Below are 144179 nucleotides of genomic sequence, written 5' to 3'. Positions count from 1 at the left end.
CGCCTCCCCCCTCTCTCTCTCTCTGCTTTCTTGGCATGACTTGTGAGGACCTCGGGGGCGTCCTGCACCGTGCCTGCAGACCTATTGATTCCACTCCCCTGTCTGTCAGGCAGAAATGAACACAATCCCGAATCAAAACAGCTCGCCCCGCGGCTTTGAACCGCAACACTCGCCTCTGTGTGGCGTCCCTCCCTCTGTGAGGGACGCCACACAGCCTCCGTACCCAAATCTTGCTTTGTTTTACAGGCACAGGCGCACACAGCCCAGGCATTTTCACCAGGGGATGCAGTGGAGGGTAAACCCGCCTAAACTTACACTGCAAAGACTGACAAACGTGTTAAGTGATTTCATCTTGTATCCAGACTTATCAAGCTTATTTTAGGATGCTTTTTGTGAAATCATCTTCCTGCACTGGCAGATAATTCAACAAATTTGACTGTTTTTCAGGAGAATGTAACTTGTTTCAGGACGTTTACTTGGTAAAAGTGAAATTGTCTCGGAGGAAGTTGTTTTATGATGATTTCTTGAAAGAAGTCATATTGACATGTATCAAGTGAAATGTATTGAAAACCAGCAAGATTATCTGCCAGTGCAGTGAGATATTGGAGATATTGGAGCAATTTGGGAGTAATCTTTGACTCCGAGCTCTGCTTTGACAAACAAATCACTAAGGTAGTTCAATCATGCTTTCTCCAACTTAGAAACATTGCAAAAATTAGAACTTTCCTGTCTCAAACGGACCTTGAAAAAGTCATCCATGCATTCATTTCATCACGACTGGATTATTGTAATTCCCTGTATTCAGGGCTCAGCCTAAAGGCCATCTCCCGTCTCCAGCTCGTACAAAATGCAGCAGCCAGACTTTTAACAAATTCCAAGAGACAAGACCATATCACACCCATCCTCGCCTCTCTTCACTGGTTACCTGTTAGGTATAGATGTGATTTTAAGATTTTACTGATTACGTTTAAAGCCCTACATGGCCTTGCTCCTACTTACATTTTAGATTTATTAGCTCCATATGAGCCTAGCCGCTGCCTGCGTTCCTCAGGTTTGACCTTCCTGAATGTTCCAAAAACCCGCCTTGTCACAAAAGGAGATCGGGCATTTGCTGTTAGAGCCCCGCAGCTGTGGAACTCCCTCCCTGAGGATCTTAGGCTAGCAAATTCAGTGCATTCTTTTAAATCGCTTCTTAAAACCCACTTTTACATGAAGGCTTTTTCATAGTATTTACAGTATTTCTGTCTGTTTTTCATTTATTTTTATTACTTTTATTTTATTACTTTTATTATAAACTTTGTTTTATTTGGTGTCTATGCTTCATGTTTTATTTATTTTTATCTTATTTATGACAATGTTGGACTCCTGAGTATGTTGTACTCTTTTATCATGTTTTGTAAAGCACTTTGTAACTTTGTTTTGAAAAGCGCTATACAAATAAAGATTATATTATTATTATTATTATATAATTTGTGTAAAAATATCACAAAATAAGCTTGATAGGGCTGGATTAAAGTTAAAATCACTGGACAGCTTGTCATTTTTTGCAGTGTAGTTCAGCCACCTTTTTATTTGCAGAATAGAGTTTAGCAAAATTTTGGCCTGACATAAATCTTTATGAAATTCATGGAATACGTCATCCTAAGTACTAACGTCCCTATGCAACGGACTTGTGTTGTATAATTCAGGAAATTCTGAAACAGTCTCTATCGATTTTTCCTCCATTTTCTTTCCCTTACTGGCTGGCTGCCTCCCTTGCCATTTCTATTGGACACGCGAGGGTTTCATCACAGCGTGTGGCGCAAACGTTCAACTCACAGGCACAGCAGAAAGTGTGTTCATGGGCAGTGCAAGCCATAGGAAATAATGGGTTTTAAAGCAATATTCCACTTAGTTTTAACATGGGGGTTATTTGGCTCTTGACCGCCATGAAAACCAGAATATAAACTAATCACCAAGATCAGATGCAGCTGGATGAGTTTGTAGCATTAGGATTTTTACTTCCCATTCATTTTAATGAAGCCACGAAAATAGCCTGAAAACTGACATTTAACACGTTGGTGAACAGATTCAACATATCCCACTGCTGTGATTTTCAACTGACTGTGGGTCCAACGTTTTAGAACATAATTTTGCCAAAAAGCACTTTTATTGATAGAAGACAACATAGCGGAGTGATACCATTTAAAAAAGATAGTTCCTGTTTGGGAGACCGGATCTACTTTTATTTTTAAATACGAATTTTAGTGTAAACAAAGAAATGTAAAATGACGACGGACCCAAGATTGCTTTATTGTCTTAAAAGCAGGATCTGTTGTTGAATTTGTTCACCAACGTGTTAAATAACAGTTTTCAGTCTTTTTTTCTATTTTCATGGCCTCATTCAAATTAATGGGAAGTAAAAATCCAAATGCTACAAACTTGTCCAACTGCATCTGATCTTGCTGATTAGTTTATATTCTGGTTTTCATGGTGGTCAAGTGCCAATAACCCCCATGTTAAAACTAAGTGGAATATTGCTTTACAGGGGAAAAGTACAAATTAAGGCTCTCTGAAAGTATACATCATTATTGTTTATACTGGTGGTTTTATTTCCCTTACGATGATGATCACCGCCTCTACATCACTGATGACCGTTCTGTCTCCAACCAAAAGGAATCAAAGTCCATTGCGAGGGCGCAAAGCCGACTTTGCATGAAGCAGACTCTTACTGGAGCTCTTACTGGAGATACCGCTGTGCACGGATAATAATATGCAATGATTACCCATGCACAGTAGCCCGGGCTGGTACAGTATTAATGTGTTCAGTGTCTTGCATGTGTGGAGCAACACTCATCACTGTTTCACTTCCCGCAACGTCTCTGCCTATCTGAGGCCTGCATAATGAGAGAGTTGTGATGATAGCTGCTGTGTTCTGCTGTGCAGAGATGTGATATGATGTGTGTGTGTGAGAGAGAGAGAGAGAGAGAGAGACTGGGAGATTTTCCAGTGGTGAGGAGCAGGAAAAAGCTGAACTCAGACTTCAAAGGTGTGTCAGGGGATGCAGCACTCAACTAAGCCAGCCTGGCGTAGATGCCAGCTCTGTGTGGCCATGTAAATTTCATGACATGTCTCTCTCTCTCTCTCTCTCTATCAATCTATCTATCTTGGTGGTTCTCAACGTGGGGCCCAGGGACCCGCAGAGGTCCTTGAAGGGGTTCCAGGGAGTCCCCAGCAAAATGAGGAAGCGCTTTATTTCAAATAGTTTAATTCTGTGGAAATTATCCCAATCAGAGATTGTATAAAAATGACTATTGTAATCATAGGTTTCTCTCTCAGCACTATTATCTCCCCACATACATTGTAGACAGTTATGGGGGGCCTGACATTACTATCTATCTATCTATCTATCTATCTATCTATCTATCTAAGATACTTTTACACACACATATATTCTCTAATTGTCCGTTCACACTTAACACAACAACTGCACACAAACACTCATAACTGCATTTCCCATACATGTATACAATACACATTCACATGCCTCTTCCCCTCAGAGATCGATGGTGTTTTCTCTACAGCTTGCCAGCTGTCAGAGGCAAGCCAATGCACCGTTGCACCACTTTATTTTAGCCTCTTTTTTCCAGCTCTTTCACCCCTGTTGGCCCTCTGTCTTCCACCCCTCCCCGCACCTCCTCAGCTCTCTGAACCCAGATACCTCTCTCCGGGGCTGGGCTGTCAAGGTGAACTGAGGCCTATCTCCACCTCTTTCTGCCTGAGAATGCTGTAAACTGACAGAACACAGTGAGCAGGGCTGGGAAGACTACCAAAATATCCTCCTCGAGCAGAAGTGCTGCTGAAGTAGAAGTAAAATTACTGGTGTAAAGAGCTAGTTAAGTAAAAGTAAAAAGTAGCTTGTCAAAAATGTAAAAGTTACTTAATTACTTTAAAGAGCAGCATTGTCATATATGATCTTTTGAATGCATTGCAAAAAGGGCGAGAGGACAGAGTATAAGAAGCCATGTAGGACTCAAACTTTGCTTCTCACACACATGAAATACTCACATTCTACGAAATACTCATACGTGAATATATTAAACACTTGTACATATACTGTATGTAAAATACTTGCATTATGCTAGTGATGCGCGGATCAGGTTTTTTTCAACCTATGCCCGCCCAATCCGACAAATAAACATATACACATATCCGACCCATTTTCATATTCATAAATCAAACGACCAAAACCGATCCGCAACCCAAAAAAACCCCAATATTTTCCAACTTATGTAACTAAGACTATACTTAGTATATTCTGTTAATTAAATTGTAATTTTATTGAAATAATATAATTATATTGTGTGTGTACTGTGTGTAGCCTATTTGACCCGCACCCATCCGACCCATTCTCATTATTATCTTCAGTCGACCCTAACCCGCATCATTAAATCTCACTACAAATGAAAGACAGAAAAAAAGAGAGCAGGGCGAGTTTGAATTAAGTCCCAAATGGCCTCTCGTACCTCTCGGAAATTAAAACTAGACTCTACTTCTTGGAAAAAAACAAAAAATTCAGTTCATCAACAAAGTAAATCATGACTCCACATAGGGCTGCACGATATATCGATTCAGCATCGTCATCGCGATGTGCGCATGCGCAATAGTCACATCGCAGGACGTGCGATGTCAAGTAAGGCAAATTAACTCAAACACGTCATGCTACAACTTTTTTGCTGCTTGATACAAAAGGAAAACTTGCACGGTTCTCATTTTCCATGACTAATCTACAAGAGAAGTCTGTCTGATATAACATAAGGATTTAAGAGTTTGTTATAAGAGTAGCGTATGTTACCTTTCCAGCTTTCGCGGCTCCGAACCGTAGTTGGGAAGCCTCTGGTGTTGTGCTAGCCTACTTTAGCTTAGCCTGGCTCGTAGCTGGTAAGAAGCTTTTTACTCAGAGTCCGGACCAACTCTGCAGTGGAGAACTGGCACTTTATTTCGGTACAGCAGCGAACATAATGCACGGCCTCTTGGTGACGTTCTAAGCTCTTTTCCCGCTAACTATGGTAACTTTACTCACTTAGCAACTCACTCTGGCTGCGGCTTAAAACCAAAAACACACTCACTTCCTACTACGTCACCCGTGCAGGTTTCCCACACGGTCACCTTCTTAAAGGGGCAAGGCTTGATAGAGCTATTCAAGTCATTTGGTGAAAATTCCTGTATTTTTTCACATCGCAATATATATCGCAGAAAAAAAAAATATTGCAATGTCAGTTTTTTCCAGTATCGTGCAGCCCTAACTCCACAGAAAATTGACGTGTTAGGCAGGATGTGGCTGTAATGAGTGTAAATGTAATGCGTTACTTCAACTGTTGCTTCAAGGATTCCACAGTGAAGCATTTCAGGCAGAGAGTGATGATTTTCAACCTGCATGATGTTTTGCTTTAGCATGGCAGGACCTCGCTCCTGTTGCGCCGCATGGTATTGTTGGAAACAGGCGGCCTCAGTATAATTGCTAATTCTTTGTGTACCGGGTGAAAAAGCTCCAAAAGGATCAATAGTGTGTGACCACTAAGGAAACCTGAGGATTTAAGGCCACACAGCGAGCTGTTGGGAATATATGACCATTATTCACGGCCACACATTGAGAGGTTGGCTAGGGAAATAGAAGTGTTTGGTGCTTGAGTGCAATCATTAGCTCAGTGGCAGGACATCATGTGGAGTTCCTGGGCTGTGTGTAGGTGTACAGACAGAGAGACATGTACATGCTACGACATTCATGATGGAGTTTCCCTTAAAAGTGGAAATATGTCAGGGGAATCATCTTTATGGCACGATATGAAGAGAATTTCAATTTGGGCTTTGTACAATTGGCAATGGAGATTCAAATGTGTTAAAATGTTGTTTATCAAAGTCCTCTTTCCCTTCACAACTAACAGCATGCCTCTCCTGTTTTCTCTATTGAACCATGCCTTCTTTTGTCTTAAGATCAAACAACAGAAAAAATAGTCCAGCCATCTGCATCTACTGGTGAGGCTGACCAGAGTGCTACATGCTCTCGTTAGGTCGGGCCTCTTGCTTTACTCCGTTTTAAACATTATCAACTGTATGAACCCGGCATCAAAAAGTCTCCCACAGGACCTACAGATGGCTCTATCGCTTCCAGAAACATCCACTCACAGGGACGGCACAAAGCGGCCATTGAGAGGCGACAGCGAGATCTGCAATATCCCCATCTGAAACACACAAGGGGCTGGTTAGTGTTTGTTTACAGCGCTGATCATCCCGTTCCTCCGCGTCCTCAGGGGTCGCCGATCTGATCAAAACACGGCTGGGTACGACCGCCGCAGCTGGGGAGACGACCCGAAACAAACTGAAGAGGAGAAACCAAGCATCCTGCAGGTATGGTGGCTTTTTTTTTTTTTTTTTAAGATGATTTTTTTGCAGCATTTAATAGTTTACAGACACACAAAAGATTGAATACAGGGTATGCACCTTAGCCACCAGGTTACCCCCTGCCGCTGCAAGATCAGGCAAACTGGACAAAATAATGGCAACACCAAACAATATATGAGTAGGGGAGACCGGGGATGATTGTAACACATTTTGTCTCAGAGAGTTTTGGTGTTAGAGCTCTCAAATTTTGACACAAATTTGCATTTGCTCTAATGAAGAATGTATGACATTAAAGAACAACATGACTGTAAGTCACTGTGTATGTGTGTGTGTGTGTGTGTGTGTGTGTATGTGTGTGTGTGTGTGTGTGTGTGTGTCTTTGACTAAACAGATTTTTTTTAACTGAACCATTTTAACATCTCTTAACTGCGCATGCATATATGGGTTGTCTTTTGAAACAAAATTAACTTAATTAAACTTAATTCAATCTTAAGTCAATTAAAACTTAATTGACTTGAAATGTGGTGTTCCATCACGTGACGTGATGTGTTTAACGTGTTTAATCTGAGTCACAGTAACACTTTTTTCAACAGTGTTACAACTATCCCCACCCCTGTCAACCATTATATTTCTAGCTGTTGTAGAACAGTGGTTTGAGATTAGCATGGATGGAATGCATCATATTTTACTTGAAAGACTACAGTTCAATCTAATACAAGTTCTGTCATTTTAACTTCAACAGTATCAGTGCTAATCAAAATATAAACTTGGTTCAAAAAACTGAAACTGCACATCAGGACGGATCTGGACGGAAGTGGGTGTGTACAGCAGTGATCATATGACTCATATGACAGCTTATCCCTGATTGGCAGAACAGGGGCTTTTACAACTAATCCCATGTTACAACCATCCCCGGTCTCCCCTATCAAATATCTAATAAGTATCTAATAAGGAGTAAGACCAATTTGTGCCCTCAGAACAGCTTCAGTCCTCCTTGGAAGGCTGTCATCAAGTCCTGAACTGTGTTGAACTGTGGTAATGTCTGAGTCTGCAGTTTTGTGTCCATCTGTCCCTGTTGGTGAGCTTCCACTTGCCACCACTGTTCCTCTTTGCTGATACAGTTTGTCTGCGTTTGGCATGTTGTCATGATTTCCCAGACTGTTCTCTTGACACATTCAATAAATTTAGTTTTTGTGGGCGATGCTCCATGACTATTCGTCCTCTTTGTTACTCAGTCAGTTGCCTCATGTTGCTTTGAAAACACATAGAAAAGTGGTATGCTGGAGCTCTTTTAAAGCTGACACATACTGCTAATTGACATTCAGCTTAACATGACTGACCTGTGTAGCTGCCTTGTAATTGTGATGCCGCTACTTCAAAGTTAAAGCCCTTTTTCTTTTTGTGATGTTTCCATTATTTCCGCCAGCCCCTGTACATGTGCACACATATAAACACCCTCACATGTACCCGCCCGCCAACAAACACATCATCCTCCTTCCATATCTCTGCACCAGTGAAGCCAGTCACTCTAACATTGTGTGCTTCCTACAGCAGTGTCATCTGTATCTTTTCTCCCTGCGTACTCTCCTGGGGTGTCTGGGTAAGACAAGCATAGGATGGTAATTGGAATATGCCGCAGAGCAACATTAGCAAATTCACACCCATCATACGGGAATTCCAGTGAAACCGCAGAGTATGTATCTTATCATCTTTCGTCGCTGCTATCTCTGCTGGGCTGTAATGTGCAGTCTGTTAACTGGCTTTGGTTAGGTAAACCATACGCCAGCCCAGTCTGTGAGGAGACACACAAGCAATGATACACAACAGATTTCCAGCCGGTTCCATTACGTTTTGCTTGCGATAGGTGCTTCAGAGAGGAGAGAGAGAGAGTGCGTGTGTGTGTGTCTGTGTGTGTGTGTGTGTGTGTGTGTGTTGTGTCGCTCCACGTATTCAGTATCAGGAAACACCATATCCCCATGTCTGCTCATTAGCAGACTGTGAGAGCGTACTCGGCCAGTTCTCACATATACAAAGTTGGAGAGTTTTCAAGAAGTGTATAATTACATGCAGAGCAAGGGACTGAGCTGTTACATTTCTGTCAACACAGTCTACTAATGCCAGTGTTGTGCCTGTGTGTGTGTGTGTGTGTGTGTGTGTGTGTGTGTGTGTGTGTGTGTGTGTTTGTGTGTGCGTGTGTGTGTGTCAGCGTCCTACCGGTGAACAAGAATACGTTGAGATGTTAAAGTCACAATGAAACCGCATTTTGAGCACATCTTACCTGCTTAATTTGCTGTTGAGGCGGGAAAACCAATGGGATATCAGTTAGGGTATTATTGACATTTATTTTTTTATTGGTTGGAAGTCATCACTAAAGATTTCCTGTCTTCCAGGAAGTAAAACTAATGAGATTTTGATATAAAAATACAAGAAAATAGTTATTGTTTTTTTTTGGCATAAATTGTCAAATAGGTGTATGGTATGACAGTTGAGCTAAAATGAGCTGAAAAGGCAAAAAAAAAGTCATTTTTTCATTTCAGTGTGATTTCAGTTTTAAAGTGTGTTTCTCAAAATTAAGACCGCATTTCCCATAAGCCCTGTTGCTTCCTGTTTCAAAGAGGATGTTGCTACTTTCCGTCTGTTTTGAAGAGCAAAGAGAAGGATAAGAGCTAACGTCAAGTTAGCACCTTTAATGACAGTGGTCCCAGTCATCTCAACCACGCTCTCTTCCTATTAGTATGAAGGATCAAGGACTGAATCTGGCCGCCCCCCAAATTAAATCCACCTCTGACTTGATTTGAATTCTTCTGAACATTAAACTCTGTGAGTGTGTTCTGAGCAATCTAGAAAGCATAACCGTGCCAAGAAATAACCTGAATACAGGACCCGCTGCATCTCATTCTTCTGATATGAAAATCGGGGCCTCATACTTCATTGTGACACTGAACTGAAATAGATACGAGTCGGTGGCCTCAGCACATCCAGCTGAAGCAGGAATATCCCGTTAAAGACAAGGAGATGACAATGTGATATGCCGACTCTCCGGCCCTGTAATCCCAGACGGCTGCCTCCCTCGGGGTGTCTCTCTGTCTTCTGAGAGTCACTTTCAGGTTTGGCTTTGTCTGACTCCGGACCTTCAGGGTGGCAACACAAACGAACCGTGGCTGGCATTGCGGGCACTGAAGAGAAAGAGGTCATGTTTTCTCCGTCTGTTTTGCCTCAACAATGCATAGCCTAACCAACTCCACGCCGTAAACATCATCAGATGCAAGAGATGCGTTTCAGTCATTTGCATTTTGCAAGCTACGGGTAATCTAATATCCTCTTTCCCCCGCTGAATACAAATTGCCTATGTAAAACAAGAAAAGAAAAACAAAGCAATGATTCATTTTATCCGTGCAAGCGCTGTTCACAAAACCCAGGATGAGGAAATCTAACCTGAACTTATGATCAGAGATGTAGGAGTAAATCAAAAGGAGGGGAAACTATGACTTCTAGCCGGTGATCATCATAATGCAAACAACATCAATTATACATTCAGAAAAGCATGCTTTTATTCCTTAAAAGACCATATCCTCATAAACCGTACGTCAGTTTGATACTACTTACCATGAAGTAGGGGAGAGCAGGGCAAGTTGTCACATGGGTAAGTTGTCTCAGTGGCTTTATTTCTGAAACTAAATATTTTAGAGCCAGAAGTCCAATTACACAAATGCTTACTTTCTTAATAATAATTACATGGTTTAGTCAAGCTATGTGCTCAGGGAAGGGACCATTGTCAAGAATGCCTGGTCATGTTGTCACATTGATTTTCGGGGCATCGAAATCGTTTTTTGTTTTGTTTGTTCGAAATAGCTTTACATTCATTCTTTTCTGAATACATATTATTTTGGTACTTGAACCCACAAACCTTTGGCTTGTGTAGCAAGTGGCCCCACTGCTGGAATTGAATGCACATACACAGCACACTTGTCTATGTGACAACATGCCCCGTCATGTATGACAACATGCCCTGACGTGGGGTAAGTTGTCACAAGTTGTCAAGTGGTATTTCATCAGTAATAACTTTTGCTTCCAGTAAATTATTCAAAATGTAAAAATGACATTTTTTAGAGAATCTCGTTAGAAAAATATATATTGTATCTCAGTAGTAGTCTCACTGCTGAGAAATACACCAATAAGTGACAACATGCCCTGGTCTCCCCTATGCTATAAATTTAGGTCTTAAATGTCTATGTAAGGCTAAAAAGGTGGAAAACTCTATTCCACAAATAAAAACTGAGTTTAGATGGGTTCACCCTCCACTGCATCCCTGCTTAAGATGTCTCAATCAATTATTTGCTTATTATATTCATAGCTTCTGTGTCATATGTTGCTATAAGCATAATATAGCATGAACAAACAGTATCCTGGCACCTTTAGATCCTGATTCTTTGACACATTCCTGGCTATGAACACTCTTTGCCCTGACCCGATTACACAGTATACACCTTCAAATGCTTTCACATCTAAGTGGCTTTCTCCTGCAGCTATTTGAATGGGAGTACAAAACCAAATCATGAAGTATGACCCCGCAATCTCCTGCTATACAATAATGGGTTTGGCCATTTGCAGTGTCAGTGAATCAGGCAGCAGAAAGAGGTGACAAGTGAACCTGATCCTCCTTGTCAGGTTTTTGTTGTTTTGCTCAGACAGTGAAGATTTCACAGGCAAACGCAAAACTACTAAATACCCATGGGACCTGGATCAATATTTTGTGATATTGGATGTGATATTGTTGGATATACAGTAATATATTCAACATGAACACAGCCGAACCAATTTATTGCCAAATGCTTTGGGATTCAACACACTATCATTGCTTCATTGGTCAGAAAAAGTCGCCAGATTTGTCACTAGTCACTTTTGAGAAATAAAGTCGCCAGGGGGGTCTGAAAAGTTGCTAAGTTGGCAACACTGCTTTGTATACTCGCGGTCTCGCGCAATCGATTCTACCACACAGCCTGCTTCAAATATTTAGAGCTTGGTTCATCACCAGCCAAATTGGCTAGTAACTTTAGAATGTTACCCGCCACATTAAATTTTTACCCGCATTTTGCGGGTTGGCAGGTGTTAATTTCAAGCCCTGACTATAACCATATAACACATTACATACACCACATATGAATGTATGTCCAATATGCATGTAAAACACACATACATATATACATGCATACAAAACACATGCATGTATCATACATATGTGTATACACATGCATACCACATACATACACAACGCATTAAGCGCTGTTGAATAGACCCATCGTTTCAGCCCATGGTTATAAATCACAGTGTGTTGTGATGGGGTGGAACATGGCCTGGAAGACCTCAGCAAAACATGGAGAGATACTCTGATGCAGAAACAGCTGGGCTTTTCCTGCCCTCACACACACACACACACACACACACATGCATGCACGCTCCTCCCAAGATGCAACTTTCTAATCCCTTAAAGATCCTGAACTCATGATTTCTCTCCCCACAGGCCAACCGCAGCCGGACCTTCGTCTCCCGGCTAATTGTGAACACATGTGGCGCTCAAAAGGCTGAAGCCCGACGCTAGATAAAATATGAACTGTTCTTAATCACACCAGCGATCTCCACGCGGCATTAGAAGACCAAATACCCTATTGTTTATGCAATTTACACATGTTTGCATGTGGGACAGGCCCGAGAAGGAATGTGGAAATTCCGCGGAAAATATGCTCAGCTCGTTCTCCCAGGGCAAGGCTTGTCACAAATGTATGATCCTCTCATAAATCATATTTGTTTGTTCAGATAAAATGATACGTCAGCGCTTCTTTATTTCGTGCCAGAGCCCTCCTGATAGCCAAGATTGTTGAAAATGCAGTGGTGCTGACCATAAAACAGCAATAATTGACAAAATGGATTCCACCAACACCACACTCATGAGCTTATAGTATTTCAGTTTGTTTTCCTATGGTCTTGTTTCACTACTTGTGGGACCACAATGTCAACTTTCTCTCTTGTGTTGTTTTCAATACAAGAGTATGTTTTTCATGTTATTATGGTATGTATACCTCAGAGGAAATGGAATTGAATGCACATACACAGCACACTTGTCTATGTGACAACATGCCCTGACGTGGGATAAGTTGTCACAAGTTGTCAAGTGGTATTTCATCAGTAATAACTTTTGCTTTCAGTAAATTATTTAAAAAAAACAAAACAAAACAATTTTTTAGAGAAGACCTTAATCTAGCTAGAAAAATATGCGTTGTATCTCAGTAGTAAGACACTGCTGAGAAATACACCAATGAGTAAGAAGTATGACAACATGCCCCGGTCTCCCCTATGCTATAAATTTAGGTGTTAAATATCTCTGTAGGGCTAAAAAGGTGGAAAACACTATTCCACAAATAAAAAAGTGGCAAACTGAGTTTAGATAGGTTTACCCTCCACTGCATCCCTGCTTAAGATGTCTCAATCAATTATTTGCTTATTATATTCATAGCTTCTGTGTCATATGTTGCTATAAGCATAGCGTGTATATAATATAGCATTATTACTATTATTCAAAATGTAAAAATGCCATTTTTTAGAGAAGACCTTAATCTAGCTAGAAAAATATGTATTGTATCTCAGTAGTAAGACACTGCTGAGAAATACACCAATGAGTAAGAAGTGTGACAACATGCCCCGGTCTCCCCTATGCTATAACTTTAAGTCTTAAATATCTTTGTAAGGCTAAAAAGGTGGAGGTTTTTCTCTTAGAACCACCAAGAAAAAGCATATTCTGAAAGCTCTGGTAAAGTAAATGCATGGTTAAGTGCGTACACTTCATATTGAAATATAATTGTACGCTTTGATAGTGTTTCTTGAGCATTCCGTGAGTCTAAGAGCAATTCAATACCACTCAATATTGATTTTTTTTTTTTTTTTTGCTAGGGTTTGTTTTTCTCTTTTGTTCCAGCGTTCTCTTTCTAGGTCAGTTTGACGTTGCCCACGGGTGGTGGTGTCTGAATAGCAGCAGTTGTCTGTTTTGATATTGACCTGCCGTCCTGTGGGAGCCTCTGCCTCTGTTCTTCAGCGAGAAGTTGTGCAGCAACAGGTCACGCAGATCCCAGGTGACTCAATCATCTCTCTCCTCAGCAGAGCTGGAAGGGCTGCTCCTCTCATTGTTGTTGTTCAAATGGAGACAGAGAGAGAGAGAGAGAGAGAGAGAGAGAGAGAGAGAGAGAGAGATGCTGCATGTGGCTTGGCCCGAAAGATTGGATTCTGATTTACCTTACAGCATAATTGTATCTTGAAAGAGACCACCCTGCTGGTTTGGGTAAACATCTTCAGAACTGAAAATGTCTGAGGGGCGGAGGGTCCGGAGCGGCGTTGTGGGGGAAGCTAATGAGGGAGGAGAGGAGAGGAGAGGAGAGGAGGGGAGAGGAGAGGAGAGGAGAGGAGAGGAGAGGAGAGGAGAGGAGAGGAGAGGAGAGGAGAGGAGAGCGGGCTTACAGAACAGCCTCATCAAAGCACCAAGTCAGGAGGCTGCAGCATGGCCACAACAGGCTGCAAGAGGCTCTGCGTGCATGTGTGTGTGTCTGTTGAAAAGGAAAGTGTAGAGAATACACCACATCAAGTCTCTGCTAACCACCAGGCTTTTTAGGTTGTATGAAACAGGAAAGGAAAAGAAAGGAAAGGAAAGGAAACAAAAGGAAAGGAAGCAAAGGAAAACAAAAGGAAATAAAATGAAACGAAAGGAAAGGAAAGGAAAAGGAGACAAGAGCATAAGAAAGGAAAGGAAAGGAAGGCGTATGTGTGTGTGTGTGTGTGTGTGTGTGTTCACGTGTTGTACTGGGAGTGCTGGGAGTGCTGGGACGGACCCGGCAGACCCGGCCTCCAGCCTGCCCATTTTGTCTAAATATGAAAAGCCTATTTACATTCCTCCATCCTGTGGGGAGAGCTGCCGAGGCGAGGCAGCAGAGAGGATTCTGGCTGTCTCTGTCCCTGTCCTCATTAGTGCAGAGCTGATCTGCTTCTCCTCACACACACACACACACACACACACACACACACCTACACACACACACACACACGCACGCTAACACACACACACGCACACAATCTCCAGCTCTAAACAGGCTGACAGTTTGAAGATAGGCCTACTGTGCCGAGCAGAGCAGAGGGCTGTGAGATGAGAAAGCCCCTGAGTAAAGGAGAATGCAGGCGAACGGTTGTAATTGGGCCCTGAGTATCAGCTGCCAAATATCTCCCGTTAGTTCGCCTCTCATTTTTTCTGCTATTACTATGCTAATGCTACGCCATCTATGCATGCAAATGAGACGGGGCACACTTGGCAGAGTTCCTGCCCTCAGCCGGTCTCTGTCGCAGGCAAAGCAACGCAACGCTCGCTGCTGCTCGCTGCTGCTCCCACTGATCAGTGACACACAAACACACATACATACATTACCTTTAATAGGTATTTTCAGCGCATGCATAATAAGTCGCGGGACTGTCAGTCAGCGATGCTTTGCAGCTACTCCGTGCAGCGTTACTCCAACTTTGTGGCATGCTATGACATCCTGGCACTAGGGTACAAATTATTAAGATCAATATGTAGAGCAGTGATGTGCCACAGATCTCCTATCAGGCACTAGCTGACGGCATCATGAAGGTCCGCTGGAGGATTGGCTGTTAGTTACTAATGTCTACATCTATTACAACAAGGCTAGAGAGCTACCTGAAAAAGATTGTTGTGGAGTGGCTGTAGATCCATTCAGTAACCTTGTAAGTAAAGTGAATAGTCTGATTAGGTGGATTTGTTTCCAAATGTAGGTTACTGTGACACAGTAAACTGTCTTGTCTTTAGCTCTAGCCTCTACTCCAAAACACTCTGAGTTGTAGCTTGAGAAGAGTCAGCTCAGTTAACCTGAACAAACTGTTAGCTATCTAACTAGCCAGCAGGATAATTTAGTAAATCACCTGAATGTTAGCATGTGACTACTAGCCACTACTAACGTTAAACTTCTACTAGATACTTTAGTGAGTGTGTAAATCAGATGTGGTAACAAGACAGTGATGATTAGCTGATACTATGGTTAGCTAGCTAAGAAGCTAGCATTATCTAAATACAAAATCAACCACATCAGTGATGAAATGATCAGTTTCCAGTCAAAAACAGCACAGAAATTAATCATGACTAGCCAGCAGGTTAATGCCAACTGATGTAAATGTTAACATTTAATTATAGCCTCTACTAACGCTAGCTCCTACTAGATAAACTAGCTAGTGTGTAAATTAGATGTGTTTACAACAAGACAGTGATAGTTAGCTAACCAGATATTAACAATCTGACATGTCAAATTAACAGTGTCTATGCAATTCTGTTGAGACAGACAAGCTGTATGCTTAGAAATGTAATCAGCTGTTCACAGCCTCTGCTGCCCAACAGCTGAGGACATCCAATATGGCCGCCAGTGTGTTATCTGAAAGCCCTCATTACACTTATTTTTCACAGGACTAGTGGTTCTTTAAAACAAGAGTATAACAAGAGCCCCTATCTCTGGCTTTGTATTGTAGTATTTGTATTGTAGTTAATCCTCTGGATGCATCCTGAGGATTAACCTCCAGCCTTTCCCACCCCCTGTTGTGTGCAGGCTTGGCCAGGTGGTGAATCTGATGTTACACTGGGGAAACTAAACTGGAACATAAAGCTCTTTCTCTCCAGAGGCTGGGCTGTCTGCTGTCTGCAGCACTCTTGTCTTAAGTAAATTATGACATGATGTGTTGACAGAGCAAACAAAGGCAAGGAGATATTCCCATGGTGTAGGATGCCTGGCCCCGGGCTTAACACACCACACACTCGCTGTTCCCATACAAGTCTTAACCAATTGCAGGTTAAGTTAGAATTACAGAAAAGGAAGAAAAGCCTGCTCACATGGGCTCACGTGGTCAGCTGATACCAGTTAGGCCTACCTGTAATCTGCCCTAGGCTACATATGTGTATATTGCTGTAAATTCACATATCTGCTTTCTTCAGATTCCCATATCTCTATCACTGTTACATACTGTATGTTGATACTTTTATAATGGTTCCACCTATGTCATACTGCATTTTTATATTTTAGAATGTTCTGTTTACATATATTATGCAAAGCATAGGCCTATATTTAATATTTTGGTATACTTTTCATATTGTAAATATTCTGCACTCCCTTGTTCTTTGTCTCAGTAAATCCTACAGCTGTTATTTTGTACACGTAATAATGCTATAATCCATATTCTTTCCCATACTTCCCTTTCATACATTCTACTTATGTGTTGAAATTGTCAGTGGCATATGCATATAAAACTCCAATTTGCTGTATTATATTTTTATGTTTATATTCTAATTTTCTTTGCTGAATCCCGTTACTTTTGCTGTTGCAACGACCCAGTTTCCCCACAGGGATCATTAAAGTTTCGCCTTATCTCAAACCGCCCTGTACAATATTGTTTCGGTTCCTATCTGTGATTCAGTTTAGGTTTAGTCTTTAGCTTATCGCAATGTTTAGATCCTGCTCTGGTTATGAGGAGAACCTCCCATCAATGTGTGTGTATAGCCCTCCTGAGGCCTTATAGAGGAACCCTTACAGATGGATGAGTGCAATACAGTGTGTGTGCAAGCATGTGCTCATGTGTATATGAATGTATGGTGGCTATTATGTAGGGATCGACTGATATGGGTTGTTGAAGGCCAATACCAATACAGATATTTTTGTACTGACGCTGCTGATAGCTAGCTGATATTTTGTGTTGATATTCAATATCTTTAAATGTGACCTTGTTCATGACAAGAAGAAAATCTACAAAAAGAAGAGAAGCCTCTGAAACAGCATTTAGTCCATCATGGGACACTAAAAGTCTCCATTGAAACCAGGATAATACCACTACTACTAGCACTAATAATAATAATGCATAGTTGTGTAGAATGTGTCATCAGAATCAGTTCAGGTTAAGGGCTTCCCATAGACAACCAGTACAGTATTGATCAATTCTACAATAAATATGTAATCAATCAAACTGCATCATATCAGAGGTGGATGACACTGGACCAGATCACAGGCCAAAATCGGCCCCATATATCGGTCTGACTCTACTCATGTACTTGTTATATGCATGTGATTTTCACTCAGTGCTACATCACATAGACCCAAGACAACAGTAAAAATCCACTAGACATCCCACAGTTCATTGCTGTGATGTCTGTAATAGAAACCAAGAGGCTCATTAACCTTCAGAAAGGTTATGGTGCAACAGTGAAGCAACCAATGGAGAGTTGTTGAAGAGTTAAAGAGAAGAGAAAGAAGTGAAGCAGTGACAGATACTAATTGTGACACAGTATGGGATCTCCGCGGTTGGACTTGAATCAGGTCAGATAACAATAAAAATGTCTTTGTATGCTTCATGGATTGATATAATTGAGCGCGGTGAGATATATATTCACAGAATGTGTGAGGAAAGATAAAGCGGGAAATAAAACGGCAAGGGAAGATATAGGAAGAAAATAAAAAGGCAATGAATAAATGAATGAATGCGGCAGCTCTGGGTTTTGGTAATAGGATGGAACACTGTTGAAAGGCACAAGGGTTTATGTGCATGCATGAGCCAGGGTGTGGAGGGTAAAGCATGAGAGAGACGTTATACTGAACCTTATGAACAGGCGGAATCTCTCCCAAGAAAAGAGACTACCCACAGAGTCTGGCAAGGACACCTCTGGAAGACAACCAGTCAATACAAAAAGGAAAATATGAGTCTGGCAGCTGTTACAGTATTTACAAAAAGATTCTTTTTTTTGTCTTAGCATCACCCTGTGCCAAGCCAAGCCGGTATCTGCAACTCCCACCCATCTATCTGAGCATAGGAAAACACCCTAGCGTTAGCCAGGGAGGCCAGAGCTCAGCAGGCGATGGCAGGTCGGTTTATATTACTGGGTCCTATAATGAATGGCTGTCCTCAGGCCCGAGATGCTGCATTCCTAAAACAGGGTTCATCTCTCCACCTCTTCTACTCACCTCTCTCCCTTGGCTTCCCTTGTTTACTGTCTCCTCTCTGTCTTCTTTGCCGCCTGCCTGGCGGTGCGTGAGACTTTTGGACTGTACAGAGGTGGAATGGGAGGAGAGGAAGTTTCTAGAGCCAATATTGGCCTTTCAGTTAAAAATGGATATCGGCCAGTAGGTGCTGCCCATTGTTGATTGGATGGTGACACTATGATAATCAGCCAGTTTCAGGGGTGTCAGTCTGTAAAAGCTGTGATGAAACCTGCCTCACCCTGCCTTAAAGAGCTGCTAACCCAACGAACTCCTGGTTCATGCTTCGTCAAAATGACGGAATTGTGGCCAAAACAATTCGGGCGCGTTCAATAGCCCCAACATGTAGCAAAAAAGAAGTTTAATAAGAAAAGGTAGAGCGTTGAACATCCTGTTGCCAAGTTATGGGTTGTTATTGGCTGAGACGGCGATTCTGTGCGTCCTCCTCGAAGAATTCTCTGAGCCAATAGTGCAGCCGCGTGACAAGCGTTCGTACGTAGCTAACGAAAATGCAGAATCACCGCGAACGGGATCAAGAACATCAAACCATAGGATCAAACGTACCTCGACACTGGAGCAAGGTTTGGCTGTGGCCCTGGGCACCTTGACTGCATTTGGGAGTCACGTCTGAGGTCGATCACCACCTGAAATTGAACAACATGGACAGTACCGCAGTTACGTAAACTCATCTCCGTCCAGGAATGGCTGAACAATGAGGAACTGGAACTACTGGCTGATTCAGGTGTTTTTTGGAGAACCAAATTTCTCGACATGGTCGTCATGAGAAGCATGAATGCCAAGGTATGTCTGCATTCACAAAGAGTTTGTGCACGTCTACCCACACAGAAAGCATGATCTAAGCATGAGAGTTTTAATGTCCTGTGATGGTCTTAATGCTGTTACAGAGGCTTTTCCACCCTGACAAGAATACAATTCTGGGGGAAACACTGAATCCTTGCCATTTTTTGTATGTTTTTTGGCACGAAAACTGTCAAATTTAAATATACAGCACAAAACTTTGGCACAAAGTTGGTTCTTTAGTGCTGTATGGCCGTTCCTCAGCTTGACCCGGAGGTAATCTCGCATCTTGGCTCTGGTCCTTCCTTAGCCCACCTGGGAAGACTGGGAGGAGACTTTTACAGCTGGATAAGACTGTCCGAATTTCTCTGCCTCACGGCCCTGCTTTCATGGTTTTACACAGCAAGAAGATGAGCTATGAAGAGGAGACATTTCCATATGAAGATAAACCTTTTGAGATTAAGTACATTTTCAATATTATCTCCATAACTACCATCCTCAGTGTACAGTACAAAACAACATTCAATAAGGTATGTTGCCCCCACTGCTCTAATGCCTAAACATTTTTGTTTCTAAGATGATTTTTCCACGCAGGAATTTCGCCTGATGTGCTCCTTTGGTTCCAGGCAATTTTAAATCTCCCATAATTATATCATTTCCTGAACCCGTTGGAACTTTCCCCCTCTCAAAATTGCCTCCAGTATGAACCTTATTTCAGAAAAAAAACTTTCCAAAAGCCCCCTTTGTTTGATAAATGGGTTACCATATCCACATTTCCCTTCCATTTATCATTTAATATGGTGCATATGAAAATAAATGTTTCACTATACACTGTCCTCTACTGAGATGGAACGTGATATGCATGTTAAGTTTTAGTTTGCATAGTACAAGCTCATAATAGGCTGTATGATACCAAGAACCAATCTTCAACCTGAAATAGGTTATCTTGTTATTAGCTTTCATTACCTGGCTGTGAAATGTAGACATTTAATAACATTTCTGACCTTTAAAAAAAGCTGTTTACATGTCATATGCTTACAGCATTGTTCCCCCCAGACTTTTATTCTTATTAGTGTGGAAAAGCCTCTGACACAGCATTTAGACCATCATGGGACATTAAAACTCTCCATTGAAGGTGGGTTAGCAGCTTCTTAAAGGAAAACCCCACCCTGGGATCCTCTTACGCTGTTAGATCTAATACATTTGTGATGTTCACTGCATATTGTGTGATGAAGTGTTGTAATTTACCTTTTTTTTGTTTCCCTCAACCTGGGCATCCTGGTGGCTCAGTGGTCTAAGGTGTATACCATGTAACCGCAATGTCCTGGGTTAGAATCCGACCCAGTACCTTGTCTTTCCTGTCTCTCTCCACTTTTAAGTATCTAATAAAGAGGGGGGAAAAAGCCCAAAAAAGAGGCTCACTTTTCCTCAAAGTGCCAAAGTTCAGTTAGTGATTTCCTAAGTTTCCCAGAATGCATTTCAGCAACCCCCAAAGAGGATGCGTGGATTTGTCACATTCAGTTGGGATTTATGAGAGAGCAATAGCAATAGCGATACTAAGTGCAAGACTAAATGGACCCAGGAATGCAAAGTACATCAGTGATAGCTGTTTTTAATAGTGTTGAAGTGTTGAAGGCAGGGTGGCCCACCCCACCACTAGTCAATGGCAGGGGAACTCTGGTTTACAGAGCATATCACTTTACATTATATACACTGAGACTGAGAGTGTCTAGTTTTTGTTCCAGAACGTACTGCCTGGAAAGTGAGTTTTTGAAAGCCAGAAATCTCAGCAGCTGACCAAGTAATCATTGAGTCATTGGTTTTGATCAACAAGCCTATCAACCCCCACAGATACAGTATATTATGGTCATTTTAAGATATGGGGCAGCCAAAACATTACATATTTCCTTTAAGGGTAATAGGATTCATCCCATAACTACATGTTTTCTGCAAACTGTTAATGTCCTCTTTATCAAAAGATGGAATTTATCGCGTAAAGAGTATGATAAGGAAACATGGCATTGGTTGTCTTTTGCATGGATTGATACTCCATTTCATTGAGATTGGCCTTTGATGATCACTATAGACCTCTATGCAGCAGGAGACATAAACAGTGTGTGCGTGTGTGTGTGCGCACGCGTGTGTGTGTGTAGTGGTGCAGATAAGAGTGGTTTCATACCAGCTGGCTTCTCCCCAGGCCAAGGCAATTATGACTTGGAAACAAGCAACGCTGAATCTTAACCACACTGTAAGAAGTAAAAAAAATAAATAAATACACACACGCGCGCTGTAAAAACACACAGAGACGCAAATACACACCAACTGACACACACAGAAAATCCCCCTCACACATACTTTAGTGCCAAATGATGTTTGTGTTGGGGTATGTTCAGATTGGAAATCCCAGATGGGAGAGGGAACCACAGGAGTTTGTTGATATCCTCTCATTCTGTCTCTCAGTCATTCTGTCACTGTGATTCATGCATCCTCACTCACTGGAAGGCAGGCTGGACAGCACTGAGACTCACCATGTGGAGGGTGAAGAGCATTTTTAAAATTTTACCCATATCGGTGGAACCTAGCCCCAAAGTCATGCTAGATGGCATTGATTTTTACGTGCCATTACTATAGCGTCCCAAACACTTCTATAAAAAACTACCTACCAAGCTTCATTTTTGTGTGCGGTTTCCAAACGGCTGCTCCGTGGCTCAGACTTTCACCCTTCCTCCTAGGCCTTAGTATCATGTAGACATTACCATCAAAGTTCCAATAAAGTCTTTTTTGTTTTCCCAAAAATGCAGCTTTTGAGAGCTGGGAGCTACATGTAAAGCTAATGCTAACGCTGATGATAGTTATTCTACACTGCTGCACGCATGGTTCAGGTAGCCCTTCAGAATAAAACTCCTTCGGCAATATACCAAAACCTGTGAGAGAGTGTCACAATACTCTGTGGGGTAAGAAGCGAGTTCTAAATGACAATAAAGTTTATATTTTACTTTATTTTGCTTTTACTCTCGGAAGCTGCGTTTTTGGGGAAAACAAAAGGCTTTATTGGAAATTTGATGGTGTAGAAGTGGCAGGAAAGTTGAGACGGACAACTTCTCTCGTTGACTACACCAACTCGTGTGTCATTTATTTTAACCACAGAGCAAGACAATTTACTTCGCGCTCAAAAACACAACATTACGTCGAGCTGACGTCAGACTCAGAAAACCAGACTTTCTTAAAGGGACCGTGTCTCCTTAACCCTGAGAAGCACACAATATAACTGTGTGTGTTAAACATACCCAAACCTCAGATTATGGTGAATAATGTCCATAGAGTCCACCACAATGGTATCGTCTACATGATACGAGAGAGAAGGAGTGCGCACAATACTTTGCGGGGTAAGAAGCGAGTTCTAAATGACAGTAAAGTTTATATTTTACTTGTTTCTTAACCCACAAAGTATTGTGCGCAGTCCTCCTCTCAGCGAGCTAGCATTAGCTTTAGCTCCCAGCTCTCGAAAGCTGCGTTTTTTGGGAAAACAAAAGGCTTTATTGGAACTTTGATTGTAACGTCATGATACGAAAGGTTTTATTGGAACTTTGATGGTATCATCTACATGATACGAAAGGCTTTACTGGAACTTTGATGGTATTGTCTACATGATACTAGGAGGAGGAATGGCCTAGGAAGGGTGAAAGTTTGAGCCATGGAGCAGCCATTTGGAAACCGCGCACAAATGCTAGTAATGGCATGTAAAAATCATCTACCGTCCCTTTGGGGCTAGGTGGAACCTTTCTCCCAAATAGCGTCCGGCTGCACTACAGTGATATGCTAGTGTCATACCAAGCAGGCTGTTTGACAGACGTGCATTTGACTCACCCTGCTTTCAGTTGGCTGGTGACTGAGAAGATGAAGATGGTTTGGAGGGTAATGGAGGAGATGAAGTAATCCTGACTTGCTCTAGGCTGCCCTGCGCACACACTATGTAGAAACATGGTATAAGGAGGCTAGGCTTCATTAGGAATAATGAGAGAGAAATGTGTTCTTTGTGATCTTACATTTCCTTTTATGAGCTGAGGTTTAACTTAGTTGACAGTCAGAGGCCAGAGGCACTAAGCTGTCAGTCAGCCTGCAGAAACCCGCTGCACCAGCCGCCCTGGACAGATCTGTGTGTGTGTGTGTGCGTGTGTGTGTGTGTGTGTGTGTGTGTGTGTGTGTGTGTGTGTGTCTGATATGGCTTTTGAATTATTTGTATAACTACACATTTCAGTAGGGGAACTGTTTCACATTAGTGTAGACATTCTTGATTATGTACGACAGGTTATTACGATTGCTTTGACTCAGTTTTAACAACAGTGTTTCAAAGTGCAACACTCTTAATGCAAAATGTGATACTCCTAATTTCTGAGACTCAAAATGCCATATAGCATGCAAAATAAACCCAACCATGCTAAAGCTTTATCCTAGCATCAGAACATTGGATTTTGAATTTGTTGAATTTTAGGCATTGGTGCATTCTAAAATGTAATGATCATTATCAAATCAGATTGCCAAACAAAAAATTATTCTCATCAAAACAGAATATGCAATTGTCATTTCTAAATATTTAGATTATCCAAACGGCAATAGGCAAAAGGTTATCAACCTCAATTGTCATGATATTTTTAAAATTATGTAGAGTGAGCATTCTCATATTATTATGTCCCTCCATCATGGTACATGGTATGCAGGACATTATGTCATCATGGTGCCATCTGTCTGTGTGTCAACACTCAATAACTCAAGAACAATACATGATAGAAACTTCATACTTACACCACAGGTTCCCCATACAGAGTAGATGACCTCATTAGATTTTGGAGCACCTTGCTGCTTAAATTTGCATGTTAACGAGGGAAAACTGATTTCCTTGAATCAAATATAAGTCCTTAATGCTTTAAGATACAGAGTTAATACACCCATGTGTTATGTGAAGACAAGTATGTTGACATAAAAATGTTTGCTAATTATTGCATTAATTAGCTTAATTAATTACCTCATTAGTATAACTGGTTATGTTTAATATATCATGGTGATTTATGGCGGGACCTTAGGTAGCTCAAATGCCTCTTGTATAGTACATGTTTTCACATTGAAAAATTAATAATTATAGATATTGACAATTATTTACTGTTGTATAGTACTTTTTTTTATTATTATTTTTTTATAAAAATCTCAATATGGTTTGAATGTTTAAGCTGTTTGGGTTTTGAAAATTCACAGTTTGTAAACTGCTTTGGTCATATTGTTTCTGACGAACCATCACGACAGTAAAGGAACTGAATTGAATTAAATTGAATTGAATTGAACTGAGTGAATGTGCATATGTGTCTGTATAAGTGTCTGAGTATTTATAAAGTGCAAATCAGTGGAATGAGATATCACTGATTTCCATGGTCAGGTGTGTCTGCAGGAATCCAGATATGTGACAATATTGCCACTCAGCCTCACATTATGCTGTTGTATGATTGTATCATTTAATTGGCCGCTATGCAGACAGGATGCTGCCCTAATAGATGGGACATGGCTCCTATTAGGAGGCAGCAGGCACAGTATGCTGGCCAAATGCAAACATCTTGGATCGTGATCTTTATCCTGGGTCGGTCCATTATCTGTGAGTGGCATGAGAAGAGAGCGGCTCACAATAAGCCCACTGTGTTGGCCTGCAGCAGCGGATCACTGGGTCTGATTCATGTGACTTTGACCTTATGGTGGAACTGGAGCACCACATGGATATCACAAGCCTGCCAATCAAGATTAAGGTCAAGGGCAGAGGATATTCCACTTTATCGGCATAACTATCAGGAGCAGCACTGCTGTGGAAGACAGAGGAAGAAGAACCAAGAGAGAGGTGGTGGTTACCTGTAGCTGCTGTTAATCTAATAATGTCCCATTAACGTAATGAGCTGTTCATGTAATAACAGCTCCCAGTTAATGATGTAAGAATCCTGTTAACACAATAAATGTCCCATTAATGTCATAAAAGTTACCTACTGTTAATGTAGGCCTAATAGCTCTTTTCCTGTCAGTGTAGTTATTGGGTTTTATTACATTAACTGGGAGTAATCCATTTACAATGATCACCAACGACCTCTTCCATAATAACCACATGTGAATGGGTGACAGGTGTGTGTTGAATTTTGACTGTTATTATATTATCAGTTCAATTACGACATTTTGAAAACCTGAACATTTCATTTCTCACTAATGTAATAAAACCCAATCATGTAATACTTACCATTGCTTGCACAGTTCATATGTCATCATATGTATACAACATCCAATATACATGGTCTATACATACATAGACATACTGTCTTTATCATACTGTCATATTCCTCTCATTGCCTATATATGTTATATTGATATATACTTAACTGATGCTATTTTACACCTTGTTAATGCTGGAATACAGACTTTTTCCCCCACATTCTCCTTCATATATTTACATTTCAGTGTTGGAACTGTATGTTGTGTATGTTTATATAACCTCAATTTGCTCTATTCTTTTTTAATATCATATTCCTTTTTAATGTATCCTTGTACTATTTGACCCAGTTTCCCTACAGGGATCATTAAACATCTAATTGAATTCACTCCTTATTCTGTCTAATCAGTTGAAAGGATCAGAGAAAGGAAAAGACAAGATGTTGTCATTGTCGCAGAATGTTAGTCCAACACATTAGAGACCACAAGGAATCCCTGTCGTCCATTTTGGTCCACCACAGTAGGAACCAGACTGGGCATATTTGTTGCATATTGTTTATTTGCCTTTCCTCAGTGCCTCTGACGTTCCCAACCACCTCTCTCTCTCTCTCTCTCTCTCTCTCTCTCTCTCTCTCACACACACACACACACACATCAGTTTGTTTATTCTCCCCCTCTGCTCCGTGCTGCTGGCCACAGATTATTTGTGTTGTGACCTGCGGTGATGGGAGTTGTGGAGTGAGTGTGAGTGTGAGAGTGAGTGTGTGTGTGTGTGTGTGTGTCTCCATTGGTGTTGGGTGAACATGGAGGTGGACAGATGCAGGAGTAAATCCCCATGCTGTGAGCTCCTGAATCCCCAGCATTCATCCACAGTCCATCAGAGCTGACAGGTTGTGTAGGGGGCTTTCAGGTGATGTAACCCCCCCTCTGGCGGCCATATTGGAGGTCCACAGCTCTCGGGCAACAGTGGCTGAGGACAGCTGATTGTGTTTCTAAAATGTACAACTTGTCTGTCTCTACAGAACTGAACAGACATGATTAATTTCTGTGCTGTTTTTGACTGGAAACTGATCATTTTATTACTGATCCATCTGATTGATTTTGTATTTAGATAATGCTAGCTTCTTAGCTAGCGAACCATAGCATCAGCTAATCCTCACTGTCTTGTTAACACATCTGATTAGCACACTTGCTAAAGTATCTAGTAGAAGCTTAATGTTTGTAGTAGCTAGTAGTCACATGCTAACATTCAGGTGATTTACTAATTGAGCCTGCTGGCTAGTTAGATAGCTAACAGTTTGTTCAGGTTAACTGAGCTGACTCTTCTCAAGCTACAACTCAGAGTGTTTTGGAGTAGAGACTAGAGCTAAAGACAAGACAGTTTACTGTGTCACAGTAACCTACATTTGGAAACAAATTTAACACAGACTATTCACTTTTACTTAGAACGTTACTGAATGGTTCTACAGTGACAATCCTTTTCAGGTATCTCTCTTTTTCTAGCCTGGTTGTTACAGATTTAGACATTATTAGCTAACAGTCAATTCTCCAGTAGACAGATTTGTGGTGCAACTGCAAAGCCTCTATTGGACTATTGCATAGAGAAGACATAGAACGAGTTAAATGAGAAGAAGAGAGATCCGGGCATGTAGCTATGTTCCAATGTTTGCATCCTAGGTATGCCAGTGATGTCTCCACTGCAAAATAAGTGAACAGAATCTGGCGGGTTGGGGGGGGGGGAATTGCTCTGATATCTGGCTCATTTGAAGTGTTGATAGGCGAACAGCCACAAAAAGCTGAGTTAATAAGCAATTTAGAGCTTTAAACCCAGTCCATGATGAAAGTTTAATGATATCAGCACAAATTTGCCATCGCATAATCTCCTCATTTAATCATTTTCCACTGTCAGCACAAGGCTAACAAAAAAACAAGCTTAATCCACCTGATTGACATCTCCCACCAAATTGGCTGGGAAAAGGACTGGAAAATATTTCAGGCAATTAATTAAGTGCATTTTTCTCCTTTTCAAGTTCTTGTCTGGAATGTGCTGCAGTGTAGCCATGGAGGTGACACACGGACGTCAGTGTATTACCGAGGTCAGTGAGTGGTCACTTGTGTAATCGGATGATATGCGACTGTAAACCAGAGCTTACCTGCACATCATCAGAATTCACAAAAACCCCTCTGAAATGTAAAACCACACCGCTGAGAGTCACATACACAGAAGTGCGGCTGTCAGTAGGATCTACAGGTCATTTTCTGCATTCATCTGGCAATAGGGGGTGAACAGTGTTTTAACTGGGACAACCTGAGTGATATGCCAGCAGTTGAATGTCATCAATGGAAGTATATCAGACGTTTAATGTTTGTAGTTTCATATTAAATGGGTGTTTATGGGTACATGAAGGATGCTGTTTATGTATTCAGACATTTCACAAAAGATTTGATTTGTTTAAACTTTTCTGCATGTTGAAATGAATTGCAACACTTAGTTACATACTGACATAGCTGCAAATGCTGGACATTGTTGACAGAGATACACTAAATGTCCTGCACAAGTGACTGAGTCATTTTTATTTAAGCAATATTGCCATCCAGTGGTGGAGTCAAACATGCACATTTGCTCTCGGTCAGCTTATTCCACCTGATGAGATTTTCACGTGAACGTACCTTTGGGGAAATGCATCCAGTACCATTGGATCTATCATTGATAAGTTACATGAGAGCGCGTTCTGCTCTCTGAGGTGTTCGCCTGTGTGTTTATTGACTATCTGCTACAGCTTGAAGGATGTTTGCCTCTGCTGTTTGCTTTGTGTCTGAGCCTTAATCCTCAGGCTGAATCTGTTAGAGGAACAGAGCTGGCTGGAGGCGAACGGAGAAGAGGTGAGATGAGGAGAGAAAAGTAGGGGAGAAAAGAAAGGTCCTACTAGGGTTCGACCAATACCAACATTTTTGTACTAAAGCTGCCAATAGCTGAGATTTTCCATATTTTCTATATTTTCTGCCAATATCTTTAAATTTGACTATGTTCTTGCCCAGTATTCAGTGTTCCCCTATACGGCTTTATTCTCGTCAGGGTGGAAAAGCCTCTGAAACAGTTTTAGTTAGTTAGTTTTAGTTTACATTGAAAACCAGACTAATTACATTATTTTAGGTGTGTTAGCAGCTCCTTAAGGCAGGGTGAGGCATGTTTCACTGCAGGTTAACAGACTGTTGAGTAAAATCCTCCCACACCACACTGGAATAATTTCTCTGATATAAAAATCATGATAATAAAAACATAGCGACTAGTTGTGGTCAGGGAGGAACCTCCATCAGATCAGAGGTGGACCACACTGACTGGCTGATACACAATTTTGAATAAATGGCCAATATCAGCAAACTGATATATCAGTCTAACCCTAATAGGCACCATTCTAGCGTTCAGCCCAGTAAATGGTCATGAACTGGATATAGGTTCAATCACTATTGTGTTATAGCAATCAGAAGAAGTAAAACGGACATTTATTTCTATGATGTTGCAGATTATCACTTTAACAACACCTTTTGTACCACTGTTATCTTACACTCTTGAAAGCATGATGAGCATGCCATACAAGACCCTGCCCTTTTTCTTTTTTTCTCACTTTTTCTTCTTTTTTTTTCATTTTCATTCCTTTTAAACCTGCAATGTGCCATGTGGAGATTTCATTGAGACATAATGATATAAATCAATATCCACACAGCAGCAGCTGTGTTGCTGTTTTCACCTCTTTTCTAACGCTTGTTGTCAAATTCCACACCGGAACAAAGTTCCTCCCGGACCATTCAGTAGCTTTTCTTTTTTTAAAAACTAGCTTGACTCCTTCCTCGCTGTTTGAAAGCGGCGCTCTCCCCCTCCCATTCCTGAAAAAAATTCTCATAATTGCGGAATTGGTGAAGCGAGCGAGTAAACTTGTTAAACTAGTGAACTTGCTACCTATCTCTTCACTTGTCATTGTGGGACATGTAACCTTCAGCGGGAGAAAAATCTGGCAAAGTGAGACTTCTCTGTAGGGTTTTTGTATTTTTTTCAAAACTGCCACTGTCTTTTTTACATTAAAACAAATGGGGAGCAGCCGCAAGGTGCACAAAAGGCGGCCGCTCTCGAAAAAGCGCTGCGCCCGGCGGCTTTTTTTTTGGCAGTGGGAGCGCTTTCAAAAGTTGAGAAATTCAACTTTTCAGAAAAGCGTCAAGTGACGTGAACCTCTTTTTTCTCAGCCAGCCAATCACTATGAAGGAGAGTCTGGGTTTCCCACAACAAAGATGGACCTTCAAGTAGGCTAGCTGTAATTAACAGCTGTAAGTAACTTAACTGTTCTGCCTTCTGAATCAGCTGTGTCAGCTGAGCTTGCATATTGTCATCACCAACTGGGCGGTCTATTTAAGCTGTCAAACTCACTGCTTATTCTCTGCTGCTGCTCGCCCCCTGCTGCTGCTGCTGTCTGTGCATGTCACTGTGTGGGTTCTGTCTCTTTATGGTTTCACACGGGGGTTGCAGTTGATCTCTCCCTGCTCTCGCTTTTGGCTTGCTTTAAATTACACTTCACAGGGAGTGATACAAAACAGAGCCTATATGCAAAAAAATCTATATTTACATTTATTCTCTATAAAAATGTTCATATTCAGTAAATGAGTTGTCTGACTGAACTGTAAGTAACTATAAGTAACAACTGTAAGTAACTAATTAACTGTAAGTAACTGTAAGTAACAACTGTAAGTAACTAATAAATGTAAGTACCGTATTTCCTCTAATAGTGGCCGGTAGTCAATTAAAAGCTGGGTCTCCGATAATGGCCGGGGCCGTGGTCGACACGAACAAATAAAGGCCGGCCCCGAATACAGGCCAGGGAAAAAAACAAAGGAAACAAGACTAGGTCAAAACCTAGTATATGGCTGGACCGTGTCCGTCTCCTCTCTCCGCCGCTGTCCTCTCCACCGCGCCCACGGCCCGTACCTATCAGGGACACCCAGTGACGAATCGGCGTCGGGATCCCGCCGAAATCTCGGCCGGATCACCTGGAACAAATCGGCGCCCAGCCATCAGCACTGGCCGGAACCGTGCCCCCGGGAAACTCGAAGCGTCGGCAGTAAGCCCTCGGCGCAACGAAACCTTCATGCCGCCGACAGAACAGAGGGCTGTCAGGTGGACTGAGCTCGCGCATCGAAATAAACGGCAATATGATATAATTGTATAGATTCTACTTTAGCTTCAGTTAGCTTCAGCTTACATGCAAACAACGGTGGATACCGGTAAACTCCTGGTGCCTGTTATACATGTAACTGTAGTTTGTAATAACGTACAAGTGCCACAAGATGGCAGTATGACACAAGATGGCTCGGCCAGCGGAAGTCTCTGGAGCATGCCGTCGACGATTACCGTAATTATCGTAATGCATTGCAGTAACAAAAAAACGGCTACCTAACGAACCCCAACAGAAGCAGATCAGAAAATCAAACTTCATACTAAAATATGAGCAAATATACTTATCAAACAGAGGGAATTAGAAATAAAGGCCTGTCTCTAATATAAGCCTGCTTCCAATAAAGGCCTGGTACCCTCTGCAGTTGAGGTAAATAAAGGCCCGGGCCAATATTAGAGGAAATACGGTAACTAACAACTGTAACAACTGTAAGTAACTAATTAACTGCATGTAATTGTAAGTGCCTAATTAACAACTGTAAGTAAATGTAACAACTTTAAGTAACTAATTAACAACTTTAAGTAACTAATTAACAACTGTAAGTAACTAATTAATTGCAAGTAACAGTAACAACTGTAAGTAACTATAAGTAACAACTTTAAGTAAATAATTAACAACTGTAAGTAACAGTAACAACTGTAACAACTGTAAGTAACTAGTAATAACTAAGTAATTGTAAGTAACAACTGAAAGTAACTATAAGTAACAACTTTAAGTAACTAATTAACAACTAAGTAACAGTAAGTGACAACTGTAAGTAACTAACAACTGTAAGTAACTAGTTAATAACTGTAAGTAATTGTAAGTAACAACTGAAAGTAACTAATTAACAACTGTAAGTAACTAAGTACATCCATACATGCCAGTAATCCATACTCTTTCACATACTTCTCACTCTTACAGTCTGCTTAACATGAGTTGGAAATTGTTAACCCCACAATTTTCCATATTTTATTTCTATTGCTTGTATTGTTTTAATTGTTTTATTGCTGTTCTATTTTGTGCTTCTATTTTTCTTTGCTATATCCCATTACTTTTGCTGCTGCAATGACCCAATTTCCCCAGAATCAATAAAGTTTAATCTAATCATATCCAAGTGTTTCATTATGTAATTTGTTGAATTCTCTTTAGGATGCCATTATATCCTCCCAATGTTGTGGTTACTGGATAAACAGCCATGTAATTTAATTTATGACTGGTTTTGTGCACTGCTAGGTCTCTATGTGTACGATTATATGTGCAAATTCCTCTTAGGGCTAGATCTATTCTATTCCATTCTGTTCTATTCTGCACATCATATCATATAGACTACCTTATCATCTGCTTTAAAATGTAACAGATCTTTTCATATATTTTCATGTTTTAATCCATTTATTGTATGTAAATAGCTTTGAGTTGCATTCTATGTATGAATGCTGCTATAAAAATAAAGTATTTCTTTATTTATTTATTTACGTATGTATGTACACTGCCCGTAAAAAGTTTGGACACACCTGATTGAATGTACTATATTTTTCATCATCTTAAAGGCATTTTGATCTAAAGGCTTCTGCTTAAATGCTTGAAATGTGTTTCTTAGACAAATATAAATAGTGAAGTTGATCCTATGTATGAATTTCTTTCCAAAGCCTTTGCCTTTCCATCAAGGCAAAGGGCGACTACTTTAAAGAATCTAAAATATAAGATAGTTTTGATTTGTTTAACACTTTTTCGGTCACTGCATAATTCCATTTGTGTTATTTCATAGTTTTGATGTCTTTACTGTTATTCTAAAATGTGGAAAATAGTAAAAATGAAGAAAAATGTGCTGTGTCCAAACTTGACGGGCAGTGTATGTATGTATGTATGTATGTATGTATATGTATTGCTTTCAATTACTCCCTCAACTCTATGTAAACCTGTGATGAGATGAAGGTTTTGTTGGTGAGCTGTAGTGCCTGTTTTTTGCCAGCAGGGGTAAGCAGTGCTCTGCTTTTACTAGTGGGGTACTGTCCACATATTGCACTCCTCCAGCATGATCTCCATATGCTACCTATTAAAAATGGAATACGCCTGCGCCTGATTGCCCTCATTACAAGGTGTAATTAAATTATAAGGGGAACAAGCGCATGAACAACTCAGTGGAAAACACATCTGGAGACTCTGATTCAAAACAGAGACACAAGCAAGTGAGGGCTCAGGATGAGATTTATGATGTTTGAATGATCTCAGATGTAATGTGACCCAGGCTGGGCAGGCCACGACGCAGCTCTCGGCCCAAATACTCTCGCAATAAAGGTGTGATCTACGGCTGATGAGGCGAGGGATTTTAAAAGGGGCCTGTCCCTGATTTATGGACTTATCCTTGAAGAGGGACAGTGCAATTTGGCCAAAGGGAGGATGGGATGGGTCCGAAGACAAGGTTTCACTGAAACCTGATTCCAGATCTTTACAAATAGATCTAGACCTCTGATGAAATGGGTGTCATACGTCTCCCGGACACCCTGATTCCCCTGTTCCAACCACTTTATATCTGCTTTGGTGGAGGATAATAGCTGCATTAGAGTGAATAGAGCCTGTGTGCTTTATATCAACTGTATTGTCTATCTACTGTAGTGTATTGGCAGTAGGGTTAAACTAATGTATTGGATTGACGGTATATTGGGCCAGTATTATTCATACTTTTATTGAAAATCAGCTCTGGTCCAGTGTCGTCCACCTCTGATATGATGGATATGGATATGATGGTTTGACTGATTTGATTGAGTTTGCATGAATATACTTTATTGAGTTTCCATGAATATGCTTTATTATTACTATCCTGGCTTTTAGTGTCCCATGGCCTAAATGCTGTGGAACAGGAATACATTTCTGGGGGAATCGCTTTTGCTGTGGAAATCGCAAAATTTAAAAAGATTGAATATCAGTTGCCGACAGCTACAATCAAACAAATATCAGTATCACTCTTGAAAAACAAGCATCGTCAAACCCTGGTAGGCAGGCAGTCTTTAACATGCATGGCAGCCCTATTAGCTTCTGTAACAGTAGAATCAATTCCCATGAGAGAAACCAATACCCAGCAAAGACTGAAGTATTCCTTTGAGTTGACAAAGGGATTCCTGCCATGCAACACCATCAAAAGAACCAAGTAATGCTGCCACAATACATTCACACAAACACAACCCACTGAGGGGAATGTAGTTGGGAATATGAAGGAGGTGGCTGGCTGCCTGCTGAGTGGCCCTCCCCTTCATTTCGTAGGCCATGATGGAAGCGGGTTGCCGTGGCAACCCTGTGGCGTGGCCATTGATTGACAGGCAAACAGGGCTATTTCCAGGCGGAGGAGGTGGAATCTGAACAAGGATTAACAGGATTAACTCAAATCAAGGCTAAGCAAACTATTTACCTTCCACACCCACTCTGTGAGCTTTCAGCTCAGTACATAATGTTCATGACATGGCCAAAAGTATGTGGACTCCTGCTCGTTGAACATCTCATTCCAAAAATCATGGGCATATGGAGTTGTTCCCCCCTTTGCTGCTGTAACAGCCTCCAGTTTTCTGAGAAGGCTTTCCACTAGATGTTGGAACACTACTGCAGGGATTTGCTTCCATTCAGTCTCAAGAGTATTAGTGAGGTCGGGCACTGATGTTGGACGATTAGGCCGGTGTTCCAATTCATCCCAAAGGTGTTGGATGGGGTTCAGGTCAGGCTCTGTGCAGGCCGGTCAAGTTCTTCCACACCGATATCGACAAACCATTTCTGTATGGACCTCGCTTTGTGCACGGGGGCATTGTCATGCCACAAAGTCATGCCACAAAGTTGGAAGCACACAATTATCTAGAATGTCATTATATGCTGTAGCGTTAAGATTTCCCTTCACTGGAACTAAGGTGCCCAAACCATGAAAAACAGCCCAGACCATTGTTACTGCACCACCAAACTTTACAGTTGGCATCATGCATTCGGGCAGGTAGTGTTCTCCTGGCATCCGCCAAACCCAGATTCATCCATCGGACTGCCAGATGGTGAAATGTGATCACTCCAGAGAAGGCGTTTCCACTGCTCCAAAGTCCAATGGCAGTGAGCTTTACACTACTCCAGCCGACACTTGGCATTGCGCATGGTGATCTTAAGCTTGTGTGTGGCTGCTCAGCCACAGAAACCCATTTCATGAAGCTCCAGATGAACAGTTCTTGTGCCGATGTTGCTTCCGGATGCAGTTCGGAACTCGGTAGTGAGCGTTGCAACCGAGGACAGAAGATTTGTACGCGCTACATGCCTCAGCACTCAGCAGTCCCTTTCTGTGAGCTTGTGTGGCACCACTTCACACCTGAGCTCAGCTTTTTCACACTTAACGAACTTAGTGGTTCAACCACAAACCAAAATTGCAGAAGTCATGTCCTGTCATGGCATTTTAAGACTTGTAATCACAAAATGACTTTGAAGAAACTTGAAGAAATCAGGGTCCCTCACCAAACCCCAAGTTCCCAAAACCCCAAGCTGAAAGCTGAGGTGAACAGTATTTTCTAGTAGGAGACTTAGATTGTCCTTCCCATATGACCTGCATGCAGCAGGTCATTTCTCTCTCTACCTCTCTCTCTCTCTCTCTGTCTCTCTCGATCTCTCCAACATGAAGGCGTTGAACTGCTGAATAGAGGAATCCCTCCGCTGTTATTCAAGGATTTTCCTCCACAGTAGCTGAGAGGAATGTCCCATTGGCCCAGAAAGAGAGGGAGGGAGACAATGTCTACAGTATGCAAGATTGCTAGATGTGGGAGACACTAATGCTGATCTACTGTAAAACTGCTGCTGTAAAAAAAAAAAACACTCACCATCGCTGTTTCTCCAGCCTCTTGCATGATCCACATCAGAACGTTTGCTTGAGACTCAAATGTATGAACAGCATATACGGGTGTCCGTGTGGATAGTGTCGATTTAAGATAAGGTGAACTCAGTGACTATTCGTGTCATTTTCCTTTCTACACATTATCAGTGCTTAGAGGCAGGGATGTAATGGAGGGTAAGCCCACCTCAACTCACTTTACCCACCTTTTTATTTGAAGAATAGAGTTTAGCACCTTTTTAGGCTGCTATAAATCTAGATGATGTGAATTTACAGTATGCCATAGTAAGTAGTATCAAACTGATGTAGGCCTAAGTTATATGGAGACCAGAGGTGGGGACTCAAGTCACATGACTTGGACTCGAGTCAGACACGAGTCACAATTTTCATTGCTTGAGACTTGACTTGATACATAAAGAGAAGACTTGAGAATTGACTTGACTTGGGTTCTGGTGACTTCAGACTTGACTTTGACTTGTACTTTGATAACTTGAAAAGGTTTCTAAAGTCTTGACAAAAGATCTTCTGTTTGTGTAAATGACTTGTGAATTCAACTTACACGAAAAAGACCCAACAAAGTGATAAATATGACTGATTTTCTTTGTTGAGTTACCAAGATGTGACGTTTAGTTCAGAACATGGAAGCTGTGTCAACAAGTGATCGTAAATGTGACATATTATATTTTTGTCTTCATTCTGTTGCTGCAGCACAAAGTAACTCTGTGACGCTTGAATTTCTAAAATAAAACAGCAGCCATCATAAAAGCACTTCTATTGAAGACTCTATTTTGTTATTTTCAAACAAAAAACACTTCAACGTTACAACAAATTTTATTTACGACTTCAGATATTGGAAGTAGGAAACCATTACAAAAACTTTACAAGCAAATCTTGAAAGGCACATAACACTGTCAAGTTATTAAGAAATTTTGTCTATTTAGCTTCCACAAGTTTTTATCTTCTGATGCTTGCCTGATGTATGTTACACTAGATTGACTGTTATTTTTAGTGTATTATAGTGTATTTACATGAATGACATTTGCATTTTACATATGTATTATTGTATTTTAATGTGTTGCTGGCTCCTGCCAAAGGATTACAGATGCAAATTTGCCTCTGGCTATACTCTGGTGCAATATGTTGTGCGCTGTGCCTGTCAAATAAACAAATAAAGTACGAGGAGACCATGAATGCAGCATGAGGCTCTTTGGTTATTGACGTCGCTGTGCTGCTGCTGACGTCACATGACGCGCTAATCCAAAACTCCATCAAGCTGCCATCGATACACGCAATCACACCGGAAATACGACTTTTAACTTCAAAATAAAAGCGTAAAATGTGTCAGTTTTGAGAAAGTATTGAGTACAGAATAACAAAAATCGTATCAATTGTCGTGGAATCGTTACAACACAGTGTTTCACTGGAGTGATCCGAGTGAAACTAAATGTGAAATTGTTTATTTTGCAAAATGTCCCTTCATAGTATCATTACTGGCAGTAGCTAGAAGGTGAAGGTCTAGAAACCTGAGATGGAGCTGAACAATGTGTTCCATCCAAGGAATGGAATGTGCTCAACTTTTGAACATTAAGTTTTATTGGCTGAGAGATATGTCACTCGAATGATTTTGATGCCCATGGTTTGGACCACGCTGTGAATAACCTACAGCCAACCAGTTTGGCCTTGTTTTGAAAGCCCAACAGATCTTCTATATTAACATTTTTTTACATGTTGCAAAGTGCCATTTTCCAAGTATGACTGCACAGTCTACATTAAAAATACAAACTGAATCAGCTGTAACGTTCGTACCTGTTCCAATCACGACAGCCGCCTCTTATCGCTGTAGGCAACATCAAGTCCCAGACACTCTGGGTCTGTACCTTAAGGCATAAAATCGTTCTTCAATAAGGTTTTATTTTGAAAGTTATGACGGGAAGTCTTATATTTAATTGTCGCGGGCTTGACAGCGCTGCGCACCGAGTCTGTTTCCACCGATAAACGGTTTTTCTGCAGGACTTTCTCTTCCATCACTTCCCTCATTGTAACAGTGTGTGGTCCGGCAGGGAGGTGTGGGGAGCCTGGCTCTTCACTTTCTCATGCTACAGAGGAGGTATGGCGGAGGGGACACTGAGAGGAAAACATCGGCCAAAGCACGGCGACTCCAAACCAGCGACTGGGACGAGGAAGCATCCGATAACTGCAGCAAGGGGACAACTATTGCTAATGGAATACAGCGGTGCCGGGGTCTGAACGGCTTTTTAAAGTTTTACGCACGTCTAGTTTCTGGCATATAAGGACGGTTTGTCAACTTGCTGTCTTCGCTTACTGGCATTTCCATAATGTCGATGGGATCCTAACGACGCACAATTTCCACTTTTGCGCTTTATTTTCTTTTAGGACGCCTGTCCTGTGTAGCCATCTGCTTTTGTGGCGTAAATCTGGCGCACTGTCCCGCAGCGGCTCTTGAGCGCCTCTTTAATAATTAAAAGTGAATCTGTGGAGGTTAACATGGGGGCGAAGCAGAGCAATCCGGCTGCTAACGGACGGACCAGAGCCTATTCGGGCTCAGATCTGCCCTCCAGCACGTCCAGCAGCAACGGGAGCAGCAGGACTGCCGCCGTGGCTATGAGGTACCATGCGTACAGCGCGTCCGGAGCCTCCGGAGCCACATCCAGCACCAGCCAGCACATCGGACCCAGGACCAGGTCTGTAGGGGGCTCCGGTGGCTCCGGGGCCAGACCCCAGTCGGGCATCAACATCCCGAACAGCAGCGGAGCCTACAGCTCCCAGGAGTCCGGCAGCAGCACCCCGGAGGAGTCGGCGGACAGGGACCGGTCAGCCGGCGGGCACGGAGGTCCCAGGTTGTTGATAGGTTCATTACCAGCACACCTCTCGCCTCACCTCTTTGGAGGTAAGAGGGCAGCAACATGGCGAGGACACCTACACTTTATACATTCCAAGAGACCCACTATGTTGTAGTGACAGATGACCAAACACTTACATATTCAGTGATTATACGTGCCTTTCTTGTTTGGAGAGATTGTCAAGCCAGACTCCATTCACAAGTCTGTCAATTTAAAGTTGCATTGACTATCGGCAAATGTACACACCTCGTAAAACATGACTTCATACTTGTTCTGAACCAGCAGGGTCTTCTGATACATTCGGCCTACACAAGATCAACCAGTCAGCACTCTATTCATGTTCTATTCTATTCTGTTCACACTGCACCCTACCGCCCATCACGGTGTATTTTGGTGGAAGAAGACTGTGTGAGTAACATGGGAACTAATTTAAAAGTTGAAGTTTTATTAGAATAAGTGCTGCTTGGTGTGTTGGATGTATGCCGAATTGAGGATTGGCTCGTGATGACTCTTAAAATCTCTCAAGTCTTGTTCTACTGACAAGCAAGGCAACATTCAATTGCCAGATTTTTAAACTGAGTTGAACAGAATTTACCTGGGGTAAGTCAGGTGTATTAGGAACCTAAACCACTTCAAGGAATGTTTTCAATTTTTTTGAGGAATACATTTTCTAGTCACAGTAATAAGAATATAATTGGCTACAGTGTAACATCAGATGGACTTATAGATATAGATAAGCATTTTTTATTAGTGCTTATAGAGGTAGGCTGTCAGTGCACTATAGTTACTGTTGCTTAATGGTGATGAAGTGTCAGAGACTTATAGAGGATGAATGGATGAATTGATTTTCAAACATACAGTTAAGTTTTGTAGAGGATTTTGTACATCTGCCGTTGGCCAACAGACAATCTGGAAACTAAGGATCACCCAAGAACACATGGATACCTGTCACTGCCTTGCTTTCTTTATAATAATGGGTTACCGAACATAAGACAAGTTGATTGCACTGTTTCCTGCTCCTGCCAGACATTCAGTTTTGATTGGATGTTAAAAGCCGACTGGTTTCACAGAAGGCTTGACCAGGTAGCCTAAATCTGACTGGGTCAGTGACTGCAGGGTTTGGTCTATTTGCCTTGTTCCCTTTGGCTGTGCTGGTGTAGGATTAGTTTTGTCTAGGAATTTAACAGATTAGGTTCAGAAACCAAGATTGCGGTTTCACTGTGAGCTGCTAAATATGCAGAGTTGCATTTGTCAATCAAGAGAGAGATTAGTTGAGACATTTCATCATAACAGAGAAATACAGAGAGGGAAGGGAAGGTAGCATAAGAAGAGTGAGAGACAGAGAAGAGAGAAATGACGTGAGAGGAAAAGGGGAACATTAGTTAATTCGCATCTCTCCAAATGTTCACAGGGAATAATTTTCTCCTTTGCTGAGAACAAAGAGTCAAACTCGCACCGCGTTGCCTCAACTAACCGTAGCACAAGATTCAATCAGCCATTTCGTCTCAGCCCTGTAATCTCTATAAAGTGATTGTCTGACCAATATTGCACAGCGCTGCATGTGTTCTTGCAATTAAATTGTTAAATCACTGACTGATTGAACTTGCCTCATTCAGCCGTCTCAGTCACAAGGCCTCTCCCCCCGTTTCTACTCAGATGGAGGGCACCACTTGATTAAACTGCTGCAGGATTTGACCTCTTTTCACCTTGTGTCTGAATCTCACTTCTTTTCTAGTCAAAAGCTGCAGATTCAAAAGTTTCAGTTTAAAGTTTGTGGAGGGAAGAGTGTGTTATGTCACCAACATGACCAAATCAGAAAGCCATGCTACTCGCTCACCATGTGCTGTGAGTGGAAAGCTGCCTAACAGCGCTGGGCAAAACATGAAGCCTGTTTGGGCCTGTCATGGCCATGCATATGTAAATTATATGCAAATCTCATTATTTTGCCCACATCATATTTATTTTTGGTGAGGCCTTTGCAAATTGAGATTGCACAGTTTGCTAAGACTTCGCAACACCAACTCCCCCAAATTATTGTAGCACATAGAAGCTCCTTTGAAAGGTGGAGTGAAGACTTTGTGGCCATTCAGAATGGCTGCTATCATTGATGCAAGAGACTCAAGACGTGTTTTGGTCCAGACTTGGCCATCAAACAGACCAGGAGGGAACGGACTGTGTCGTTCCTAGAGCAGATCAGATCAGCTCAGATCAGATCCAATGCTCCAATTCTTTTAGAGGGCTTGATTTGCATATATTTCTTAGAGAATAAGACGAAAACTCTGCACTGTACAGGCGTTGATGGGTGATGGGTCGCTCTGTTCTGACCGATTGTGGGTGGTGTGAGAAGCTCTTATTGGATCTATGTAGTGATCTCTGCTCTAGTATTGCATTTCATAACGTTATGTCATTTTAACGAGTTAACCTAGGTCACTGGCGAGCCCTAGTCCTGAGGTAGCATTAAGCCAAAATAAACTCAATACTCAATAAAATGACTTTCAAGCTTACCAGTGACTTCAACAATGGATGCAGTCGTCTCCAAGGTTCGTTTTTGAGACGTTCATTCCTGTAGTCTTTCAAATAAAAGTTGTAAGGAACTGGGAAGCTCTGGATGACTATAATCAACTTGTCATCCATTTTCCACTTGCCAGCCAGAACTATTGTTCAAGAAGTGAAATCGCATCAGTAGGGAAACGAGGAAACGCGGAAATCTGATTGGCTGCTGACGCTTGATGAATGTAAAGTAAAGAAAGTAAAGGCCATCTATAGGAGATGAACGGACTTCTGGTGACTTGTATATGCAGATTACATTTGCAACACAATCGTAGTGACTCTGGACCAGGGTGTCGCAAAGGAAAGTGTGTGTCATCCTGTCGGTCCTGTAGCGAGGTACACACACTACCAGCCAGGCTGAACACGTGCTGACAGTGTAGTAGTTATTTGCCGCTGCTCATATGGAATTTCCCCAGCAGCTCTCATGTTCAGAGCTGCATGTGTTGACAGGCCTGGCCGCAGCTTCAGCCTGTGACCTGTCAGATTGAACCACCAGCCTGGAAACACACATTTAGACCAGGTGTCAGTGCTTTAGAGATAACACAGTAACAACACGCATACGCACCGGTATACTGTATGTATTACTGGCAGGTTTCGACTGATATGGGTTTTTGAATACTGATATTTTTTATTTAAAGCTGCCAACATTTTGTGCCAGTAGTCAATATCTTTACATTGGACAATTTTTGTCCTGGAAAATCCAAAAAACAAAAAAAGTGTTTCGTGTTTCCCCCAGAATTGTATTCTTGTCAGGGTGGAAAAGCCTCTGAAAAAGCATTTAGACCTTCATGGGACATAAAAACTATTTTAGCTACAACAACTAGCAAAGGAGTTTTGCCTTACAGATGTGGAATTTAGTACGTTTGGGCAATGCTAACAAACATTTTAGCTAACAGTCTACTAGGATACTGAAAGATAGCGCATGTACCGAAGTGTAGCAATATAGTAGAGTGGGTTTATTCTTCTTTACAATACATTGGGTGAATGCTGTGGTTATCCTGATTATTCCAGAATTGTAGTAACTTCAACTACAGCAACAGTTGATGCTGCACACCTAGCTTAACGCTACTGGGCAGCATCTGTCTGTTTCCGTACGAACAAGTAGACTAAAACCTCTTCCTGTTTGGCTTGTCCTTCCAAATTGAATTTGAGTGATATATTGAGGTAAACACTCTACACTTTAAGAGAATCACATGAAATCTTTCCACCTAACCTTGATAGAAAACAGTGTGTACTCTGTTTTGGTTGATGGCACAGCGACCTTGTCCTTGGATAATACTCAAGCTTTTTCACCGCTTGTACTGTAACATTTCAGTGCTGGCCTGAACACACTCTGACACTCAAATAGGATACGAGACTGTTGGATAGGACTTTTGTAATGCAAAAAAAACTTGACATGATTACATTTTCTTCACGTTCCTCACAACTAACTCTCATACATACTTTAACTCTTTCCTTTCTATAGCATAAACCATGGTGCTGTTCCTTCTAACATGAGAGAAACGTCTTTCAAAATAACTGGCAAAAAAATAAAGAGACTATGTTGAGCGTTATAAGATTCTGAAATTCATGTCATTATTCAATGTGTGATTTTAAAAAAAAACAACCACTGAATATACCCTCCTCATTAGTCAATAATGTTACTACAGTGATGTTTCTTTTGCTACTAGCTCTAACCAAGTAGCTAGCAAGGCTAGCAAATTAGCTAGACACCAACCAGGCCAACACAAACAATAATACTGGGACTGGATGGATGTTAACTAAGCTACTATCTTGGATAAATGTCAAAACATGTAATTTACGGTTAGCCAGTTCTGACGCAATACATATGGAGAGCCAAAAAAATCTGTACTTTGTAATGGATGTGATTTAAAATGTTGTGAAGTAAAATGATTCAGTGAAAATATAGGCCTAGTTTAGCAAAAGAAAAATTACCGACTTCAAAAAACTACAAGTAGGCTACACAAAATGCTCCTCAACGACAGTAAGGAGAGTAAATAATCTACTTTTATCCTCGGCCCCCAGAGGTTAGGGTGAGTGACTGGCAGTTAAATAAGAGGGGGGTCTAAAAAAGGAGGACAGATGTCAGTAAGGAGAACATAGTCTGACATGAAAGTAACACTTGTCCTTTCAGGGTCTGATTACTGGAAACATACCAGAAGACAACTTCCTTTTTGTATTCTCGGACCTTGCAGAGCATGTGATTTATTAGGCTATAAAATGCAAGAGTACATGTTGTCTTACCATCATAAAAAGATTTGCTTTACTATATATATAATGTACATATAAACTAATAGATGAAGAAGAACCCAGAAGTACATTCTCCCTTTGTGTGATGCCGTTGAAACTCAATTACATAGAAGAAGAGGAACAGCACTGAAACAGCACTTAGACACTAACACTCTCCATGGAAACCCAGGATGATAATAATAATAACATGTTAATACGCAATTGTGTGGAATCTGATCAAAAGGTCAAATTAGAATCAGTTCAAGTTAAGAGCGTCCCATAGACAACACTGCATCATATCCATCATAAACTCTAACTGGACCACACCCCATTTTTAATAAAAAGCCAATATCAGCCCCTGTCTAACCGTAATTGAAACCCATCTACAGCAAACAATCTAGTTACATTTGACTTCACTGCTCCGGTCATCTCTCACCAAACCATTGCTCTGTCTGAATAAACGGTTGTGTAAATGGAAAGCTTTAGGAGACTGAGCAGGCTGTAATTGTAAGGCCGTGTTATTACACCGTGGCTGAGGGGAATCTTCACTTTGTAAAGACGTCTGCTGGGAGTCTGGGCCTATAGAAATCCCAGCAAGTACATAATTGGGGGTATTTTTTCCCCCCTGGAGCAGCAATGTGAAGCAGTGTTTCCTACTTCTTATGTTTCCATGTTCGCGGCAGTCTTGCTTTGATTTCCATTTTGAAATGAGAGCGGATGGCCTTATCCTACTCCCATAGTGAGTATTCAGTAGATATCACTGGAGGCTGTCAGAAAAATGTTTCCATTGAACGTGGTTTTAAAGACTTCAATAGGACAGAATGCCTTTGGTTTTGATACTCATGAATTAGCTCCCTGTGATCCCTAGTGTGACCAAGGCCAAATCTGTGCAGTTTTTTTTGTAGTAAAACACCTGAGGACTTGCATGACAGAATTTACACGCACAGAAAATATCCACATATCCGTCTTCTAAATTTGAAATAGCAGAAAAGATGAATTAATGTGCAAGTCAAAATTTGAATGAATGTAGTAGTGGCTGCAAACTTTTAAAAGGATATCTGACCACATTTATCTTTTTTCCTGAGTATATTTTTCTACACAATTGAGGAGTAAACCAGGAGTAAGTACCAAAGTTCTGCACAGCAATTGTAGCAAAAGTGAGAGCGCTAAGATTCAACATTTGTGACACTCACTCCATCATGTGTACTATATTGGGGTCCGGTGTTGGGAACCATATCTTTCAGCGTGATGGAGAGTCCAGGCTGGTTTTGTAATCGTCTGACCTGAACAGTATGACCTCAGCCCTGGCCACAGTTCCTCCTCTGTCAGCCAGCTTGGCTTGGCAAAGCCACACGGACTGGAGCTGCCCAACATGGCCTTTCACTTTTGTTTCCTCTTCCTGTGGCCTCGCTGGAGGTGTTGATAGGAACACTGGTGCTGCAGATTTTAACCAGCCAACAGTACAACATGAAGTCCCTCATGAATGATGCAGTCCTCCACTGAGCAAGTCGGTAGTGAATATAATGTAGCCGCAAATGGCCATTAGTGGGGTCCAAGGCCATGGAGCAAATGATTTGACAGTGACAATATTAGCTTGATTCATCATTTTGGAAAAGTTCTACATCTAAAAGTTGGAACATTTCAACTGCAGGTGAAATGGTGCCTGACATGTTGACATTTGAAAAATTGCCAGTTTTTGGCCTTATGGTAAAGCTATAGAACGCAGCCAAATTTGATCTGACACACTTTTAGGCCATCACAAACATTTACATGAAGTTTGGTTGCTCAAATATTTGGGCAAGGAATTATGCATCTCTTTGTGTGTGTGTGTGTTCGCCGTCAACTTTTTTTGTGCGTCATGGCCCAATGTCAAATATCAACCATACAACATCTTTGTATCACAGAATATCAAAATTGTGTGATACAGAGATATTGCAGGCAGTTGAAATATGCTGTGTGTAGAATTTGGGGAATGAGGCAACTTTGTAGGAGAAATAAAAAAAAAAAAGATACTATTGCAAGGGTGTGCTGATGGTGATGCGATCAAGCACAAAATTTCATTAAGATTGGATCAACATTAGGCGGAGAAAAAGTGGAAAATAGGTTTTGAGTGATATATTTTAAAATTAAAAATAGCAGAAAACATCGTCATGGCTGAAATGAAAAACAATATGTGCAATGGATTTGTGTTGAGTCACTGAATTTGAGGGAAAAAAAAGGTTTAAGACTTATTGGCCAAAATTTAAAGTTGCACATTATAGTGCCACCATCTGGCTGATTGGGTTAAAAAAAAAATTGCCTCAGTAGTGAGGGAGATTTGAAACCTATCTACCAAATGTGAATGCTCTAGCACAAAGCATTTAGAAATTATGCCTCCCTTCCTGTTCATGCTTTTTCACAGTTATGAGTATCAAAAATGTGTGAAAGACGCATGATGTAGGACAATCAGTGTACTTTTGTAGCGCAGTGGTGAGATGCATCATTCACATCACAATAAGATGAACGATGTCTGAGCTATCGTGTGTGACGGACAGATGGACAAATTAATTAATGAAGATATTCATTTTACATCAATAATTCACATTCATTTTGAGCCAATAGTATAGTTACCATAAACAAATGAGACCATCACAGAGAAGATTGTCAGCTTCTACTGGCCTCTACACTGCTGCTACACTTTCCCATTGTGTGCCACCGGGTCGGATTTGGAGGGAAATCTGCTGTATTGCTTTACGGCACAAAGGGACGTTGCTTTATGGCACAAAACAGGAAGAGGGCGCTGTTCTTCCACTTGCAGTAATACTAACACTGGCGTGAGATAGAGGTTACCAATCGTCTCCACCATGGACTCATTTGTTTACTGTAATTATACCAAGGCATCACAATTAATTTGACAATGATATATGATACACATTGCACCTTTAATGTTGTGTTGACTGTAGGCTCCGCTCTGTCTTTGAAAGGTTGGATTTTGAAAGATAACCTCGCAAATAAGCCAGTGTTAGAAGATCCGTATTATTTTGATTGACTGCCTCAAATCTCTCCTCTACATCTCCTTTGTTCTCCCATATTATTCTGCATCTTGTCTCTAATGAATAGACCACAGAGTCCCAGCTGTCCTCTCCAGCGGTCAGGCAAGCATGACATTCAGAGGTCATAGTCCACCCGCGTGCACAAAGACCTTATGAATACACGAAGAAGAATAAGGAGATCAGAGAAGGGTGGAGACAAAAGACTCGGTCGAAATAGAAAGAGGAAGACGAGAGAGAATAATTAGACTCGTCAGGTTGAAACATGGAGGGAAATAAAGTGAGGGGATAGGAGAGATGACGCAGAGCAGGAGAGTCAGTTTGAGCAGAACTAACAATAAACAGATGAAAAAATCGATTGCAGTCGTGCCTCCTATGGGAGGGAATATATTCATTATGTGCTGAACCCATCAGTGTTGCCCTCACTGAAATGTCAGGGCTGGTAAACCAAGAGACTTTTGGCCAAGGTTCAGAGTGGATCATGGATAAAAAGGGTAGACTCAATACTGCTGTGTTTCTGTACCAGTGCCAAATGGTTTTGAATTTACCCTAATTCCACAGAGCTGTTTTTAGCGCCGCTTAAATATTGTGTTTAAATATGGAGCTGGACGCCGCCTCTGCAGTCTGTCAGCGTGAACATGTCACCTAACCCTGGAGAATTAGACAGTATCGTTTCATGCAAGTACAGATCCATTAGCATATTAGACGACAATGACCCAGAGCCGCTAAAGCCATCTGCATCCATTCATCCCAAAACATGTTATACGGGTCCTATATGTTTCTCTGCATATGAGTCAGCACATATCTGGACAATTTCTGCACGTATGCAAATTCCGTCTATCAACATGTTCACAATATGATGGTGATAATGACAGGTGGCAATGCATGTGTGTTTTGTACATTGTCATTCTATACACTTGTTATCTACATCTGTAATTTGAATGTATTTGATAAGGTGAATAGTTTACTACACATATTTACACACAGACACTTTCTGTACATATGTATGGCCTCCCGTAGACCTGCTCATGTGAATATGATGCACATTTTGCATCCCACTTTTTTAATATAATCTTTCACTTATTTACTGCATATATTCCTCTTTTAATATTTTCATGTCATACATATTTTGTTTGTCCAAATATATTCTACTGATGCTATTTTTGCACACCCTCATAATGGTGCAATTTATTTCATACCACATTTTTTTCATAATGTATATACCACTTAACATCAGTTGGATTATGTTTAATATCCCCCATTTGCTCTATTCTTATTTATATTCTGTTTTTCTTTGCTGTATCCTATAGAGGCTTTGAATGCATCACAAATCTCCCAGCAATGATGACTGGCTCGAACCAGCCAGCAACTGATGTTAATGTTAACATGCTAACACTAGCTTCTACTAGATATGTTAGCTAGTGTGCAATTCAGATGTGTTAACAAGACAGTGATGGTTAGCTGACCAGATACTATGGTTAGCTAGCTAACAAGCTGACATTATCTAAACACTAAATCAATCAGATGGATCAGATCAGTTCAGTCAAAAACAGCACAGACATTAACCATCTTCTGTTGAGACAGACAAGTTTTGCGTTTAGAAACACAATCAGCTGTTCACAGAGCTGAGGACCGCCAATATGGCCGCCAGATTGTGTGTTACGGGACTTGAGTCACAGTTTTAATTGCTTGAGACTTGACTTGATGCATGAAGAGAAGACTTGAGACTTGACTTGACTTGGGACTTGACTCTGACTTGTACTTTGATGACTTGAAAAGGTTTCTAAACACTTGACTTGAGATCTTGTGTTTGTGTAAATGACTTAGATTGAAAGTGATGAGATTTGTTCCAGCAGACGACTGAATTTAAATTCTGTTTTCTGTTGAAACTGATTATAGAAATCAAACTCATGATGCTCTTACCAAGTTTTTATCCTATTAAAACCATATTGCATTGGAAAGTCCTAGATATTTAGTTTTCTTTAAGATATTAAATTGATACTGGACTCTTGATTTGTTCTGACTTGACTTGACATTAATGACATGGACTTGACTTGGACTTGACTTGATAATCTGAAGTTTTACCAGCACCCAGTCACTCAGTGAATCACGTGTTTGACTGTGTGAGTTGCTGTGTTTCATGGCGCTGTGTTGTGACTACAGTGTGTTATCCTTTATATCAGCAGTAGCATGTGGAACAGCAGCCTCTCTTGGCCTCTCTCCCCTCCACTTCACTGTGAGTACTTGAGATTTCACGGCTGTCTCTGTGCCTGACGCTCAGCGCATTTGGCTGCAGTCATGAATTCATTTGTGACTGTTTCCCTTCGCTTTGCACAACTGGCCAGTTCAGCCGCTCTGGGAGATCCAGCTGAATAGGTGAATGACAAGCAGGAGGCAAAATGGAGAGAGATGGAGGCCAGTGTCAGTAGCCAGGTTTCCATCTGAGTATTTTTACACAAATTATGATGCATCATTAATAGTCATTATCATCAATAATAGTATTATTATTATTGTTATAGAATCAGTCCAGTAACTCAGGCATTTTTTCTTTTTTTTTTCTACACAAAAACACAAACAAAATCACAACATATACAACATCAACTTCCTGTACACACACAAATTGAAAAGTGTTTATAGTCAAGGCTTTTAATCCTTTATATTGTTCTTTAACCCATGAACCTGAATAGGAAATAGGCGGGTATGGAAAATGGATGGATGGATGGATATTGCTCTTTAACTCTTCTAAAGCTTTCCACACACTCCCCCAAATATAATCAAACTGATTAGAAAACATAATGGAATTTAGGGACCCACATTATTAATTCAATTAATTCCTCTGATCATGTTAAAGAGTAACTAAATCCCAAACCCAAATCTGTGGTGAAGCCTGACATCTACCCTCTGGTGAAAAGTAGGGTAATGAACTGGCCATCCGCTATTGGCTGGTCTTTGGTACCAGGTGATGTCACCACCTGTTGTACTCTATAGAAGGTGACATCTCCTGGCACCAAAGACCAGCCAATAGCAGATAGCCATCAACCTCCTTGGGTCAATCAGTGTAATTTTGAAAATGCTGGAACACAGAGGGTAGGTGCATCATTCCCCCAAGTTTCATGAAAATCAGACGAGCGATGTCTGAGATATTACATGATGGACTGATGAATAAACAAACACACAAATGGAGCCCGAGCCATGAACTGCAAAACCAAAGCCCTTAATTTTATCCCTGAAATGTCCTTAATTTCTCATTACATTAACATAAATTAAAAAATTAGTAAGGTTAGTATCATGGGTTTTTAAGGGATTTATTCATGGGTTGATTCGTGGAGACACTAGGGATGTTTTATACCTTTTGTGCATGGATTACTGGGTTATTAATGAGTTATGAATGGAAAGTTCCTGTCTTCCTGAATTTTACATTATATTAGAAAGTAAGCAGTCAAACATTAAGGGTTTGTTTAAGGTGATTTTGATGGGGTCTCCTCCATTAATAAATTCTCATTTTAAGGGGATTTTGCATGAATTAAGGGGTTGAATTAATGTAAATGTAAGGTTATTTGAACACTGAGCACTGAACAAACTGCCACGCTGAATGTTATGTGTGTTATATGTATATATGTATTTATGTATCTATGTATTTATGTGAGGCCTGCAAAGCTGTGAAAACAAATTTCCCTTTGAGGGACAATAAAGTATTGTATTGTATTTTAAAGGATTACTGGTTCGTAGAGCAATATTCCTCACGATTTTATTGTGGGAGACAAAATTACACCGATAGTCATGGAATAATACTAGTAATCAATCTGGTTTACAATGGGAATTAGGGAGATGTTGCAACTGATTGATGTTGTGACATAGATACTCATGTGACCCATTCAGTCACCCGCTGTACTGACAGCTAATCGATACAGAGCACCGCCGCACACCTGTGGACCACACTCTGCCATCAAGATGGAAATTCCCCATTTACTCACATGAACACACACACACACACACACACACAGGCACACACAGGCACACACAAACACACACACACGTGGCTGGTTAGTGTTCCAGCCAGTACACAGGTTGTTAATCTGGGTGTGAGTCAGCATAGATAGGCGCCTAATTATTAACCCAACTCGTTAAGTTTCCCTGCCCTACAATGGGTGCATGGATGAATGGATCATGTGTATGCATTCACACACTCACACACACACACACACACACACATCTATCGACAGGTCGTGTTAGCAGGTGGTCTCCCCTCTCTGATGATAGAGCTGGTCTTCACCTTGAAAAAGATATTGCTTTACCTTACAAACCTAAAACCTTGAATGTTTGTTGCTGTGGCCAAATGCACAAAGTCAGTCAGATTTTTCTGTTGGGTTTGCTCTAACTGCACTGCATCAAAGTGGGATAGAAATAGGGAATGATGTCTGGTGGTGTGCATCATTCCAGATCAGTGATTCTCAACCTTTTTTCATATCAAGGACCCTAATTTAGTCCACATTAAGGCCACGGACCCCCATTTGATGAGATTTTGTCTCTCGAACCCAAATCAGAGAATATTTTTATTGTCAGATATGATTTTGTCCAGAATTCCATGACTATCTGTATGGTAGGAAGAGAGATAACAGAGAAACTATGATCAAAACAGTCATTCTTCTACATTCTCTAATTGTGTTAACTTCTTGTAAATGAAATAATGGCGACGTTTAACAGTTATTGAATTTGCTGGGGACCCCCTGGAACTCCCTCAAGGACCCCTGGTGGTCCCGGACCCCATGTTGAGAACCATGATGGGAAGCTGTCAACAGGCTCAGGGATGTAACGAAAGTTTGTGACTCAAAATGTATGTCCAAAAATACAAATACACAAATTTGACAATGTGCACTGGGCAGTTGAAAAAATGTTTGCGATTTCAGCTGCTGTCTAATATCTAAAAAATGACATTCAGAATGGTCTTTTTTCTTTTGCACCAGAGAGTTTTAGCTTGGTGAGCCCAGCTGAACTCCCTGCTGTGCAGTAGGACAGTGGTTCTCAACGTGGGGTCTGGGGAACACCAGGGGTCCTTGAGGAGGTTCCAGGGGGTCCCCAGCAAACTGATGAATTGTTAAACTTCAGCATTATTTCATTTACAAGAAGAACACAATTAAAACATGTAGAAGAATGACTGTTTTGATCATAGTTCCACTGTTATCTCTCTACCTACAATACAGATAGTCGTGGAATTCTGGACAAAATCATATCTAACAATAAAAATATTCTCAGATTTGGGTTTCAGAGACAAAACTAACTAAATTTGGGGTCCTTGATATGAAAAATGTTGACAATCGCTGTAGTAGGAGACAAGATGGACTCAGGCCAAACTGAAACTGAGGACGCTGTGTCAAGTTTTCAGTCTGCTGTGTGGCAACATTCTGACTTTCCAATTAAGGAAGGAAACAAGAAGGAGATAACTGACAAGATAAAGACTGTTTGCAAGTATTATAAGACAGCTTTGCTTTCCAGGCAGCACTAGCAATGTGCATTGGTCTTACATTTTATTTGAGCTGGCATTAAAAAGGTCTTACAAAGTTTAAAATTTAACTTACGGAAACCTGTTTGCACTTGTTTTCCCTTAGGAATAAAACTGGATTTTTTTTCAGGCAAAATTGTCTTCATTCAGCTTTTGCTCAAAATATTGTGATAATATCAAACCGCGTATCGTGTGTCGAACCGACCCGCTAGCTGGATGAATCATTACATCCCTATTCAGGCGAGATTTGAATTAAAGGGGAATGAGGGTAATAAAACATTAGCCACGCTCCTCTGTTGTCATTGCTCTGGATTTACAGTTTAGAGTTTGGTCAGACATTCCCAGATGCAAACGTCACCGCAAAGCCTGTTGTTTAATCGATAGCTGTTTAATAGATAGACCAAAGATAGACAATCATTCACGTGTACTGTGGTTCCACAAATTCAGTCCCGGTTAGCCTACAGATCGCTGTCATTGACAAGTGACGAGTGGGAGCTACACCACCTTAGGGGAAGGAGTGCGGGACAAACGGTACGCTTCCTGCCTCAAGCAGAAAAGTTGCATATTGTAGCTTTAAATTACTAAATAGCAACCAAAAGGCTCCTACCTACCTGAACTCCATCATTCAGGTCTACGCTCCCTCCTGTTCACTACGCTCTGCCAAGGAACAACGCCTGGTGCTGCCACCACAACAAGGCCCTCTCAATCTTTAAGAAAAGGTTAAAGACCCAGCTCTGTAGCGAATACTTGATCACCTGATGGACTTAATAAATCTTAATAAATAAATAAAAATTATTCTTTATCTGCCTCTATGCACTCTAGAACTTAGCTTTATGGCACTTACTCTTGTTCTCTCCTGACTAGATCCTTGCTTGTGTTGTATTAAATCTCATGCATACGTCGCTTTGGATAAAAGCGTCTGCCAAATGGGAAATTGTAATTGTAAATAGCTCATGTAATAATTACAATTACTGTACCCACCCAGGAGAAACTAATCTGATCTGAATTGGGTATGAGTTGGTACCCCTCCCTGTGTCTCTGGCTGTCTCTCACTCCCTCTCATACCAAATATATTACGTCACTCTCGTAAATGTTTGTATTTCCATCCAGACATGTTGGAAGCCTCACCTGCGCTCTCCCCATAAACTATCGCATATAGAGCACTCCCTGGAGTACAGGGTTTGACCGATATTGCTTTTGAAGGGCGATACTGACACTGATGTTTTTGGAGTGAAGCTGCCAAAGCTTGATACTTTGTGGTAATAATCAGTATATTTAAATTTGACCTCTTTCAAATGCCAGAAAATTCCAAGTATTCTGTGTTTCCTGCAGGATTTTATGGAAATCCTCTGAAACAGCATTTAGACCATCATGGGACACTAAAACTCTCCACTGAAACCCAGGATTATACTACTGATATTATTAGTATTAGTACTACTACAAATAAAAATAAAAATACTAATAATAGTGATATATTCATGCATGTGGAATGCATGCATGAGTGGAATCTGATTAAAAAATATCACATTAGAATCAGTTTCCATAGACAACCAGTGTAGTATTGGTTCTACAAAAAATATGTAATCCGTCAAACTGTGTCATATCCATCATATCAGAGGTGGAACACACTGACTGGACCAGATCTGGTCTTTAAAATGTGTGCTAGCACTTTCTAGGTGCTCCTCCCAGATCACTTAATAAAAGGCCAATATCAGCCCCATATATCAGCAAACTACTATATCGGTCTTGCCCTAGTTTTGAGTGTTACAATGTGCTACATCCCGCAAACCTTTCAGTGTGTATTCCACCCAGAGAAGGCTGTAGAATTAAAGAGGTAGGGAGTTACGCTGGTGACACATGTTCACTGTATGGAGCCTGTTGCTGTTGCCATGTTGTCTCTCCGGTTATTGCATCCACCCTGCTAAAGCGCACTCATTTCCGACTCTAACCCTCAGTCCAGATATGCGTAGCGTTACTGTTCAATCTCTAAGTACCTGATAATTTCCAGCATAACCGAATTGTATTTCTGTTAAAGAGGTTCTGCTAGACTATATGGAGACAAGTCCACTTGGACCATGACTGAGTCTGTGCTGTATAGTCAGCCTCAGAGTGGCGTAGAGCAGTGGTTGTCAAACATTTTCATGTCACAGACGCCAAATAGACTCAAATTTGATCAGACTTAGTATAGGGACCCATTATGATGATTTGAGTTGTCTACACTATACATAGGGAGATGATAGTGGTGAGAGTGAAAGCTAGGATTACAATAGCCATTTTGATACATTGGGATAATTTGTAGTGAATTAGATTACAGTGACATTAAAGGAATATAGTGAGTTTTTGGGTTAAGGTTAGTTTTTTGGAGATTGTCCTGTTAAGTCAACTTCCCCATTAAGTGATGAACATTGTTGAGTGATAGTAGGCTCCATGAAAATACTTTAGCATACACTATTGAGTGATATAGGTTCCATGCTAGCACATTAGCATACACTATGTTGAGTGATAGTATGCAAACACTCAAGTAACATAATGCTAATGCTTTAGCATACACTATGTTGAGTGATGGTATGTTAACATACAAGTAACAAATACTAACACTTTAGCGTAGGCTAGCATATATTGTCTTGATAGTTAGCTTCCCCATTAAGTGATGACATTAGGCTTCATGTTAACACTCGTGTACACTATATTGAGTGATAGACTCCATGCTAATACTTTAGCATATACTATGCTGAGTGGCAGTAAGCTTCATGTTAAGACTAGCATACACTATGTTGAGTGACAGTAGGCTTCATGTTAACACTAGCATACACTATGTTGAGTGACAGTAGGCTTCATGTTAACACTAGCATACACTATGTTGAGTGACAGTAGGCTTCATGTTAACACTAGCATACACTATGTTGAGTGACAGTGAGTGAAAAGCGGCTTTAGCATACACTAAAGCCGCTTTTCCACCGCATGGTACCGGCTCAACTCGCCTCGCCTCGACTCTACTCGCTTTTGGTAGTACCACTTGGTTTTCCACTGCAGATAGTACCCCTTCAATGTGCCCCCCGCACCCACAACTGGTCGTCATAGCGACACCGCATGAAACTGCCGTGACGTCATCTTCAACGCGACACACACAGCAACAATGGAGGATATCAAAGGGATGGTGTTCTTGATTCTCGGTATGTGGCTGTTAGTCACAGCAAGGAGACAGATTTTATTTCAGAAGAGGCTGAAGGCAGCAAGACAAAGGACTGCTCTCTGGTTGCTCAAAGGCGACGCAAGAGGGTAAGCTAACCGCTAACCTGGTAGCTAACGTTAGCATATATGTCCCGTATCGCGCAATGATGACGATTCTCTCTGACCAATCAGTAGTCTGCAGTGTTTTCACGTCACCTTTTAGTATCGCCTCAGCTCGCTTGGAACCTCGACGGAGGTGCTACCAAAAAAAGTACCTGGTACCTGGTACCTGGTACTTGCCCAATGGAAAACCAAAAAAGGCGAGTAGAGTCGAGTCGAGTCGAGCCGGTACCATGCGGTGGAAAAGCGGCATATGTTGAGTGATAGGTTCCATGCTAAAGGCCCATTCACACCTAGAACGAGAACTATAAAGATACTATAAACTATAACGATATGCTGTTGCTCAAGCGTTCACACTATAACGATATCGGTACTGAATAGGGATGGGAATTTATACGATTTTATTGATACCAATGCCATTATCGATTCTGCTTATCGGTCCGGTTCTTTATCGATTCCCTTATCGATTCCCGATCAATTTTCTGTGTGGAAAAAAAAGTAGGCCTACACAGGTTTTCAGCGTCAACGCAGCTGTTTTATTATCTCTTGAGTCTGAACACAGTGTAGAATGTCTGCCTAATAACATTTGAACATGTTAATAATAAAATTACAATGCTCCTTTTCTTAAAATTATATAACTTGGAAAACAAATAAGATCTTTAGATGGTTACCATAAGATGTTTCAACATATTGCTGGTGTTTCCACCCTTAAGGCTGCGTTCACACATAGCGTTTTTTCCCCAACCGCCAGCGGCCTTTTCTCATTAAAAGCAATGGGAAGCGGCTGCAAGGCGCACAAAAGGCAGCCGCTCCCGAAAAGCGCTGCAGCCGGCATTTTTTTCGTCAGAGTGGAGCGCTTTCAAAAGTTGAGAAATGTTCAACTTTTCAGAAAAGCGCCGGGTGACGTGAACCGCTTTTTCCCAGTCAACCAATTGCGACGACAGAGACGCTGGCCGTTTCCCATAGCAACAACAAATATGGAGAAAGTGAAAGTGCCGGTGGAGAAATGGGACATTGTAATAAGTGAATTTCCGTTACCGCAGCAGCGATCATAAAGGCAGTATGGATTATACTGGACATGTATTGGAAATATCTGGTAAGCCTTTGCTTGTTACACAACACTGTTTTGTCTGCTAAAAGAGCTAACCAGCTGGTTAGTGAGCTAGCAGCTGCTCAGCTAACGTCAGGTGACTGAGTTTGACGTCATGACGCATGAGTTTTTGCAATGCGCATGCGCAACTGTCAGAAAAACATGCCGGCATCAATAAAAGGAATTGATAACCTCGGAGGCATACGATTCCGATGGATCAGACAATTTGGAACCGGTTCTCAACTGGATTCTCGATTCCCATCCCTAGTACTGAATATTCCATTTACTTATAACGATTTAAATCTTTTTAGTGTTATAGTTATCTTTATAGTTATCATTCTAGCATACACTATATAGAACTCATTGAATGGATTGCTACAGCAGACCAATATGCTGCTTCAGCAGGTTAAACTTCACTTCATAATGGACAAACACCTTGGCTCCCTTCCACCCACTAAACCACACTCATCCATACTGGATATCCCAGAGGCTTTTTGAGTAAATACAGCAGACACCTGCGTAACTGTGCTCACACACAAACACACACACACACGCGCGCGCGCGAGACGGGGAGGTCATATGACTGATAAAGCAAGAATTTTGGTGGTGGTTGAAAGAATGGCTAGATTGTAGTGTGTGTGTGTGTGTGTGTGTGTGTGTGTGTGTCCATGGGTATGTGCTTGCTTGTGTTTGGTCCTGAGCATATGTTCGGCTGCAGTTTGTGTTCCTGTATATTCAATGACCCACTTTTTTTTTTATCACCGTTTCACCTTGCTTCCAGCTCCTTTCCAGTAATTTACCACAATAAAAGGATACGGACTGAGGATGATTGTAGGGTAAAATCATGCTGCAGTGTCTCATTTAGTGTAGACAAGCTCTGCTGCAGCATGAGTCGTGATTATAATGGAAGTTCCCTGCTGATGTAAGGCAGTTTTTCTACCTCATGAGCCTGTAAGCAGTTTGCCCTTCTCTAAATGCCTTATTTACCCAGGTTACTGCCAAAGGCACAGTGTAATGGCTTATGACAAGTGCCGTGGCTATTCCTACCACGCTGATAAGAAGAGTGTATTGGATGTACATTTACATATAAATAGCCTATCTCTGCTCACTTAGTCAATACTTACTGAAAGTCTGATAGGTCTCTGGAGGACTTTGTCTCTTCATCACAAAACTCTCACAAATACAAACCAACACCAAGCTAATGAGTATTATCTCTGTGGGATGAGCTCATCTCTACTTGGCACCAACTCACAGATTCCCATCCAAACTAGGTATTTTAGACCATTATTGAACAAAATCTAAACATGTATTTTTGTTAGCCTTTTATGATCAATTTTTACATATGTGGCTATCCTTGCTGACAGATTTTGTAATTTCTCACAAGCACTGCATCAGAAACTGACCAATCACATCTGCATCAAGCCTATACAAACATGTGGAGGAAACGTTAAGTTAACTAAGTGTAATGGCACACTCAGATATGAAAGTTCACTAAATGTACAATTCTGTATGTTTTGTATAGGCTTTGCAGTTGCATCACAAATCTCGTATCAACTGGCTCCATCATTGGAGAATTCACTGTGTACAAATAATGTCTAAATATATAACAACCATAGGAAAAGAGAGATACCTGAAAATATTGTTGTGGTGTGGCTGTAGATTGGTAATTAATCCAAAATGAATTCCAAATGTAGGTTACTGTGACACAGTAAACTGTCTTGTCTTTAGCTCTAGTCTCTACTCCAAAACACTCTGAGTTGTAGCTTGAGAAGAGTCAGCTCAGTTAACCTGAACAAACTGTTAGCTAGGGATGGAGAGTCGACGCCAAAAGAGTCGATTCTCGATTCCATCACGTCGAGAATCAATTCTACTAATTAACGGAATTGGAGTTGAATCTTGTTTCCAAACTCTGGAATCAGAGAAACTGTTTTAAACAAATTTGTAATTCATTCATTTTGATTTAGGCCTATCTAATCTGTGTTTGATTGCCTTGGTCTGATCCATTTCACAACAAGTGAGGAGGGGGGAGGGAGAAATTCAAGGCTCATTGGTTGAATGCAATCTGGTGTAAAACTAAAATTTTTGTGTTTTCATTTGGAATCAGAATTGATTTAGAATAGATTCCACCAATTCCAGTGTCAGAATTGACTCCAAAAAATGCAGAATCGCCTACTGTTAGCTAACTAGGCAGCAGGACAATTTAGCAAAGCAGCTGGTATTAGTGTTAATATGCAACTACTAGCCACTGCTAATGCTAGCTTCTAATAAATACTTTAGCTAGTGTGCTAATCAAATGTATTAAAGAATAATTCTGGTTATTTTCAGCCTGGGCCTTATATATTATTGGGGCAGCTGCACAAAAGAGTAGTTGCACCACTGAACTAGCCCCTGTCTCACTCTTGGTATTTAATTTGCTGGAGAGGTGAAGGCATTAAGACATTCAGTGTTGATTAATGGGTTGGGTTTAAGTGGTATTTTTACCACCTGGCACCTTGAAGAGAAACAGAAACTTTCTTAAATAGCAGTAATCATCCTGACTCTGTGTATTATCTTGTCAAGTGTATCCAGCAGTTCTACTCTACTAGATTTTTATTAATAACGTATATACAGTCTCATTTAGGGTTTGACCAATATGGGTGATTGAAGGCCAATATGGATATGTTTGTATTTAAGCAGCCGATAGCCGATATAGTCTTTAAATTAGACCATTTTCATGCAAAAGAAAGCCAAGTATTCAGTGTTTCCCCCATAATTTTATTCTTGTCAGAGTGGAAAAGCTTCTGAAATAGCATCATGGGACAAACTGTGCAATGAAAATGAAATGTCATGTCAGGTTTTGCAGACTGTTATTCTGTAGCTGTGGCCAGGGAGGAAGCTCTATCATATCAGAGGGGGACGACACTAACTGCCTGATATATCGGTCTAACCCAAGTGTTATTCACTGTATGCCAGTAACTGTTAGTCCTCCTATGAAAAAAACCCAATTTGATTGCTAATTTTGTAGATTTAATGCATTGTGTATTTGAGGAAATGATATCTAGGGAATTGAGGGGGCTCAGAGGACAAACAGCCCGTACTTCCCCAAACCATAAACAGGAAGAAGATGACACACAAGCATATTTTCAGTCAGCACGGACGGCAATATTATGACCATACACTTATTCCCAAAAGGAGACTATCATGAGAACTGGGTCTGGGCTTGGAGCCCAAATGACTAAAGTTACTCTCAGCGTAAAGTCTACTATTACCACCACACAGAGTACATAAGCATCTGCTACATAAACATGATATTATAGTACGTGCAATATGTCTCTGAGAGAAGCTCTGTGGTTGTAGTATTGTGAAAGCAGCTTGTTTGCATTTCTGATGCCTCCTAGAAACATGGTGTTAGGGTCAGGGTATCCATATATATATAAAGTCTTACAATTAGGGATGGGACAATATGCTTATCTCAGGATATGATTCGATACATGATACAGGGTTCACGATTCCATACAAAAAGTGTAATAAATAAAAGTTCAATGACAAAGTCTGACTGTGCAGAATTCTGTTTATTTCTGAGACACAAATCTTTCTCTAATCTTTCTAATATTATACAGGGCTGTAGATTTCTCTGAAATGTACAGTGCTGCTACTCTGTATATGTCCTTGTGCAACAATGGTAACACCAGCTGTAATATTCTTCAGTAATGAGCTTTTTTATTTGCCACAAACTGTTTGCCATATCTCAATTACATTTGTATGACTGCAAAAAAACCCGTCATGATCCTGCTCTGATTCCTTTTGTGTTTGTTGGACGTAGAATTGAAATGGCAATTAGTCATTAATCAGACAACATCTTGAAACGTCTCATCAGTCCCTGTTCATATTCATGCAGTTCATATGCCTTCATAAGCCATAGCAAACTCTTCATTCCGCCTGTAGTGTTTGAGGCTGTCGTGACAATTACACTCCGACACAAGAGTCATTTCTCACCCACCAGTTGTCAGAGCACATCTGCTGCTTTGCAGGTCATGATACATTTGTATCTGCCAATACTAATCACTCTAGGCATATGATTCAGTTATGCTAGACTGGAGACTCACAGAGGCTTAGGTTTAGAAATCCTCTCTTTTGTCTATGAACATAGGCCTCTCTTTACAGGGCTTTTCTTAGAACTGATGATTCACGCTTTGATTAGAAGGGTCTTGTTTTCTGCAGGAATTCTCTTTGCACCAAATTCTTTAAAGATTCAGAGGGTTCCTAATCAAAACCTACACGTATCGCTTTAATCATTCATGCATTCACTTTCCATACCCACGTATTCCTATTCAGGGTCAAACACACATAGTCAGACGAACAAATGCTCACATTCATGCCTACATGCAATTTAGAGTCTCCAATGCACCGGACCTGTATGTCTTTGGACTGTGGGAGGAAACCTGAGCACCCTCACTTTAATCAGATTCTATTCATTTGCTTGGTCATTACGCACAAAGACAGCCAAAGACAACAACTTCACACATTTGTTAGTAGTTATCTGAAATAATGGATTACCACCCAGGGCTCCAGACTAACTTTTCCACTGGTAGCACTGGTGCTACCAACTTTCTCAGTTGGTCGCACCAGCACATGATTTGGTCGCAGCCTTTTTTTTTTTTTTTTTTTTCTTCGTAAATCTTCGTATTTCTCATACGCCACCGTGCCCCCGGGAACCTCCGGGAAGCGTCGACCAACGCGTCGAAACCTCCATGCTTCTGTGTCTCTCTTTCCGCCGACAGATGTGCATGGAAATAAACGGCAATATGATATAAATGTATAGATTGTGTGTGTTTGTTTTGACTTACCGCGGTCCCTCTGTCCCAAATGCAGCAAGCCAGCCGGTAAAATCTCCATAATAAGGCTGCGTTCACACATAGCGTTTTTTCCCCAACCGCCAGCGGCCTTTTCTCATCAAAAGCAATGGGAAGCGGCTGCAAGGCGCAAAAAAGGCGGCTGCTCCCGAAAAGCGCTGTAGCGCCGTTTTTTTCGTCAGAGCGGAGCGCTTTCAAAAGTTGAGAAATGTTCAACTTTTCAGAAAAGCGCCGGGTGACGTGAACCGCTTTTTCCCAGCCGACCAATCATGATGACAGAGACGCTGGCCATTTCCCATAGCAACAACAAATATGGAGAAAGTGAAAGTGCCGGTGGAGAAATTGGACGTTGTAATAAGTTAATTTCCGTTACCGCAACAGTGATCTTAAAGGCAGTATGGATTATACTGGACATGTATTGGAAATATCTGGTAAGCCTTTGCTTGTTACACAACACTGTTTTGTCTGCTAAAAGAGCTAACCAGCTGGTTAGTGAGCTAGCAGCTGCTCAGCTAACGTCAGGTGACGTTGCCGTAATCCGCTTTTTATTTCTCCTCACAAAAAGCACTCCAGGCAGCGCTTTTTCCACATCCAGTGCGTCCCCCCCACACACACACACACACACGCGCGCACTGATGATGAAAGTGTAGGCAGGAAGAGTGCAGGTAGGGAGAGACCGACTGAACCAGTGAAGAAGAAAAAGTCTACTTTCAACCACAATGGCTAACGCAGTACCCGTGCCGGAGGGGCACCAAAACAGCCTAATGATCATCATGCACTCGCACGAATGCGACCATCGCAGTAAAACTGTCGTAGTAGCTTTACTTCTTGATCTGCATGTGGAGCAGAAAGATCTCGCCATGAATACATCCCTCTTTCTTTCACTTTCAGGCTATGTGACATGCGGTGCGCTTGTGGCGTTCCAAAAAGTTGAGATGTTTTTATCTCAGTGCGCCATGGTCGCGGTTGAAAAAAAGGCGCCATTGGCCTCGCGTTTGCGCGCGTCTGCCACGCGCCTCCATTGAAATGAATAGATTTGAGCGCGCAAAAGACACGGCATGTGAACCGACCTTAAGGCTATGTGGACTGATTAAGGCACTGCCATTTAATACCATTGTATATGAGATTTATCAAGAGTGGAGAAAGTGGAGTTGGGAATCTTACTGATGCCTATGTGAGTGTGCTGTGGTGAACCTTGAGTTTTGATACTAGATACAAGATACTAAAATCTTAGGAGTCGACATGTAAAATTTGTATATTCATCTGCACATTCATGTTTTCTCTCTCTCTCTCTCTCTCTCTCACTCACTCACTCACTCACTCACACAAACACAAACAAAACCCTTGGACCAAATCAACTGATTTTAGCTTTGTTTTACTTTCAGCAGCTTTATATGTTTTTTTCTTCTCAGATCACGTTAGTCATTCTTGTGTACAATTAACTTGCATTGTCTTACATTTTTACCTCTCACACAAGCCTCCTGCCTCTGTCCTCTCTTGCACAATTCTTTGACACTTTTTTTTTCTTTCACAATCCAGCAAACAAGATTGCAGTTAGCCAGATAACTCCACATATAAAACAACTTATGACTTGACTAAAAGGCATTCCATAACCTTATTCCAATTGCTTTGAAAGATTCTAATCCAAATGTGCCAGCTAGTGTTGGGGGTTACTGTAATCACATTACTTTCTTTTTTTTTTTTACTAAGTAAAGCATTACTGTTCCAATTTCAATAATCACATTACAGTTACAGATCGGTCGTTACTTGCACTGCATTTTAACCTCTTTATTGGTGTAATATCTATGAAAGATTCCCCTTGTCTCATCCTGAATTCAAGTAGTGTCAGAAATAATCAGAATTATGAGTAGAGCGCCCATGAATGAGCCAACAAAGTGGTAAATACTCGCTGCAGTCCCGGACGTCGGAGCTTCCCACCAGCACATGAACACACCAGAAGACCTACAGACCTTTCAAATCAACTCATTCAGCTAAATTATCACGCAAAGTAACTGACAAAAATAAACCCGGGGTAAGATCTTCACTGATGGATTACCTATCTCAAACAAGTTTCAAGTCTCTGCAAGTTGATTTTCATACCCTAAGGAAATGAATGGAAACAAATGGCTGCCTGGGAGGAAAAATACATTCAAACATATGAAAAAGTATGGTATGCTTTAGAAAATGGTTGGTAATGTAAAGTATGCCTGGAGTAAATGGGCTGAAACATACAAAAAAACCCTGATATGGTTCTTTTAAAAGAAAGATTTTGTGTCTGTCATTATTTAGATTACTTCTGCTGGTAACATGTGCTTAGGTCTACAATATTTATTGGCCCAATGAACGCATGTAGCACAATGGTTTGTGAGTAATGTGTAATATATGACTGTTTTCCAGTAACAACCTCAACACTGGTGCCCATACAGCCAAACCTTTTTCCACATTTGCCTGGATAACTGTGGAAATAAATGAGCTATACAGTCTGAAAGGCCCCACACTCTCTCACAACCTATTTTCTCATTTTAAAGCAATATTCCACTTAGTTTTAACATGGGGGTTATTCAGCACTTGACCGCCATGAAAACCAGAATATAAACTAATCAGCAAGATCAGATGCAGCTGGACGAGTTTGTAGTGTTCAGATTTTTACTTCCCATTCATTTGAATGAAGCCTCGAAAATAGACTGAAAACTGATATGACATTTAACACGTTGGTGAACAGATTCAACAACAGATCCTGCTGCTGTGATTTTCAATTGACTGTTGGTCCAATGTTTTAGAACATAATTTTGCCAAATAGCATTTTTATTGATAGATGAGAAGATAGCGGAGGGATACCATTTAGGAGAGATAGAAACCGGGTATACTTTTTAAAAAAAAATACTAATTATACTATTATTTTTGAAAGATTCCAATCCAAATATGCCAACACAGCCTTTTTTACCTGCTCTCTTTTTCTCTTCAACTCTCCTCTTCTTTCTTTTTTGTACTTTTTTGTGAGGGGTCAATCAATGATGTGACATCTTGGCAGCTCCATGTAAAAGTTGAAGTACCGTTCTGTTGCACTTTTCCGTGTTGGTCGTTTTTTTCTGAGTTCCGAGTACAATGGAATGCAGCTTTAAAGATAGGCCTACTAGATTGCGTAATACAGTATTTTGCACTCCACTTTGGAATTATACTTTGTTTAAAAATAATGTGAACTAGATGAGAAGACCAAATTGCATTTGTGAATTGCACTTGTGAACATACATGAGCAGCTATACTTAAAAAAATGAGAAATCGAAAATCTATGGCCCCTCAACTGGTAAAATTGTAATTATCTGGCCCCAATTCCAAACTAGTTGAATACCCCTGTACTATGTATTCTATGTCTTTAAAGGGTTGAAACCCTATGGTGCCTCCTACATGATGTGCCCTATGGTGCCTCCTATGATTGGTCTATGGGTCCTTCGGTGGCCATTTTGGACGTCATTGAATATATTTATTGTTGATAATGCTTGCAATTTTGTAAATGCTGACGAAGTCTACTACAGCCAGCTATTATCCTCAAAGAGTACTTGACTTAATTAAGTCATGCTTGCAGTAAGGTGTACTGAATACATTTTACATAAAAAACACTTAAATCATAAACATAAAAAGAGCATTTGTACACGTGAAACAAGACAAAGTACGAAAATATAAAGATTAAAAAGACATGAAAAGATCAGCAGAATGAAATTTTTATGAAGTATATGTACATACAGGGTTACTAAGAATAAGTGCAGCACAGACTATATTTTAAACATGACAATGTAGCCTCTAGGGAACTGTTAAAAAGGAGGGGGAAAAAAAATCCACAAGTTACTTCCTACACAATTGGACAAAAGGAGACAAGTATACACAAACTGTATTCTCACCACCTACCAAAGCGAGGAGAGATTTGGTGCTTGTCTATTTTCCGTGATGAGCTAAAGCCAGATTTGAGCTGGCAAAGAGGTCAGCAAGGAGGAGACAGTGTTGTTTTCCACTGTTCCTATGTGTCCTTGTGTGTCCTATGTGTGTCCTATGTGTCCAGATCACTGGGTCCTTGTGCCTTGCACAGTCGCTCCTGCTGAGAAGAATAATATTGAATCGGATTTGAGAAATGTATACAAGTTAGAAGTGTGGTTTCAGGAAATCATACACCACATAGCTGAGCCATGGTGGTGTGTTAGCGGCTGAGTCACTCCAGGTTAACTGAAATCTACCTTGATGAGATAAGCCTGTGGCTGCCTGACCTGCTTTCCCCCTCTCACTAATCTTAGCAGCTCCGTCCCTTCATTTGGATACTGTAGCAGATCTGTGCTTCTGTATGTGTCCACTTTATTAGGTACACCTCCCCTTTACGCAGCTGGCTCAGTGAGTGATAGTGAGTTACGTATCTCTAAACGCTACAATGGACAAGAAGTGCGATTTGGGCACCATAGTGTCTAGAGTTGACCAAGAATGGTGCTGTAACCAAAAAAACATCCAGTCAGCCAAAACACCTTGTTGATGAGAGAGGTCGGGGGAGAATGGCAAGACCGGTTCAAGCAAATGGTAAATAATAGTTGAGTACAACAGTGGTGTGCAGAAGAACCACACTGAAGCGGATGGAAGACCATGCTCAGCTAACAACAAGAAGGTGAAGATACAGTGGTCACATGATCACCAAAACTGGTGAATCCCGGTTTCTCTTGGGACATGCTAACAGGTTAACAGCGTGAATCCCGGTTTCTCTTGGGACATGCTAACAGGTTAACAGCGTGAATCCCGATTTCTCTTGGGACATGCTAACAGGTTAACAGCGTGAATCCCGGTTTCTCTTGGGACATGCTAACAGGTTATCAGCGTGAATCCCGATTTCTCTTGGGACATGCTAACAGGTTAACAGCGTGAATCCCGGTTTTGGTCGGGACATGCTAACAGGTTAACAGCGTGAATCCCGATTTCTCTTGGGACATGCTAACAGGTTAACAGCGTGAATCCCGGTTTCTCTTGGGACATGCTAACAGGTTAACAGCGTGAATCCCGGTTTCTGTCGGGACATGCTAACAGGTTTAACAGCGTGAATCCCGGTTTCTGTCGGGACATGCTAACAGGTTTAACAGCGTGAATCCCGGTTTCGGTCGGGACTCAGGACATACTAACAGGTTAACAGCGTGAATCCCGGTTTCTGTCGGGACATGCTAACAGGTTTAACAGCGTGAATCCCGGTTTCGGTCAGGACACAGGACATGCTAACAGGTTAACAGCATGAATCCCAGTTTCTGTCGGGACTCAGGACATACTAACAGGTTAACAGCGTGAATCCCGGTTTCGGTCGGGACATGCTAACAGGTTAACGGCGTGAATCCCGGTTTCTGTCGGGACTCGGGACATACTAACAGGTTAACAGCATGAATCCCGGTTTCGGTCGGGACACGCTGACATGTTAACGGCGTGAATCCCGGTGTCTGTCGGGACATGCTAATAGGTTATCAGAGTGAATCCCGGTTTCTGTCGGGACATGCTAACAGGTTAACAGTATGAATCCATGGATCCATACTTCCTGGTGTCAACAGTCCAGGCTTCTGGTTGTGGTTTAACGGTGTGGGGAATGTTTTCTTGGCACAGATTATGGAGCATTTGAACACCGCAGCAAACCTTAACATGTTTCTGTCTAGGTCCAGTCTATCCTTTGCCAAATGGAAACTTCCAGCAGGATAAAGATGGTTCAGGCACATGATGATTACTGAAGATTACTAAAACAGAGTTGTGCTCACACTTGAGTATGTATGTTATGTTTGCCTATTTCACTTTGATATAAACTTTGATATAAATAAAATATATATCCTTCAACCATTGACTAACTAAATGCAACCTTTTTAATCACTTAAGTATACCGCAGGCAACTGACAAAACAATGGAAACACATTTTGTTGTACTTCAAAGTTAGGTGTATCTGCACATGCGGTTATTATGTCAATCATTGTCTTCCAACATAAAACTGTTGCTGCACATCATTACGCATGGAAAACTCGATATGTATTCTTGTGCATTCTTGTGTTTTCCCTCACGCGTTTGATGTAATATGAGAATGCATGGGAAGCCCCAAGATTCATGACAAGAATGACGCAACACATCCAGACAGGGCTACAGCGTATAGTACGGAGACGTTTGAAACAGATGGGACAATGAACAGTTGTGTGTCTTAATTGATCCCATAATGTCAAGTACACAGCCCGTCCCAAACCATGAGGACGTTCTCTGTTTTCATGTTCTTGAGAAGTTTGTTCTCTCCCAGACAACTTGGAAAGATCGTTCTCCGCCAGGACACAAGTATCCACTTTGTATTGGATTTGATAATCACCTAATGTGTCAGTACATGCGTGTTTGTGTGTGTGTAGGAATATCTATGTGTTGTTGTCCTGAACTGTACACACAGAGCATTGTGTCAGGGTCAATGTTGAAGACGCCTCTTCTTAAACCTGATTGTGTGAGACTGACTGCTGCAGAGGGAAACCCCTGTTCTGCATGCTGAATATGAGATCTGGGAAATCAATAACTGACTCAGTCAATATATCAGACCCGGCTGTCTTTAAATGTGCACACATAGCAGCTCCCACAAGGACATCCACGTATAAATATGCTCATGCTCTCACAGATATATATACACACACACACACACACATACCGGCTTGTGCACTGCAGTTTTATCTAAAGAGGAATATTCATGATCCATCTGTAATGAAATCCCACTCCTTGACCTACAGTCAGACTTCGGTGGTAACTCTTCACTTGAAGTGCATTGTGATGCATTACAAGCAGATTATAATCCATTAGAAGCAGAGATCAACTTTTCTTACAATATAATCATCAAACATCAGGCAATTCAATTCAGTTTAATATCATATAGTTTAATATTTAATATTAACACTACAGTTGTCCCATAAAGTATTCACCCCCCTACACTTTACTGAAAGCATATTGTAAGGCTTCATATCAAACATATCAACCATATATTTGGTACTAAGTGGTCATTGTTGTGATATTTTTTTAATTTTGTCTCCATCTTTGCTGCTAAGTGTTTAATTGTTTTTGTTAGGGGTTCTGCACCTCAGAGACTGTAAGTCCTAGACCAACCAAATTTTATGGATAGGTTTCAAATCTCCCCCAATACTCAGGTAACAAAAATTACACTGATCAGCCCGATGGTGGCGCTATAACAAGCATATAGCAACCTTTACATTTTGGTCAATAACTCCTAAACTACAAGGCAATAATAATAAAGAGTAGCAAAAAATGTCACTTTAAGCATGAGCATGAGTCTTACATAACCTGAAATTTACCTACATTTTAATGCATTACATAATTATATACATGTAATGATTATAATGCAAGATACTCTCATAGTGTGCTACCACAGCACTTTCAAGTCAACATAGTTTCACTCACTCCAATCATGCATATAACCTCCCACCCCCCTTCTCCCCCTGCAGTTAGCGTTACCATGTAGCTTCCAAACTCACCAGGCCGGTTTACTGTGCGTGAGTCATTAGGTTCATAATGGGTTTACACAGTGCCTATTGTGGCAACACACACACTGCCATGGTCTGTCCACGTGTACAGCACAAAGAGCCAGTCAAAGAAGCCACTTAAAGCCTTTGGTTTGTTTGCCTGGTGTCTGTGTTGTCCCCCCCCCCATGGTGTTTTTCTGAGGTGTTGTCCATCTGCTGAGCCTAAAATGGCAGATGATTAACTGAAAAACGCATGGTGGATACTTTTACAAACACTTGATAGAACATTCAGTGTAGCTTGTACTTTTTTTTGGAGTATTTTTTAGAAGCCAGTAATTGTACTTTTACTTAAGTATGTTTTGATTCAGGTGTTAAACTTTGCTACAGTTTAAATCACATCCATTACAGAGTAGTAGTAGTAGTAGACTACATTTTATAGGCTCTCCATAAGCATTGCACCAGAAATTGGTCAATAGGTCAATTGTGGAGCCATAAGCAGTCAGTCAGCAGAGAAAAAAATCATGGCTTTACATTCTTAAAGGATAGCGATTTTGGACCTATATATCATTTGTCTCTTACATACCTGTAGTACTTGGACCCGCAAACAATATTGGCTCCAGTCAACTGTCGGTTGAAACGGCGAGCTCCCATTGCTAGCCTCTTGCTGCTAACAATAAATCCAAACTCAAAATATCTTTACAGTGCATAACCACATCATTCACCCAATGTATTATCAAGAATTCACAGATCCACTCTACTATATTGCTATACTCAGGTAGGTTAGCTGTTGCTCAGTATCATAACACAGTAATTTAGCCTGTTAGCCAAAATTTTTCGTTAGCATTGACCAAAATCTATGTTACACAAAAGCGCTTTGCTAGCTCATAGCTAGCTAGTAGTTGTAACTAAATTATTTTGCCAAGAAAAAAAGGGGGCCTTTTTTTGTCATGCATCGATTAGCCACTGCAGTTGCAAACACACATATTGCGAGACTGTAACAGCAATCAAGCATCACTCAATATGACGTGAGAGAGCGTCATTTTGTTAGCATTGGGCAAACTTAAATTCTGCCCCTGCCCCCTGGGGCACTGTGTGTGTGTGTACACAATTATATTGTTTACTGAGTGAGAGACAGAGAGATAAATAGAAATAGACTAGAGCTAGGGAGAGAGAAAGAGATGGAAAAAGGAGAGAGGGAAAGAGAGTGAGTGTGATATTAGCCTGAAAAGAGGCAGGACTGTCATCATCACCTTCACTTGTCAGCGTGTTACCCTACTTAAACCCCAGTTTCCCCAGTGGCTGGAAGCTGATGTATTTATACCCCTCTCTTCCCCGCCCCCCCTCCCCACCCCCAGTTCCTTTTTTTACTCCACTTCCTGTTTAACCCGCTCCTGGTCCCCTGGAGTGCTGGTGCCAGGAATATGAACAGGCCAACTCCTCCTCGGCTCAGGTTCTCTATCAATAGGACGACCCTCAGATGTCCCCAGCATTGATTCACCTCTCCCACCTCCCAGCTTTCAGCCTCGAGCTCTGATACCGACCAGGGGCCTCATTTATAGAAAAGTCTTGTAATCTTTGATCTAATCTGGTGGCGTACGCAGAAAATCACGACAAAGTAGTTACGGTCATCCTCAAATGAATTTTGAGGACTTCGATACTCAGAAATCCTGTAAGGCGACAGTAAATTGCCCCAGCTGGTCTGTGATGGCGTAGCTAGATCTAGTTCATCAATGAAACAGGACACCGCCACTTCTGCGCTGATTAGAATTCGACTTCTGGTTTTCATGCATTCCCTATTCATTTGCTTTGCACATTTTCGTGAAACGTTCTCGCTCTTGCAATTGTGATGTATGCAGAGACATCTAATGTTAAGACCAGACAAGCAGGCTCAAAACACCACTCAACGGATCTGTTGAGAATGAATGCAGAACTCAGCAGACTCTACCTTACATTTGCTCTGAGTTTGCATCCCTGCCTCTTCCTCATCCTCTGGTTCCTCCTCTTCTGAATGCTGCATTCATGTCCCATGAATAACTATCTGAGCGACTTGATGGTTAAAAGCAACAACTTAAAAGTGTTAACAAGTTCAAACTCGTTTTTAAGCCGTTAAAGTGCTGTGATTGAAATTTTCTGTAGACTTTGGTTTCTCCGATTTTTCACACTTAACACACATGAATTTAGTGATGATACATTTAGCTTCATGTTTTACAGCAAAGCAAACTGTAATGTCAACCACAAACCAAAAAGCCAGATTATATTATTGTGCAGGACAATGGTGGTCCTCTGTCCGCTGCACTGGCGACACCTTGCAGCTGGTCATCAATTCTTAACTGCAGCACCCAAGCATTAAATGAGGTGAAGATACCTCAGAACATTTTTTTTTTAAAGTGTGCTAGCCTGCAGAAAGCGGAGAGAAAAACACCAACAAATGAGCACACCTGACCACAAGCTTATACAAGGTGTGAGTACGAGGTGGAACAGCATATTCTCTGTAATTGGCAGACTGCTTGAGCAAAGGTGGCCTGTGTAACGCAGCTGTGACACAGACGGGCAAACTGTACCTCAACCTAAAAGCGGACCAATGGAGCCTGCTTCAGGAGCTTTCCGTAGCCTTTAAACCCTTTGAATGTTTATGAGTGGGGAGAAATATACCACAATCTCTACACTACTTCCACTTGTGAAGGGCAGGCTTTCCAAGTCACTTCTTCGGAACAGCTTGAACAGCGCTGAAAGACAGACCACTTTCTCAGACGCTGCTCCAAACACAGTGATCCTCCCCTCTGCCCTGGACCCGAGGTTTAGGAAACTGACACCTGAAGATTGTGACCCCTGAGCAAGATAAAATGCAAACACTGGCAATTGAAGTAAGAAGGGAGGTGGATCAGCAGCAGCATGACAGTCGGTACCGAATCAGTACCACCTCCACCATTACTACAGCTGCTGGACCTACAACTCCTCCTGTCTCATTACTGGACTAATTTCTTGGCTCTAAAAGCGGTAGTGAAGAAGGCAAGCGGGGGAAGCGGAGGATCTCCAAGGTTTTGAGGAATGAAGTCCTCCCTTACTTTGGAAAGAAGCCCCTTGCCGTAGAAGAAAATCCCTTACATTGGTGAAAGACCCTACCTTGGGCAGGCTAGCCCTACTTATATGTCCACATCAACACCATCTGAGTCCTTCTCCTCTATAGCAGGCAACATATCTTCTGAGGAGAAAGGCAGCCTTAACCCGAGGTAGCCTATGTGGACACACTAACATTTTGGACATTTTTGGATTGCAATTCCTCTAGAATCGTTTTACCTCCATAGTTCAGAATTAGACTGCTGGTAAAGCCATTTGATGTATCAACGCCTGTTAGCACTTAGTTGTACTTAGTTGTACTGTTAACTGTTAAGCCCCTTTCAAATTGAAGACAGCTTTTTGTAAAAAAGACCTGCTGAAATATGCACATGGTAAAAACATACAGCATATATGTTTTCTTTTTGCTTTAGAACTTTCATGTCTCAAGTTGTTTGAAAGAGAGCATTGTACAAAATGAGGAATAACTTTTCATTTTTTTAATAAAACAAATGTAATGTTTAAAATAATTATGCTTTTTTATCCAATTGATGGATTAATCGAAGTAGTAATCAACATTATCAAAACAGTTGTTGGTTGAACCTCTAGTGAACTGTAGTAGGAAGCTCGTATCTACCATCTTCTCCATAGGATGTGAATGCAGCATCAGAGCATCTGCTATCTTGCTCGTCCCCAGAGAGGGAGTGGCTCAGTGTGTTGCCACAGGCCAGTCTCTCTCAGCAGCAACAGGAACTATGATTGTGTTGTTTCCTCTGGAGACTGAGCATTACACCAGAGATCTGACAGGATAGCCTGGGTCTGTATGTCTGTCTGTCTGTGTCTGTAGTGCATAGTCTGTCCATATTGAACCACTAGAGGCTCTATCAAACAGTGGCAGGTGGTTGAGGATTATCTTTTCTTTTTCCCCAACCTTCTTCCTGACAAAAAAAAAAATCCCAAAGCTGTTTGTTCCTCTCTCTTTCACACCAGCCCCAGGCACAATTCCAATTTCCTCCTTTTAGCAAAACAGAGGAAATTGCATCTTTTATTCTTCACTCTCTCTCTCTGTCCCAGAACATATTTTTGTAAATAGAGGGCGTCTCATCTCTCCAGGCTTTATTGTTGCAGCCGTAATGTGATTTTAATAACCATCTTCACACATCAGTCACACACAGAGAGTGACAGTCTGGGCGACAGATGGGATGCTGGTGAGGAATTTCTCCAATACCGATCCTCTCTGCTGTTACCTGACTGTCCACTGGGGCCTATGATGGAGCTCATCCACAGAGCCTATTGTTTCTCTGATATTCCCCTTTACCGCCCTTAGCTACCGAGTCCAGAGATGCAGCACGTCTATAGGCACTACATCGCCTACAGAGCCTAGCTGCTATTTTCTCTCTCCTGCTGCTTTAAAGTTGCACTTGGTGAAAACGTAAAACTTTACACACCAAGAATGACGAGAATAAATGACGCAAAATTGCGAATAATTTGCAGGCTAATTTGACGCACCACAAAAAGAGTCAACACCAAGTGATGATGACCTGGTCCTGCTTTTGCTCAGTAAAAAAAGATAAATTTGGGTACACCCAATATTGAGGAGAAGGAGAGCACATGTAGAGTTACACTTCACCTCGTATGTAAACTTAAGAGTGAAATCAAAAAGGTTCTCCTAAACAGAGAAAGCTGGACTCACCAACGATGGATGAACCTCTTCACCACCTCCACCCCCACCACACACTAAGAAGGAGACATTTAGTTCACTGATGTCACCCTATATTCCATTTTATTTCACAGCAGTAGTGCTAACAGGTCTGAACTAGAAAATATATCTATATCCTTGGAAAATCACCCAGATGCTTTTTCACAATGTCTACCAAGTCGGTTCCCTGTGCATGTTCAGTAGAGCTGGAAAAAGTGTCACTTGATGACATCACAGATCAGCATCATGTATATGAAGTCCTGTACCTTGTGTCAGTATATTGTATGACTGTCTTGTAAAGTGTCTGCAGGTCCCTTCTGCACCAGATGTACTTTGAGAATTGAAACAATTCTGATTCTGTGTGTGTGTGTGTGTTACACAGAGCCAGAAAACGCAGGAGGGCTCTAGCCGCGCCAGCCGCTGGTCGGTGTGTTGATCAATAAAATGAAGATGTAATACATAAATCCCATTTAATAGTATGGCATACAGGGTTTGCTGATTCAGGAGTTGGAATAATGGGAGTAATGATCTCAGCACCTTGGGATGCTCTCCAAATGCGTTGTAAACTGGGTGGAAGGTTAACACAGTGTGTCGGGCTTGAGCTGTGGCCAAGCGGCTGTTTGCTTGCAACGCTTTCAGGAGGACTTTGACTTTGTGTGTCACGTTGGCCTGTGTGAGCGCAGGGAAAACCATGGCAGAGGAAATTAGCTATTTCAGTGAGTTCTTGTTGGTGGAGTCAATAATTAAAGTAAAAGCTATTCCAGCAGGTATTGAGCTATTGGTAGACAGATTTTCTTTAACCTTTTTCTTGGGTTTCATTCCCTACAGATTCAGTTTCTTTCTTTCTTTCTTTCTTTCTTTCTTTCTTTCTTTCTTTCTTTCTTTCTTCCTAACCCTAACCCTAACTGGTCATTAAGTGTGTGTTCCCTAAATCCAACTGGTGCTCAAGTGTGTGTTCCCTAAATGCAACTGGTTGTCAAGTGTGTGTTCCCTAAATCCAATTTATCATCAAGTGTGTGTTCCCTAAATCCAACTGGTTGTCAAGCGTGTAGTCCTCTACGACATTAGCAGAAAAAAAAAAAAAAAAAGCAAACGCCAGTACTGTGTAGCATCCAGTCTTTATACAGTCTCTTCAGTCGTGTAGTGTGTCTCCAGCTTTTAGAGAGATGAATGGAATTGTCTAGAGACTATACTCTTGCCCCCAGTATAGACACCCCAGATTCAGTTTCTCGCTCTTCTTGTAGCTCCAGACTTGTCCCTCTTTCTTTATTTCTTTCTTGCTCTCAATTTCTATTCCTTTCTCATTTATATTGATTAGCTAGGAGTATTGTCATAGTACACTGAGGACTGCGGTGGAAAGCGAGGGAAAAGAGGGGGGTGGTGATCTCCTGGTGAAACCAACGCTACTCTTCATATCTCCCTCTAACTACTGCTAATTGTGGCTGCCCCCCACCCCCCCCCACCCCCCACCCCCGCTGGTCCACATGGGGCTAGATTGGAAGATGTTTCTTACTTTCAGCCTTTTATTCTCCATTTCCCTTTCCACCTCCCACGCTTTTATCCATCCCAACACGCTCTCAAGCCTTTGAGGTTTTTTTTCCCCTCGAGATAGGAGCAGTGAAATATCGCATCTACCTGACTTTTAAGCATCACAGTGTTCCTGTACTGCATCATATCAGGGAAACATTCCTGCCAGATTGCCTGGTGTGTTCAGGTAATTAGTTGTGTTTACACACTGCACCTTTTAGGCTGATTTGGCATCACAACTGATTTTCCAAAGTCGAAGCTAGTTTGTGTGAGGGTTCAGATCCAGTCGGTACTGTCATCAATATTTCAAACATGCTTGATTTTTACAACTTAAGTCCCTGTACTACTCCTGTAGTGTGAGCTGGTCAACAAATCAAATCTGAACAGAGACCAGCAATAGAAATGAGAGTTATGTGCAAGACAAGGAAAAAAATTACAGCAACAAGTTGCTCTACCTCCATGTTTGTTTTGGTTCATGGTTGCAGTAGCACGCGAGTTCATGTGTTCGGAAGATTTTGGTGTTGTATGGCAGTAGAACACAGCTAAGTGTGTAATCCTGGTATTTAACTGGTGGTCAAGTGTGTGTTCCCCAAATCCAACTCGTCATCAATTGTGTGTCTCCAAAATCAAAGTGGTTGTTAAGTGTGTGTTCCCCAAATCCAACTGGTTGTTAAGTGTGTGTGTTCCCCAAATCAGAAAGGTCATCAAGTGTGTGTTCCCTAAATCCAACTAGTCTTCATGTGTGTGTTCCCCAAATCAAAATGGTTGTCAAGTGTGTGTTCCTCAAATCAAAGTGGTTGTTAAGTGTGTGTTCCCAAAGTCCCACTGGTCGTAAAGTGTGTGTTCCCCAAATCCAACTGCTCATTACGTTGTGTTCCCTAAGTCTTTAGAGAGATTAATAATTAATAATTGCCAAGGGGTTTTTATCACCACAGATTTCCTCCAGATTCAGTCTCTCACTGTTGCCCTATGACCTATGCCAACATGTCAGCACTCATTTGGAAGAGATCTGCATTCTTTGACAGCCATACCCTTGGTGCAGAGATAATTGTTTTCATTGGATGGTGAGCAGTAAATGGGCTCAAACAATGCTCAGGGGATCGTTTTACGGAGCGCTTGGCAAGATAAGGAATGCCCGCTCCGAGTCCATTAGTCATTACTCCATGCGTCATTAGCACACAACTCCAAAAGTTGTGCGCTAATTCCAGTTAATTAAACTATTCAGCGGTCAGATAATAACTGTCTTTCATACTTGGGATGTGAGAAGGGAGTCTGTAATTGTAATTACCCAGGAGATGTTCTGCCTGCCAGTGCCACATTTTGCCAACTTCCTCAGCAGTAGAGGAATTCTCCAACAGTCTGCAGTGCCATGTGGAAACACATGTTGAAAACATTGTTGAATTCAACTTTTTTAATTTTTGCCAGCTGTTTTAGTCGTCTTTATGTCATCTAAAGCTGTTTGCTGTGTGTTTATCAGCCAACGTGGTTAATCAGAGTGTCGATCACAGTCTATGGGAGAGCTGAGCTCAGGCCAGCTGCTGCCCTCCACAGAGACCCCTAGTGGTCGTGGTTTACAGCACATAAATAGCCCACAGCACTAAACACTAAACACACTGAGACTCAAACACAGCACACGCATTCATACAGTCATGCACACACAAACAGTTACTTTTTATCCCCCACAATGAAATCAGGGCTGGTTTGTTCATGAATCAGGTTTGTTCCTCCGTCATGCGTGATATCTCAGACTCCACTGATCAGATTTTGATGAACCTGGGGAAATGATGCATCCCAGCACTGCGTTAGAGCAACTACACTGATTGACACAAGAGGGGCGCTACAATTACAGCAACAACCCAGATACCCCAAACTTTCACTCTTCCTCCTAGGCCTTAGTATCATGTAGACGATATCATCGAAATTCCAGTAACAGCTTTCTTTTTCCCGAAACGAAGCTTTCGGGAGCCGGGAGCTAAAGCTAATGCTAGCTCACTGATTGCGTTGATTCTACAGTGCTGCATGCACAGTTCATGTAGCCCTTCAGAATAAAAGTCCTTTGGCAATATACCAAAAACCTGTGAGAGAGAAAGGGCGTGCACGATACTTTATATAAGAAGCGAGTTCTGAATGACAGTAAAGTTTATATTTTACTCTACTTTTTTTAGCTACATGCCTTCATCAGAGCATCATGATGATGAAGACATGTAGCTGAAACACTTGAGTAAATTCGCTCTTATTTGCATGGAGGGAAAAGTGCATTTTCAACATTTTCCTCCAGTCTCATCATCCAAAAATGTGCACCTTTCTTTGGATGTGTGTTCTTTTGAGAGTTTAACAAACTTAACCTTTACTCAACCACCTTCAGTGTCGGCCTCAAGGCAGCAGATGTTTCAGATCATGCTGCTTTGTTGTTTCATTCCCTTGTTTTCATTAATTCTGTGGAGCAGAATGCCCCCACTGCGATGTTTTGTATTGTTCTGTACAAACAAAAGATGAAACTCTGAAAGGTATACATTGCTCCAGGGTTATGCATAGTGCTTATGAAACAATCACATTACTTATTCATACTTCTTTCAGCCTGTCTGAATTATTCCAACAGAATTATTCTTTAAGAAGCCAGTATTTTCAGCATTTTCCCTGCCAAGAACAGTTAAGACCTGCTCTGCTGTCATACCCCAGTTTTGGTCTTTTGGTCTGTATGTCAGCCTGTCTGTCTTTCTGTCTTTCCATTTTGCTAATTGCCTTTGTGTCTGTCTTCTCACTGCATCTAAGGCTGGGGAAACACTATAAGACTTTTAGTGCGATTATATCCACAATTTGGCCATCAGGTAGGATTTTCCAGATCAGATCAGATTTTGTTGTGTGCGAAGGTTCACGACTTTAATCTCTTTGCCCCAGATCCAGTCGAGACTATCACCATGACTCAAATCTGGATGTCAAATCTGATGCTGTTGCCAACTCTCTTCCAAGGAGAGTAGCTGTTTACTGCTCAAAAAGTCGCTGGGGGGGGTGGTTCCCTAAATCGAATTGGTCGTCAAGTGTGTGTTCCCTAAATCGAATTGGTCGTCAAGTGTGTGTTCCCTAAATCCAACTGGCCGTCAAGTGTGTGTTCCCTAAATCCAACTGGTCGTCAAGTGTATGTTCCCTAAATCGAATTGGTCATCAAGTGTGTTTTCCGGAAATCCAACTGGCCGTCAAGTGTGTGTTCCCGAAATCCAACTGCTCATCAAGTGTGTGTTCCCAAAATCCAACTGCTCATCAAGTGTGTGTTCCTCCTCGACCAGACAAAGACAGTTTGTGAAAGCGAGTTTTGTGTGTGATGTCCTTGAACAGACACAACAGCGTACCCTCTGCCAGTGTGTTTTATCTGAGCTGCAGGGTGCGGGCATCACAGGATTATTTGAATGAAATTAAGGAGATCCTGATAAAAGCTCCGTTACCTCTGTTTCACCCCTCATTACAGGCAGAATGCCTTGCATATCTCAGAGCAAAGAGATGGATGGATGAGGACCAGCTGGGGTGGAAGATGAGTCACCGAAGCAAATTTTGTTTTCATCAAGTGAGATGTAGGGAGGGTTGAGAGGGTTCCAGAACAATGATGGAATATTGACACAATCGACATCTAAATACACTCCAAACACGTTTAGGGGTTGTAACTACCATTGTTAATGCAGTAGAGGTTTGCGGTGTTATGGACACTTTGTTATGTGGTGCTATGGACGCACACACAGCTTTATTCTGATTAATTTCCTGGAGAGAGCATCCCATATAATGCATGAGTCATCACGGTCGCAGGGAGTGCTCCCACCAGCTTTGATTTTTGCATTTCTGAGAATGAGTTTATCTCTTCGGACCAGGCCACTCGGCAGAACTGTGCAGAGCTGGAACTCATTCTCAACTTTATGCAGTATTACAGAGATTTAGGTCCTGCAGTGTTTTCCTCACCATCCTGAATGGCTGACTGACTGAGTAAGTCCCTATAGTACACATTCTGAATTGTCAGCAGATGACCAGATCCTAGGAGATGGCACCCCTGTACATCTTGTTCGCCTGTGTGTGTGTGTGTGTGTGTGTGTGTGTGTGTGTGTGTGTGTGTGTGTGTGTGTGTGTGTATGTGTGTGCTGTGACTTTGGGTTAAAATGGATCAGATAAACAGTAGAGAGAGTCTGGCTCCTGGCTGCATTAATCCCTTTACCCCGTGAGCATTACAGCATGGTGGTAGACTTTATCATTCTAGAGAGATGTGATCAGAAACACACATGCACGCACGCACGCACGCACGCACGCACACACACACATGCACACACACACATACTGTATATACACACAGATCTTAATTGTCAGATTGTACTGTTGGTATTAGATTAAACTTTATTCATCCCTGTGCGGAAATTTGTGTGTTACAGCAGCAAATAGTAATTGGATACAACAAAGAAATATTGAATATTTGTAAGAATATAGCAAACGGTGGTATTAAACATTGACAATCCTAATGTGTCAAGGACATATTAAGTGGAAATGAATGAATGAAAATATGAAATAATATGAATTACAGCATTATGATGTGTGCAAAATAACAGCAGTTGAACATACATACAACAAATTCATTATTATTTACTACTTACTGCTGCTATTTTGCCCATATTTTTCACATGTTCATTCATACATTTCTACTTACTATGTTTGAGTGTTGGAATTGTAGGTTTTGTATGCTTATATAACACTCATTTGCTCTATTCATATTTATATCCTATTTGCTGCTGCAACCACCCAGTTACCCCACAGGGATCATTAAAGTTTCATCCAATCTAATCTCGACTGAGACCAAGTAAAACTGTATGAAAATATGTACGATATGAAAATCTACCAAAAAAAAGAATACAGCAGTATGAAGTGAAAAATCATAGAAACATCAAGATATTTCAAGATTTATCAAGGTGTATCAAGATTTTCATGTAGGATTATGTCAAGGGACACACTGTGCACTGTGAGTGGAGAATTGAAATTCCTCCCCAGCATCTCTCTCATACACACACACACACACACACACACACACACACACAATATTAACTTCTGTCACCTGTCAGTGATAAATGACATTCTAGCCACCCTAGAGTGCTGTTATCCACCATGCTAGAGGGATGACGGTTAACTGCTGTCCTTTATCATAGGACTCAACTGTTCACTGTGATGACTTCAGATGGCTTGGGAAACTGTTGTATGTCTCCTGCTGTTAACCTGGTCATTTTGCTTCATACAAAACTACTGAACATAATCGTTAAGATGTCAGTGGAAGCTGCAGGATCCATGATGTTGCCTGCATTTAAAGCAATATTCCACTTTTTAAGTTTTAACATGGTGGTTATTTGGCACTTGACCACCATGAAAACCAGAATATAAACTAATCGCCAAGATCAGATACAGCTGGACGAGTTTGTAGCATTCAGATTTTTACTTCCCATTCATTTGAATGAGGCCACGAAAAAATAGACTGAAAACTTACATTTACACATTTGTGAACAGATTCAACAACACTTTAATTTGAATCAGTGACTCTGTCCAAGCACAAACTACACAAACTGTTATGTGGGATAGTCTTTCTCTTATCTAATTGCTTCATTGCCTTGTTTCTCTTCGCTCCATCCAGGCTTCAAGTGCCCTGTGTGCTCCAAGTTTGTCTCGTCAGATGAGATGGACCTTCACCTGGTCATGTGTCTAACCAAACCTAGAGTGACGTATAACGGTAAGAATGACCCTTCCTTTCTTACTAACTGTATGAATGTGAAGCAGGGCAGTGATGGAAAAAGAGCATGCATGATCAGTCAACTATACCTGGATTAATAAGAATAATCATTATCATTATTATTATCATTATTATCATTATTCATAATTTTGGAAAAGTTCTACATCTCATAGATAGAACATTTTGGTGAAAGTCCTCGCCTGGTGTCCAGCCCCAGTGAATCGCAGTCTTTAGCATTTTTTAGAATTCATAGTGGTCTGGATCCAAGCCTATCCAACGGCAGTTATTTCGGACAGATACTATCCGACAAGCCTGATTGGATGGTCGATGTAGGCGGGACAAACCTGCGTATGACGCGCTTTACAACAACTACTAATATGGCAGCGCCGAATGATAGCAAGCTAGATTTAGCAATTTCATCAGTCCTTAAAAAACGTAATGACATTGTTTTTGTCGTGTCTCCATCATATAAGTTTGTCCCACCTACATCGACCATTCAATCAGGTATGTCAGACAGTATTGGTCCGAACTAATTGCCGGTGAATAGGCTTGTGTCCAAACCTATATGAATCGGTGTGCAAATTCAGTGCTAAAGACTGCGATTCATGGGGGCTGGATACCAGGCAATGAAAGTCCTGCAGGTGAAATGATGCCTGACATATTGCTATTTGAAAAGTTGTCAATTTGTCCTGATGATGTCCTGGTGCTATTCAGCATGACCAAATGTGGTCTGGGTCCATCCCAAACATGTATGTGAAATTTGGTTGCTCTAGCATCATTTAGGAATTATGCCTCATTACCTGTTTGCAGGTCTTGGCTGTCAGATATGATTGTGTTTCACAGCTGAATGGTTAGGAGTATCAAAATTATGTGTAATAGCCATAATATAGGATGTCCACATGTGTAGTGTGCAACTTCTTGTGGAGATTAGATCAACTTTCTGAGAGAAAAAAAAAAAAAAGGGGTTTGCACAAAATTCAAAATGACAAGGCTGAAATTAAAACTAATATGTGCAATGGATTTGTGTTGAGCCACTGAATTTGAGGGGAAAAATGATTCAGGGCATTAGAGTTTAGGAGTTATTGGCCAAAATGTAAAGTTGCACCTTATCGAGTTTGCTTTTATTTTCTTACAGCACAGAGAACTGAAACTAAATGACTGGGTTAAACTGAGCATGAGTATTTTCATGGCAGCAGTGCATGTCCTAGTGTCAACTGACTGAGTCTCTTTATTGGAACTTGGTAGTGTTGAAGTTTGAACCTTTCTCTGGTAAAGATTCACAAAGGACGATGACTACAGTATAACAGTAATTGCTCTTGCCTCTCCCTTGTTTGTCTGTGTATGTCTGCTTGAGAGAAAGCAGAGTCGGCCCTTCTATCTCGAGCAAAGTTTATTGAGTTTATCATCGTACCGCTCATTTCCTCCAGCTTCCTCTCGGCGATATGAGCTAATTCTCTGTGTTTCTGGACACACTCAAAACCTTTCTTCAAAGTTTCATGTACACACTCGCCTCCACCACTTCCCTTTTAGCCGAATGTTTCGGGAGGAAGTTGAGTTCCTCTATGGGGACAGACCAGGGAAGGATGGTGTGCTAATTTCATCCAGAATGAAGCAACACAGTGCTTGCATGGTGTTCATTTTCCTGTTCAGCTGGGCCAAATTCCTCTTTCAGTCTTCCTGTCCCTCAGTCATATGATGATCACACGTTTCGGTGCTCACTTTTATGGAGAGCTCCAGTCAGCACTTATTGATAGCTGCATAACCTAGTGCACAGAAAAATAATGTGGTGCACAAATTCAATGTCAGGCCAGCCCAGCAGAGTCTTATAAAAGCCTCTCTGGCCGTCTTCCAGTTGTCACATCTGATTTATGGCTCATGTGACAGCATCATGTGACAAGCTGTTTTATGGAAAGCTTTCCCTTATGTCTGGCTCTGCCACTTCCACAACACTATCAGCGTCAAGTTGATGTCAAGGCTGACTCACGTGGATGTGGGTAAGCCCCCATGGTGGCTCCATTTCCTCACTAGCTGCTCTGCTAGTGTTTACCAGGGTTCCCTCTGGACATGGAAGTCCTGGAACATCAGGGAATTTAGAGAGGTGTATTCCAGACAGGGAAAGTCAGAGAATTTGATCAATTCTCCAGGGAAGTCAGGAAATTTGATCAATTCTCCAGGGAAGTCAGGGAATGGGCATCCAGGTGGTCTGTGATGTAAAGCGCATAAAAGCAACATCCTGGATTTGAATCCGGCCCAGGACTTTTTCTCGAATGTCATCCTCATCTGTCTCTCTCTACTTCGATTTTTGAGGAAAATACCCCAAAAAATCATTTAACAAAAATCTCTTTACAAAAAAAAGTGAATATCAGGGAATTTTACAAATAGGTCACTTTACTAGCCTGGTTCCAGACTCCTGAATTGCGTCCCACTCCAAAGTTTGAACTGTTCGTGCAAGGGTTTTTCATTGGTGTTTCGGCAGAATAGATTCGTTGAAATCACCCCCAGTATTTTTGTCAAAATCGACCATCATTCTTGGTAAAGTTGCTAAATCCGCTGGCTAACCATGGATGTAGAGACTGACTGGCTGCAGCATCAGTGTGACTGAAGTAACGTCACAGCGGCCGAATACGTCAGTCACTAGTGATTGGTTCGGGGAAAATCAACTGTAAAACAACAAACCAGGAAGGAAGAACATGTGTAGGTCATCCAACTTAGTTATGGAAAGCCATGGAAAAGTCCTGGAATGTGACTGTATAAAAGGCCCGCGGTGGGAAGCCTGATGTGTCCTGACGTGCTGCAGCATTGGGCTGATGAGCGAAGGTCCTGCAGCTCAGCAGATCTGGCATCCCATCCATCAGCGGAAGTGGGGAAAGTCATCTGTCAGCCCGACAACATGTGTGATGGATTAAGGCAGGACGATTGCACAAAGTGTGTGCGTTGGACATACTGCATGTGTAGGGATATGTGTGTGCATGAATCAGAGGTGGGGTCTCGAGTCACATGACTTGGACTGGAGTCAGACTTGAGTCACAATTGTAATTGCTTGAGACTTGACTTGATGCATGAAGAGAAGACTTGAGACTTGACTTGACTTGGGTTCTGGTGACTTGGGACTTGACTTTGACTTGTACTTTGATGACTTGAAAAGGTTTCTAAAGTCTTGACTTGAGATCTTGTGTTTGTGTAAATGACTTAGATTGAAAGTGATGAGATTTGTTCCAGCAGACGACTGAATTTAAATTCTGTTTTCTGAATTTGTATGGAATGATTGAATTTATTGAAGTTGAAACTGATTCTAGAAATCAAACTCATGATGCTCCTACAAAGTTTTTATCCTATTAAAACCATATTGCATTGAAAAGTCCTAGATATTTAGTTTTCTTTAAGATATTAAATTGATACTGGGCTCTTGATTTGTTCTGACTTGACTTGCTGTTCTACATTTAGACTTGAGACTTGACATTAATGACATGGACTTGACTTGGACTTGACTTGGTAATCTACATTCAGACTTGGGAGTTGACTTGAGGCTTGTGCCTCAAGAGTTGAGACTGACTTGGGACTCAAGCAAAGTTGACTTGGTCACACCTCTGGCATGAATATAGGAGGTCTTCTCTAACTTTACCTTTCTCAATCCCTTCCCAACCAGATAGAGTTTCCACATGCAGATACATATTAGATGCAATCCCTCTGGGTCACTGTGGGTCAGGCCTTTTTAGTCTGACCTTTTTCTATGAACACTACCAGCTCATTTAGCAGTTTAGTACCCAATACATAGCCCATGGTAATGGTGCTAAAGGGATATGGCAGTCTCAGTCTGCTACTACGGCCATTTCTCTGCTACTCTGCCCAAAGCGCAGAGCTGCCAAAGAGCTTCTGCTGATTTGAATAGCTTTGAAATCATGAGTAGGAGCGTTTGACAGAGGGTGTTGACTTAAGTAAATGGTCTCTCTGTATTTTGTAACACTCAGACACTTACACACACACACACACACTCCTGCTCACATCTCTCCGTTTGCCATCCGGTGGAAGAGGGAAAAAAACAGATCAGTCATTGTGATGATATGGTCAGATGAACTGTGTGTGTGTGTGTGTGTGTGTTGACCAGGTTTTTCAGGTCCGTAGCCAGTCAGTAGTGACTCTTTTTACCCTCATCTGCCATACAAGAAGCCTTTTTTTTTTCAAATGGAACACAAAGCAGACAGGATATCTACATTCATCCACTGCTGTGTGTCCTGGAACATATGGAGAAGCTTTTTAACATCAGGGAACGAGTGCTTGCTGCGTTTCTTCGATAATGCTAGGGCAAAAGATAGCAAAGATACATCAGAATCTGCTTCGGCTAGCGCAGCACATTGCACTGGGGTAATAGACCATGAGGGGAACTGAAGAATGAATCGTGACTTCACCTTCATTATCTGGCTTCACCCTCCCTCATGCCAGCCCTCTGAAGTCTTTCAGCCACTGTGAAATAGTTTTCAATATTAATCTCCTGTGTCGTGACTAGGGGTTGACCGATACGGGTTCTTGAAGGCCAATATATTTTTGGAGTGAAGCTACCGATATTTTGTGCCGATGTTCAGTATCTGAATTTGACTATTTTCATGCCAAAAAAAAATGCCAAAAGTATGGGACAGTAACACTCTGAAACCCAGAATACTACTACTACTACTACTACCACTACTACTACTGCTACTACTAGTACTGCTACTACTGCTACTACTAGTACTGCTACTACTACTACTACTACTACTACTACTGCTACTACTACAACTATTTCTAAGACAAAAGCAGTGAGGAAGTAGTGGACACATACTGGTAGAAATGAAAACTGAAAAGTTAGGAAGAAATTGATTAACAGAGGAGAGATAAGAAAGAAAAGGCGAGCAGAGCAAAATGGAGGGGAGAGAGAGAGAGAGAATGAAGTGAGAGCGAGGCATTCTTTGATTGTCAACCAAAAAAAAATCTTGGACAGATAAAAAGGGTTGGAGTTTTGCTTGAGACAAGAGAGAGAGAGAGAGAGAGTAGAGAGTAGAATGATAATGAGAAATAAGACAAAGAAAAACTGTCGAACAAGGGAATCGCCAGGATGGGCTCCTCTTTGACTCTTGGCATGGCTGATTAATTTAGAGCTTGGCTGATGGAATCTGCCCTTCATTCTGAACGCTATAGGGTTAGACCTGGATGTCTGTTTGCTGATATATGGGGCTGATATTGTCCTTTTATTAAAAATCAGATCTGGTCCAGTCAGTGTGGTCCACCTGATATGATGAATATGATGCATGTATGCCATTCTTTCTACTAAAACAGTTAAGCCTTAAAGGAATAGTTCACCCAAAAATGAAAATTCAGTCATTATCTACTCACCCCCATGCCAGCTGAAACTCGGGTGAAGTTTGTTAGTCCATACAGATCCCTGAGCCCTGAGAAGCCTTCTCCAAAACAACTGAAGTTGCTGGGGACCTGACTTGACTTGACTTCATGGTGAAAAAAATAACAGAAAATAACCATAAAATGGCTCCATGCAGCTCGTCCAGCATAATGCAAGTCTCCGGAAGCCAAACGATCCCAAAGTGACTTGAAAAGACTGACATTTACACCATTATTTAGCTGAAATCGCCACTCTAGCTGTTGAAAAGTTCACATTTGCGCGCGTTGAACGGTTCAAACTTTAGTCCCACCCCCAAAGGCACTGACTGGCTCCATTGTTTCTCCGAGCGAGAACAAGCCATTGACTGGAGCAACACCAGACTCTCTGAATCGCTCGACAAAAACTGAAAAGTGGGCGGGAGTGGGACGCAATTCAGGAGTCTGGAACCAGGCTAGTAAAGTGACCCATTTGTAAAATTCCCTGATATTCCCTTTTTTTTGGAAAGAGATTTTTGTAAAAATGATTTTTTGGGGTATTTTCCTCAAAAATACTCCAAAACAGCGCGCTAACGAACGTCACCCGAGTTTCAGCTGGGTGAGTAGATAATGAATGAATTTTCATTTTTGGGTGAACTATTCCTTTAACTTGGCTAACTGAACATATGCTTATGTACACTTGAGTTTGCAGTGCCCAATGTTGAACAGCACATTAACTTTGTAATGATCTAGGCCTTCAGGCTGTGACTGGATTTTTAATGCTGTCAGTGAAGATAAATTACCTGTCAGCTCAGATGTCTGGTTTACATTCAAGCTTCTGTTTGATCTGGATTTAAATGAATAAGTGTTAGATGTGTCCCGTTTTCTTCTTTTTTTTTTAAATTTTTTTATTTTTTGGTCAGGCTTGAATGCTGGTTCATGGGTTGCTTTTAAGTTTATTGTTGCTCAGTTTATTATTGTTAGTCTTGAGTGATACTCCATGCTCACTAACACTTTAGAATATAGTATATTGAGTAATAGTAAGCTCCATGTTAACAGCTAAGCATACACTATGTTGAGTGATAGTAGGCTCCATGCTTTAGCATGCACTCAAAGAAATATGATAGAAAAAAAAAACTTGTTGCATGGAGTCTACTATCACTCAACATAGTGTATGCTAAAGTGTTAGCATGGAGCCTGCTATCTCTCAACATAGCGTATGCTAAAGTGTTAGCATGGAGCCTACTATCTCTCAACATAGCGTGTGCTAAAGTGTTAGCATGGAGCCTGCTATTACTCAACATAGTGTATGCTGAAGTGTTAGCATGGCGCACCAGAGCCAATGATCTACTGGGGACACATGGATGATTGAGGTGATGATGGAGTCAGCTGTAATCTACTCTCCTTTACTTTACACTGCTCTCGCTTGTGCTTATTCTTTTTTACGTTGTTTTTTTTAGCGGTGATCAGTTCTATGATAAAAAGGTAATCAATCAATCAAACTGCATCATATCCATCAGGGTCCACACTGACTGGACCAGATCTGATTTTCAATAAAATGGCAATATCGGCAAACCAATATATTGGTCTAACCCTTCTCATAAATACACAGAGGGCTCTGCTGGGTACTGCGGCGTGCTTTCAGGCAGGAGAGGAGAGGAGAGGAGGAAGGGAGGGATGAGGAGGGAGGTGAACGGAGAGGAGGATTACCTCTGCACGACTGCAATGCTTTCCCTTCAAACTCCTGTGATGCTGTGAGACGTAACAAAGTCCTGGAGATCTAGGATATAAAACACTGACATTTCCCCATGGTTATTCTCTCTATTTGCGTATATTTCAGATATCTCAATGTTTTCAGAATTTCTCACTTATCTTGCTTATTTCAAACTGGATTCAGCTTGAGCCAAGGAATCAGAGGGGTAAAAAACTGATTCTAGACCTTACGGTTTAAGAGTTATTGTAAATTAGTTTTTTCTAGCTTTTTCTTGCTTTTATTGCTTATTTCATATTCTATTTTTGTCCTTATACTCTATTTTTCTTTTTTCCCCGCTGATTCTAATACTTTTGCTGTTGCAATGTCCTAATTTTCCCCCGGCGATCAATAAAGTTTCTTCATATCTTAGGCTATCTCATACACCAACAACAATCTGACATCCATGGGTAAGGGAGGCACCAGAGGAATTTCCTGCCATGGAAACATTTTCTGAATGACTGCTGTTAATCGAGTTTTATTATTTTTGCAGCGCATCACCGTCAAAACAGGTTTTCACGCCTATTAAAAGTGCTCAGCTTTTCCACATGGTTGAAGAAAAGAATAACAAAGAAAAAGGGGTAAATGAGATTGTGTCCTTGAATTGCTCGGTGTGGACAAATAGAGATGCAGTCGAGAGAAGACAGTAGAGAGGAAACCCTGTCCTGCTGTGTGTTTCTCCCTCTAATGTCCTTCCTGTAAGTCCCTATCTACTATATCTACCCTATAGTCAAGAGAGAAGCACCTCAGAGCTGTTATTAGGAGGGTAGAGGGTGTGTGTGTGTGTGTGTGTGTGTGTGTGTGTGTGTGCGCGCGCGCACACTAGTGTCATGCCCATTCAAATTGAGGGGGTATGTGGCTCCTCTGGTGTTTGACATCTAACACCTCTGTTGCAGTTTAATTCTGAGTGATGTTTCAGAACCCCGGACAGCGATACCGGAAGTGCGTTATGCTTCATTAGTAGTAAATCTGCACACCTGAGAGAGTGAGAATATGGCGGAAAAGACTTTTGCCAAACACCATTGTTCCACCTCCCCTTTCCCCTGAAAATGAGTATTGTGATTTTAATAGGAAATAAAGCTTCCTTTTAATTGCAACAAAGAAGTCCGACTCCTGGTATTCGCACCACAATTTGGTGCCGAAAACCCGGGAGAAATACAACGAAAGAAGGATGATTAAAGAGTGAAGACGCGGATACCAGGACAAACAATGACGGACTTAACAAGAATGAAAAGATTAAGGGGAGCAGTCCGTACTGCCACGACAAGACTCTTAAACAAGATTGATCAGGAGGTCGGTTTGGAAAACCCCAATGCGGACGTGTTGGAAGAATATCTGGAACAATTGATGGCAAGAGAAAGAACTTTGATGGACTGTGATCGGGAAATCGAATCAGAAACACCAGTTGATGACTTGGACGAGGAAGTGAACTCGATATTTCAATACCTGGATGGAATAATGGTGAGAAAGACCAGGATAAAACGCATTCTAAGGAGAAATGCTGAAGACAGCGAGAGTACAGCCTCAAATAACTCTGAGCGCTATAACCCGGACAATGATGAGAGAAGACGAGCAGTCAAGTTGCTAAACTAATTATTGAGAAGTTTTCCTGAGACGTAAGCCAGTGGCAAAGTTTGAGTTTGAGTCAGTTTGAGACGGCTATAGATAAAAACATGAGTCTAACCAAGTCTGATAAATTCACTTATTTAAAATCCTTTTTATATGGTACAGCATCTAATGTAGTTGCGGGACTCGCTTTATCAGATGAAAACTATGACAATGCCAAAAAAATGCTTATCAGCCGGTTTGGGCATAAAGATCTCATTATAAATGCCCACATGAATAAACTGTTAAACCCACAGATTCAAGTACGCAGTCTAGGCTCAATGGGAGTACTCTCAAATACTTATGGCAACTTGCTGTGTCCAATCCTCATGAAAATGATACCTGAAGAAATAATTCTGGAGTTCACTCGTCAAAACAGTGGTGAACGAGAAGAAGGCAGTGACACAGATAACACGTTCAGTGTGCAAGGCCTAATGTTATATAAAGGAAGTTGAGAGCCGTGAGAGGACGGTCAATCTTACCCAAACTGCGCAACCACCGGATAAAGAAAAACAACGAGAAAGATCCTACATGGAGAAAAGAATGCCAGAAAAAAGAAGAGCCTATACATCCTCCACAGCAACATTTCATGCTGCCAGCGTCAGAGATGACCTTAAGTGTATATTCTGTGGAGGGGGCGACCACAGATCTAAGAACTGTACAGAACTAACTCTTGAACTAAGGAGAGAAAAGTTAAGAAGACAAGGCAAGTGTTTTGTGTGTCTGGGTAGCAGGCATGTTGTGCGTAATTGTAGGGCGCAGGGAATTACCTGTGAAGAGTGTGGTCGAAGACACCACAAAGTAGTCTGCCCTCAGTTAGCCAGTCAAGAGGAAAGGCACACAGAAGGGAGACAGGGAAGCACAGAACAACAGGCTGACCGTAGTATCCCTTCAGATACAGTAATAGCGAGCTCTCTCAGTAGTTCTATGAGTAGTACAGTATTACTCCAGACAGCTACCATTTGGATAGACTCATCCACTCAAAGTCAGGTTGCTAGATGTCTATTAGACGGAGGTAGCTCACGCAGTTTTATTAGAGAAGATATCTCCAGAGCACTTAACCTGCCAGTGATAGGTAAAGAAGCACTGAATGTTTACGTATTTGGCTCTAAAACACCTAAAAGAGTTACTTGCAGGAAGGTGAAGGTGCGTTTGAGAAACCTCAGAAATAATCAAAGTATCGAGGTTCAGCTATTGGAGACGCCCAAAGTGAGCTCTTCAATCATCAAAATGCCAAGTGAAACGATAAGGAACAACTTGGAGGCCAAAGGAATGCCCATGGCTGACATCCCCATGAGAGGAATGGAATCAGAAGAATTGGGTGTCCTAATTGGAGGAGACCAGTACTGGGGAATAGTCACGGGGAAAATTGAAAACTTGAAAACGGCCTAGTCGCACTGGAAAGTATGTTTGGATGGCTGGTGCAAGGAGAGGTCACCACTCTGAACATTATCACTGAAGCTGTCGAAGTAATGCATGTTTGTGTTGGAGAGGATCAGGCACTCTCAAACCAGTTGCGCAGCTTTTGGGAAATAGAATCACTTGGAATCCATAATGAAGAATCACATTCTGAGACGAATGAAAAGGCTGTGAAAAGATTTGAAGAAATGGTGAAGTGTGTTGGAGGCCGATATGAAGTCAGCCTACCCTGGAAAGATGAACGGGTGACTATAGCTTCCAATTATGTCACAGCAAAAAATAGGTTCAATAATCTGATCAGAAGGTTTAAAAATAACCCAGTTCTTTTCGACAGATATGATGAGGTTATTCAAAATTATCTAAAACAGGGCATAGTGTAACTGGCAGAAGATTATGAGACTAGTGGCCCCGTTTACTACTTACCTCATCATGCAGTGATCAAAGAAGAGAGAGCTACTACAAAGTTAAGAGTCGTATTTGATGCCTCTTCTCATGAGAAAGATAGCTGTTCATTAAACGAGTGTCTGCTTGTAGGCCCCAACTTAAATCCAGATATTTTGAACATTTTGATTAAGTTTAGGCAGTATCCAGTGGCTTTAATGACGGATATCAAAACAGCCTTTCTACAAATCTCCCTCAATGAAAAGGACAGAGACGCACTGAGATTCCTGTGGACAGACGGCAAGCTAATGTCACAAAAGTAGATCAAGGTGAAAACACTAAGGATGACGAGTTCCGTTTGGAGTGTCTTCGAGTCCATTTCTGTTAGCTGCTACCATCAGACACCATCTCAAACAGCAAGAAGAAGGAAATCCCGAGGTTGTTCAAACAATAAGGGAGTGCCTTTATGTCGATGATTTTATAAGTGGAGCTGATAACAGTGATGCCGCTGCGGAACTGTGTGTAAAGGCCAGAGAAATAATGGCGAGTGCAGGAATGGATCTTTGTAAGTGGAAAACGAATAGCTCTGAGCTACAACGAGAATGGTCACAGGAAGAACAAGAAGAAGTGAAGGTTTCCACTCCATTAAAGGTTTTAGGCCTAGTCTGGAATAGTGAAACAGACGATTTCGTCTTTGAAATGATGGATGTGATGAAATATGTGAAGGACAAAAAACTCACAAAAAGGGCAGTGCTCCAAACAGCGTCAAGAATATTCGATCCCATTGGGTTCTTGTCTCCATTCATCATCAGAGTGAAAATTCTGTTCCAGGAGATGTGGGATAGAGGCTTAGATTGGGATGAAGAGCTTCCGACAGACCTAGCCGTATGTTGGAAAGAGTGGTGCGCAGAACTACCAGATGTGAGTAAAGTGTCCATAAATAGACGTTATGATTCACAGTTTGAGCAAAGTGAAAGGTCCCAAGCAACGCAAGAAATTCATATGTTTTGCGATGCTAGTGAAAGGGCCTACTGTGCCGCTGCGTATTTACGCACAGCCAAACCAGATGGAAAGGGCACAATAAGTCTGATCTCTGCCAAGACCAAAGTAGCCCCGTTAAAAAGGATAACTCTGCCCCGATTGGAACTGCTGGGAGCGCTTATTGGTGCTAGACTTGGTAGTTATTTAAGCAAAATTCTGAACTTGAACAATGTACAGTGTCATTTTTGGACTGACTCGATGATCACCATTCATTGGATCAAGAGCACAGCAAAACAATGGAAGCCATTTGTGGCTAACAGAGTAGCTGAAATACAGAGTCTGACATTGCCGGAGAACTGGAAACACTGCAAGGGGAAGGACAATCCTGCCGACCACGGAACACGTGGAATAAGTTCGGAGGCACTGATCAATGACACCTTGTGGAGGAATGGACCGAGCTGGTTAAACTCACCAAATGTACCGCCAGTGGACGAAATGAGCACCTCTCTGCCAATCGGTGAGTACATCACACAAAATCAGATAACTGCGGATGAAGAGAATGTTTATTCAGCAGTTGAACCCATTCTGACACTGGAGAAATATAGCAGTTTAAATAAGTTGCTCAGAATTACTGCATGGATAAAGAGATTTGTGCACAACTCGCGTCATGGAGAGTTATGCACTCAGGAGATTGAATCAGCTGAGAAATACTGGGTTAGACTGACACAAAATAAATGTTTCTCAAAGGAAATGAGACGATTGGAAAAGGAAAAGGAATTGGACAGAAAATCAAAAATTCTCACCTTGAAACCTTTTTGGATGAAGAAAAAATCATGCGTGTGGGAGGCAGACTGCAAAAGACAAATTGGGCCTATGGACAAAAACATCCATGGATTTTGCCAGCTGAAGACAAGTTTTCAGAGTTGTTGATAAAAAGGTCCCATAATGATGTCATGCACTCTGGCTTACAAGACACATTGACACAAGTCAGAGAAAGGTATTGGATAGTAAGAGGTAGGCAGCTCACCAAGAAAATTGTACAGAGTTGTTTGACTTGTCGTAAGTGTAAAGTTAAAGCTGGACAACAACCTGTGGCACCGTTGCCACGTGATCGCATTACAGAAGCCCAGCCATTTGAGGTAGTAGGTGTAGATTTTGCCGGACCCTTGTTTGTCAAACAAAACAGTCAGAAAACGTACATAGCATTGTTTACGTGTGCAGTCATGAGAGCTATCCATCTGGAACTAGTCTCAGATTTATCCATAGACGCTGTCATTTAGGAGATTCATTGCGAGAAGGGGAGTGTGCAGTACCATCTATTCAGATAACGCAAAAACTTTTAAGCGAGCTGACCAAGATTTAAAGGAAATGTGGAATGTGATGAAGGGAGAAGAAATGCAAAGGTTCTTTTCTGGAAAGAAAATCACATGAAAATATACTGTATAGTGGAAAGAGCTGCATGGTGGGGCGGGATGTGGGAACGTCTTGTCAGATCTGTTAAAACCTGCATCAGAAAAGTACTTGGAAGGGCCTATCTGACATTTGAGGAAATGCAAACATTGGTAACCGAAGTGGAGGCAGTAATAAACTCAAGGCCGCTTACCTACTTGCATACGGATAGTCAGGACCCATCACTGCTCACCCCAGCTCACTTTTTGATTGGACAAAGAATAACAACCTTGCCTTCAGAGCCTATTCATGTTTCAGATACGAGAAAGGTGGACGGAGAGCAACTGACGAGGCGGTGGAATTATCGCCGTAAACTGGTGAGTGAGTTTTGGAACAGATGGAGAAAGGAGTATGTGATGCGTTCGGCTCACTGTACCAGTCCAGTAAAATCAGTTTTATTCAAGGTTGGAGATTTAGTTCTCATTCACGAGGAGAAACTACCACGTCATATGTGGAGGATGGGACGAGTGGAGGAAGTGTTCCATGGCAGAGATGGAAAAGTAAGATCATGTTCCGTTCGGCTACCTTCTAACACTCATCTCAGAAGACCTATTCAACTTCTCTACCATCTTGAATTAGAGTGATGAACGTGCTACTGTTCATCGGGCCGGAGTTTGTTGCAGTTTAATTCTGAGTGATGTTTCAGCACCCCGGACAACAATACCGGAAGTGCATTATGCTTCATTAGTAGTAAATCTGCGAGAGTGAGAATACGGCAGAAAAGACTTTTGCCAAACACCATTGTTCCACCTCCCCTTTCCCCTGAAAATGAGTATTGTGATTTTAATAGGATATAAAGCTTCCGTTTAATTGCAACAAAGAAGTCCGACTCCTGATATTCGCACCACAACCTCTTCAGTATAAAAGAAAAGGACATTTTTGTTGCTTTTCATTTAGTCATCATGGTTTAGACCAGTGGTTCTCAACGTGGGGTCCGGGGACCACCAGGGGTCCTTGAGGGGGTTCCATGGGGTCCCCAGCAAACTGATGAATTGTTAAACTTCATCATTATTTCAAGAAGTTACAAGAATTAGAGAATGTAGAACACTATATTCAACCTATAAACAGTTGATGAAAGCTTTTGCATTTGCTGTTCTAAACTCCTGGTGTCAGCTAGGTCTTTTCTGGGAAAATTCCTCTGATGCACAGGAAGTGACACAACAATGAGCCTTAAAAACAAATCAGGAACTCAGGGATTACCACTTTAAAGAGGAACTAAACCCAAACCCAAATCTATGGTGAAGCCTGACATCTAATGGTGAAAAGTAGGGTACTGAACTGGCCATCTGCTATTGGCTGGTCTTTGGTGCCAGGTGATGTCACCACCTGTTGTACTCTATAGAAGGTGACATCACCTGGCACCAAAGATCAGCCAATAGCAGATGGGCTGGTGGCAGCTTGCCTCAGGGTTGAATATGCTTACTATAGATTAACTAAATAGATTTTTGCTTATTTGGGGTGCGTTGTGCACTGTTCAAGATGAGATGTGTCTTCCTTTTTTACGTATTTTTATACTTTTGTGTGAGAGTAAAGACAGTGTGATGTTTTGAATGTTTTTCTTTTTATGTACACATTGTGGTTTGTACCTAATGAAGACATTTTAAATACAGGTGCCTTTTTAATTCTGTCTCTCCTTCTCTCTCTCTTTCTCTCTCTTTCTCTCTCTCTCTCTCTCTCTCTCTCTCTCTCTCTCTCTGTGGCTTGTCCTGCATGTGAAGCCTGGTATTGGTTTTGTTTTTTGCCTGGCGTCAGGCCAAGCCTTTGTCACTCTACGTATATCTGAGCCAACTTTCTACTCCAGCAAAACACTGGAGATGCTGAAAAGCTTTGAGCAAATCAATAACTGTCTGAACTAACTGATCATCACCTCTACTCGCTCTTTTACTATTAGCTGCAGCCACCCACACTTCACTGAGAGAGAGTGTGTGTGTGTGTGTGTGTGTGTGTGTGTGTGTGTGTGTGTGTATATATTAGGGTTACACCAATATGGTCTGGCGATATTATCCTTTTATTAAAGGACAATATCTGGTCCAGTCAGTGTCATCCACCTCTGATATAATGGATATGATGCAGTTTGATTGATTACATATTTACTGTAGAATTGATAAGTAGGCCTACTGTACTGGTTGTCTATGGGAAGCCCTTAACCTGAACTGATTCTAATGCGACATTTTGATCAGGTTCCACACAAGTATGCATTAATGCTTTTTTAGGGGGGCTCAAATTTAAAGATACTTAAATGTTGGTTTTGGGCAGCTTCAAACCAAAATTATTGATCTCGGTATTGGACTGAAACCCATATCAGTCGTACTCAAGTGTCTGTGTGTGTGTGTGTGTGTGTGTGTGTTTCTTAGACGGTCTGTAAATAGGTGAGAGCGGCTGCCATATTAATACAGGCTTTGTCTAATCCTCCTATAAATGGAGCCTGGAGTGTTGACTTGCTTTTAGTTAGACGCTGTGTTGAAGAGTCTTGAAGTGGCTCATTCAGGTGAAGAATGGAGATCTCAGCATTGGGATTGATATCCTGGTATTGCCTGGTTGAATCAGTACCAATTGACTACTGGTCTGTCTCTCTACTTATATATTGACTGGGCCAGAGTGCAGAGTGTGAGGACAACAGTTTCTTCAAGATACGCTGGGCTTGTGAAGTATCAATGTAATTCTATCAATATCATACATTATAGATGCCCTCTGCTCAGTGCATATACTCATGGGAATATTCATCAAAGCAACAAATGATACTGGTTACGTTTACATGCACAGATAAGTCCCTTCTTAACCTGGGTACTCCAGTAACCTGGTTTTGGGTCAACATCATAATTGGGTTAAAATAACCCGGTAAGCTCAAGCTCTGATTATGAGAAACCTGGTTAAGATGCCTGGCTCACTCCCATATTAAACAGGGTGCTGTTTTCACTTTGAGTTTTATGAGAAACCCATTTATGTCTGGCTTATGCTGCAGTGGGATGATATCCCATTGCTACAACTTGGAAGCAATCACATGTTTAACTCACTGGAATGCCCACATACAACATGGCAATCATAAGGTCAATTGTTCTTTGGTGCCAGGTGATGTCACCTTCTATAGAGTACAACCGGTGGTGACATCACCTGGCTCCAAAGATCAGCCAATAGCAGATGGCCAGTTCAGTACCCTACTTTTCACCATTAGATGTCAGGCTTCACCAAAGATTTGGGTTTTGGGTTTAGTTACTCTTTAAAGGGAACATTTAAGTATAAAGTTTTAAAGTAATGGATAAAGTTTTAAAGTAATGGAATGTGTGTGAAGTCTTTCAATGTCTGGTACAATACCTTCATTGTATCCTTGCATGGTTAATCATATATATAGTATATTAATGAGGACCACTTTATTCCAGTGGTCGACTCATTTATCAATTATTAGAAATGGTATTCATCAGAGGAATAGTGGGGAGGGGGCCATAAGGGTTAGGGGTAGCAAGCAGCACAGTGGATGTTAATGTGTGTGTATGTGTGTGTGTGTGTGTGTGTGTGTGTGTGTGTTGTTTCCCTATCATATCATAGTCACTGAGCCGAGTAGTCACAGCAGCTCTGTGGTTTTTGTGGCCATGCTAATAACATAACCATGAGGGCTGTGTAAGTTAATAGCCACTCAGGCCTTTCCACTGTCTGCCTGCAATGCACACAGACACACACACACACACACACACACACACAGAATCATATGACCCTGAAGGTGTTTAATCAGCATGTTTATGTGCTTCTCAGTTGTTTGCTTTAAGCAGTCCAAGGACAGCCCTCCACCTTAACACACACACACACACACACACACACACACATGCACATGCACACGCAAAGACACACCTCACCATGTGCAATATAGCAATAGTGCAATAATGTGAAAGCAATATCACATTGAGTGACGTCTCACCGACATCTCACTGACACAAGCGTGTACGTTTTCTCTTCTCTCTGCATTTATCTCTTCTTTATTTATTCATCTCACTCGTGAATCATGTCTTTTTTGTGAATTAATTCTTCATTTAAAGTCAGTAAAGTATCCCAGAGTTTCTCCTAGCAATGAATAGGTGAGGTGGGCCATTGCCTTAAAGAGCTGCTAAACCTAAAAGTGTGGGTTTCAATGCACACACTCAATACTTGTAATGTTTTTTCCTGAAACCAATCCCCATTCATTTGCATGGGGTTGGGTTGGACTGACGTATCCCTACCTATTCAACATATTCACTTTAAGGACGGATGGTTTCAGGTGAAGGGAAGAGTCTATCTGAAGCTCTGCTGCTGGGGAAATAGACAGGAAGCATTTATTGTCAGGAGACAACATTTGGTTGACAATTGGTGTCTGTTTTGTTTCAGTGCCATTTAGCTTCTGTCTCTGGTAAGGAGGAAAATAACCCAGCAAGCATTTAACAGACGGTGGCGTGCAGGAGACCAACTTCAATATCGACCCAAACCCATTTTCACAATACGATATCATGGCATGGTAAAAGTTTACATTAAAACGGCTTTGGAAACTGTTTTGAACTGACATCAGAAAGATATTTACACAGAACTCGAATGGAACAGTCTTTCCCATTCAAATCAACGTTCCTGGACGGTCGGAGCGGTGGCCATTTCTATGTGTACCGTTGAGCTAGCTTCCGTATAAACCGACTTATGGCAAGTCGCTGAGGTGAGAGGTTTTGCAGCAAGAACCAAAGCAGTGGCTTTGCAGCTGAATTAAGTTGTCACTCATGCTACTACTAGGTGGTGCACCTTTACAAGTTGCTGTTGTCTTTTTAAGTAGCTCAAAAGTTGTGAGATCTGTACAGTTAGTGGAAGTGATTATAGTTGAGTTAATGTGTTTCAGCCGATGTCCGTAAACTGTTTGAAGTTAGTGAATGCTAACTTTTCTTCTCCACTAAAGGTAGGCTGAGCTAGGTTAGTTTATATCATTTAAGGGGCTAAAGGTGGTGATGCTTAGCTCTATGTTTACTAATATGCTGATTTTGACGAGAAGAGCTAGCGAGAGAAGCACAGTCTTTGACGTTAACCTTGTCGCTAACGTCAGCTTTCCATTGAGTTTTCAGTCAATTACCATGGCAAACCGTTCTATCCATTCAAGTTCTGTGAATATTTAGGTCCTGATTTCACAAAGTGCACGCCACGCAAGCCATGTTTTTCACAAAACGTCGAAATGTTTGCTGTGTGTGACGAAGGACAGTTAATGGTCACTGCTTGTACTGTGCCAAGATTGGGCTAGTGTTAGAGAGGTCATCTACCAAAGAGAGAGGCTATGGGAAAACTTAGTTGCAGGGATGGTTGGAAGTGCCAATCCTCCAGTCTTCAGTATGTTTATTAATTTCCTAATGCTCAATATGTCCGGTCACCAATTTGCCTTTCAAAAGACTGCTTTAAATCAGAATTATCCTGCAGTCCATGTACAGCTGGTTTTCTGTTGTATGGATTATATTTGTATCCTGCACCTATGCTAATCTAATGATGTCTCTCTCCATTTACTGTGTATCGCTGTGCTCTGCAGGTTATACTTTTCCTCCCTCCCTCTACTGTCACCCAGCCAAGGTCACTGAGAGGACATTATAAATCCAAACCAGACACACACACACACACACACACACACACACAGACAGTATCACTACAGCGCTCCTCTTTAGCTCTGTTTACCACACACATACTCGTCTGGTCTTTAAATATAACGCTATGCAGCGCGGGGCAGTTCCAGTATCAGCGGAGTGTAAACAAGAGTCCACAACTGGTTCATCACACACACACACACACATAGCAGCTGTCATGTATACTTAACTGCTGCTGATCTCCAGTCCCAGGCTTATAGGTTACGTCAGACTGAAGCAGCAGATACTGTACAGCTCCCCCTGTCTCTGCATCTGCACTAGAACTGCATTATGGAGCCTCTGGTTTTTCATGACCTCATTTCTTGAGCTGTAGCTGACGTGGAAACAGACTTGTCATGTTGTCAAGAGCCGAGCGTCGATTCTAGTAAACACCCCACATAGAGATACTGTGGCGGAGAGGTAAAACCAGGCCAGGAAACGCTGATCTTTGAAGCACTGATCCCTAATCCTCCTTTTTGGGGGTCATCGCAGAGGTCAAAGGTCAGCGAGCCATGGTCAGATGAAGCAGTCTTTTAACTGTCGTCAGGAGCTGTCTGTCTTTTTCTGGCTCTTTGTTCGGGTTATTAAAGGTCAACACCAATACAGATATTTTTAGACTGATAGTTGATATTTTGTGCCAATATATGACCATTTTCATGCTTAGACAATTCCGAAAAAAGACACAAAAACTCTTCATTGAAACCCTGATTGATGAAATTCTGAAAGGGTTAGCAGCTCTTTAAGGCAATATGACCCACCTCACCTACTCAGTGGTAGGAGAAACTCTGGGATACCTTACTGCCTTTATATGAAGAATGAATTCACAGTAAGCATTACTGAACAATTCAATGAATGCATCAAATGTGCAAAGAAAGTCAATTGTCATGTCAGGTTTTCCAGACTGTAGCTGTGGTCAGGGAGGAACCTCCATCATATCAGAGGCGGACAACACTGACTGGACGATAAGTGACATTTAACAAGAGGCCAATATTGGACCATATATCGATCTACCTCCACTTTCTGTCTCTTTCTTTATCTGTCTCCGTCTGCCTGAATGAATGACTGGCCGGCTCTGTCAGTGTACATAGAGATGTTTTTACCATCAGCTGAGCTGGATGCCATGTGGCTCATAATAACAGGCTTTTCCAGGGCTATGTGGGCTAATCCACTGTTACATAAGGCCAGTTCTAATGGCTGTGTGTTTTGCTGCAGGTGATGGATTTAATGGTGCGCACTCCGACATCCACTTTAGACCCAGACTGATGCTACACATACCAGGGGGGAAATGAATGCTGGTCAACACACACATACAGGGGGCAGGCAAAATAACGGAAACACCTATCAATATATGAGTATCAGGTATCTAATAAGGAGTAAGGCCAACTTTTGCCCTCAGAACAGCTTCAGTCCTCCTTGGAAGGCATCAAGTCCTGAAGTGTGTTGAACTGTGGTAATGTCTGAGTCTGTAGTTTTGTGGTGTTTCAACTCTCCTAGTGTTAAGTTTGATTGTCAGAGCTTTTTAAACTTTGCTATGTAATATTTGGAATTGTGATTTAGTTATTTCACTTGTCAATCAAACAGTGCGGCCAGTACTGTGATGTCTTTTTGCTTGGATTTTCTGTTGATGAAGTTGGAGTTTCTCTCTTCTTTGTCTGTTCAGCCATGGTGGCTATCACTGCTCATGCTGACTACCCAGTTGTTCTACTGATTCCAAACAAACCGGAAACGTATCACTTCCAGAGGATTTTTCCCAGGAAAGAGCTACCAGACACCAGGTGTAGAACAGCAAATGTAAAAGTCTTCATGAACTGGCTACAGGTTAAATCACTGTTGGGTTGTATCAATCATAGATAGAGAGTATAAAACTTTTATGTTTATGAAAATGTCATGTTTCTGTCTTTTTGTCCAACACCTGTATGTTTGGATGTGCAACACATGCATGAACACACACACACACACACACACACACACACACCATCCTAGTATAATTGCACACGTGTACACACTATTTTCATGATGCCAACAGAGTGCTGATGTCATCAGCCCGGACTACATCACTCTGACATCATACTGTTACAACCTCATAATACTAACTCTGACTCGCGGTCACTGGTTGCCTTTAGTCTCTCTTACAGTTACTCTTCTTCCAATGTCCATTCTTTCTCTTCTCCCTGCTTTCATTTCAGGTTTGCAACACGTTCACACACACACCCACCCACACACACACCCTCTCTCTCTCTCTGTCACTCATCCTCTCTCCACCATCAACACTGCTCGGGTTTCTGTTGGATCTTAGTTACACATTAAACAAAGCGTCTCTTGTCCCTATTCTAATTGTCTGGATGTTAGGGAAGAATAAACCCTTTACTGTTGAAGAAACCTGAGGCTGCAGGGCGAGCAAGGTTTATGTGTATTACATCTCACTTCTTAAAGACTTTTGATCAGGCTCAATCAAATTACAGGAGGAGGATTTCATTTCCTTGAAATTGCATTATAATCTCGTGGACAAGGCCTCCCACAAAGCCTGTTTTCCGAAAACTCCAGTGTGTGTGTCTGTGTGTGTGTGTGTGTGTGTGTGTGTGTGTGTCTGTGTGTGTGTGTGTATACGGCCAACTACCTTCTTGTTGCCATGGCAATTTTAATAAACTAGAGGTTTGACACATTTAGAAACTTATCTGTTAAAAAAAATTGCAGAAATGTAAATAAATAGGAAGCCAAAGCAAAATTTGACAAGAAGAATAGATGGACAAATCTAAATTTTTCTACACGTTTCAACATCCAGTTTATCTTTGCTGCTGCGGTTTCAGGCAAAAGTTGGAAAATGGAACTTTTTACCATCATTCTATTGAATGGAGTAGTTCTACTTGGGGCCAGATGTATAAAACACTGTATGCAGTGTGTGTAAGCTGATGTAAGCAATTATCCAGGTATTCAGTTACCTGTTTGAGATGGGGTTAGGGTTAGTTTCAGGGTTAGGGTTAGGTTTATTAAACTAGAATAATGCAAATAAACAGCGAATAGCTAATTTCCATAAAAGTATGACTTCCATGTGTTAAAAATTATACAGTATCGTTTTAAAATACATGGGTGGAAGAAGTAGTATGCATAACCACCTGAAAGCAAAGCATCCTACCATCGCTAGCATGGAGCATGGAGTCATCTCAGCCATTGGTGCTCTCATTTACTCAGACTAAACCCTCACACGCCAGACAAAAAGAGTGATCGAATACTATTTTGTTAGCGAAAACGAGTACTCAGTTACTAAATTACTCATTGTTTACATTCCTAATGCATACAGCCTTTTCTTCAGATTTATAAAACCGTGCTCATGTGGTGTTCACGCATTGTTCTTTTCATAAATCTCAGTCATCTTGAAACTGTGCACATAAATGGAGCCATAAATGGATGTCAACACACCCCTATTTAAAGAGTAACATAACACCAAACCCAAACCACCTGTTGTACTCTACAGAAGGTGGCATCACCTGGCACCAAAGATCAGCCAATAGCAGATGGCAATTTCAGTAGCATGCTTTTTACCATTAGATGTCAGGCTTTACACAGATTGTTTTTTTAATTGAATAGCAGTAAGTATACAAGACATCAAACACAACAATACATTGAAGCAGTATTCAAAGAACGACAACATTATGCTAGGGGGATTAAGGGCCAGAAAATCAGACTTGTTCTCTCCTTAGTCTTGCGTAGGCAACATCCTCCAACAGCGCAAAAGCAGCTATATATTGTGAGCCATAAAAGCCTATTGACTGATCACACAAATAGATAATTTATAATCCAAGATGTGCGTTATTCTTATTCCCATATTACTATGAATATGATTATCTATTTACTCACACTAGAATAAAATCATATAATCATGCTTGTCTATAGACTAAATGTTATTATATGACTTTCTGTTGAGACCTAATAGGCTGTTATGGTGTGCTGGAAAGATTACGGCGTGTGGACAGATACACTTGTTTGTGTGTGCCGTGGTGTGTGTGTGTGTGTGTGTGTGTGTCCTCTTGGCCTGTGTTCTTTTGAAGCCCTATTCCCCCATCTGTTTGTCATACTAGCTGAGCTACAATCTTAACAATAATAAACCCAGTGCAGCAATATAACCTCTGATGGTTTGTCCCAGTGTAATACTACCAGAGTGTGAGCTAGTAAACTGGGAGGTCCTTGTCCTTGGTTAACCTCCACACAACCTGTTTACTCTACCAGGGAGTACTGCTTTGTGTCATATACATGAGCACTATGTGCCTCAGTGTGTGCAAAGTTTGCTGGAAGGGCTTGAAGAAAGTGAATGATGAAATATTAACAAAATTCATGGATTTCAAATGCCACTATGCTAGCACAAATTGTTGAAATGGCGTAAGATCTTAAAGGTGTGACATCTGCTACATCAAAACACCATAACATCAAAATTTTAACTGTAATTTTGAGAGAGTAGTATAATTACCGCAAACAAACGAGACCATCGCTGGATTGCTTTACGGCACAAAACAGGAAGAGGGCGCTGTTCTTCCAGAGCAAACAGAGTTTCTGGCAGCAGATGGTGGAAGGAGTGAAAGGAAGATGGAAAAATCACTTCCAACATGTTGATCCTGTTCAGGGAGGGGGAGGGGGTTTATGGGAAATGTGGTCTTCATCTTGAGAAACGCACTAACAATACCACTGGAGTGAGATATCGGTAACCAATCGTCTCCAGCACGCTCTCATTTGTTTACCGTAATTATACCAAGGTAGCATTTGACAATGATATACTTATGTTTAAAAGTGATACACATAGCACCTTTTAATTCATGGAAAGATAGTAAGAATAAAGATATAAATGACTCCTCCTAAGCACTGTGTGTCTGTACCTCCCATTCAGCTGTCAGGGTGCAAGTGACTGAATGGACGCATGTTGAACCATGTCACAGTTTTATTATTTTAAAGCTGTCATCAGCCATCAGTCATTTACTTTTATTGTCTCTCCATTTGTGCTGTAATACTGCAATTGTAGACGGTGTTTAAGGGGAGAGTGATGTTTCCTTCTTCCTTCTTTGATTTGGGGGGTGATGACACAGATCAGGGACTCGCTTCCAAAGAAAGCAGATACTGCAGGTGTTGATGGAATTCACCCACTTTTTGTGCCATCTCAGTATCATAGCATTGTTTGTGTTCATGTAAACTAAGGGGATGGTTCCTGCAGGTGTCTCTACACCTTGTCTTGTATGCTAGGAGCAACAATAATGTTAGTGTGAGTGTGTGATAGCAAAGTGTGTGAGTGCATTAGAAAGCAGGAACTGTAGCTCAGTGGTGTGTGTGATCATGGACTAAGGTCGCCCCCTGCCGTTAGAACCCACAATATCAACTGAACAGGAGTATTATAGTGTTTGCATATAAACTAGGGTTTGACTGATGTGGATTTTTTTAAAGCCAGTACCAATATTTTTGGATTGAAGCTGCTGATCCCTGATATTGTGTGGCCATATTCAATATTTTTAAATGTGTTTTCCGTTTTCAGTGTTTCCCTCAGACTTTTAAAAGCCTCTGAAACAGCATTTAGACCATGAGAGACTAAAATTCTCTATTGAAGCCTAATATTATACAATAATAAGAAACATATTCATGCATCTGATCAAAATTTCATTCATTAGAATCAGTTCAGGTTAAGGTCTTCCCAGCCAACCAGTGCAATATTGATCAATTCTACAATAAATACATAATCAATCAAACTGCATCATATCCATCATATCAGTGGTGGACCACACTGACTGGTGGACCAGATCCCATTTTTAATAAAAGGACAATATCGACCCTATATACCGGCAAACTGATATATTGGTCGAACCCCAATTTAAATATTTCCAAATGCCAAGGTTTTTAAAGGTCTTGTCTCATTGGCCTCCTGTTGTGAACAGTTCTGTAATCCTGTATATCTAGCTGTTCATGACTGTGTTGCCTTCTGTCTGCTTACAGAGGACGTCCTGACCAAGGATGCAGGAGAATGTGCAATCTGCCTGGAGGAGCTGGAACAGGGAGACACCATCGCTCGCCTGCCCTGCCTCTGTATCTACCATAAAGGGTATGAATCGCTATCTAGGCAAATGCTGCATTGCTGTAGTTCTCCTCTGTTTATACGCCCCACCGAACCCCCTGTCCATATGATGAAGAGGTACTTTAGCTACTTTATGCCTCCCTCTCTCGCTCCTTCCTTCATTTTAAAGCTTCAATATGCAACTTTTCTCCTTAGCTCTGTTCGAAACCGTTCCCTATTACAGAAATAGTGCACTATATAGTGTGTCCGCCATTTTGTACTAGTGTCCAAATTCTCAACGGTTAATTTGATTCACTATATAGTTCACTATAAAATACCCACAATGCACTGCAAATTGTCGTGAACAGACGATGTATCCTACAATTCTTCCTGTATACCACAATGCAATGCGATCGTGTCTCACCAAAGAAGAAGAGTCGTGCTAGTTGCTAGCTTGTGAGATAGCTACCGTTAGCTCACAAGCTTATTGTTTGCTAAAGCAAAACAGCTTACACCTTAGTTGACAAAACCACACTTGCACATGATTAGAATTTCAACAATTTATTTGTAATGCAATGTTCAAAACTAAGTACATTTCAACCAGCTGTCATGAGTGCCTGATTTGTTTATGAGATGCTGGGCGCATCTGGCTGCTCACGGGAATATCCGGCGCATTTTTTTTGAAGCAATGTTGTTTCAAGTAGTGTCTGAAACTTTGTTCAGTCGTTGCCCATATACAGTAGTTCACTATATGACAAACACTGCTTAGGGAATAGTGAGTGAGTGAATGAGTCAACCATTCCGAACGCAGCTCTTGAGACAGGAATATAGTATTGTTAGTCCCGCCCTCCTCGTCCTCCTCAGCTGGTGTAGTTCCCGCCCCAGCTCTTGATGAGCTGTCATCTAGCCTGAGCCACCACAGGCATTGAAACAGCAGACGTTTTTTCTTTTCCTTCTGCTTTACTCCATTGTTGTTGTTGCTGTGACTTCCCTGCTCTGTGGCTGCTAGGCTCACCTTGATAGCCACGTCTAGCTCACTGCTAGCCACGCCCATACGGCCCACAGGAAATGATACACGCACCAAAACATCCCAACATCACTGATTGCTATACAACTTCAGGCAAACCAAGGATTTAGGCATGAACACAGGGTCACAGACAGACTATAATCTAGAATATATCCTGTTTATTTATTTTAATGTCAAAAAAGTTGCATATTGCCGCTTTAACAGTACTGTTTTTACAACTGTTTATATATATACTGTATATAGATATCATTTTGTCTTGTACTCTTTCTATTCTAAAAAAAAGGAAGTGTTACTCATCTCATCTCTCGTTTTTCTTTCTGTTCCTTAATCTCTTCCTCTGCTTTTTCAGCTGTATCGATGAGTGGTTCGAAGTGAACAGATCATGTCCAGAGCACCCATCAGATTAAAGCTTAAAGCCTTTTTTGCACAGGTAAAGTTTTGGCAAACAATTCCATGTGATAGATGTATTCTTTACTTGATAGTCATTATAGGCTTTTTCCACATACTTTGATTTCCCTTGTATGTACAATTCTTGTTTCCTGACAGGTATCCCACGATGAGAAGAGCGACCTGCGTCATTAGCAACAAAATACAGTGTGGATTCAAGGAGACTGCTGGACACTGTGACATACCAGTTATACCCCTGCCCATCGTACCCACCCCCACCCCTCCTCCCCTGTACCTCACTACCCCAATATTCTAGTACCACGGTGTGCCAAAAACTCATGAAAGCAATCTTCAGGGATACACCATTTTATGCTGATGCTCTAGTTTCCACATGCACACTCACATCTTGAACTGGACGGACTGATATACAGACAGATAAAGGGAGAGACCCTCTGCTCCCACACCCCCCCTCCTCCTCCCCTCAACCCGACATTCAAACCCAGACATGGGTGTTACGGCAAGCAAGGGCTCTCCCCTTCCTGCGTGCTTACCGGACAGCAGACCTGTTTGGAGCTGATTGTACACCAGGACATCGGAGGAGGTGGAGATGGTCCAGGAGGGGGGTTCGAGATGGGGAGTATGGGTGTGCGTGTGTGTGTGGGCAGAGGAGGATGAGGTGGTGGGGGGGGTCGGGTGGGTCGGTGATCATGCATAATCATTCCCCTTCGCCCCCTCCTCCTTCACCTTCACCATCAGTGTCTACCAGTGCCTTCTTGCTGCGATGCCTGGCCCCAGCAGGGCGATACAGAGGAGTGACGGCGTCTGATTCTTCTGATTGGCAGCACGTCCAGCTGGATGGACCTGCAGGACCTACCGTCTCTCTGCTCTACCACAACTACTGTTCTACTGGTCCAGGACATATAGGCCAGAAATCCTTCACCTTTGCATAAAAGCACCAAAATGTGTAACGTGTATGGTTTGATGTCCTCGACATTTGCAGAATTGGAATCAATACGGATTGGCTGTCATTTTCCCATATGCCTGATTGTCATAGATCAGTGGTTTTTAACCATGTGCCATGGAGGGCCAACAATCTGGTTCTGGTTTCACTGATTAGTTCCTCTTCTCTGGTTGAAGGTGTGTTAATCAGTGAAATCAGCTGCTGCATTTGGTTGCAACGAAAACCTGCAGACTCTTGGACATCGATGGACCATGGTTGAGTACCACTGTCATAGATAGTATAATGGTAATGCTGTCGGTTTTCTTAAAATTACAATTTCATTGTATTTCTTTACACAGTATTTATTTAAATACATCACGATGTGAATAGTTTATGATGTTTTCCACAGCACTATTGTATTCCTTGGCCATCTAAACATAGCTGTAGACATAATTTTCCCAATCCCATCATGGTCAGTTGAGCAGATATGGAGGAAAACCCATTTGCTGGTAATGAGGGAAAGAAAAATGGCCGGTACCAACTGGTACTGCTTTTGCGATGGCTCTAATTCTTAAAATGTTCAGGGCGTTGAACTGTTCATGTACACCAATTTTTTGTGCTTTTACACAAATTTGAAGGATTTGTGTACATTTGGTCTGGACTACACAGTTTATATCAGCGGTCTCCACCCATGTGCCATAATCAGTGAAATCAGCTGCTGTAGTGATTGGTTGGAATGCAAACCTGCACTCGTGACTCTAAATGGCACACGGACAGAGACCACTGGTGTACGATATATCTAACCCTGGCAGCCACACAGAGATTAGCTGTGCCCTGTGATACACTGTCCCACCATATGGTGGCGCTACAGAGCTTTCTAGTTCCTCTCTGTGATACAACACGGCGGGAGCAGTGTGGACTGCGGCGGCTCCACGCTCCTCTGGACAGGGAGAATGTTGCTTTCATAGTTTGTAGCAATAGTGTGAATGTCTGGCAAGTGTACATACTCTAGCTTTTTACAGGGGTCATACCTTCCTTCATCCTTCACTCAATCTGACTGTTTCAATCATTTATTTATCATGATTTTCGTTAATTACACAAATGATTTATGTGTGAGCAGATTTGACAATGAGTAATGATGTATTTTAGAGGGAAAGTACAACAAATCTGGCCTTAACAGAAATGAGAATGACACTTTGGTCTTGTGTTGTTTGTCTCTAACAGCTGCCTCATTTAGCACAGCGACTTAACCATCTATTGAAATAAACCACGTAACCCTCTGGCTTATGGTAATGGAGATGAAGGGATGCAGAGGAGAAATGGCTGGTGTCAAATTATGCCAAAACCTGTCAAACCAGAGAGGGAAAGGTGGAACTTGATGTTCATGTTTTATGATAAGAATAGATCCTCAGCAATGACCAAGGCTTGCGTTGGCTGAGTTCCCATGAACGGTTTTGTAACCCATTTCCACCTTGAAATCGTTCTCTTTAAGGGTTTAAGAGCTTTTTAAGGGCATACTGCTGGCTACTAAGATCTATAAGGAACCTCTTTCACATCAGCTTGTGGGGACAGAAAGAAAAACTGATTTGAACTGAATGAGGCAGAGACTATTTAGATTCATTGCTTTTACAATCAATTCATGTGTTGTGCTCAATCTCAATAATGGAGAGAATGTAGAATATACTGTTAAGAGGACAAGCCTTGTGTCATGATGAATAATGCTGAATATCCTATGAAAACTCACAGATTTCATCTCTTAGCTCTACTGTAAATCATTATTGACCAGTTTGGAGTATCTGAGAAATGGATTTGACTCTCCAGGTTGGGTTACTTCCATCACTAATTGGCCAGGATCAAATCCTCCTGTGTTCTCAAATGTGTTAGACATAAAACAAACGCACTACCCTGCTCAAAAAATGATGAATTCCTATGCGGCATGTTTTATCATGCAACCAACTATATAGGCCCTTTTAACAAACATGGCTGCCGTACTTCCGCAGGGTATAGCTCGGTTCTTCTCACCATTGGCAGCAATGTTAAAAAGCCAACTTTTTGTTGTCCATAACTCTGTCTGTGATCACTTATTTTGAAAAGGGCCTATTCACATCCTGGCAGGAGTTCCCCTATTTGCACATGGAAATCCCCTGTACGCAGTATTGTTACTGTTTCGACCCACAGCTATGTGATTCGACTAGAAGACACAGTGGTGTATCGGCTCATGGTTGGGAAGCATCTTGTATGTCCAGTCTCTGTATTGCACTGGAGTGTGTGGGGCACTGAGCATACAATACCAGGACAGCCTTACATGAGCTACTCTATAATCAGTCAAGCACCTTTTAGCCCATTTCACTTTTGTCTTTTATATTTTTTATAATTTATTTCTTGTTTGGTAAGTGTGCGTGTGTGTTTGGGGGGGAGGGTGGGGGTGGGGTGTCATTGTATGTGAGTGTATGTTTCGCTGCTCATGTTTCAATTGCCAGTTCTGAGCCCGAAGCGATCCCATTGGATCCAAATCTACCATCATAAAAAATAGTTCAATATTTTTATTTTTTTTTGCTGTCAAAAATCATAGTGGGCTGTCTTGAAGACATTGACAATAAGCATAACTTATGAAATGTAACAGAATGTTTGCTTGTGTGAAGTCCAATTAGTAACTGATAGACAAAGAAAAATACCTTAATTTTGGTAATCCATCCCAGGGTAATTCTGTAACAGGCTGAAAAATACATGCTTAGATGTATTGTTTATCTCTTTTTTTTCTGGAAATTTTTAGTTATACAGTAAATGTTATAACATTCCATTCATGTAAAAATATGTACAGAAAGCAAATTAAAAGAGTGAATCTTTTGAATAACACTTTACATTTTACTTATTGCATTTTTGTGCCACATATCATGTTATTTTATGTTTAAAGATGCACTAGTGAAAATGTTAATGTACTTATCAGACTAAAGCACAAAGCAAGGCTGCAACAAAGAAGAGTGTCCCATCCCCACTAATTGAGATGCCATAGATTCTCCCTGTTTGCAAGTGTGATCACTGGTGGGAAATCTTCTCCACAGAAAATGCACATTTTATGAGCATCTTAAAGAAATAAAAATACAAGGTATCAAGTTACCTCAAAGTAAGATAAAAAAAATAAAAAAAAGACCACCTAGAATAAAAGAGCTACCACTTTAAGTTTCATATCCCTTAGTACAGTTTTACAGAGCTGGAATATGGCTGTAGTGGTGATAGGTATTGATGGTGTCTGATATCAATATAATTTAGAGTTAGCTTCAATGAGAATTAAGAACGGGGCACCAGATAACAGACAGCATCAACAGGTCTCAGTCTCGAGTTCTCGGCATGTTTGAATTTAAACCCACACAATGAGCACAGAAGGTGACTTTATGCAAAACAATATATTTATTACTAAACTAAAGCACACTCAATAATCAGGTACATATAAGTGAATATGGTACAGTATATACAAGAGGTGTACCTATGAATTGTGATGAATCAATGGCAATAGGAATAGATGATCACGTGATGATCAACAATACTGACAAACCAATAATTCAGCAGACAATCATGGAAGTTGAGCAGTGGGAGACATGAGTCAGCAACGATAGTAATAAAGGGGCGACAATATAACTATCTGGAAAACTGACTTAGATTAATCTTTGAATAACTGAATAGTTACTATATAACTACAGGGAGCCGTAATAAAGTGTGTGATGTGTGAAGTGTGAATGTAAGTGGAATAGCTATGTGTGATGTATGATATGATGCCCAGCGGACAATGACCACTACATACGACACCAGCGGAGGTCCGGAGGGAGAAGCACGCTGAGGCCGGGAGTCTGTGAGGAGGGCTGGACGAGGTGCTGGAGGTTGAAGATCCAACGTCTGTTCAGTTGATCTCAGCAGGCTGCAACAGAGTGAAGCATGCAGGCTGCTGGACAGAGGGTTGTCCGACCCACTCTGGTTGTTGTCAGACTCCTTAGCACACGTGTCGTGACCACGTATAGTGCATGAAATCCGCATTGGACATGTGTGCATGTGGTTTTGTTGTGATGGGTAAGGGGTGTGTGTGTGGGCTAGTGTGTCTATTGTTACAGCAGGACAGAGCTCATTACATACGCATAAAACATTGATTTTGGCTCCCAGATCTATCCAATATGATTGACCGTCATAACATTGACATTATTAAACTCAGCACAAATTCCTGAACACTTTGATATCAAACATGGCTATCTAAGCCCCATGTAAAGATAAAGAAATTGAATAATGCAAATAACTATTATATAAAACATCACAGTTACACATAAAAATAGACATATACATTAGAGTCCACCACAATGTGATAACCAAGGTTTCACGAGTCTGTATCAAAGATTTCTCCTGATTTTGGACACATTCCAATGTGTCTCATCTCAGACTTTCTGGCTCTTTGGGGATTCACAACGACAGGGATAAGTGTTGGAGTTTTATGGCTGTTTACCAGGTCTGTTCCTTGATACCAGCTTTTAGGGGTGGAAATTAGATAATTTACGTTGAGGTTAGTGCCCCTTCTTCACAATCTCACAGTCTTCCCCCACAATACTGATCTGTTATCAAGGAAGAGGCTCACACAGGATACAAGGGCCTTCCCAGATGTGAGATGACAATGCTGATGTGGGTGCATTCACTTCATGGCTGTGCAAGGTGCCTGACATGTAACAGTGCCCTCTGCAGTCAAACTGGCCAAACAGCTGCAGCCAGAATAATGCATATAATACCTTACAAATATGCTAATACCAATACAGCGCACACATATACACATACTACAGCAATCATACTACAGGTCTTTGCTCTTATACACATATTACACACATGCCTTCCTCTCACACATATTACACACGCCTCCCTCTCACCCAGTGCCTACTCAGTGAAACCGCAGCCTTTTCTCTGCCAAGAACAGTTTCTCTTCCTCTTCAGAGAGTTGGTTTCCTTTCACACTGTGGAAACATGATCAGACACCACATGACAATCAGGAAATGCATCCACACACTCACTGTAAAAACATTTGGAAGTGGCTGTGATGGCATGGAGGGTTTGGCTACTACCCTAATAATTACTGACTAGTTCAGCGAATAATTATCGGTTAATTAATCAATAAATTAAAACAAAAGGCACTTGAGCTGCCATAGTCACCATGACCAGTTGAAGTCATTAATTAAGCTAATTAATGCATAAATTAGCAAATATTTCTATGTCAACATGCTTGTCTTACATGCAAAAGGTAAACATTTATTCTAGCTGAATAAGCGCAAATAAACAAAAGCACATAAAACAGCAAAAGACGAGGATAGGCTGGTATAATACATGCATCTATATTCTGCCTGAGGTTTGTGTTGTGCGTGAATGTGCACCTCTGTAAAGGCTCATCGCGGTTACAGATTGGAACCAGAACAATACGTTTACCTCAACAAAATGATTACCTCAATACGTTTACCTCAACAAAATGATTACCTCAATATGTTTAGCTCAACAAAATGTTTACCTCAATATGTTTAGCTCAACAAAATGTTTACCTCAATATGTTTATCTCAACAAAATGTTTACCTCAATATGTTTACCTCAACAAAACGTTTACCTCAACATGTTTACCTCAACTAGGGCTAGTTAGAGAGGATATAATTGTCCCTCACCAGATCTCTTTGAGTGCTGTATTGTGAGAAAGGGCCTCAGACAGGTGTTTCATCCCATCCACAGTGAACTGGTTACTGATTAACCTGCAGACAAACATATGAAGTAAGGCAGATGCTGACAATACATGTCAGACCAGGGTATTCAACAGCATGGCAGGTCTGATCTATAGTTGAATCATCTGAAGAGACTGGTGGGGCGGGCAGTGTACACATACAATACAGTATGTGTATATGCATGCATGGTTGCCTTACCACAGGTGGGATAGTCCCGTGTTCGCTCTGATCAATTCAGCCAAGTGTGGAGCCACATCATCGGACAACTCATTCTGCACCAACCTGTAACGGCAAATAGTTGCTGCACTGCTCTACATACAGTAGTTTATTTGAACAAAATCACTTAGCGGAGATGAATGAGAGATGGTCCACTATATGTCAGAGGCCTACCAGAAGATCCTGAGGCAGCTATTCTCCTTCAGTCCTTCAGCCAAGCTCTTCCCACCTTCTGACGTGATGCCATTGGCTGAGAGACTATAACAAAGAAATCAAATGAGTAACTTCGGTCGATGAGTTTTATTGGCTCGGTGACCAGTTGCCTTCTCACCTGAGGTTGGTAAGACTTGGGTGGTTCCTCAAAGCTTCTGCGAATGCTTTTGCTCCCTCATCACCAATGGTGTTCCCCCACATTCTGGAAACAAGAACATTTAACCTTAACCTCAATCTGAGGTGCATCCGAAAATAGACATACAACTCCTGATGTGAAACGGCACTCAGGGTAAACTCTTACCCTACATCAAATATAGATTTGCTCTTCTGAATGGCGCTGGCCAAATACTTCCCACCAAGAGTCGTGATCTTGTTGTTGCCAATCCTGAGGACAAAGGAGTAATGCCAATATTCATTCAAGATGGATGAAACAAAATAAAAAAAATTTTAAGACAACTGTGTGCAAGTTAGAATTGGTAGCATACTTCACGATTCGCAACTTTGGGCATTCCTCAATTATCTGAGCAACTAGTTTGGCTCCAACATCTGTGATGTTATTTTTATAAAGCCTGAGGAGAGAAACAGTTAAAGGCACATTAATCTATGAACTTTATCGACCCCTATTGGTGACCAGTAAGAATTGCAACAACATCAATAGACCTTTTCTCCTCCTACACAAGTTTCTGGCACAGCCCCCCACTCCTCCCATTCCCGTTTCCCCTTGAGCTACAGTGGCCTATAACTGACACAAACTCTAGTCACATTTTCACAATACAGACAGTAAGCTAGCTAATTAGAGCAGAGGTCCAACAGAAACATCTAGTGAAGAGGTAATATATCGCCTTGTTAAACACTGGAATAATAATACTACTGCTTTGTCATTAGATTTTTTTGGCTTGAGAACAAGGTTTTTTAGCCTTTGTAGCTGAAATGTGTTGAGATGCTGGTCGCTCACTCGTAGCACCATTGAGCAGTAGAAGAGTTTTTGTTCCAAAACACAATATGGCCTGGAAAGTGAGTTTTCAAAGCCAGAAATCACACCACCTGACCATATAATTTTTGAATCATTGGTATTGATCAACAACACTATCACTCCCCACAGATATATTATGATCATTTTGTGATATGGGACAGCAAGAATTTTTGGATCTGATTTTGAAAAGATATATGCTGTGCAAAACTTCTGATTACCAATTTTACATGCAGATCCAGCCTTTTTGATAGTGTACAAGTGGCAGGAATGCAGAGATGGACAACTTCTCTCGTTGACTACACCAACTCGTGTGTCATTTATTTTTAACCCACAGAGCAAGACAATTTACTTCGCGCTCAAAAACACAACAGTACGTCGAGCTGACGTCAGACTCAGAAAACCAGACTTTCTTAAAGGGACCGTGTCTCCTTAACCCTGAGAAGCACACAATATAACTGTGTGTGTTAAACATACCCAAACCTCAGATTATGGTGAATAATGTCTATAGATTCCGCCACAATAGCATGAAAAAACGTCACTGAAAGTTTTCAATGAAAAAATGCAATACCGAGATCATTGCATTTCAAAAACAAACTTATTTCATAAAGGTTAACATAATACTGAATACTGATAATACTGAATACTGCAGCTTATTCAGCTTTAAGTGCGCTGGAACAATTGACATGTTTACTCACCCCAGGGTCTCCACCACTTTGTACTTACACAGCTCCTCTGCCAGCACCTCAATGCTGCTGTCAGAGAGCTGATTAACACTCAACCTGGAAGAAATAGTTTAGATTAGTGTTAAAGATAATATACACAGTGAGTCTGTCAGTTAATAATCCTTCATCAGTGAAAAACAAAACGTTTAGATTAGGCCATGTCTGTACCTGACCACTGTCATCTTACAGAAGGACGGCTTCAGCTGCTTGACCCCATAGTCACCAATGTTGTTGTTATCCATGTCAACCCCCAGCAGTTTCTGACGGTGCTGCAGTACAAAGTTCAGGGCAGTGCAGTCGCCCGAGTACACATTACAATAGCCCAGCTTAATGAAGTTGACTGTGATGCCCTTCGCTGTCAACTGGGCCACGTCTTTGCTTCCCATCTCAAAGATGCATCTCAGCATCCACAGGAAATTGGGCAAAACATGAACCTTCATGCCGTCATCACTCTTGTAAGGGGGAAGGCCATGGAGGTGGGACTTCACACTGGTGGAAAGGTAGGATTTTAGGATGGCCCTTTTGTTCTTTAACAGCAATGGAGATACCATATGCTCCATCAAGCCAGTGTGGGCCTTGGAAAGCAGTCCACACAAGAAAAGATTAGCAAACTGAAGGTGCTCATTAGTTTTGAATGAGTCCTTTCCTGTGGGCTTTGAAGACCCACTAATGCAGGAGACACAAGGCAGACAAAATTTCTCTCTTCTCCTACTGCATTCTGTGAAGAACTTGAGGACGGAGCTCACAGCAGCCTGGTCATCCAACACTAGAGAAAATGCAGCCAAGAAAGACTGCAGGGTGACGTGGAGGAACTCAAAGGTGGCAGGACTTCCACAGGCATCATAGTGGCTAACAGGTCGGAGAAAGCCCACAGGCAGGTCCTCCTCTGTCAGGCCACAAGTAGTAATCTCCTCTTGGTTGAAAATAAAGCTGCCTCTCTCCATACCCTGAAGGGCCAGCTTGGCAAAGGCTGCCAGGGGTCTCAGCCCTGCTTTGAATGTCTCTGAGGTGCACCTAGTGCTTCTCTTCAGCAAACCTGGTGGAGGCAAGGCCGAACGGCTGAGGCAAACCTCGGACAACAGGAGGAAAATGTCTGTGAGTGTGACACAGGTTTCAGGCAGCTCGAAACTATCGTGCATGGTGTGCAGGTGCCTGAAGCTCTTGAATACAATCCAGCAGAAGAGTGGGGTGGAGCAGAGGCCACAGAGGTGGGGGCTAGCATCCAGCTGAACTGATACCAGGTCTCGGTGCTCCTGCTCCTTGAAGTGCAGACCGGTGTAGGTCTTCAGGTGAACTGGGGAGAACCCTCGGAGAGCCACCTTCTTTCTGATCACCCTGCTCTGGACCTCGGTCCCTGCCCGGGCTGTCAGCACCTTCTGGGAACCCTTGAGAAGTTTCCCACAGAGCAGGTTGATGAGCAGCAGGAGGGGATGTGCCCTCTCCTCTGGTGAGACTACCTCAGGTACATTCAACAGGCATAGATCCCCCTGGATTTCATCATAGCCATCAAATGTAAAAAGAGCCTTCTCTGGGAAGCGTACGATGTAATTAAACACCTCACCGTCCGGATCTTGGTCTGGGTAGCAGTTGTGTTTGAAGAGCAGGTCTCTGAGGGAGATCTCGTCTGTCTCTTTGAAGGTGCTGAACATCCTGCAGCGGAACTTGAAGAAGAACATGGCATCTGTCTGAAGCTCCCTCTTGGACCAAAGGTTCTGGAGCTTCTGCAGGAGGATGGACTTGCCCACGCCGGCGTCCCCCATCACATAGATTGTCTCAGCTTCGGGATTGAAGACCCCCTGTTCCCCTAGCAGCTGGTCCAGACTCTCCAGGAAGCCAAGGCTCTCATTGCGGTCATTGAACAGCTCCATCAGTGTGTCAGTGTAGAGGTCCTCCAGCAGGGTCTCCTCGCGCTGACCATACGACATGATGAAGCGGGTGTCCCGGCCCATTTCATGCCTCAATTTCTCACAGTACCTGCTGACTGAAAGGGAAGCAAACCAGTTAGTACAGTTAGTACAATACATAAACCCTTTCCTGACAGCATTAGTATTACCAGGGGAGGTCTTCATTTTTGGTAATTTTTACTTCAGGACTACAGGAATTTTAGCCCATACAGAACAAACATGTCAGCGATTTCCTCCGGCCACCGGCTAAAACTTCCAGCTGAAATTACCTACTGTATTTTGAGTTAACTTGTGATGTCCTGGGGTAATTTTAATCCCATCCGGATCAACAGCTGGTGTTTAATGCAATATCAAACTTGCGCACATGCATCTGGTTTATAAGACTCATATAAATCCAGTTGCAGGGTAGAGCAGCATCACTCTATAGATTAGATGAAACTTTAACGATGCCCATATGGAAATTCGGTCATTGCAGCAGCAAAAGTAATAGGCTTCAGCAAGGCAAAAAAGACAAATAGATTATAAGCGCACAAATAGAATATGGAATAAGCAATAATAGGAAGAAATTAAACACAGTTTGGTGGCAAGAATAGTGTATCAGAGTTCAGGAGCTGCTGTGTCTGGCGTTACATGGAGCCACTTGAAGAGAGTTTAACCAGTTTTTCTCTACTGTGGGTGATGTTGTGTCATATGGTCCTGGATTACCACGATTCCCCAGAAAATTATTTTGAGCAAAATAATATTACAGACCTCACCTAGTAGTAGTAATGCTATCTGGAGAGGTCTATTGTCTATAACTAAACCTGAGAATCAATGAAAAAAATCTATTCTCAGATTATAATTGTATCAGATGCTTTTAGTTATTTAGCCAAACTTCCTTAAATGAAATCTATGGAGAAAAAAAGAGTCATCTTGAAGGCATTACTCTGGCTGAGATACTTACTGGGATCCGTGTTAACCACTGTTAGCGCCTGTACGAAATCTCTTGGGTGGTAGTTGATCTCTTTCAGCCATGGCTGGAGATCTATATATGCATCGCATACTTTATATAGGATGTAAATAAAGTATTCACAGGCCTCCTCCCCTTTGCATTGGACCAGCTCCAAGATTTTGCGTACCTACAAAATAATCATCATGAAAATAAAATGAATGTTTCTGTTATAATTTCACAAACAATCATTGTTACTTTACTGTTATTTGGGATTTTTAAATCAGAAAACATTTCACAGCAGGATATTACACAATTTACAAAAAAAAAAAAAAAAAAACAAGGACATGAAATGCGGCAGTTGGCAATGGCCAAGATCCTCTTTTCATTTTACTACCTGATCTGTCTTGGTGATGGTGCGCTCTACAATCTCCACATCTTCTTCACAAAAGAAGCCACTGGCCGACAGGTTGTCCAGGATGCACTGAATGCTCTTCACCCGAGAGACCAGCAGCTCTCGGTGGTATGTGAGGATGAGGAGGCTGGACACGTTGCCTTCCTCTCTCTGACCCATATTTATGGCAGGTCAGTCACCTTTACAGTGGGATAACAAATTACACACTATGTAGCCTAAACCTGTTTGACAGCAACATAACATGATACATCATTTTCTCTTTCGCTCGTATGGGGACATCATTTCGCCAAACTGTATTAGAAAATCTGCCAATTTATTGCGACTTGCTTATGAACAAAGGTATGCACCTCGAAGAACTTGACTTTAGACGAATTGAGAATCAATACGATTTTCTGATAAATTCGGCATACCAGTGATCCAACAAGTGCCACTTAATTTCAATAAAATATCAACTTTTGGAATTGATTCACACTTATCGCCACCGCCCTCCACAGTGGATTTTGGTGGGAGAAGATTGTGGGAAAGTTGAAATTTTCTTGAAATGAGTGCTGCTTGGTGGGTCGCTTGTATGTCGAACTGAAGAGTAGATCATACTGATTTTTAAGTGTGGTTACGCCAGATATGTAAATTTGACGAAAACCGAGACAACCTTAAAGTGACGCATTTTTCGTGCCGTTCTCTACAGGGGCTACATGTTGTAAGCCAACTGTAAAACAAAAACATTCTTGCTATAAACACTATAACGGCAAATGTTTAACCCTACCATTATGTTGTATCCACACCCAAGCTCTTCAAATATCACCACTGGAAGAAAACACGATGAAACAACGACTCTCTATTAAAATCTCACAGGTAGCCTACTACTTTCTGTACATTTTACAGGGTTTAGGGTTAGCCCTAACCCTAACCCTTTTCCGATTCAAATATAACTCGGTCTAACCTGTCTGTTATGGGAAGTGAAAGTACATTTGAGTAGATGGTGGATGGGCGTCACTTGTCTTCAGCATTTCGCAATTCTTCAGATGCTGCCTTCAGGTGCTGTCGGAAATAAGACTTTAACACACATGAACGATCCAACAAAGTGTTCAAGTAATGTCAGAATTTGCTGTAGCAGTCACACAATGTATTCACCTTCTTGACTATATCTTACCTCATACAGAGCAGACAGTTCTACAATTCAATACTAAATCAACAACTAAAATCTTCCCATGTGGATCACTTTGGACAAAATCTTATCAAATGTCGGTCCATGAACATGTTTGAAATCCGCTGTTCAAGTTGCCACAGTGTGACATTGAGTCTTTAGGGAAAAATAGTGGGGAGAATGGAAATAGTGTCAACAACTGATAGCAGAAGTGATGTACTTCCATATGTTACCATTTGGCATTCTATGCAAATCATTTGTATTGTGTTTCTATTTCACTTTTAGTTGTCACACATTTTTTTGCATGCTTATAAGTTGTCCTCTTGGTGTTGAAGCGATAACTTGCACTTTGCCTAGAGTTTAATTATACATTTATACTGCTACCAAAAAAGTTTAATAGGCTTATACATCTTTTGGCTGCTAATTAAACCATTAAACCATGCTTGACATTTTATCCTCTTCACTTTGCCACTGTAGCATAGTAGATCCGCCACTTGATTTCTAAAATAAAACAGCCACTAAAACTTCATTTTGTTACAGGGCCCATTTTGTTTTGTTTGACAAGTCGTAAGTGTGGCTTACGAGGAGACATTGAAGGCAGCAGGACTCCTACCCTTCTCCACCAGCAAAACAGACATCAGTAAAAATGGAACAAAAGAAACAACACTAATCAACTCTGCTAAAAGTAATATGGAACAGTGAAGTTATTGGGGTTAAACTGATAATTATTTAGTAATTGTGGCACCAAATGTAATAATGTATTGCTGCTTTGTAATTTCAAAACTAAAAAGTACACATCTTGTTTTTTATGGACAAATGACAGAGACAGATTTTGTGATTCCATCATTTATTCAGTCAATCTCTACAAAGGGGTTGTATAGAATTTCACTGCCTTCCCATAATATGAATGAATCTACAAAATAACCAGCCTGAGGCAAAGACTGAGAAGATCATATTTCTTATTGCCTACCACTAAAAATCAAAACAACTTTCCTATCAACTGCCCTTTTTATTTCCTCCCATTTAGGTGTTTTTTTCAGGAGGATTTACAACCTTGATCTCATCCAAAATAGACGGACCGCTGTATCCATTGGTCTCCACCGCCTCCAGTTTTTTAATGTAATCCAGGGGGAGATTATGCTGTTTTGCACCAAGACACACAACCTGGAATACAAAATGTAGAGGTTAAAGATTTAGAAGTTTAGAGAATACATCACAAACCTGCAGCCAGGTCTGGCTCCATCATGGAGGTCCACTGGAGAATTGGCTACAAGCAAATAATGTCTAAGTATGTATAGGGATATGTGTAATATCTTTCTATATGCGGGAGTACACAGAATTTCTATTTTTTATTGCTTACTATGCCAAATGTTTTTGCATGGGGGAGGGGTTACTGTGTTATATGTTGATATTTTGATATATTTTTGTACTTTTTTATTATCCTTATTATAGTGTTTTGTTATGTTTTTGTGTTAAGAATGTGTTGCTTCTATGAAAATTGAATTTCTCCCAGGAATAAATAAAGTACCTATCTGTCTGTATTTCTGTCTATCTATCCATCGTAGCACTTCTCTATCCTACATGATCATTCTGGGATCCCAAGAATATTTTTTACATCTATTGTCAGGGAGCTATGGCTATGATATGAGTGTAGGATATGAGTGTTACCAGTTTGTAAGGATCCGATGTGAGGTAAGGTGTGAAGTTGTTCATCTGGTAGGTTCGACAGAGGACTTCTCCCTCGACCGTATCCACCGTCACCTCTAGAGGGCGGTACATGCCTATGCTCACTCCTTCCTGCCTTGGTAAGATTTAGGACACACAGTAAAGTAATAATCACTCATATTACTCAACATTTTATTTTCTTAAATCAGACCAGAGTCTTGGTTAAAACCTCTAAGTGCATTGTGGTGCTGATTGTTACACAGATCTTTAAAAGGAATACAGTGCGTTTTTGGTAGACTGTCTCATTGGTCAGCTTATCCATCAAGTGATGAGAACATAGACATCCATGTATCCCCCGTAGATCGTTGGCTCTGGTGTTCCATGATAATGCACTATGTTGAGTGACAGTAGCTCCACGCTAACACTTTAGCATACACTATGTTGAGTGACAGTAGTTCCATGCTAACACTTTAGCATACACTATGTTGAGTGATAGTAGGCTCCATGCTAACACTTTAGCATACATTATAGTGGCCTAGTGATACTCAGTCTTCTTACTTTGGGCAATGCTAATGGCCTACTATCACCCAATGTGTATGTTACAGTGTTAGCATGGAGCCTACTACCAGTCAACATAGTGTGTGCTAAAGTGTTAGCATGGAGCACCACAGCCAATGATCTACTGGGCATACGTTAATGATTTTGACATCGCTGTTCTCATCACTTGATGCATAAGTTGACCAACGGCCCCAAAAACTTTTGTGCATTCCTTTTAAGGTAATAGGGTGAAGCAATGTAAACGGTTTGTAGAAAGACATACTTGTCCAAAGAAATGAGATTCTCCATGGAAAGCCTCCAGATGACTCCCCAAACGTATTCTCCTTCACTCTTCTCAATAGTGGCAACACCTCCATGCCAAGAGTTGGAGCCATTGAAGTTTTTTGTCCAGTGTCCAAATTGGATGGTATGATTCTAAAGAGAAAGGAAATACAATAAAAACATCTGACTCATTTAATTACACAAAGTAGTCATGTCAAGAGGTATTAAAATAGATATCTACTAGCAAAGTAAGCTGTAGTAGAGTGCAGAATAACAAAGAATACATTTCAAAATGGTCAGTCTATGGCTGATTACTTTTGTGTGTATAATTTGTATTTGCAAGCTTCTGGAAAATCAAGGTCAAGGGTATTAACACAATAGCATACTTGTAAAAGAAGTGCAGGATTCAGTGGTCAACTGTAAAAAGATTTGCTACTGCATTATTTTCATCTTTGTTGTTGCACTGTCACTTGTTATGAGAAAAGGTTTGTCCTTGGGTATTACCTGGATTCCTGTCGTAACTGCTCCCAAATTGTGGTCTTAGTCAATAATAGATTAACACAATCTGATTACACAAATTACACAAAAACAACTGTACTTTTTACATGTATTGAAGACATTGTTTAAGCACTGACAGCCTTGGGTGGAAAAGTATGTGAACTTTTAGATTTAGGAACTGCTAGAAACTCATTAACAGCAATAACCTCAACCAAATGTTTCCTGTAGCTACTGACCAGACCTGCACAATGGTTAAGAGGTATTAAGAGGTTTTTTGGACCTTTCCTCTTTACAGAACAGTTTCAGAACAGTTTCATGAATTCTGTGCTGTGTGACCCAACCTCTGTTAGGTTTCCCTGGTATTTACCTCTGCCAAGGAGGTAATGTTTTCACCAGCATCTGTGTGTTTGCCTGTCCATCCGTCTGTTAGCAGGATATCTCAAAAAGTTGGGCACTGATTTGCACAAAACTTGGTATGAATGTTGGTTATAGGCCAAGGAAGAACTGATTAACTTTTCATGTCGATTGGCCAAAAGGGGGGTGGTGGTGGGCATGGCATATCACCAAAAGGTGCATAACTTCCTTGCAGGGTGTTGTCAGACATGGCAGAGGTCTGTCTCCAATAGAATTTACTGATACAGTTTGGAATTCATTGATCGCTCAATGATTACAAGCTGTCCAGACCTTGAGGAAGCAAAGCAAACTTTGTGGATTTTTTGATAGGGCAAGGCACCTGTAACCCATATCTGAATGTCATCACATTGATTGGATTACCTAAGTCGTTATCCTAGAGGTGAACAGACTTTTTCCAGCCTAGACTGTGAATACAATGTCTTTAATAAAAACATAGTACAATTGTTTGTGTGCTATGTTTATTCAGATTGTTATGGCTGAGATAAAGATACGACCACATTTTAGGAGCAATTAATGCAGATATCCAGGTAATTCCAACGGGTTCACAAACCTTTTCTTGCAACTGTCATTTCAAATGATTGTCAATCTCTTTACCATTAGTGTGCGTAGACTCTGAGGGGGTCAGGGGTGACAACCTCTACTTGGGACTGCTGGGGTGTAAGGTCTATACCATGTGACTGTGATGTTTGTGGCCTGTCACATACACTATGCCTTCATCAGGGTGTAGAATGAATGCTGAGTGGAGTCTTTTCCATTGAGAGGTGACAGGTGTAACTCATTAGTGCAAATGGTCAGGAATGATATTGACATGAAGAAGTAAAGTGACAGTTAAAAATACAATACAGAATACAAAAGATATATATTGAGCTCAGTCAGCTGATTGATTTCTGATAGCATATGATGGGATCAACATCTTAAATTATTTAATGGTAAACATTAAAATATACTCAGTCGAAAAAAATATACTTTATAGAAAAATACATTCTACAGTAATGGGAAGATGAAAACATTTTCATGGTTAGCTATAGAAAAAGGTTAGCCGTATGATCCATAGTGCATTGGTAGTTGCATGATCAGCTGATAAATAGAATGCATGATTGAAAAGATAAGTTAATCTTTATAAAAGTGAACATTTGTAGGAAAATACTTTGTAGGAATATGTATATGTAGGAATATGTATTTTATAGGAGGTAGGCATTTTTGAATTTCATTTTGGAAAAGTATAATCCAACAGTGACAATCCTTAACAAGAACTGACATCATCAATGCATAGCATGGTAGAAAACAGAGTATACACAAGGTTATGGTAAGTTACTGTAAAGTATTGCTATGGAAACATGATTCTGTATAACTAGCTACTAATGTATAGAGGAATCGTTTCAGTTTGTAATTACTTTGTCAGCAATATAATCTTTAAATGTCACACATAGGCTAATGGACAAACAACATGGGGCATAGTTTTAAAGAAAAGACCGGAAGTCAATACTTTATCCACTAGGGGTCAGAGTTTTGAATTCTAAAATCCAGTAAGTCTTATTCAGGTCTCCACCGGAGCCAATAGCCAGCACAGCTTCACCAGCATTTACACTTCTCTTGGATATGGACAAAGGAGACACAGCGTTAGGTAATGCTGGAGCATCCATCCACCCATCTCAGCATGTTGAGGCTCAGTCCAACCTGCTCCGCGGTGTTGAGGCTCCAGCGACTGATGACTTCAAAATCATTAAGAGATTGAGGCTGCTTCAGTGCTCCCCCAATGGTTTTGACGATGACTACCACCTGGAGGCAGTTGGTTGATTGCTCCCCACAGCATGGGCCGACTCTGGACCAGCTTGACAAATGGGAACCTGTTGTCAGCAGCACTGATTCTCAACTGATGCAGTTCCTCTCAGTCATCATGGAGGAGGAGGAACTTGGTGAAAAGCACATGAATGCTTCCTCATCAGCGAGTTCTACATTTATGGCTGCCTGTGCTCCACACCATGCCCCTACTCAAGATCATCTTGATGAATGGGAGCCAATCGTCAGAGCTGATTCTAAACTGAAGCTGTTCCTCCAGGACTTGGAGAAGGAGGAAGAACAATGTCCTTTTATCATCAAGATGGAAACGTTCAGCTCTTGCGCTCAGATTGAGGCCGCTGCTGAAAGCTCTGTCACCGTCCTGCATCAACCTGAATGTTGCGAGGGAACAAAAGTCACTGTCCTCTCTGCTGGACCTGACAATAACTCCACCTCAGAGGAGGCTCTCCCTGTCTCTCTTGCTGAATACACCCTGATTCACCTGCTTCAGGAAGGCTCAACCAACACCAAGGATCTGTCCTGTCTGAACCCTGGAAAAGACACTTCCACCCGTCCAGCTGGTTGAACCTACAGGGCCTCAGAGTTCCAGTGACAAAGACAGCCTGTCAACAAAACCAAAGAAGAAGAAGCGTGGCTTCTTTTCTTGGCTATCCCATGTATTCCGTAGGAAGAACAAGAAATCTGCTGATGTAAGTTGCAGTTTCAGTCTTCATGCTTCATCATTAACCTAAAATAGTATTGTATCTGGTGCAAAATAATTTTGTAACCAAAACTATAAATTAAAATGTCACTTGTTATTTCTTCTTAGGCTGGCAACATGGCTCCAACAGCAGAGACGCCACTCCAACAGACAGTGTTATGCATGCATGCATGCATTCAAGTTCATTAGTTGCAAACGGATACGTTCCGTTCACCGTTCACCAAAAACATGAGCACGTTCAATGAACGCGCTAAAAGAGCGCAGCTATCTTTTTTCCCATTATTGCTTTCTCTAAATTGTGTGCTCTGCAGAACTGAAATCATAGCACATCTTTCAGCTAGCAACTGTAATGAAGCCAGTGGTGGAGTCTGTTAGCCTGGTAAGACCATCCTGATCACGTGACCTCACATTCTGTTTCGCTCCATGGATCAGTCTGGACTTCTAGCCGCCCACATCAATTTCCTGAAATTACAATGTAACCGGGCCAATCAGGGACTGCGTCTTAGTTGATGACGTAACCGGGCCAATCAGGGACTGCGTCGTAGTTGATGACGTGAAATACAGGCCGATGCTGGCAAAACAGTAATGCCGTCTCCCGAAGCAACGAGCGGTAACGTTAACGTTAGTAGAGTAAACACAGCCATAAGTGCAGTTGTTGCAGAAATAGACTCAATAACAACAATTAGACAAGAACAACAGTATGCACTAGCGGAGTTTCTCGGCGGAAAAGACGTTTTTGCCGTTCTTCCGAGTGGATTTGAATTTGGATTCGCTGATTGGCTGAAGGAGTTTGTCTGTCAAGGTAAGTACTCCCGCCCACTGAAATTGATGTGGGCGGCTAGAAGTCCAGACTGTTCTGTGGAGCGAAACAGAATGTGAGGTCACGTGATCAGGATGGTCTTACCAGGCTAGGAGCCTGTACCAGCTCGCTTGGAAGCATATGAATCTATTTTATGTTTTTGAACTGCTGCATAATTTGGTTCATGCAGGCTAAATAAAATTTCCATTGCGTCTACAGTATACCTTTACTGCACCTCTTTTTTTCACTTTCTGTATAATGTGACACATTGTTTAAGTGGTAAAACATATACTCACATTGGTTTTTCTTGGCTTTTAAAAGTAATCTCTGTCTGTGATTCTATAGTAGTATACAGTAATTCATTTAGTTTGGGAAGTGGGCAGTGGCAATGATTGGGGGCTGGGGATGGATGGGTAGGAGGAGGTTCTATTGAAAAAGAATAGCTTGGAGCAGCTCATTTAAAAAAAACGGAAGAAATGAACGTGAACGAGTTCATTTTTTGGGACTGTGAACTTAGTTCAAAATTCTAAATTGTGAACTATGAACGTGAACTAGTTTATTTTAATCTGTGTGAACTAAACTTTGAGCTAGCTCTTGTGAAGTGTGAACTTGCACAACACTGCCAACAGACCTGCCAAACAGAAGCAGATGAGCCAAAGCCCTGCTTGACTGCCCTCTCATCTGCAGTCCACTTCTGAACTCCTGTCATCTTCCTATCCACTTTACACAAATCAACAACTGAATCATTTTATTTGAATACATTTATTTGCACACTACTGTTACAGTGTCTTTGTGTGTATTTCAGACACCTTTATTCATGCAGTTATGGGTAACCTGTAGCCTACAGTAGTGAAAGTGTAATGGAATTAGTAAATATATGTTGGCCATTAATTAATTATTTTCTTTTTCTCTATTACTAACAATATAATCAATATTTATTCTAAATGTGGCTGTTTTTTCACAGAGAGACCATTTTGCTTTAAATATGACACTTGTTTTCTGTAAAAAAAAAAAAAAAGCAAAAAAACATGTTATCATTATTATTATTATTAGTTACTATGATGAAGGCTGATATTTGGCTCTGAAGGACAAGTATGAAACAATAATTTTCTTCGGTTATGTCAAAATAGCACATATAGGCCAACGGAAATAAAGCATATAGACAAATACATAGAAAATGAACTACAAATCCCAGAATGGACTACAAGCAAGAATCTTCTGCTGTACGGCTGGCTCAAGTCACAAGGTAATCCCGACATCATCAAGGTTCCAGGAATGTTTTGGCCATTCATTTGTAGCACTCAGATTTCAAAATAGCTGGATCCACATAGTTCCACTCATTCAATTGATCAGAAAATTTACAGTGCAAGAATAATGGATAACTAAATTGGATTTGCATTTTGAAATTTGAGGCTGAAACATTCACAATCACTGACGATAGCAATTACGTAATGGAGGGGTGGGAGGTGGTGGTTAGGGGTGTGGGTGTGTGTGTGTGTGTGTGGTGATTTAGTTGAAGAAATACTGAAGAAGGAAGTGGGCAATCAACATTTGCAAAGACCTAATACGGTTTGGCCTAATTTTGACCCTTTTACTCCTATTTAGTCTCCATACACTTAATTGGGTCAAAAAGAGAAGGATCTGCTAGGCTCATAAATAGTAAGCATGTCTGATATACAGTATACTGTGGTGTCAGAGTATTAAGAGCTTTGTAAAACTAGAACATCACAGGATATAGAAACACACAGCAGAGAAAATGATGTTTGAATGCCTCAATAGTGCTATTATTAATGTAACATTTACTAATCAATCTGCTCATATCAACCTGTTTTGCAGCTAGAGTTCCATCATAAATCACACAGAAGTGATCAGACAAAGCAACATCCAGGATGGCTGCAGCTTTGACATCAGTGCCCATTGAAACTACCAGGTCAAGAGAATGTCCATATTGATGGGTAGGCGCAGTAACATGTTGAATCATATCAAAAGAGTTTAGGAGGTCAATGAATTCAGTTGTGTTAGAAGCAGCAGAATTATCAATGTGAATGTTGAAATCATCAGCTATAACTACCTTGTTGGAGTCAATCATATGTGTCAAATCAAATGTTTGCCATTTCAGACTGTTTCCTTGTACTTCTGATCTAGAAAAAGGTGATTTTAGAATCCTAAAACCAGAGGTCCAGATTGTAACCATTTAACTGCATTATGTGACTTTTTTCTGGTCATGTTTGTAACTCCAACTCACTATAACAGTTTTACACAGACTGTATTCTACAGACTGAGAACACATTTTTTTTTAAATCTATTTTATGGTTAAACACTACCTCTTGACTTAAGACTGAAAAGTTTTGCAAGGGAGGTTGGAAGTTGCCAAACCAAACAAGGATATCTAGGTCAAAACAGATTAGTGTGTAATGTTTAATTCAACATTTAAGTACACATTCTATTTATTGTACATCAATGCACTGAAAGTACATCTTCTTCAACTTATTCCATGTTTTGTAAAAACAAAAAAGTAACTTGTAACTGAATTCTTTTTTTTTTTTTGTATTATTATTTTGGATGATGGCGGGAGGCTGGAGTTATCCTCGTGGGCGAAGGAGTTGGAGAACTGCGGCGACGGGGATGGATTGTCCTTGAATCGCCTCGTCCTCTTTTTCCTGAGGAAGGAGGTGGGCTTGGAGACGCGGAGGATTCGTCAGGTGAACTATAGTAATCTCGTACAAATTTTGCTAATGTTAACTTGGCTCTGCTCTAACTTCAGTAGGTTGCTCATTGTTTACTTCAGAATCTGAAGTCTAAACTTGTTTTCTATGACCTGCAAGTAATTGCGAATGCTTTGCAACTTCACTTGCCTTAAGAGTAGTTCATGTTATCAAGGATCGACCACACTTCTTTGACCACCTGGCTGTCCAGTGAACTCACCCGCTGATTCAGTATCAGCTCTTGTTATTCAGAACCAGGGGCAGCAATCTGCAGAGCCGACAGTCTTTGGCACAACTCAATAATTTTGAGGTTGAGAAAACTTATTGGGGAGGAAAAAAAGACCATCATCTATTTGTGACGCCTATGTAGTCAATACAGATTTTGGATAATAAATCTGCAAAGTCATTCAAAAAAATCCGAATTGTATTCAGCAGGGCGATACACCGTCAGAAGTAAAATCAGAAGTCAAAAGTCAGGAACTCACCTCCACCTTGTTTATCCTGCTTAACTGTATGTAAAAACCTATAATTGGGGGGTGAGGCTTCAGTGAGTGCATATGACCCATTAGTGTCTAGCCATGTTTCAGATAAGAAAAAAGCATCGAGTCTATGGTCTTCTATGAGCTTAATAACCATGAAGGACTTGTTAGTCAAGGACCTAAATGTTAAGTCGAGCAAATTTCAAAAAGGCAGGATGGGGGAATCACGGTGGGCTTTATGTAGACGACAGTCAACACTGGTCTGAAATCTCTAGTTTCAGACACTGGTCTTGATGGGGATGATACAAGTCGAAGCCAGTGGTGAGCTGCATGGTATAGTAGAGCTATTCAGGCCTCCCTGCCGGTATGACGGTGTCAGAGCCAGAGAGACCCTCGGCCCTTGTATGTAAGGATCTGCTCCCATTTTCCCAATTGCTAATATTGCGCCTATCTCCTCCACTTTTCTTTTCAGTAAGTCAGAGGTCGTCCTGAGGGGGGAGGAGGTAGAAGACCAGGGAGTATGTGGGCTGTTATCAAAATCCTGGCTCTTAATTTTGCTTACGGTTGTTGCCATTTCCAATGGAGTTGTTCATGTTCCTGTTGCAGATTAATTTGCTAGGGAGAGAAACAGAGAAGGGTGTAACACTTGGCTGTATTTTAAGTTTGCTGTGAGAATCTATCTTAGTCCCAGGTCTGTTTGGGTGCATACCGTCACATCTGAAAAAGGCTCGGCATTCCCAGAAAAGGTTGAAATTGTCAATAAAATTGACATTCTGAATGGCATATGCCAATGAGTTTAGGGCTATTATTTGGCTGATTTCATGGCCAAATGTGTGAATAGGACCTGATATGTCACTTTGAAAACCGTTGTTCATCTTTAGACTATCCAAACTTCACTTAGGCCTACTTGTTTGCAAAGCCCCAAAGTGCTGTATGTCAGACCACATTCAGTCATACTGAATAGCACCACCATCAGGGCAAACTGGCAATTTTTCAAATGGCACCGAAATGTTCTATTGTTGAATAGAACAATATTCCATAATGATGAATCAAGCTTTTATTCTCACTTTCCAATCATTTGCCCCATAGGCTTGAACCCCACTAATGGCTGTGTGCGGAGCTGTTTAATAATTATTATTATATACTAATGAGACAAATTTAAAATTCATGCATGTAGTATGCATCTGGAGCAGTGGCATCTGCCAGTGTGTGTATTTGTCTTTGAGCTGTATTTACAGTGCCCATAGCATGGCAAGTAATAAGCAACACAGTTAGGGAATTCATCTGTAGGCCTAGTGGTGGTGAGGTAGTAGCTGATGAATGGGTTAACCAAGTGATGTGTTTTTATGGTAAATTAATAAAGGTTGGGAAAATGTGTAACAGGATTGTGCAAAAGTAAAATAATATTGAACCAGGAACTGATAGCAATGTGCTGATACTTACAATGTAGGCTAATATAGCCAAAATAACAAAGGCTTCTAGAATTAAAAATAATATAATATTAAAAATTATATATATAATTTTGATTTTCATCATTATAGCGTGGCCTGCTGTAATGCAGTGTTTGAGTATACTTCAGTCTGAACAATCCGCTGGTAATAGTATACCACTCGCACACCTGATCCAATTAAGGTGTCAGTCCTTAATAGGATCAGGTGAGCAAGAACAGGGCTGGAGCAAAACACACTCTCGGCCCTGCATGGCACATGGTTGCCCATCCCTGGTCTATCAAGTCCTGAAACAGCCATGTAGCCTACAACAGTTACGTGACTTTTAACAGGCGTCCTCCGTTAAATCTAAGCTAACCTAAAATCCAACACGATGGAAAGAATTCAACGCAAAAATCTGTGGCAGTTATAGGCTTAATGATTCCTTGCTTATCGGACGATACATACAACACGATTTAAGACCTTTTCTGGATGGTTAGGAGCCACTCTCTAATTCGGCATACATTTACCAAGTAGCAGTTATTTCAATAGGCTAAACTTTAACTTTTAGTATTGTTCTTGTTATTCCCACAATCTTCCACCAAGAGACAACGCGGTGGGCAGTAGTGAGTGAGCAATGTGTGAACCAATTCTAAAAGATGCGATTTTATTGAATATATAGCTGCTTGGTGGATTATATGTATGCCGAATTTACCAGTAGACAGTACGGATTCAGAAAAAGTCTTAAATCATGTTTTACGAGGTATGTAGCATACCTTTACCAATAAGCAAGGCAACATTACCAGATAGTTTTAACGGAGTTTAGCCGTCCGCCCTCCCTCGGCCTATGTTAACATGCGAGCAAGGTTATAATAAAGTTGTCACAGTTTTCCCCATCTCTGTGTAGCTTAGTTCTTATCACTATAGCTGCCTGTATAACTCTGTTAACCGGTGGAAGTACCTTTAAGCTGCCAGTCGTGACGAAGGTAGCCGACGGGTTTCTCAGATGCAGTCTCTCCGTCAGCAGGTTACTGCCATAGGCAAAATACAAAAAATGGTCGGAGCAATTTGAAAGTGTTCCGTTATTTTGAGAAGCGGTGGGGATACTGGCTGCCATTAGTGCAACTTGTATGTAAAAAAGAAAAAAACAAATCTTTCCATAAGAAAAATACATGTTTTTGAGGTTCCGTTCCGCTGGCTGCCCGTCCGGTCACCCTGCGGCTGATCTCCCGGTCAGCTTGAACTCTGCAGCATCACTTCGCTGGCAGGCCCGTGCACAGACTTCTAAAGAGGCAGGTGCTCAAATGGGAAAAGCCCCCCCCTTCTCGCCCCCACCTTTTTTTGTGGAATCGAGTTTACCACCTTTTTAGGCTGACACAAATCGATCATCAGAATGATATAAATTCATAATATGCATCACAGTAAATAGTACCAGTAAGTTATTTAAGAATAGGGAGTTTTACGGGGAAAGAATTAGCCTACAAATTTGTGCTTTTCTGAAAATGTAATTGATTTTGTTTCTATTGGTGGATTGCTTAATGATATGTTTACACATAAGCCTACTTATATGTATGTATATATAATCATATGTTTATGCATAATCATGCTGTAGCCTACTGTATATAGCCTACTTATATCTGCATGTAGACCAAATGTTTCATATTTAGTAATCCACATTTAACTAAACAATCAAGACTGTTAGTAAGTAAAATTCATACATTTTCCATTGTGATGGTCACCTGTCCATTACAGGGCTAACACACATAGACAAACACATTCTGCTTCCATTCATACCTATAGGCAATTTAGAGTCTCCACCTGACTTGTATGTCTTTGTACTGTGGGAGGAAACCCACTCGAAAGGAAATCCATAAATGGCTCTAATTCATTTGTTTCTCATACTTTACTCTTATAGCCTACTTAACACATACATACATGTTACATAACCCCACAATTGTTTGCATTCTACTTCATTGCTTTTATTGTTTTATCATTTTATTACTTCTACTAGTCTTGTGTTCTTTTTCCTTTCCCCCACTGATGTCCTTTTGCTGCCACGACGACGACCTCAATAAAGTTTCTCCTTGCCTTGTCTTGATGTTCACCAACTGGAGGTCATAGTTTATCCTCCTTTTTATCTACTACTACATCAACAACAAAGATGAACTGTAGTTTGATGAGACAGATTGTCTTTCTTCTACCCTGTCCAGCATTTTGAAACCACAACTTACTTTCCAATTCCATTGTGACAACATCAAAGAGTATGCTGAGGCGCTATGCAATGTGTTTTTCATATGTCAAAATGTAAAGTGAAATTGCCTAGGTACAGATGAATGGGATGAATGTGACTTCACACCAATTCCATTTGAAGTCTGTCCTATCTTTCGTGTATTATTGTTGTATTACCTTCAATATGTTCTTTTTGTTGTTATTGTTTGTTGTATGATTTGTTCTATTTTTTATGTATTCTTTGCAGTGGCCCAGTTTCCCACAGGGATCATACAAATTTCATCTAATGGAATAGAGTAGAATAGAATAGGGTTCTTTATGTTAGGCTATGGCATTTCAGTGTAAGACTAAATATCAGCATAATGGGATTATGGTAAGAACAGATTATGGTAAGAACAGTGTTTTCTAATGCAAACGGCACATGTTTAAATAACAAACATATGCTGTGGAATAACAATGGTCTGCTATTGGTGAATATGAACAAGTCGCTTCCAAATTCATAAGCTCAAAAAACAATGTTTGTGTTGATGTACAGTACAGCCTGGAGCCTGATAAAGACTGTGATTCTGACACTGTGGGCTCTTAAGTCTGAACATCATATCCATAATACCTGGTTAGACAGATGGGTTTAATGATAGGGCTTTCATTAAATATCAGATTGTGGCCAGTCAGTGTCGCCCACCTACGATAAGATGGAGGCTCCTCCCTGACCACAGCTACATAAAACCAGACTTTGCATATTTTATTTATTCATTTCAGGGGTTTCAGCAGAGAATTTAAAGTTTCATGATGGTCTAAATGCTGTTTCAGAGGCTTTTCTACCCTGACAAGAATACTGTCAGGAGTATTCTGGAGGAAACACTGAATGGTCAAATTTAAAGATATTGAATATCGGCACAAAAATCCGAAATAAATAATATCGCTATTAGTATCAGCCTATTGATTGAACCCTAATATATACCTTCATCCCCAAAAATAATCATGGTCATCACAGTCAGCTTATCCATCTTTTCCAATTCATTCTTCATGGAGCTGTAGATCAATGTGACATTTGCCGCCTGATCTTATATAACATTTATATTTATATAAAAGTTACGAAAAGTAATGCAGCCTCATTTTGTTTGATATTGGAGGAATCTAAGATAAGTGAAGTGAGGTATAGTGCAAAGGTATAGTGTGAATCATACCTTAAAATATCATACAAACAGTAAATCTACTGTAGTAGACTAGGTACTAAGTCTGCCCTTAATGAATAATGCAGTTAGTTGGTCTACCAAAAATACTACTATCTGAAACAGAGTGGCCTGGATGCTGGAGAAGCAGAATGAAGGCAGAAAGATGGTATCCATCCTCGCCAAAGTGCTGGACCCCTGTGCACAGCCTGGAGCCCTAAATAATGAAAACAGTTATTATATAAGTGTCTGCCTTGAGTATTAGAGATGTGAGCATCCCAGCACCCAGTCCCTCACTACTTGGTCCTCAGCACTGAAAAGAGGGGATGGGTGTATGAGGTCCTGTCACAGACTAGCATCTTGTCAATGAGGTGTACTTGCTTGGCTTGTCAATAGCTTACTTACTATTTCTTTTGCAATAATGAATCACTGGAGCAGGAGGTAAGAGAACAAGCTGAGAAGTCACCTAATGTCATTTGTGTGTTATTCTGAAATATCCATTTTTTTTTAAATTCAGACAATTATACTGCATTTTATGTAATGTACTTTGTCGTTATCATTTCACACATATCAGTCAAATATACAGATAAAATACAGCATGTTGCAACAAAAAAGAAATATTCTCTTTATATTCTCAAAATGTTAAAGGGAGGTTAATTCCGGATGCTATAAAGTTAGGTGTCCTTCCTGCCAAAAGAGGTGATTGCCTGGAAAGTAGTTTGGTGAAATCACATTAGAGTTCAAGGGTACAATGAAGACATGACAGAGCACAATGAGGAGAACTTAAATGAACTGATGTGCGAAAACATATTGTATAAAAAGACACAAAACTAGGAGGGGGATTATTGTCCACCAACCAAATCAGACTTAAAAGATTTAACACATTTTATCTAACATTCAATAGAATGAGTTATGCCTGGTGTTTCCTTTTTGAATGGGACTTATACACTCATTATACACTGGGAAAGTCATGGAGTTTACAACAACTCAGTTCACATCATTACTTAAATACTTGACTTCCAGCTGCAAGATGGCAGCCACCCTGATGTTTTGCTAGCGTTGTCAAGAGAGTTTTTACTATTTTATCCGCCTATTGATTTTACCGATCTTAGTGGTTTTAACTAGCTTTTAGTCTGTTTTAACATTACTCACACTACCGTACAAATCACGTCTACTGTGTTTTTACCTGGGCTGAACCTACCACCACGCTAACTAGCTAATGCTACCAACCTGGAGGAGGCTACGGCTACCTAACTTGCTTACCGGAGGCTGATCCATCACAGTGGTAGGTTTTGTTCCCAATAGGACCTCCAGTGTGTACTGTCAAGGAGCAGTTTGTGACAAGCTACAAACGAGAAATTGCCTACAGAAAGTACATCAGTTTCCTATGCATCAGTCCTGCGCAACTGTTCCTCTCATTAATCATATTTTGTCCAGAGTAGGCTACTGATAAAGTAGAAGTTGTGTTGAAATAAACAGGGTCATAATGTATATTTCAAAAAGTGAGTAAAGCGTTTCAGGTATTACATTTACATTAAGTCAGAATTTTGCTGTACCATAGGGTTGATAGGGTTGCTGATCAATAATAATGCCTCAATGATTACTTGGCCAGGTGCTGAGATTTCTTGCTTTCAAAACTGACTTTCTGGCCCGAACAACTGCTAGAGCGAGCGACCAGCGTTGCAACATGTTTCAGCCCCAGAGGCTAAAACAGCAAATGACAAAGCAGTATTACTATTTAAGCAATATCACACAAGAGGCTGTGGCCTCGTGCCTACGACCAAATCGCAGCCGTGCTGATATACAGTTTAACAGCACTCCCTCTTGTGTGATATTGCTTTCATACAACAGTTCTATAAACAAAGCTATCAAGTAATGGCAATTGGAGACAACAGATTATGATTTTTGTCTTTTATTCGTCTCCGCCAACAAAAACAGTTCCCTCAGGATTCCACTACTAAGTGTTGCCAAGCAACACATAAACTGTTTATATTAGAACACCTGTAAAGCGGAGTGATACATTATAGTAAAATGTCCCAGTGCTGTTATACTGTATATCAGCACTCATGGAATGCCTTCTGTTCAATCAAATTGACCGGAACTAACTGTTGTATAATCCAGTATTTAGCATGGTGATATATTACCTCTTTACTAGAGGTTTCTGATGGATTTGTGCTCTAATTCTCTAGCTTACTCCTCTCTATTGTCAAAATGTGACTTTATTATTTATGTCAATTACAGGCCACCGTAAGCTGTGCCAGAGACCAGTCAATGTTTTAATTCCTACTGGTACAGGTTGATCGAAGTCATAGATTATTAAATGCTCCCATAAACAAGTGCAGAGGTGTGAGGCACCTAGCTTAGGGGAACTTGCTACACTATTAGGCTATTAGGCTGAATACACTGCTACGTGGACTTTCCCAGTGTAAGGTCGACATCTTTACACATGGAGTCTGGTCGGTTATCAGGCATCAGAACGGTGATTGGCTCTCTCCTTTGCTCTCCTCATGGCTCGTTCCAGATCAGCCATCATGGGCAGATGGCCCTCATACTGGTTGGTCTGGATCGCTCTCAGCTTCTCCTGGTAGTCCTTTGGCAAGCCATTCTGCTCTGCTCCCATCACAATCACCTGCAACGGTAGAAGAAACAAATCAGAAGCTGGACAATCTGCATCAAACATCAACGTGTAAAAAACATTAAGTTAACTAACTGCAATAAATATTCTAATTTATCCATGATAGTAGCTTAGTCAAGGGTCCCATATTGTACAAAAGTGTTTTTCCTTGCCCCTGGGCTACATACTCAATGCAACTAAATAAAAATGTCACTCCTCATTGGAGTGGTTAATCCTGTTAAGTTCACACACAGTTCGGTTATTAAAGGATAAGTTGGACCCACAGAGAATACTGACTTCAGAGTCAGCTGTCAGTTGAAACAGTGAGCTCTTGCTGCCTCTTGCTGCTAACAATGAGTCCAAACAGGGTTTGTCAAAATATCTCTAAAAAAGCCAGTCTGTGAAAACGATATGGCGACCAACGTATTTCTATCCACAGCCTAGAAAGCAGCAGCACCGCACCATTTCCACTCAGTGGATCGTCTTCTACCAAACTCTACTGTTCACAATCTGACCAAACTAGATCACTCCGCCAGTAACGCACTTTCACCCCACAGCAGTCTGTGCTGCAGCGGAGAAAAATAGTTCTGTGATTTCCTGATTAGTTAAAGTGTGTGTGATGGCGGAACTGTCAGAGCTAATTTTAATTTATCTACTTTGCCACTTTTCGGTTTACTTTCAACTCCCCTGTGGAGCCTACAGATATTTTGACAAAACCTGTTTGGACTCATTGTTAGTAGCAAGAGGCAACGGAGCTTGCCATGTGAGCTGCCACAATACCACACACTCACTGCAAATCCGTAAACAACCCTGTACACTTAGCTCAATCACCATTATGTCTGAGGTATCGCAAAATGTTACTGTACAAATCAAGGATGCACAAAACCAAACCTACCAGCACACACAGAGACAGGCCCAGCATAACAGAGGGAACAATGCGTTAGGCTCAGCGGAGTGTCTCTCGCACTCACACCATACAACACAAAGCTGCGGTCACAAAGCCACGCTCTCCACATATGCCTGTTATTTTCCTCTCAACGCAGTGTTTTATTTGCAAAAGAACAATCTGGCATTCCAGCTCGCACGCTGTCAGATCTGTACAACGTGGGATGGCGTAGGAAGTTGTGTCCTGATTGTTTTGACCTGTTGATCACTTCATCAGTCGCAATTAATGAGAAGTCTGTCCAGATTGTGGGGCGGAAATGCATATTCCAGATGTTTCAGGGAGGGAAGAGGGCAGGAGTGAATAGGCTAAAATTGTCCCATTGTCTTCGCAATACAAAACCATCTCGGTGCAGGGCAAGCACCAGAAAAAAACACACCACAACAACCGTTCTGTTTGCCATCACACAGACTGACTCATTCAAAAGGATGATGTCATCTACACTGCCATCCATGGGTGACTGGTGATCAGTGTTGCATGGTAGTGTTATTACTTTTCCCAAGTTATGTAACAAATTACTATTTCTATTTCAGTTACTAATCAAGGAATAAGGTGTTACTTGTTGTGTTGGCACTGGCTCTTAATGTCACACTGAAGTTGAGTTATCCAAAAACCTTATCGCACGTCTCCATCCCTCCCTCAGTAGAAAAGTGGACTCTCTTTTCAGAATCAGCAACTGCCTGAAATCGCCCTTAAAGCACTCCGTTGTAATCAAGCACTTGAGCCCAAGAGCAGAGACTAGAGAAAGCAGTGTTACCTTCAGGTACTGTGGAGACGGTGGGGCATACACACAGCAGTTCATTATATAGGTACGACAGTTGAGCTCCTGGCCTTGCGTCTTCACGGACACCTCCACAGGACTGTAGGCACCTAACCTCACATTCTCCTGACTGTATAGGTGCATGTACACACACACACACACACACACACACACACACACACACACACACACACACACACACACGCACACGCCATGGTAGATGTCAATTTCTTGAATAGAACATTCAAGTAAATTGACAACATAGAATTTGATTACCTGTCTAGAGACTCCAGGTCGGCCATATTCATCCTCCACACCACCCCCCACACCTCGGCGCCTGAGCTGCGCTCTATGGTCGCCACACCCCCGTGCCACCGGTCACTGGCCAGGCCCTTATGGTTCCCAAACACCAAGTTATAGTCCTGAAAAGAAGAAAGACAGGGAGAGAGAGGGAAAGAGAAAGTCCATGTGTGTGCTGTTCATACCGCACAAGAAGAAGCAGTGCGCTCCTCACATCAGGCCTTACCTTGAGCCTGGCCACACAGTGGATCGTCGCCGAGGGGTTCTTGAGCTGGAGCCGCTCCTTCAGCAGGTTGCTGCCATAGGCAAAGTACAGGAAGGTCAGGTGGCTCTCCATGCTGTCATCGATGCCTTCCAGGGTACCGGGGGGAGGTGAAGGCTAAGGTCGAGGCGAGGATGACGACAAGCGGTCACGGGGAAGGCGAGGAGGAGGAAGAGGAAGAGAAGGTGGGAGAGAGTGAGAGAGTGAGAGAGAGGGTTTGGAGGAGCAGAGGCGTACGGTGAGAGATCATGAGCCTGAGTGTCACAGAAATGAAACACTGTGGCCTTCTCTTTTATACCAGCGCGCACTGACACACCATTCTCATGCTAATCCACCTCGGCCCTATTCAACCTCACAATACACAGTTTGCTGTATGCGAGCCCACACCGATGAGCCCTACAGACAGGCTGCGATGCTACATTCAGGTGCCATGGGAAAGATGGTAGATACGAGCATCCTCCTTGAAAATACTGTGCACTTCAGTTTTCAGATGGTAAATACCAGAAAATGCCATTCACCTCAGCTTTCAGATGGTAAATACTACTAGAAAATACTACTTGGGAACTCAAGGTTTGCTGATGGACCCCACTTTCTCAGACTTCTTGAAGTGTGACATCACCAACAAGTAATGAAACTAACAAAATTAGAAAATGCCATGGCAGGACTCAGTTGTATCATCACTTCATGTGTGTATGGAACCCCCTCAGGGACCCCACAGGGACCCTGGACCCCACTATGGGAACCAGTAGTCTACAGAACAGAGCTGTGGAATGTATTAATACTGAGCTAAGTCATGTGTGTGGATCATGCACGGCTCTGCCTGAAAGATGCTGGATGAAAGTAAATAAAAAAAAATTGTAACAATAAAAAACACCATGACTATAGCTAAGCATGTGTTAAGTATGTGTGATGCAGAGGTGTGACCAAGTCAACTTTGCTTGAGTCCCAAGTCAGTCTCAAGTCTTGAGGCACAAGTCTCAAGTCAAGTCTCAAATCTAAATGTAGATTACCAAGTCAAGTCCAAGTCAAGTCCATGTCATTAATGTCAAGTCCCAAGTCTAAATGTAGAACAGCAAGTCAAGTCAGAACAAATCAAGAGTCCAGTATCAATTTAATATCTTAAAGAAAACTAAATATCTAGGACTTTTCAATGCAATATGGTTTTAATAGGATAAAAACTTGGTAAGAGCATCATGAGTTTGATTTCTATAATTAGTTTAAACTTCAATAAATTCAATCATTCCATACAAATTCAGAAATTTTTTTAAATTCAGTCGTCTGCTGGAACAAATCTCATCACTTTCAATCTAAGTCATTTACACAAACACAAGATCTCAAGTCAAGACTTTAGAAACCTTTTCAAGTCATCAAAGTACAAGTCAGAGTCAAGTCCCAAGTCACCAGAACCCAAGTCAAGTCAAGTCTCAAGTCCCAAGTCACCAGAACCCAAGTCAAGTCAAGTCTCAAGTCTTCTCTTCAAGCATCAAGTCAAGTCTCAAGCAGTTAAAACTGTGACTCGAGTCCAAGTCATGTGACTCAAGCCCCCACCTGTGATGGGCAATGGGGGTTATATAAACATATGCAACTGACAATTTTTACACTAGAACTTAAGTAGAAATCATTATCATTTGGATTATTTGGAAACCAAAGTCTACAACAGGTGATTTCACTGATTATGAAAACCTGCAGATACTGCTGTGTAATGTCTGCTAACATTTCACATGACATTATATGGGTAGTCTATATAAAATTAAATAGAAGAATAACAGTGATGATTAATGAGTCCATTAATGTGACTCTAATAGCACTGACACCATTGATTTTTTTGGTTCTCACAAACCACGCCCATTCATGTCCTATGGTTGATACAACCTGCTACTTGAAAATACTGTTCACCTTAGCTTTCACAGGGTAAATACTACTAGAAAATACTGCCATGGCAGGACACAACTACTCGCTGGATTTTTGGTTTGTGGTTAATATTGCAATGTTTGGTTTGCTGTAAAGCATGAAGTCAAATGTATCATCACACTAAATCAGTGTGTTTCAAATGTGAAAAAGCTGATCAGGAGCAACCAAAGTCTACAGAAAAACGTCAACTATGGCGTTATGACGGCTTCAAAAGAGTTTGAACGCATGCACTCCTCCAAGTCAATGCTGTGAACCATCAAGGTGTTCTGACGGTTTTCAACATAGGACTTGAACGCAACACCAGCCCTCTCAGACGTAGCCAATAGTAACCCGCCGTTCATGTGTCTTTCCCTCGACTATGAGTGGAAAAATCCCAAACAGAACGGAGACGGTGGAGAAGGATGGATACTGTCAAAATATGTTAATGCATCAGTTTATTAATTTGAATACGATTTGCATAGTCTTCATTAGCTGACTCTGGATAATCAACAAATTTGTCAAATCCATATCCGTTTAATGGAAATTAAGACTATTTATTTAAATTCTGAGTGAAGAAAACTTACCTTTAATGAATAGCGCAGGAGACCTGTTTTCTTTTTATCATTCACGGATCAAAGCCTTTACACCTGCTCGCACTGGCATCGGTAAGTCATTTTAGGCTGTAGCCTTAAACAGATTTTTGTTTTCTTTTAAATTTGGTTACCTACAATACCTTTGAATTACATTTGCATGAATTATCCAGAAGAAGATTCAGTGTTATTGCTTTGATTAAGAGTCCTAATGGTCGAAATGGCAGAAGAACTGCTCCTATTCCAGATAGAGATTCAGGTTGTATTGATGGGGTTTGAGGCTGTGAGGCATGAGAGTACACGTGAGCTGATGAGGCCGTTGCCTGGTTACCATGTGGCGGGTGATTTAAAGGACTAGTGGTTAAGTAACAACCACGTCTGGCTAATATGCCATATAACAACAAGCTCTAGGAAAAGATAGCTAGCCTGCCTGAAAACGCTTGTTGTGTTGTGACTGTCTTTCTATTCTGTAATATTATCAGTAAAAGTGAGTAGTTTGATAATAGTCTGTTTCTAGATTTAGGTTACTGTGACACAAATTGACTTGTCTTTAGTTTAGCCCTAGTCCCTTTACTCTTTGTCATTTTAGCCCTTGCTTCTCCAAAACACTCTACATTGAACTGTAGCTTGAGTTGAGTCAGCTCAGTTAACCTCAACAAACTTGTTTTTTTTAGCGTTGTTAGCTAGCTAACTAGCCAGCAGGCTGATTTAGCAAAACAACTACTATTAATTAACATGCAACTACTAGCCAACCCTACTAGTTACATAATGTCAAATCAGATGCGGTAACAACAAGACAGTAGCTGACCAGATACTACGCTTAGATAGATGTATCAGAGAAGACTTGATCAGTCGTAAGTTTAGAAACACAAGCTGTTCTCAGCCGTTGTTGCCAAGAGCTGAAGCCCTCCAACATGGCTACCAGATGGTGTGATAAGTAACAAGAAAGACCTTTATATTTATACAAAATGCTGTGCCTGCTCAAAGAGAAAAATGGTTCTGGAGAATCGAGAGCCTGTCACAGGTATGTATGTTTAGTTTGTTCATACATGGGCAATTATGGGTGATGAATTAATCCGTATCATACACTTATGCACACACTATCATCTTGTGACACATTATACAGTCATGCCTCAATGCAGTTTATGACAAAATGTAGGCCTGAATAGGATACATATCAGGAAGTAAATCTAAATATAAGGTGTATACAGCATGTCAGAAAATCAGCTATTGATGTCTTAGGTCCATTGTCTGGGCCATAATCGGTGTTATGTAATATAATTATGCAATATGCATTTTGTGGTGGCCAAATCTATCTAAAAAGCTATAAATAATGCGGTCAGTGTGGCCATGTAGCCCATCTGCTTCTGTGGGAAACTTCAAAATACCTTCAGTCAGGCAAGTGTGTTTTGACTGAAGCAGTAGGCCTACTTGCACAACTTTCCATTCCCTTGAAGATTTATTAACCTTTTTGCCTTGTCTCACTCTGTCTGTGTAATCATTCACCTCACCTCCTCCTTTCTTCTCTCACAATTACAGAGCTATATTCAGAACCTGCAGGAATTAGGCTTTTCACAGAAGGTGTTGGCCTTGACCATTGTAGTTGTAGAGTGTTATAAACAGACCTGTCTGCGTTTTTGATATTATGTTCTTCAAACTGAAGCCAACTCTGTCCCAGCACTTTATTTTTCGAAAAGCAATGATCCATTTAGTCATTTAATGGATGCGTTGATATCATTTATGCTTACTTTTGTCTCTTGATTTTTATCTTATTTCCAATGGAGAGGAAAGTGAATATTTCCTGTTTCACCAGATTAAAGAATCCACACAGACATATTGAATAGCTGTCAGCTAAAATGTTAGAATTAGAGATAGCCTACTGGTTGCAAGAAGCTTGTCAAAATTTCTTAGACTCTTAAGAAATCATTTTACCTCCTACACATTTGTAGATGTGATAGTTGCTAGTTGTATCATCACTTTAAGCTATGCCTAGAACCTTGCAAAAATAATGCAGTAATTCTGAGATTCAGAGATGTCGAGTGTTGATACTACAAAGATTTTACAGAGATTAGACTACTTAATTGAAAAATTGATGCAATGATTTTTCCCATTGCAAATATCAATAAAGGTTTTTTTTTTTAATATAAGCTTATTGCAGAGTATGAAATTATGCTGCAGGATAATGTAAAAAAAAAGAAAAAAAAGAGGCTCACATATGGAAATGGCTCAACGATTTGATTCATGACCCCTCATGACTGTATCTGTCCTGTAGATGGCAGTGCTGCGTCAAACTCAGACAAGTTTGAATGGGCCGTGAATGGACTCAGTATAATGAAAACATTTGTGAATAACCATACATTAATACAAATACACAGTGTAGAAGACCAGAGTAAAGATTTTCTAATGCAATTATCTGCCAATATGCTTGTTTTTACACTACAACACTAATACTGCACAATAAGTTACTGTACCAGAACACATTCAAATGACATGGCTTTACTCTACTAATGGTAATGAGGTTATAAATCTTAGT

The 144179-nt window shown here is 41.2% G+C and overlaps 4 protein-coding genes and 1 long non-coding RNA gene across 7 annotated transcripts; 2 read left to right on the top strand and 3 right to left on the bottom strand.

Moving 5' to 3' along the window:
* Window positions 1-37565: 37565 nt before the first annotated feature.
* On the top strand, window positions 37566-106433 carry znrf2b (zinc and ring finger 2b). Its single transcript, XM_071913097.2, has 4 exons — window positions 37566-38427; window positions 80325-80420; window positions 104925-105030; window positions 106359-106433. Exons 1-4 carry the CDS (start codon window positions 38025-38027, stop codon window positions 106414-106416), a joined length of 663 nt encoding a protein of 220 aa, XP_071769198.1. The 5' UTR covers window positions 37566-38024; the 3' UTR covers window positions 106417-106433.
* A 777-nt stretch (window positions 106434-107210) lies between these two features.
* LOC144541941 (uncharacterized) lies at window positions 107211-110197 on the top strand. Its single transcript, XR_013506927.1, has 2 exons — window positions 107211-109737; window positions 109784-110197. It is a non-coding gene; the product is annotated as an uncharacterized LOC144541941 (long non-coding RNA).
* Window positions 110198-110766: 569 nt separating this feature from the next.
* Window positions 110767-119317, bottom strand: nod1 (nucleotide-binding oligomerization domain containing 1). 3 transcript variants are annotated; one of them, XM_071913083.2, is made up of 12 exons: window positions 119200-119317; window positions 118419-118615; window positions 118037-118211; window positions 115358-117170; window positions 115163-115246; window positions 113980-114063; window positions 113796-113879; window positions 113613-113696; window positions 113456-113539; window positions 113264-113347; window positions 113012-113095; window positions 110767-112318 (listed from the first exon to the last, which is right to left on the bottom strand). In XM_071913083.2, the coding sequence occupies exons 2-12, from the start codon at window positions 118593-118595 to the stop codon at window positions 112246-112248; spliced, it is 2826 nt and encodes a 941-aa protein (XP_071769184.2). In that variant the 5' UTR covers window positions 118596-118615; window positions 119200-119317; the 3' UTR covers window positions 110767-112245. The 3 variants fall into 3 exon arrangements, 1 of the variants encoding a protein (XP_071769184.2); XR_013506923.1 differs by lacking the exons at window positions 110767-112318; window positions 113012-113095 and having other exon boundaries at window positions 113284-113347; window positions 113456-113696; window positions 113801-113879; XR_011785146.2 differs by lacking the exons at window positions 110767-112318; window positions 113012-113095; window positions 113264-113347 and having other exon boundaries at window positions 113461-113539; window positions 113801-113879.
* A 1105-nt stretch (window positions 119318-120422) lies between these two features.
* On the bottom strand, window positions 120423-132149 carry LOC139922571 (gamma-glutamylcyclotransferase-like). Its single transcript, XM_071913096.2, has 4 exons — window positions 131848-132149; window positions 122066-122217; window positions 121249-121381; window positions 120423-120744 (listed from the first exon to the last, which is right to left on the bottom strand). The coding sequence occupies exons 1-4, from the start codon at window positions 132058-132060 to the stop codon at window positions 120604-120606; spliced, it is 639 nt and encodes a 212-aa protein (XP_071769197.1). The 5' UTR covers window positions 132061-132149; the 3' UTR covers window positions 120423-120603.
* Window positions 132150-136751: 4602 nt separating this feature from the next.
* On the bottom strand, window positions 136752-139241 carry ggctb (gamma-glutamylcyclotransferase b). Its single transcript, XM_071913100.1, has 4 exons — window positions 139131-139241; window positions 138881-139026; window positions 138602-138734; window positions 136752-136916 (listed from the first exon to the last, which is right to left on the bottom strand). Exons 1-4 carry the CDS (start codon window positions 139239-139241, stop codon window positions 136752-136754), a joined length of 555 nt encoding a protein of 184 aa, XP_071769201.1.
* Window positions 139242-144179: the final 4938 nt, after the last annotated feature.

The sequence above is a fragment of the Centroberyx gerrardi genome, chromosome 12 (assembly GCF_048128805.1).
Source record: "Centroberyx gerrardi isolate f3 chromosome 12, fCenGer3.hap1.cur.20231027, whole genome shotgun sequence".
In the NCBI taxonomy this organism is placed as follows: domain Eukaryota; kingdom Metazoa; phylum Chordata; class Actinopteri; order Beryciformes; family Berycidae; genus Centroberyx; species Centroberyx gerrardi.
Note: the sequence above shows the minus strand (reverse complement) of the source record. Positions and strands in the feature narration are given on the sequence as shown.

Coding starts and splice junctions, on each gene's coding strand:
- znrf2b (XM_071913097.2), top strand. CDS start 38,025: ATGGGGGCGAAGCAGAGCAATCCGGCTGCTAACGGACGGACCAGAGCC. Junction 38,428..80,324: donor CTCGCCTCACCTCTTTGGAG/GTAAGAGGGCAG, acceptor CGCTCCATCCAG/GCTTCAAGTGCCCTGTGTGC. Junction 105,031..106,358: donor CTCTGTATCTACCATAAAGG/GTATGAATCGCT, acceptor CTGCTTTTTCAG/CTGTATCGATGAGTGGTTCG.
- nod1 (XM_071913083.2), bottom strand. CDS start 118,595: ATGGGTCAGAGAGAGGAAGGCAACGTGTCCAGCCTCCTCATCCTCACA. Junction 118,212..118,418: donor CCATCACCAAGACAGATCAG/GTAGTAAAATGA, acceptor ATTATTTTGTAG/GTACGCAAAATCTTGGAGCT. Junction 113,096..113,263: donor ACGGGACTATCCCACCTGTG/GTAAGGCAACCA, acceptor GTTTGTCTGCAG/GTTAATCAGTAACCAGTTCA.
- LOC139922571 (XM_071913096.2), bottom strand. CDS start 132,060: ATGTATTTTTCTTATGGAAAGATTTGTTTTTTTCTTTTTTACATACAA. Junction 122,218..131,847: donor TCACGACTGGCAGCTTAAAG/GTACTTCCACCG, acceptor CTTTCTCTTTAG/AATCATACCATCCAATTTGG. Junction 121,382..122,065: donor AATCTCATTTCTTTGGACAA/GTATGTCTTTCT, acceptor AATCTTACCAAG/GCAGGAAGGAGTGAGCATAG.
- ggctb (XM_071913100.1), bottom strand. CDS start 139,241: ATGGAGAGCCACCTGACCTTCCTGTACTTTGCCTATGGCAGCAACCTG. Junction 139,027..139,130: donor ACTGTGTGGCCAGGCTCAAG/GTAAGGCCTGAT, acceptor TCTTCTTTTCAG/GACTATAACTTGGTGTTTGG. Junction 136,917..138,601: donor CGTCTCCACAGTACCTGAAG/GTAACACTGCTT, acceptor CTACCGTTGCAG/GTGATTGTGATGGGAGCAGA.